General features: G+C 37.2%; 1 long non-coding RNA gene across 1 annotated transcript; it reads right to left on the reverse strand.

Moving 5' to 3' along the window:
- Nucleotides 1-20,541: 20,541 nt before the first annotated feature.
- On the reverse strand, nt 20,542-65,558 carry LOC114883708. Its single transcript, XR_003790652.1, has 3 exons — nt 65,438-65,558; nt 41,795-41,854; nt 20,542-20,664 (listed from the first exon to the last, which is right to left on the reverse strand). It is a non-coding gene; the product is annotated as an uncharacterized LOC114883708 (long non-coding RNA).
- Nucleotides 65,559-144,179: the final 78,621 nt, after the last annotated feature.

A 144,179-nucleotide genomic window follows, 5' to 3' on the forward strand; every position in this document is an offset into this window, starting at 1 on the left:
CAGCTTGTTCACCAAATATTAAATTCTGACAAAGTGCTGTCCTTGTGTGAACTCTGTCCTCAAAACTTTGGCTACTCCGTGCAGCCCTGCAAATGCTCTCGTGCGTACTCCCTCCCAATGTCAAAGCAGCTATATCTGGTACACGAGCAACAGGACTGAATGTTCCGCTGATAATCACTGTCCAGAGTAAATTCTTATTATTTGCTCAGATCTGTGTATGTGCTATTCATATGTCAAGTTAACTCTGGACCCCCCCCGATACATAAGTTCTACTTCTTGCCTATACAAAACATTATTGTTCATTACATGTTTAAATAACCATAACTGCCATCTCTTGGGAGTCATATGGAAAATCAGTATTTGAAGTTGAAGTGAGTTATGTCGCTGAATATTTTAAAGCATCATTTCAGAAAAAGGAGTCGGGCTTCCCTGGTGGCGCAGTGGTTGAGAGTCCGTCTGCCGATGCAGGGGACACGGGTTCGTGCCCCGGTCCAGGAAGATCCCACGTGCCACGGAGCGGCTGGGCCTGTGAGCCATGGCCGCTCAGCCTGCACGTCCGGAGCCTGTGCTCCGCAATGGGAGAGGCCACAACAATGAGAGGCCCACGTACCGCAAAAAAAAAAAAAAAGATAAAGGAGTCATAACCTTAACTGTTTAAATCACGTGAATATCACAGGAAGCATATTTCCACAAGCATAGCCCAGATTATTGAATACTGATGACGATAATCAGAAATAGTTATGATAAATTCATCATTTTACTTTTTTAAGTAAATTGAAGAATTTAAAAGGAGGTAGGGATGGAAGAATTGGACGGGCAATGAAGATGCTGGAGAATTCTGTGCGGTAGAACTACCTCTCTTTGAGACAGGAAAAGCGATAGAGATTTTAACGACATTGTTTCATATCTTCCCAGAAAGTGAAAGAGAAGGGCATATAACTCAAGTAGTCAAAAAGGTGAAATCAAGTACCAAAGAAAACAGAAACAAGAGTTATGCCAAGACAAATTTTTTCAAAGGAATTCCAATCCAATTCCAAGGTTTAATAGCTGCCTAGAAGCCCAGGAAAGTTATAGGACTAAATAGCAAAGCAAGTGGGTACTGATTCTCATAGCCAGTGTAGAAATTAAATAACATTCCACTTCTACATGGTGGGGGAAATGGAGTTGCTATTTGAGATTGCCAAGGAAATCTTATTGCTTATTTGCAGTTAGTTTATGTGCACTTAGTGCTTGATATATATGCAATAAGGTGTTCTTAATTAAATAAATTTCTTGAAAGAAAATGTATGATAAAGAGCCTTATTCTTAGGTTAGATTCATGAGTAACTGTGTGGATTGAGGTAATATACATATATTATTAACATCTATTTCATTTTAAATTTGTATTTGATTATCTTTACTCTTGATCAAACAGGCTGAGTAGCAAGGAAGCAAAGTTGTTGATCATATGAGATCTTAAATCTCTTGAGGTCAGCTCCCTCTGTAATTCAAAAGAAGATTCTCATTTTTGTGATATGCCGGTGAATGCAGTGAGCTGTGTGAAACACTCTTTTTGTTTAAACTTTATTAAGAATAGCGTGTGGTTAAAAATAACATTATAAGAATAGCTGCATAAACAAACTAGTCACATGAGCTATCAAAAATTATATTATGGCATGTTTAGCCATAGGAGGGAAAGGCTAGTAGTCACTATATTGGATTATAAAGAGGGAGCACTATTTGCGTTCGATGATGAAGTAGACTTTACCGCTGTGAAGACTGCAACTGCATCTCATTTCCTTAATTAAAGTGGCTTTCTGAACCCTTTGACTATGAACCAGAGTAACATATTTCACATTATAACCTACTACACACACACACACACACACACACACACACACACACACACAGTGACTCAAAAGTTCTATTGAACAGTGGTTACCCTTTACCCTTATGCAGGAAATGCTCTCTTGCGTGTTCGGCCCCATTCCCACGCAGTCTATTCCATGTTTTAAGAAATTCTCTAATGCTTCTTTAAATTGCTTTCATAACCTATTAACGGTTCAAGCTACAAGGTACAGTTTTCAATGTGCTGTTCTACACATGCCCAAGAGACATGGAACATGACATGTGCCCTCTGTGAATATCCCTCCAGCTCAACAGGGCCTCAGCACAGCAGGCACACAGGAGATAGCCAATTACACATTAGAAAAGGGTGAATGAAAATGTAACTAAGAGGAAGAAGAAAGAGGAACAAAGTATCTGTGGAGATAAGTTTGTTAAAATCGGTGGGAGACAAAGGAGGCATATGTACTTGTGAGGAGTGAAAGCTCTCTGAATTCCTTCCTTCTGCTGAGGACGTAGCTCTTTCAGTGTGAGTCCGCACAGAGGTAATTTCAGAATGCGGGAATGTACACTAACTTCTTGACTAGAGTTCTAAAACTCTCATCTTTTCTAATTTCTAAGTAATTTTGTTTTCAGGAGGGATAGACTGTGTAAACTAATTAAATTCGTTTGCCGAGAATAATTGGCGTGCTCACGTTTCATAAAGCTAGTTTAAAAATGCATATTACGGGCTTCCTGGTGGCACAGCGGTTGAGAGTCCGCCTGCCGATGCAGGGGAGACGGGTTCGTGCCCCGGTCCGGAAAGATCCCACATGCCGCGGAGTGGCTGGGCCCGTGAGCCATGGCCGCTGAGCCTGCGCGTCAGGAGCCTGTGCTCCGCAACAGGAGAGGCCACAACAGTGAGAGAGGCCCGCGTACCGCAAAAAAAAAAAAAAAAAAAAGAAAAAAAAATGCATATTACACATAGTGTAGTAGTCTCCAGAAAATTCATTCCTGAAAGAGGTTAAATTGGAGCTATATACATATACTTTGGGTATTTTTAATGCAGTGTGTAGTGAATTTATAATTAATATTAAGCTAGTGTCTTTTAAAAAACATTTTCACAAAATTAATAGAAAACATAAGCACATGGGTCATTTGAAAACTAGGACCAGATTTAGTCATAGCAAGAGGAGTACATCATGTTCATAGGGCCACCTCCAGGAATACTTGTCACGATGCCTAAAACTGTGTGATTAGACATATACATGGGTGAGTAAGCAACTATCCTGAAAAAGAACAAATGCTCCTTGGAAAATCACCTTATTAATTATGCTCATATTAATGGATATTAGCAAAATCATATTGTTTTAACACCTAGTTAAAATAAGCTGCACATAAGGAAGAGGAATTTGGGGAAGAAGTTTGAGAGAGGGGTGAGGTACACAGTATATGGAGCTCTCTGATGCCTGAATGGAAGCCAGAGCGAAACATGCATACACGTATTTAGGAATGTATCAGAGGATTAGAACTTATCAGAGAAGTAAGAGGAAAGCTTCAAATTTGCAAACTTTGGTGAAAATATTTTCTATCGAGAACACTTCTCTTTTTGAAATCCTTTTTTTTCTAAGATTGCATGAAATTGTGTATAATGCACATCAAGATGCATTTATCAGCAAAATTACCCCCATTTTTTCCAAAGCATGCATACTCTTACTTCACTTATATTTGTAATTTATTCTATCAAGTACTTAGATAGTACCTAACAGGAGTATAGCCTCTTTACCAGATTACCAATCCCAGAAATGACAGAAGAAGTAGGAAACTCCTTTCATATACAGTATAGTTATTACAAGAATTCTTAAATAGTTATGTAATGAATAGTTATTACTCAAAAATAATTATTGGACGCCTTCTATATCAAGGCCCTTCACTAGATAAATAGATATACAGAGATAAATCAGATATTACTTTTATTTTCTGAGAGAATCTCAACCAGATGAGAAGTTTCCAAGATGTGCCACTGTTTCTCTGTTGGCTCCTTTGACAGTGTGCGAGCAACCACGTCACCTCTGGAAAGTGGCACTTACATGTCTGACAGAGCTAGACAAATAGAATCAGTCATCTGTTTGGCTCTGATCAGATAGAGTTATCACTGTGCTGACAGCAGACTCCTGGCTTTGTATTTATTTCCTGAGTAATGTGATTAAAAGCTTGTGTACACTGACAACACAGTAAGTGTATCATAATTAAGACTTTTGTTCAAATGCGTAATCCCATCCATGTTACCCTCAGGAATAAACGATCACTGAAATTCATTTAGCCACTGGAAACACAACTCAGTCAAGAATCATGTGAGCCTATGTATTTCATAACAACTCACTCTGTTTTGGACTCCTGGTAGGATTTGATTAGTATCTGTTTCATTTTATTTAAAACTGTTTTATAATAAAATTTAGAGATTTCATAGATATCCTAAAATCATAGAAGTGAAAGAAATAATCTTCATTGGGTTTAGAGCTTTTCATATATTGTCCCTAGACCTGTGCAGTATAGGAATAAAATCTTAACCTGAGTGTGAATTAGTGGAGTTTAGTAATTCCTATTAAAAAAAAAAAGGTGATCTGATATATGAGTTTATGACTTAGAGCCTTCTAACCACACTGAAGCACTACCTACCCTCATGATGCAGACCCATGTTGTGTTGGATAACATTCATATCCCATATGTACTTATTCTATATGCGGTAAGCTAGGGAACTGACAGCTTAAACTAAATTGTAAATTTAAATATTTCTATGGAGTTTTTTTTTGTTTTCTTTGGGTAAAGGAGTTGTTTCATTTCAAGAAGGATATTCTCATTTCCCTTCTTTGTGTTCTATGAGAGAAAAAAAAGTTTGCATTTAGATTAGACCAACAGATTAGATTTGTATTTAGTGGCAGTCTGGCTGTGATATCAACCATCTCAGTGAAGTTTGTGGTTAGCCCTGTGACTAACAAACTAACCAAGAATAAACTCTTGGTGTCCACAAAGAAAGAAAAAATTAAAGCGAGCGTGGCATTTGAGCCGGATCTCTACTTCACTTTAGTAATCCCACCTAATTTAAGCATAACATATATTTCACCTTTGTCCCTCCTCATCTTCACATTTTGTTGGCAAGGTACAGCCATGAGAGGTAGCATGTCTCAAATACAATGTCAGTTACGGTATTTGTGCTGTTATGTGTCACTCTTCTACTCTACACCCATAACAGACATTACTAATAAATCACACCACTCTTTCCTGTTGAGCCTTTCAGCATCCTCAAAATAAAACCTGAGGTGCCTCTACTGACTTGCCATTCCTGCTTCTTAAGTATCCGTTTTGGGATTAGGAGGCCTGTGTTCAAATCTCAGCTCTGCTACTCATTAGCTTCATGCTCTTGGGAAAGCTATATAGCCTTTTCTGATCTTTATTTTATTTTCCTATGAAGTATGGTAATAAAAGTTGCTTCATAGGGTTGTTAGCAAAGGCAGAATGAGCTAAGATTTGTGAAGAATAAGTGCATAATGCATGATAAGTGATGAATAACTTACAACATTTATTATTTAGGAGACCCTCATATATTACCAGGGTATTCAGTACAGAACACTTCATAGTGTTTAGCAAATGGTTTTGTCATTGTCAACGTACCATTACAGTTAATATCCATGAGAGTAGGGACCATATAATCCCATCCTAGTGTATTGCACAGTGCCTGGTTAATGTTTGATACAAAGTAGTATTTGTGGAACAAGAGTCATGACCATGCATACCACTCACCATTCTTTCCCTATTTTGATTCCCATTTAATTCCTTGCTTCCAAACAAATTTAACAGTCATTTCAATGCATTGGTTGCAACAGTAATCTAAAGTACTTTCAGATGATAGATCAGGCATGTTGAAGATCACTGTTTGTAGTCCTTGCCTGACTAAATTGAGGAAACATATGTTAGCAGAATGAAACTTTTGAAAGAGCACACATACATTCTCATAAATTCTTCCTTATTTTTTAAAATACATCTTTATTGGAGAATAATTGCTTCACAACACTGTGTTAGTTTCTGTTGTACAACAAAGTGAATCAGCCATAGGCATACATATATCCCCATATCCCCTCCCTCGTAAGCCTCCCTCCCACCCTCCCTATCACACCTGGCTAGGTCATCGCAAAGCACCGAGCTGATCTCCCTGTGCTATGCGGCTGCTTCCCACCAGCTATTTTATATTCGGCAGTGTATATACGTCGATGCTACTCTCACTTTGCCCCAGCTTCCCCCTCCCACCCCATGTCCTCAAGTCCATTCTCTATGTCTACATCTTTATTCCTACCCTACTACTAGGTTCATCAGAACCATTTTTTTAGATTCCATATATATGTTAGCATATGGTATTTTTCTCTTGACTTACTTCACTCTGTATGAAAGATTCTAGGTCCATCCACCTCGCTACAAATAGCTCAATTTTGTTTCTTTATATGGCTGAGTAACATATCATTGTATATATATGCCACATCTTCTTTATCCATTCATCTGTTGATGGACATTTAGGGTGGTTCCATGTCCTGGCTATGGTAAATAGTGCTGCAATGGATATTGTGGTACATGTCTCTTTTTGAATTATGGTTTTCTCAAGGTATATGTCCAGTAGTGGGACTTGCTGGGTCATATGGTAGTTCTATTTTTAGTTTTTTAAGGAACCTCCGTACTGTTCTCCATAGTGGTTGTATCAATTTACATTCCCACCAACAGTGCAGTGTTCCCTTTCCATCAGACATTTTCCAGCATTTATCGTTTCTAGATTTTTTGACAATGGCCATTCTGACTGGTGTGAGGTGATATCTCATTGTGGTTTTGATTTGCATTTCTCTAATAATTAGTAATGTTAAACATCTTTTCATGTGCCTCTTGGCCATCAGTACGCCTTCTTTGGCAAAATATGTATTTAGGTCTTGTGCCCATTTTTTAATTGAATTGTTTGTTTTTTTGATATTCAGCTCCATGAGCTGTTTGTAGATTTTGAAGATTAGTCATTTGTCTGTTGTTTTATTTGAAAATATTTTCTCCCATTCTGATGGTTGTCTTTTCATTTTGTTTATGGCTTCCTTTGCTGTGCAAAACCTTTGAAGTTTAATTAGGTCCCATCTGTTTATTTTTGTTTTTATTTCCATTACTCTAAGAGGTGGGTCAAAAAAGATCTTGCTGTGGTTTATGTCAGAGAGTGTTTTTCCTATTTTTCCTGTAAGAGCTTTATAGTGTTTGGTCTTACATTTAGGTGTTTAATCCATTTGGAGTTTATTTTTGTGTATGGTGTTAGGTAGTGTTCTAATTTCATTCTTTTAAATGTAGTTGTCCAGTTTTCCCAGCACCACTTATTGAAGAGACTGTCTTTTCTCCATTACATTCTCTTGCCTCCTTTGTTGTAAATTAGGTGACCATATGGACATGGGTTTATCTCTGGGCTTTCTATCCTGTGCCACTGATCTATATTTCTGTTTTTGTGCCATTACCATACTGCCTTGATTACTGTAGCTTTGTAGTATAGTTTGAAGTGGGGAGCCTGATTCCTCCAGCTCCGTTTTTCTTTCTCAAGATTGCTTTGGCTGTTCGGGGTCTTTTTTGTTTCCATACAAATTGTAAAATTTTTTGTTCTAATTCTGTGAAGAATGCCATTGGTAGTTTGATAGGGATTGCCTTGAATCTGTAGATTGCTTTGGGCAGTTTAGTCATTTTCACAATATTCATTCTGCCACTCCAAGAACATGGTGTAATTCTCCATCTGTTTATGTCATCTGTTATTTCTTTCATCAGTGTTCTATAGTTTTCTGAGTAAAAGTCTTTTGCCTCCTTAGGTAAGTTTATTCCTAGGTATTTTATTCTTTTGGTTGCAATGGTAAATGGGATCATTCCCTTAATTCCTCTTTCTGATCTTTCGTTGTTAGTATATAGGAATGCCAGAGATTTCTGTGCATTTATTTTGTATCCTGCAACTTTACCAAATTCATTGATTAGTTCTAGTAGTTTTCTGGTGGCATCTTTAGGATTCTCTATGTATAGTATCATGTCCTCTGCAAACAGTGACAATTTTACTTCTTCTTTTCCAATTTGTATTCCTTTTATTTCTTTTTCTTCTCTGATTGCCATGGCTAGGACTTCCAAAACTGTTGAATAAGAGTGGCGAGAGTGGACATCCTTGTCTTATTCCTGATCTTAATGGAAATGCTTTCAGTTTTTCACCACTGAGTATCATGTTTACTGTGGGTTTGTCACATATGGCCTTTATTATGTTGAGGTAAGTTCCTTCTATGCCTACTTTTTGATGGGTTTTTTTCATAGATGCGTGTTGAATTTTGTCAAAAGCTTTTTATGGATCTATTGAGATGATCATATGGTCTTTATTCCTTAATTTGTTATTATAGTGTATCAAATTGATTGATTTGCATATATTGAAGAATCCTAGCATCCCTGGAATAAATCCCACTTGATTGTGGTGTATGATCCTTTTAATATGTTGTTGGATTCTGTTTGCTAGTATTTTGTTGAGGATTTTTGCATCTATATTCATCAGTGATATTGGTCTATAATTTTCTTTTTTTGTGGTATCTTTTTCTGGTTTTGGTATCAGTGTGATGGTGACTTCGTAGAATGAATTTGGGAGTGTTTCTACCTCTGCAATTTTTTGGAAGAGTTTGGGAAGGATAGGTGTTAGCTCTTCTCTAAATGTTTGATGGAATTGGCCTGTGAAGCCATCTGATCCTGAACTTTAATTTGTTGGAAGATTTTTAATTACAGTTTCAATTTCATTACTTGTGACATGTCTGTTTATATTTTCTAATTCTTCCTGGTTCAGTCTTGGAAAATTGTACTTTTCCAAGAATTTGTCCATTTCTTCATGGTTGTCCATTTTATTGGCATATAGTTGTTTGTAGTAGTCTCTTATAATCCTTTGTATTTCTGCAGTGTCACTTGTGATTTCTCCTTTTTCATTTCTAATTTTATTGATATGTGTCCTCTCCCATTTTTTCTTGATGAGTATGGCTAAGGGTTTATCAATTTTGTTTATCTTCTCAAAGAACCAACTTTTAGTTTTATTGATCTTTGCTATTGTTTTCTTCATTTCTATTATTTCTGCTCTGATCTTTATGATTTCTTTCCTTCTACTGATTTTGGGTTTTATTTGTTCTTCTTTTTCTTGTTGCTTTAGGTGTAAGGTTAGATTGTTTATTTGAGATTTTTCTTGTTTCTTGAGGTGAGATTGATTTGCTATAAACTTCTGACTTAGAACTGCTTTTGCTGCATCCAATAGGTTTTGGGTTGTTGTGTTTTTGTTGTCATTTGTTTCTATGTATTTTTAATTTTCTTCTTTGATTTCTTCAGTGATCTCTTGGTTATTTAGTAGCACACTGTTTAGCCTCCATGTATTTGTGGTTTTTTTACAGTTTTTTTTTCCCTGTAACTCATTTCCAATCTTATAGCATTGTGGTCAGAAATGATGCTTGATACAATTTCAATTTTCTTAAATTTTCCAAGGCTTGATTTGTGACCCAGGATGTGATCTATCCTGGAGAATGTTCTGTGTGCACTTGAGAAGAAAGTGTATTCTGCCACTTTCGGGTGGAATGTTCTGTAAATATCAATTAAAACTATATGGTCTGTTGTGTCATTTAAAGCTTGTGTTTCCTTATTTATTTTCTGTTTGGATGATCTTTCCATTGGTGTAGGTGGGGTGTTGAAGTCCCCTACTATTATTGTGTTACTGTTGATTTCCCCTTTCATGGTTGTTAGCAATTGCTTTATGTATTGAGTTGCTCCTATGTTGGGTGCATAAACATTTATAATTGTTATATCTGCTTCTTGGGTTGATCCCTTGATCATTACATAGTGTCCTTCCTTATCTCTTGTAGCAGTCTTTATTTTAGAGTTGATTTTATCTGATATAAGTATTGCTACTCTGGCTTTCTTTTGATTTACATTTGCATGGAATATCTTTTTCCATCCCTTCACTTTCAGTCTGTGTGTATCCCTAGGTCTGAAGTGGGTATCTTGTAGACAGCATATATATGGATCTTGTTTTTGTATCTGTTCAGCCAGTCTGTGTCTTTTGGTTGGAGCATTTAATCCATTTGCATTCAAGGTTATTATCAATATGTATGTTCCTATTACCATTTTCTTCATTGTTTTGGGTTGGTTTTTGTGGATCTTTTTCTTCTCTTGTGTTCCCCGCCTAGGGAAATTCCTTTAGCATTTGTTGTAAAGCTGGTTTGGTGGTGCTGAATTCTCTTACCTTTTGCTTCTCTGAAAAGCTTTTGATTTCTCCATTGAATCTGAATGAGATCCTTGCTGGGTAGAGTAATCTTGGTTGTAGGTTTTTCTCTTTCATCACTTTAAGTATATCCTGCCACTCCCTTCTGGCCTGCAGAGTTTCTGCTGAAAAATCAGCTGATAATCTTATGGTGTTTCCTATGTATGTTATTTTTTGTTTTTCCCTTGTTGCTTTTAGTATTTTTTCTTTGAATTTAATTTTTGTTAGTTTGATTAATACATGTCTTGATGTTTTTCTCCTAGGTTTTATCCTGTATGGGACCCTCTGTGCTTCCTGGACTTGGGTGACTATTTCCTTTCCCATGTTAGGGAAGTTTTCCACTATAATCTCTTCAAATATTTTCTCAGACCCTTTCTTTTCCCTTTTTTCCTCTAGGACCCCTATAATTCAAATATTGGTGCGTTTAGTGTTGTCCCAGAAGTCTCTGAGATTGTCTTCAAGTCTTTTCATTCTTTTTTCTTTATTCTACTCCTCGGCAGGTATTTCCATCATTCTGTCTTCCAGCTCACTTATTTGTTCTTCTGCCTCAGTTATTCTGTTATCGATTCCTTTTAGTGTACTTTTGATTTCAGTTATTGTGTTGTTTATCTCTGTTTGTTTGTTCTTTAGCTCTTCTAGATCTTTGTTAAACATTTCTTGTATTTTCTCAATCTGTGCCTCCATTCTCTTTCTGAGATTCTAGATCATCTTTACTATCATTACTCTGAATTCTTTTTCAGGTAGATTGCCTATTTCCTCTTCATTTGTTTGCTCTTGTAGGTTTTTACCTTGCTCCGTCATCTGTGACATATTTTTTTGCCATCTCATTTTTTTTTTATTCCTTTTTTTAATGAGTGGGATTGTGTTCCAGTCTTACTGGTTATTTCACCTGAGGCTTCCAGCACTGGAGTTTGTAGGCTCTTGTGTAGAGCTGGGTCTTGGTGCTGAGATGAGGAACTCCAGGAGACCTCACTCGATGAATATTCCCTGGGGTCTGAGGTTCTCTGTTATTCCATTGGTTCAGACTCAGAGCTCCCACTGAGTGGGGTGGCAAAAAAAAAAAAAAAGGTGAACAATAACAAAGTAAAAAATAAAATTAGACTAGGAAGCTAACAGCTATGTTAGAAAAAAATAAAAATATAGATGAAACAACAACCAGAAGGTAAAATAGAACCACAATAGTAAAAAAGAGGAGGAGGAAAAAAAAAAAGGTGGAAAAGGCTTGGCTGTGGTGGGTGGGGCCTAAGGAGGGGTGAGGTTTGGGCAGTGAGCTGGGCCTATGCTTAGGACTCACAATGCTGGAAAAGCCCTCGGGTGTGAGGGGTGGAGGTGGGGCTTAGGCTCACAGAACCAAAAGGGCCCAGGCGTGCTTCCCTACTCTTGTCTCAGAGGGTGGGGTACCCCACCTGGGAGTCCAACAGGCTTCTGAAGCCTGAGTGGGTGGGGCAACCATCCTCCCCTCCTCTTCTGCTCCTCCTGTCCTGGAGGTCCCCTCCCACCTGCCTCTCCTGATCTCTCCGTTCTCCCTCCTGTGTCCACAGGACCCACATGGCCTGCAGTGGCTTTGGAGGGCAGGGGACCTGCCTGGGAGCTCATCAGGCTCCCTGAGCCCAAGTGGGTGGGGCAAACACCCTCTGTACCTCTCCTGCTTCTCCTGTTCTGGAGGGCCCCTCCTACCTGCCTCTCCTGATCTCTCCGGCCTCCCTCCTATGTCCCCAGGACCCATGCAGCCTGGAGTGGCCTTTGGAGGGCGGGGCACCGTCGTGGGAGCTCAGCAGGTTCCCCATTCCCGAGTGGGTGGGGCAAACGCCCTCTCCTCCTTTCCCACTCACCTGGTCCTGGAGGGCCCCTCCCACCTGCCTCTCCTGTTCTCTCCTGTCCTCCCTCCTACGTCCCCAGGACCAACTTGGCCGGGAAGGACCTCTGAGGGTGTAGGACCCGGCCCAAGCATTGGGCAGACTTCCCCGGCTGATTGAGCAGGTGAAATGCTGGGCCCGCTCCCCCCAATCTGAGCCCCTGAGGGTCCCTCCCAGCATGGGAACCCCTCTCCAATCTCAGCTACCCCTCAGGGCCACTGGTCCTGTCTGGCCTCCACTTCTCCTCCCCCCTCAGTCCCCCAATGGCTTACCGGTTCACTTGGGGGTTCTTCCCATCTCCTTGGGCATTAGGGTCCCCCAGCAGCATCTGGCAGGTGCCCTAGTTGTTTGGAGATGTGAACTCTGCATCTTCCCACACCACCATCTTGACTCTGCCCTCTGTCCTTAAATTTTGATGGCTCAGTAAGCTTAGATTTTAAAATTGTCCTCTCTCTATTCATAAAGTTCTTCATATTGACCAATTTCCTTGCTTTGTTGTACCATAAATTTCCTTCCATGCCTAGAATTTTATATTTTATTATATTGAATTATTGAATTGTAGAATATACATGAAAGTAAAACCTAGTGGTCACAAATCCCTTTGTGATACACCTTAGATACCTGAATCAAGATGAAATTCGGAATTAATGGACTAATAAATGTCAAGAGACAACAAAAAGTAAATGAATACAATAAGTATTATATATAGTTTAAGTTAGAGAGTGTAGGTGTTCTACTATGGCTGCCTTACTCTGACCCTGACCCAGGATATATATTCCCTAAGCTCTAGCCTACAAAAGGCAGTGCAATGTCATAGGTGGTTTATCTAGCTTGTGGCTCTTTACCATATGGCAAGTTCAGTCTTACCAGCCAGAAAATGGTATGATTCCTGGTCTGTAGTGAACCAGGTGTTCTTTCTCGCATTTCTGAAATCTAATTACAGAGTTTAACATTCTCTACTATTGGCACAGTGAATGGCAACCTTAGCCCTCAGTGACACAGAATGCCCTGCTAAATATAATTGTACTAGTTGGAGTAGTCTAAAAATTTGTGTCCCTGCCACACACACCCCCTCCAATTCTCATGTTGCAACCCTAACCCCTAAAGGTGATGGTATCGGTATCAGTAGGTGGACCTTTGGGAAGTGATTAGGTTAGGAGGGTGGAGCCCTCAGGACTAGGATTAGTGCTTTTATAAAAGAAACTTCAGAAACGTCCCTAACCTTTTTCTACCATATGAGGACACCCTTAGAAAGCACCAGCTCTGATCCAGGAAGAGGGCCGTCACCAAAATGCACCCATGCTGGGACCTTGGTCTTGGACTTCCAGCCTCTGGTAGCGTGAGAGATGAATTTCTGTTGTTTATGAGTTACCTGGTCTGTGACGTTTTGTTGTGGCAGCCTGAGCAGAATAGGACACCGGTTAAGGTAGTGCTACCTATTTTAACAAAAATACTGAAAATTTCAGTGACTTAACACAATAGAAACTATATCTTGTTCAGGTCGTGATCTTAGATGGGTGAATGGTTTCGCAAGGGAACCCTCCTTTACACGGTCTTCAACTCATGGCTTTCCATGTTGCCATGGTCATCTCCATGCCAACTATGGAGAAAGTGGAGAATTTTATGGGCATACATCATATCCACTCATATTCCATTGTCTAAAGCTCAATCTTATGGTCATACATAATTGCTACAGAAACAGGAAATAGAGTCTACTGTGTACCTAAGAAGAGGCTGTGTATTTTGATGAACATTTTGTAGTCCTTGCCCCAATAACTATACCTTGATACAAAGGCCAAAATCTAAACATATGGTCTGTATAATAGTAATTACACACACAGGTTAACAGTGGGTGAATCTGTACCACAGGATCTAAAGTTTAAGTGGCTGCCTAAAATCATATTGCTAATTAGTAGAAGATCCTAGGAGATAAAGGCTCTAGTTACCAGTCTAGCATTTTTTTTTTTACTATGCCATCTGGTAATCGAGATTTGTCATGATCAATTACTCCCAGAAGCATTTGTGTAGTTAATGCAAATAATGAATACATATAATTTTATTTAGAATATTTTACACACCCTGTTTTCTCTTGACTCACTGCTAATGTGGACACAGCTGAAACCTATTAGTTTAATTAGAAGTCATTGAAACATCATTCATTTCATTTTTCCTTTATTTGTTGCTAGTAATTAAGATTGTAAATACATTGGATGGGTAGTGAAGGCCATTTAACACGTTTTCTAGCCTCCTTCGAAAGTACTGATGGTAGGTAAAGATAATCTAGTTATAATACCCACTGTAGTGTTATTTAAGTGCCATTTATCTTTTATTGCACTACATAAATATGGTAAACTCTTTAAAAAATTTGTATAAGACAACGTTGTATTAGGAAACTTTTTCGTCTCTATTTCTTAACTGCTTTTGAAATTTAAGGTGATTTTTTCCCCTGTTTTAATAATTAAAAAATAGTGTTGTTTCTTTTATTTCCCATATGTTGGAAAACATCCAAATGGTACAATAGTAATTTATGGCCTTTCAAGTTCTGTGCAATCCAATTAAATCCCTGTGCGTTCTGATTCTAATAATTGTTATTTTGTGTTGTGGTTGAAAGGTTTTCAAGTGTCACAGAAGAGAGTGGTAAGAAAAAAGGTGATAGGATTAAACAGTGAAATTCTTTTTAAATGTGGCAGGAACCAGTTTTAGTTTTAATTCATTTTATAACTTGTATCATTTTGAGCAGAAGTTTCTGCCACCATGGGAAGTCTCCCATGTTCATGTTTCTTTTTCCTAAGCATCCAAGACCCTTGTGAAAACTTCAGAAACCCTTATTACCCAGCTAGCACAGATTCTTCTTTGTGGCTGAGCCAGGGGCTAGAGAAGGGATTTTGTATCATCTGTTAAAACATTTTGACATTAGGCAGCATAAGGTTACTATAGACATAACAGAAATTTTTTGGTGGGACATAATGAGAAGAGACAGAAGAAGGGATAATATTGTGTTTGTGTACTTTGTTTGCTTTTTACTTTCTTCTCAAAGTTGTACAAAGACAGAAGTGAATGTCCCTATTAGAGAACACTGGAAGGCTTTGGGTGACTGACATTATAAACCCTCCCAATACAGACAAAGGATGCTGGACTAAGGAGCAAGGCGTGAGTATTCATGTACAGTGCTGTCTTATATATCAGCATTACCAAGGAGTTGATGCCACAGTAATGGAAGGCACCCTTAGAACACTAATTTCTTTATTGGAGCGAAAAGGTGAAGCTCTTCAGCAAACATTGAACTCTACAAACCAAGTATTAGACTAGGTACTATACAGATGTAATTCCTACCCTCACAGAGTTCATTATAGACTTAAACACATTCTTTAATAAGCCAATTCATAATTCTGTAGTCACAGGTTTATTATTATTTATTATTATCATAAGTATCAATTATTATAGTTTTAGGAATATACTGGTACTTTCAACTTGTTGAAAATTGTAGATATTTGTCCAAGTTTGTCACTAATTGGCCTCACAACTTTCCACTCTACTTATTTAGAATCTTCCCTTCTTATTGCTATATTGTATATTCCTTCTGATCTGCTGCCTCACTGTGTGTTAGTTTCAGTCTATTACTTCACTCTTCCAAATTCCACAGTGAACTTCTCAGCCTTGTTAATGGAAGGCAGAGAAATGAACTTAATCACTAGATTTTTGTAGGATTCTTCATATAATATAATAAAGAGGTCATTAAACATTTTATGCAAAGGGCCAGATAGTAGATATTTTAGGGTTTTGGAGACATCTAAGATCTCTGTTGCATATTCCTTGTTTTCCTTTGCAACCCTTTACAAACATAAAAACCATTTTTAGATTGATAGCAATAAGAAAAAAAACAGGCTGTGGCCCAAACTTGGCATACAGGTTGTACTTTGTCAACCCCTAGTTATAACCTATGAAATCAGCAGTATTTAAAGTTCAATTGACTTCTAAGTTCAAGTGATTGCTCTTTTGTGTACCTCTAGTTATAAAATAGGGAAAATTAGGAGAGTGATAAACATGGAAAAACAACCGAATGGATTATCAGTCTCTAGCAAACAGAAGACTCATATATGAACAAACCAAATGGAGACACATTTTACCTAAACTGTAATTTACTTCATAGATTTTTCAATAGTAAATGTGCAGATAAGCTGTATATTATTAATGGTATCTATACAGTAAAGTTCTTCACTTTCAGAATTATTTTGTTCCTAGACATTACTATGCTTAGAATTCTATTGGATAAAACAGCCCCCCTTCCTTTGTGATATTTTGTTAAGTGGCTGCTACATGCAATCCTTTAAAATTACCCTATATTTTGGTGTAAGAAATCATATGATGTTTATTGTGAAGGCTTTACAAATAATCTCTAAGGGGTAGTAACTGAAATTCTGTTTTGTTCCAGCATTACATACTGTCACAGAAATGAATGTGATGCCTTATTGTGAAAATATAGCTCTTGCAAAATCGGCTGAGCCTTTTACCTTGGGAAATGGATTAAACCACTTAGGTTCTTAGCTCATTTTCATAACCAAGGCAGTTCTCCACAGCACTTAGAATGTTAAATTTAACTGTCAACTTGTGGTCTTGACCTGCATTGTAAAAGTTGTCAAAGTGCATGTAATACAAAGCTTTTACCAAGAGCAGAAATATCCAAGCTCTCTTCCTGAGAATCTCCCTTCATTTCCTCCCCGCAAAGGAATTTTTCAGTTATTACTGAATGACTTAAAGGATACTTTGTTTTAGTTTAAGTGTCACACTTTCCCTTAGCTCTGCAGTTGTTAAACTGTACAATGGATATGAATCACCTGGAGGGCTTTATTAATATGTACATTCTTAAGTCCTTTCCCTATCCCACAGAGACTGATTCAGTCGTTATGCGGTGCTGCCCAGGAATTTGCACTTTTTAAAGTGTTTATGACATTTCTCATTTAGATAATGATGCATAGCACCACATTTTGAGAAATACTGTTGTCACCTAGGTAATTCCTATATTCCTAATTACTGAAATAAGATTAACTGTATTTTTTCTGTACTTCCATACTAACTTCTGTTTCTCTTCTGTTACACTGTGCTTGCCATTGAATGAAAGTGTGATATTGAGCAAGGGAAAATCACGTCTGGGTTTTCAAATTTCATTCCAATGCTCTTTGCAATATATATACCATGCTGCGTTTCCCAGCACGTTCCATCCTCAGACACTTGTAAACTCCTTGTAGCCGTGGAGCTTGCCGTATTCATCTGTGTATTTATTCCTGAAGCTCTGTGTTTAGCACTTATTAGGAACTCAATAAATAAGGTGAGGTTCTTGAAAACACCATTCAATAAAATACTGTTTGGAGTGGCAGGCAGGCAGCAGTGATGGCAGGAATCAGCGCCGTCCAAATATGTCTGGATTCAGCGTCATTTAAATTTTGCCATTACTACTATGTCTGCCACTCCAAGTAGTGGGTACTTTTTTGAGTGGAATCAGGATGGCTTTGTTAAGATAGGAACAGAATGAGGCTTGCTTAAGTGCTTTCATTTGAAGGTGGTGTATAAGGAAATACACCGTCCCTCATAGCAGCAGAGAATTAAAGAGGATGACATGTGGTTTTTTTTTTTTTTTGGCCATGCTGTTTGCAGGATCTTAGTTCCCTGACTAGGGATCGAACCCAGGCCCTGGCAGTGAAAGCACCGAGTAGTCCTAACCACTGGACCTCCAGGGAATTCCCTAAGATGACATGGATTTAAATGAAAGTTAGTGAAATTTCATGAGTACATTAAAAAAATCTGTTTTCAAGCTAATAAACACTATATTCTTTTGAAAGTGGTTTTATAATCTCTCTAAGGATCTTAAAGAGAAGAAAAATAAACTTGATTTTGTTTTAAATGATGTAGGCATTCCCGACTTAAAGCAAAAGTCCAATCTCAGGCTCTATCACCAGATATGTGATCCTTGGTAAGTTGTTTAACCTTAGTAAACCACAGTTCCTCTTATTGCCAGAGGTGGCCCTATATTGCTCTTAGGGTTCTTTGGAAGGTAAACTGAGCAATACATATAAGAACACCACACATTTGTGTATTGTTGATTGCAAAGCTAACCATTTTATCCCAGAATAATACCTATTCTAGTATGGTCATTCACTTGATGAGAAGCCATGTATTGATTATGGCAGTAAAAGAAATATGGTTTATAATGCCAGAGCCTGTGTGTTGTTAATAGTGTTCATGCCAACACACCCTGTCTTGTCAACTTACAGATTCTCCAGCTTTACCCCTCCTTTCTGAATAATCACTTTATTCACGCACACATATTTATTGAGCATCCATTATGTGTCAAGAGAATCCTAGGCACTAATGATACAGCAGTGACTAAAAGTGTCAAAAATATTCATTCTTATGGAGTTTGCATTCTATTAGGGGAGGGGGATGCTGATAATAAACAAATAAATGCATAAAATATATAGTGTATCAGGTGGAAATAAATAGGGTATAGGAAAATAAATCAGAGAATAGGAATAAGGAGCCGAAGGTCTAGAATTTTAAATAGGACAGACTTGGAGGAGTTTGCTGAGGGGGTAACCTTTGAGCAAAGAATGAAAGGAGGGACTGTACCATATAGAGAGAGGGGAAGAGCATGCCAGGTAGAGGATAGCAAGTACTAAGGCCCTCACGTGCACACGTGCCTAGTGTTTTTGAAAACAGCAAAGTAACTAGTGTGGTTGGAATGGAGCTCTTGGAGGGGAGAATAGTAGGGGATTAACATAATCATCTCCAGAGAGGTCAAGGAAGGTGGAATTGGGAGAGGGCATGGATTCTATAAGGCTTTGTAGGCCATCATAGAGACTTTGGGTATGAATGGCAGGCGAAGCATTGGGAGGTTTGGAGCAAAAGATAGAAATTGTTTGATTTAAAATAAAATTTAAAAAATGTCTCTGGCTGCTGTTGAGAACAGGTTATAGAGCTGTACAGATGGAAGCAAGGAGATCAGTTAGAAGGTTCCTGCAATATTCCAGGTGGAGATGATGGTACTTGGATGTAGGTGTTTGTGATGGAGGTTGAGAGAAGTATTGAGATTCTGGGTATGCTTTGAAGGTACATGTAATTTGGTGATGGATTGGATGTAGAATGTATAAGAAAACTGGTCATTGTTTTTTTTCCTAAGGACTCAAAAAAAGGGGTTTCCTTTTTAAATTAAAAACACTGTTGGAAGAGCAGGTTGGGTTGGAAGGAGCAAAGATCAAGAGGTTGCTTGTGGTTCTTGTAAGGTTATGATAAATATTATACTTCCATGTGAAGATGTCAGAATAGTATTCATTGTACAGCATAAAGCATTTAAACATGAATATGCCTGATACTCAGTGTACTACTGTTTTTCCTCACCTTATTTGGACTCCCAAACCATGCTCCAAAACCATGTCAGGTCTTTTCACTGACCTGACATTAAGTGGCTGGCTTTATAGATAAACAATGTCTTCATATACCATCAAATTTGACACTCAGTATCATGAAGGACTGTATTCTCTAAGTTAGAATGGGGATATTACATTTATTTTGTCCAATATATATTTGTAGCCATGGACAAATCCATAATGTGACCAAAATTACTATCATGTTCATTGTTGTAATTGGTGGATTTTCTCAGTTTTTAAACATTATTTTATAGAATCAATGTATACTTTTTTTGTACTAGTAGGACAGTTCCATCTGTGTACTAGAATCAATATATATTGTTCAACCAGCCTGCTATATATTAGAATGCAAATCTATTGAAATATTCGAAGGCTCACCCTATCTATTTATCTATCAATCATATATCTGTCTATCTAATCATGATATAATATATATACCAATGCATATATATATATATCCCTGTATATATGTGCTATATTTTTGGATATGGATGGATCTTGAAGTGGACACTTCTGTTTTGTTAACCCAGTATCAGATTTCTTTTGGGAAATTCTCCCTTTTCACCTTTTCCACCATCCAGGTGGCTGCTTTGGAAGTTACAGTGTGGTACACTATAAAGGTCCAGTGCGGGGGGCATCTGCATCTCACTATTCAATCATAGTCCTTACCTGACAATTTTGGTACTGAAATTAATAAATAAAGGACAGTGTTTCCTTGGGGACGTTGCTTCTAAGTTAAAAATCAGACAGCTATAGACAGCATTGTTTTTACAATATGGCTCAAAGAAGCAGCCAAAAACAGAGATAGACACTAAGACAACCAGAACAGAAGGAAGAGTGAGATGCGGTTAAGAACAAAGAAATAGACACAGAGCAGAAAATAAAAAATAACAGAGATTCCTAATAGTGTTGGAGTTTCTAATTTTTAGTGCCCAGCCTCACTCCTGCCCTTGGATTCCAGTCATTCCCATAGCTTTGTAGAAAGTAAATCATTTTGATTAAACCAATTTGTATGATCCATGGAATCCAAAAATCATAATCAATGCATGACTGCATATGTGTGTAGACTAAAATGAGAATATCACTTGTTTTTAAAGACAATATTCAATTTATTCAACATTTTCTCTTCAAGACGTCTATGCTGGGAAGTATTTTTTCTAGGGTAAAATGGAGGAATAATTTTGTTTCACTTGTTATCTTGTTTATGTTCTTTGTGTTCTAAGATTCAGTTGAAATTCTTGGCGTTGATCAAAGAAGAGAAGCTCTGGGGAAAGAAAAATTGATGGTAGTAAATTCTACTGTGGTACCCAACATTACCGTTTTATTTCCTCCAAGTTGAAAAGGAAACAAAATGCTCTCAACATTTGTTGAGCACTTAATGTGTGTCAGACATTGTGCAAAGTACTTACTCTACTTTAATCCCGTTTTCCTGTCAACGCTCTTCAAGGTATTATTCCTATTTTATAGAAAGAGGAAACTGACAACTAATAGGGTTTCTTCCCTGAAGGTCTCACAACTATTGGCTGGAAAGAAGAGGCAGGACTTCAATAATCTCAACAGTATCATGGGCGCAGAAATTTCTAGGAAAATTCATTGCATGAATACTGTTGGTTGACTGTTAATACAGCTCCAAAATACTAATTTCAGTTACAGTTTGACCCATTCCACCCTTGGAAGATGAAAGTTAATGTAGGCCCTCAAAGCAGTTGATTTCACATTCATTGTAATAATCCATTCCAGTATTGACAATGCAATATCCTCATTATTTAATGACTTTGGGCTTCAGGGAGTTTTGATATTATTCTTAATTCCCTAAAGAGTATTTTTGCCTGTTACGTATATGGTGGAAATGGAAAAGATTTGGTTACCGTAGTCTAAATAACACCTTTTCACAGCAGTATGACATAAAACAAAATTATACTTTCTGCCATCCCTAACTGAATAAAATTAGTTTCTTCATTCTCCCAGCAGTTCTAGTGATCATAGAAATGGCTCCCCCTGAAAATCCTCTCCAGGTCTCCATAGATCCTGTCAGTCTTGGAATCCAGAAGGCTTCGGTTTTAAGACAGCCGCATCATTATACGACTCAGTCAGAAACTCAGCTGCCAATGAACCTGGTTTCAGATTTCTGCTCAGCTCCACGTGTCACAAGCAAATTTTTGACGCTAGAATATAAAACCTTCAGAGTCAAGGTGTAGTTGGACCAATTGCATTCTGGCTGGGACTAAACTCACAAATGTCCATCCATTGAGTGTAAAAAAAAAAAATAGTGTCTTATGAAGCCATTTCACATATATAGAGATAGATACTTACATACAAATTTATTTTAGTTTAAACTCTGATTTAGCCATATCTTAATGTTTAGAAATCACACATCAGGACAATATGGTAAAACTGTTCCATAACACTATAAACTATGTCCATGACATTCAGTAACATAAATTGTAGGGCACTAGTATTGTAAAATTAAAGGAAATCAAGGTTTTTCAATCAGTCTGTGCTATCAAAAAGCATAAATTAAATATAATGGACTTGTATACACATATCAGTATAGAATATATACTGAACTAAGAAAGTCCCCAATGGTCATGAAGTAACCACTTCTGAAGTCCACTTTTTCCCCCTGAAAGATTAGAGCTTTAGCCTGTGTTGACTAAGAAGGGAGCTGATGCAGTGCAGGAGCCTATCTCTAATTGCATTATAGTATAACCAAACCCCCCTTACCAGGTTGTGCATTACATGGGTTGCCTTATTGCTGGCCACAGTCTTGCTGAGTGAGTTATCCTAGGAATTTATGCATGCTTGTAAAATCCTTTTCTGTTCATTGTCTCTGAGTTTTAGGAAGATTGGTATTTTATCTAAGAAATTGTTGAGATAAATTTTAAAAACTCCTAACCAGCAAAAGAGGGCAAAATGCCCTATGTCAAGTTGTCAGTGTTAGCATCTTTTTTTATATTTATAAACACTGAGTGAAATGACACCATATCACTATGGTTATATTCTCCTAACAAAGTATAAATTGCTACCAAGCCCTAACTCATATTTGCTGACTAATTCAAGCCATCTGCCAGTAAGTCCAACAGATATTTTTACATTGTTTGTTAATGAGAATTGATGGACCATTTCATATCTTTCTTCCTCAGAATTTGAGTCAATACCAGCTTGACAAGGGACCTTTTCAATTTTTTTTTTAAATGATTCAGCCTTCCTTCAACTGCAACTTAGAAAATACCAATAGCTTTCTTCTTTGCTTTTTTAGAGCTCAGCGCTTCTGTGACTAAATGGGATGTCTTATAAAACTGATCTCCTATGAGTGTTTTGAAATAGTTCCACTATAGATAACATAGTAGAGAAATTCAACACGGTGCTACCGTTTTGTCACAAAATATACTTTAAATTTCAGTCTGGTAAGAAGTGTCTAGAAACAGCTGCAATTCCCATTGTTTAGTACATGAGAATCATTTCTTGTGCAATGTTGGCATGTTTACATTCTTAAATGGTGGGCTTATCTGCTTATCTGTATCAATTGGCATGAACTTCCCAAAGTACAGATTTTAGATCCAGTTTTCTCCAGATCCCAGTATGAAATTGAATGATAATCTTTATTGCCTCTGATATGGTTTGGGAATAACATTTACATTAGGCATAAGAAGTATAGCTGAGGTCGGCTGTCTAGGGTTCTAAATTGTAACTTTAAAGAAAAAATATAGCTCAAGTATTCTCAAAGGTATTAGATAGGGCCGCTTGCTTAAGGGATACTGAGAAAGCACCCTCTTGACCTTTAATAATGTGTCATTTCTACTGTTAATCCTCTGATAAATGCATGTGGACTTGTCAAAGGAGAATCATAGCCTACGAGTAGATGCTGGGAGAACAAGGGAATTTATTTCCTTGCTTGACAATTCTAATAAGAACCTGGAAGAAAGACACTTGAAAAATTAACTCAGGCCGAACACAGTAAAAAGCAATCACCTAAAAAGTCCCATAATTGATGCGGTGAGTGCTAAAGACTTAGTTACTTAAATAATTTATAGATGATCAGGAAAATGGCATTCAGTCATCTGTAATTTCATATTCCTGTTGCTGACAATAGATTATGCTTGCTGGCTTAGATTACAAACTATGTAATTCTATAGGATGATGGAGTTCCTTGGGTGACAGTTTGAGCCAATCTAAGCAAAGGCCCAACCTTGAGTTCCTTAAACCGATAAAAAAATATTGAAGCAAAGGAATGATAGAATATAAAGACCCATCATAATCCTGTATAACAAAAACATTGGTTGTATATGAGCCCTATTGGTTTGGATGTTGCAGATAATCTTGAATATCAGACCTATTGTTGTAGGTAGGGGGAGTGCCATTTCATAACCATATGCCACGGAGCAAGTGGCACTGGGCACTGGCAAGTGCCAGGTCTCAAGGCAGGATTGTTAAGGTCAGTAGTCTTTTTTTCTAGAATTAAAAGTTTAGGTTATGCCACAGTCATCCTGGTAATTCCCTATTACTACTGCATTTATTTTGCATTAATTATCTGAGGTTTAGAAGTCAGTATAAATTTCAGCCTTAGGGCTTCCCTGGTGGCGCAGTGGTTGAGAGTCCGCCTGCCGATGCAGGGGACACAGGTTTGTGCCCCGGTCCGGGAAGATCCCACATGCCGCGGAGCGGCTGGGCCCGTGAGCCATGGCCGCTGAGCCTGCGCGTCTGGAGCCTGTGCTCCGCAATGTGAGAGACCACAACAGTGAGAGGCCCGCGTACCGCAAAAAAAAAAAAAAAAATTTCAGCCTTAAAATATAAATTAAATTAGATTTAAATATGTTAATTGAGGGCATTATCTTTCCGTCAACCTTGAGGTTATAGACTGGGTTTTTTCCCTCGACTGCTCCTAAGGATTCTCTTTTTCGTCTTTTGTTGTAAACCACATCAGTGGTGGAGGAGCCAGCATCTTAGAGCCATCCTTACTCATCCTCATCCTTTTATTTTCCACTTTGATATGACTCTTTTCTTCAATCCTTCCCCAGAAGTGAAGCCTCACTCTGGGCATCTTATTGCCCACATTCACCCTCACAGTCATTCTTCAAGTTGATAGTATCCATATGTTTACAGCTGAATAACCTAAAGCCCAGATATTCCAGGTGACTTAATGAGGTTACCAGGTCATTTGTAGCAAAGCAAGGAATACATCCCAAGAAATTCTGACTCCTAGTCCATTGGAAAAGAATTCCGATCCTGACTCTATTACTCACTATCTACATGGCACTGGAAATGTCATACAACATGAGTCAAGGTTTTCTCATCATTAAAATAGGGATAATAATATCTCAGAACTTTGTAGGTGAATGGCTGAATGTGAGATAATACAAAAACACACAACACGCCCTCAATAAAAAGCAATTCTGTTTGTTCCAGTTGTTAGTGTTATTATGACCATATTGTGTCTTCTTTGTAGACCAAAAATTATATGTTCTTTTTTCCCCCGACTTCCTCCAAGATTTTTAGTGCATTTATTTTAACCACTTGAAAAAATCTTAGGGGCAAGAAGCTATTGCCTTCTCAAGCTGGGACAACAAGTAATTATTTTTTCTAAAATAGCAGATTTAGAACTTCTCTGGTGGTCCAGTTGTTAAGACTCCACGCTTCCAATGCAGAGGACGCAGGTTCGATCCCTGGTCAGGGAACACTTAAGATCCCACATGCCGCATGGCGTGGCCCAAAAAAAAAAAAAAGAAAGAACATAGCAGACTTACATATGGCAGATAAGTTACATAAATATGATTACTATTGCATTTCTAGAACATTATGAGAAAACTATGTTTTAGATGATGGAACTTATGCACTTTGGTTATGATTGGAAAAATTCTGTTCAATCTACATGTCCAAATAAACTGACATGTTTTCACTTTGCTTCATGAGCAAAGTGCTTCATGAGCTAGATATTGCCATTGGCAATACCCCAATGTTCTCCTGTGAAATCCTGTGGTCTGTGTGGGCTTCAAATGCCTAGAATACTTTAAAGTTCTCAAATGAATGTTAAGTTTCAAAATGGCCAATGAAGTGTCTTCCTTATCCTAGAAGAACTTTCTTCACTTGGCTTCCAGGACCCCAGACTCTCCAGTGACCAGTCCGATCAGCCTGGTCTTTTTAGTCTCTTTTTCTCACTCTTTCTTTCCTCTGGACCTCCTAACATTGATGTGTCCTCAGGCTTAGTACTAGGACCTCTTCTCTTCTGTTCCCTTTTCTTTTCTTCTTTTCCCTTCCCTCTCCTCCCCTTCCCTTCCCTTTCCTTCTCCTTTCTTCTTACCTACACTGATTTCCTCAGTGAGCACATCACATGTCATTTTAAGAAATCCCAAGTATAGGCTGATGACTCATAAATATATATCTCTAGCTCAAAATATCCCCTAATTTCCATATTTCTGTATTCAGCTGCCTACTTAAAATGTCCAGTAGACATCGCAATCTCATTGTATACAAACATGAGCTTTCAAGTTTCTAAACACAAAAATAAGAAAGAAAAAAGAAAAGGAAAAATAAAATCCTGCTTTACATACTGTTCACTTCATCTCATTTAATGGCATCTCTACTCATGGTTGCTCCAGTTCAAAATCCTCAGAATTGTTCTTGAATCTTCTTTCTCCTTTATACCTCCATCAATTCATTAGCAAATTCTTCTAGCTCTTCTTTGAAACATATCTGAAAGCCAACCATTTCTCATTATCACTGCTGCTACTACCCTGTGTCCTCCCCTGGATTATTACAGCAGCCTCTGACTGGTCTCCCTGCTTCTAATTTGCCTCTTTATATGCTTTTCTCAACATAAAAGCCAGAGTAATTTTGTTAAATCTCAAACCAATCAGCTCAAAACCATCTAATGGCTCTTCATTTCTCTCAGGTCAAAAGCTAAAGACCTTTTAGACTTTATCTTCAACTTGCACAGGCTCTGGACGCGCAGGCTCAGCGGCCATGGCTCACGGGCCCAGCCGCTCCGCGGCATGTGGGATCTTCCCGGACCGGGGCACGAACCCGTGTCCCCTGCATCGGCACGCGGACTCTCAACCACTGCTCCACCAGGGAAGCCCTATCTTCAACTTTTACTCCTCTTGCTGACTCTACTTCATCCTCAGTTGCCAGCACTGGGCACACTGCCTGTCTCTGCATTTGCTGTGACTTTTGCTTGGAATCGTACCTCAGGCATCTTTCCTTCCTTTGAGACTTTGTTCAAATGTTACCTTTTCAGTGAGGCATACCCTGGCCACTCTATATAAAACTGACTCTTAGCACTTCCAATATGCCTCAACCTGCTTTTACCATAGTGTTGATTTTCTTCTACTGTGCAAATACTTTCCTAATATGTTATGTTTACTATAATTTATTTATATTCCCCCACTAATATGTGATCTCCACAAGAGCAGGTATTTTTGCCTTTTTTCACAGAAGAATAAAATCCACGTATAACTCTTGATGAAATGAAAGGATGCATATGTTATATCCTTGTGCTGCCATATCCTCTTCCATTTCTGACCTCTGACAAGAATCACTTGTGTTCCCTTGGGACAACATGTCTACAGAAAAATGTTGTTACTCACAGGCATACCCCATAATTACACTGTGTTCTGGTTTGATAATAATCAATAGTTGATTGCCATGTATATTTTTTCAAGGTATCAGCTTTACTAAAATTGTGCTTTAAAAGTCAAAATTAATGCAAGTACCAAGAAACGAGGATAATGCATATATTCTCTATTTTGAAAATGAAACTAATTACAGAATCACAAGGACATGAAGTTTTATACCTAAAAAGGATTTCTGAGATCTAATCCATTCCCTGAATTTATACTTAGAGAAGTCTAACTCATCCAGAAGTTATATTTTACCTGCCTATTATATGCTAGGCCCTGTCATGGGCTTTGGAAGTACAAAAGTGAGTGTGACATTATTTTTTACCTTCAATAAACTTCTCGTCTTGTAGGCAGGATACGTAAATAAACATTAATTTCATTACAATGTGATTTCTACTTTAATAGGAAACACTTGAAGAGCCCTGCTTGAGATTTAGCCTTGGAAAAGTCACTTGGGACCAATTGTGCTTCTTCATCTCCTATTTCACTGTACCAGGATGAAAGAGGAGCCAGGCTTTATAACAAAGGAAAAGGAGAGGCAGCCCAACCCCTCTAGTATTTGCAAGGGAGTATCTTCATAGAGCAAAAAGTCAGCATGTCTGTTTTCTTTAAGTCTAAAAGAGTTTTTTCCTTCAGCTAACCATTTATCAATTGCACAGCTGCTCTGTGATATATGGTGTATCTGTTAAATGTTGCAGATCAGTCTGATCTTATAATATTCTTACCGATTTTATTAGTCCATTGCATTGTTTACATGTATGACTGAAAATGCTATTTTGGGTTGTCAAAGCAGTACAAACTTGAGAGTGTAATCCAGCGTTCAATTTGGTGAATGTGACTTCACTAACACATTTATATTACTTGCATAAAGCGAAGCAGGGTATACTTAAAATAATTTAAGGGTTTTGATAAAGCTTTCTTACTAAAACTTATTGGAAAATGTTGCACAAGTTGCATAAGTCTTCTTTAATTTTCTCTTTCTCTCTCTCTCTCCTTGTCCTTCTCTCTCTTTTAGATAGTTAAAAAAGAAGAAACATTGTATGCCACACATCTTACATTTTGAGTGATATGAAAACAGCTGTTCCCTTCATGTCTATCAGAAATAAATCCTAACCCTGTCTGAAAGGACTGTGTACATGCATTATAAGCTTTTTCTCTTAGGTCTCCACAGTCAACTCAGACTAACAGTCGATCTTATTGCCAAGGGGAATAGAAGGTGATAAAGCATAACTGGATGTTGTAGGGGGCGAGGAGTCAGGAATTAAATAGTAATCCCATGACCGGCCATGTGACTGGCTTCTCTCTCTGAAGAAAAAGGTGACTGAAATGTAGAGGAATGCCCCAGGTCACCTCTGGTTTAATCATCCTCACACTGACTTCCAGAAATGAAACAAGAATTCTCTCCTTCTGCTTCACTTTTCCCATTTTCCTCAGTCCCCTAGGAACTGGTTCTTGGGTTAGTGGTGGAATAGTTTCTATCCTCCATCACTGATTTTCCCTTCAATATTCCTTCAGTTAATTTCTTTAGGCTCAAATTCATGCCGTTTTCCTAATTCAGTAAAAAATATTTATTTGGGAACCATGATAGGTATAAGAACTAGGCTAAGCCTCAACTTGGAGTGTGAAATTAGGACACTGAGTTTTCCGTGCAGATTTGCACAAGGCAAGTGGGAACAGGACCTGACTCTGGGGGCTCATGTAATAGAAGATTTTCATTGTGAGGTGGTGGGCATTGGAGACAAAGCCCAGCCCCACAGCAAGAAGGCTCTATGGCCATGGGCAAAGTTCTCCCTGAGCCTCATTTTTTCTTTTGTAAAATGGGTAAAATCTTGAAGGATAATGCTCGTAACAAGCACTGAGCATATAGTCAACTCCCAATATGTGTTAGTTCCTGTGTTCCTTAAGGTCAAGGGGGGACTCAGTTTAATGCATCAGTAAGTGAGTATAGTTAAAAGTATGCCCCTCTCTAGATAAAGGGAAGGACAGTGTAGTTTATTTGGACTACATTGTCCTTCCCTTTATCTAGAGAGGGGCATACTTTAAACTATACTCAAGGTAGTTTATTTAGTTTTCTTCTCATATAGTTATGCTTTTTTGACTCTTATTTAATAATTCTTAACTTTGAAAGCAGTTCATCCTAAGGATTCCTCATCACCTTTACAAAATACATTAAATTCTCTCATGGGAAGCAGTGTGGTATACTGGAAAACACACACACACACACACACACACACACACACACACACCCTCAGTGCTACAAGCCATGATACTTAGATTTTTTTTTTTTTTCTTGCGGCACGCGGGCCTCTCACTGCTGTGGCCTCTCCCCTTGCGGAGCACAGGCTCCGGACACGCAGGCCCAGCGGCCATGGCCCACGGGCCCAGCCACTCCGCGGCATGTGGGATCTTCCCAGACCGGGGCACGAACCCGTGTCCCCTGCGTTGGCAGGCGGACTCTCAACCACTGCACCACCAGGGAAGCCCGATACTTAGATTTTTTAACCCTAATTCTGTTATATACAAAGTGACTTAAGTTACCAAGTCACGTGATATCTCCATGCATCAGTTTATTTATTAAATAAGAATGATACTATGCACTTCACCCAGTGATTGTGAGGATTAATATATCATCAACACGTAGTGGCTACTCACTTAAATGCTGGTTTTGACTCTAACCTTGCTTTACGTAGAAAAAAATCTCCTCTGCCTACCTGGCAAGGTTGCTATGCAGATCACATTAGTTACATGTATGGAAGCATTTGGAAAAGAGCCTGCATCTAAGGAATAGGAACAGCATGATTATTATGAATCGTGCGTGTGACTCTCTAACCATTTGTTCATAGTCTTTCAAAGGCAAAGGGGCCTTGATTCTTATGCTGCTTCTCAACCTCCCTTGTACTTTTTTCTTAAACTACTTTCCACGCTCTGGTCATTTTATTCGACCTCTTGATTTCACAGGATAAGCACATTCAGCAGAAGTTTGAGAGAAAATAACCTTTTGTTCTCAGCTTTTATGTCAAGAAGGCTTTAAGGCTTTACTGATCAACTTCCTCTGGCCAGACTCTGGAGAAGATGCTGTAAGAGGGGTTTCCATCTATACAGAGATTACCTAAATCAATAAATTTAGGTAATTTATTTACCTAAATCTGTGGAGTTGAGATCCTATAGGCACACAGTGGGATAAAGCTGGGAGTCAATCAAACAGGCTTTGGAAGCTTTCAAGTTTTGTTTCACACAAACATGCTGTCTAGAGAAATTTATACTTAAATTTCCTGCATATAACCCTTATGAAGATAAATTCATGCCTGAGAATTACTTTGTCACATGGATATATTCATTTATACTTATATTTATTTACAGGTTTTTTTTTTTCTTTTATGTGTTACTTCTTGTTTGATCAGGGGAGGGTGATCATTACTTCTGTTTGGTAAGGACATTGCATAAAGGTAAAAGTTATTTTAAGGTGATACAAACCAAACAAGGAAGCTCAAGTGATTAAAAAGAAATAGTGGCTGAGTAGTTCTCATTAATTGGAGTAACTCTAGCTTAAGCAGGAAAATCTGCTGTTTTGACCTTCATTGAGTAAGTATTTTTTAACGTACATTTACAAATTTTCTGTCTGTACAAAGAAGGGTATAGTAGTAGTAATTAAATCATCTCATTACAAAACTTGCAATGATACAGAATCATGATTCTGAACATTAATGTTCATTATCCAGTGATTTAAATATGTAAGGGGTTGGAATGAGTATTTCCCATGCTTGAGTATACTTTGGAATTTGCTTTCCTTTTGATATTTTCTTGAAATCAAATCTTGATATTGGTTTGTTTCCTTGAAGAGGAAGAGGGCGAGAGATATTCATGTTCTCATTAATTGATTTGGATGTTCTGATTTCAACACTCTGGTTTGAATACAAATATTCAGGTCATACTTTTATGTAAATATTTTACTATTGACTTTTCACTTACAGGCAAAGAAATACTAAGTTAACTCTTGAATTCTTATCTTAAATAATGATTTAATTAAATAGAATCTGAAATCTACTTTCTCATTGGGTTGAAACTCTTGACATTTTTGCTCTTTAACTGTTTTTGATGCACAAAATGGCAATTTATCTCCAAAAGAGACATGTGGTTTAGCTGTCTTATACTCTGTTTTTAAAATGTGTATTCCTTATAATCTTGGTCTGTTCAGGCTTACTATAACAAAATGCTATAAACTGAGTGGCTTACAAACAAGAGAAATGTATTTCTCATAGTTCTGAAGGTTGTGATGTCCAAGATAATGGTGCCAACAGATTTGGTGTCAGGTGAGAGCTCATTCCCTCATTGATGGCCATCTTCTCACTGTAACCTTACCTGGAGGAAGGGACTAGGGACCTCTGTGGGGTCTGTTTTATAAGGGCACTAATCCCATTCATGAAGGCCTACTCTCAAAAGCTAATCACCTCCCAAAGGCCCCACCTCCTAATACCATCACTTGCAGTGTTTGGATTTCAACACATGAATTTTGAAGGAACACAAACTTTCAGACCATGGTATTGATCATTAGTGGGAAGCTCAGTTAAGACATCAGTGTTATCGAGAAATAAAAGTCCTGAAACTGCACTAGAAATACTTTCTTCTTTCCATTGCTTCCTGCCGTTACCCCAGACCACTCCATGTGTATAGTTCATAACACCTCTACTCAATTTACCTGAAATTCAACTTCTTACCTTTTTCACTAAAACTACTTAACTTTCCTCAAATCCAACCCTATTGTTACTATCTTGGTTCAGGCCCCCAAGATGTCTCTTTCGGTCGTTGCAAGTTTTCCTAACTAGTTTCCTTGCCTCTACAATGATCTATTTAAAGCAAGAATCTCACCATGTCACGGCTTGCTTAAACTTCCTCAATGGTTTGTCATTCCTAGAGAATAAAGTCCCAGTTCCTTAATAGAGTATATCAGGTTCTCAGGGATCTTGCCCTGCCTATCTGTCTTTCACATCTTTCTTATCTGAAACTAGCTGAGAAAAACAGAACTGCTTAGAAGTTTCCATGTGAATCATGATGCATCTTGCCTCAAGGTTTCTGCGAAAATTCTCGCTCTGGGAAAGTCTCCCTATACCTTTATCCTTAGCCAGCTCCTGTTTAGATTTCAAGGCTGGGCTCACACTCCACTGTAGGAAGTTTTCCTTGGCGTATTTCCTCGGCTATTCCCAGATGCTGACAGCTGGGTTAGGTGCCCCTTTCTATTCTCCAGTAATGACACAGTGCACTTCCATATAATTTCTAAACTGAGTGTTATATCTCATGAATTGTCCTTCACTGTGTGAGCTCTTTGAAATGATTTATTTATCTTTGCATCTCTAGAACCTGGCAGAGTATCTGTACAGAGTAGATGCTGAATAAATTTGTTGACTGAATGAAGATAATAATGTGAATGTCCCTAGGAAACCTTCAAATGTGTTTGGATCACATTTATTCATCCGTTACATACATGTGCTCCAGAAAGGATTTCTGTGTGGGATAGAACATGAGATTAGTAGCACCCACTTTCCTTTGGAATTTCAGATTCCTTGATTTTCCCCAAATTAGAGGTGTGGAAGCAGATAAGGGGTGAAAATACTGGCTTTTACCCATACAGCCTTAAGAGTTTTAATTATCTGTAACATTACTTAAGGGTTTTTATAATAAATGTAGATTTTTTTTACATTTATAGTAAATGGGATAATTAGGATTTACTGATACTAAGGTAGAATTTGGTATAATCCTGATTCATTATTGAAAAGGTTATGATAACATCATAACAATAATAATCCATTATAGTCTCCCTCTATCCCTGTCATCTAGGTCAGTGCCATGATCAACCCATAGGCATTTATGAGTCATTTTTATATGCCTAGGACAGTGCCAGGAGTTCAAGTGAGTAAAATTCCAGGATTAGGCTTGAGCATGATCTCATGAAGGAGTAGGTAAATCATTTTAAGGGAAGTAAATAGAGTGTGTTTAGGATTAATGTAAGATAAGATGTAAAGTAAGATAAGGAGGATTGGCTACACTAAGGAATGTTTAAAAAACTTGGCAGATAATTAAAAGGATGTGACACAACAACGAAAATTCTTATAATGAAATATAAAAAAAACAGAAGGATACAAAATTATATATAATGGACTGATAGATATGTGATAAACAAAAATATAGTAAAATGTTAATGGTAAAATGTAGTTATTGGCATGTGGGTGTTTACTGTAAAATTCTTTAACTTTTCTCTGTGTTTGAAACCTTTCACAGGAAAATATTTGAAAATTTGCATGCACATGATAATTTCAGCTATATACTAAGTATAGGTGAAAGCAAAACTGGAAGGAAATGGCACGAATGGGTATTTGTGCCAATTAAAATATTAGACATTTATTTTTCTTGGTTTTTATAATTTAAGAACATTTAAAAGTAAAGGCAAAAAGGTTTTAACTGAGTTTGATTCAGAAATAAGTAATTCTTGATCAAAATACAAGAGAGTGAAAACTTGGACATTTACTACCTGCATGATCCTGGATAAATATTTATAGTCTTAAATTTTCTAAACCTCAGTTTGCTCTTTAGTAAATTGTGAATAAAAATACTACCAACTTCCTGAGGCTGTCATGAGGATTGAATATTTTTATAGGTACAGTGTGTAAGATAGGGCTTCGTACCTGGTAAATATTGGCTAATATTGTTAAGAAATGGACATTCTAGGAAATAATTACTATACAGATCGCTCCCGCCACCCTAGTATTGTGCATGTTTAGTAGGTGATGCACTCTTTAATCCTTGGAACCAGGTGTTCTTTTTTTTTTTTAATGAACTGTATTTTTTTCTTAAAGCTTGTTAAGTATTTTGAAGAGCTTGGGAAAGAGACTCCAAAGCAGCATCAAAAGTAATGGTAGAGGGATAGCAGCCCTTGGAGAAAGTCAGAAGTAGCATTAAGTTTTCCATGGAGCACCCTTTGATCCTTTTGGTTTGGAGAACAAAACAGACGTTCCTTGCTCTTTGCCTATTACCACTCCCTAGGGAAAGAACCTGATCAGGAATGAGACATTATAGAAAAGCAAAGCACAGAAAACAAGGCATCTCTTGAGGTTCAGTGGCAGGGTTTTGTGCCGTGATTTCTTCACCTTGAGCAGCGGCTTGAGTCCGATTCAGCACAGAGCTCTCCATGCAGTTGTTTATAGCTCCAACGTACAGACTTTTCATTACAGAAGGCTCATTTTCCCTTTCTGGGCCATGTTTACACTGTGATGATAAATAGTTCCACCGGGGTTGATGGAGGTTCTAAGGTTATAAACTGTGGTTTAAGTACATATCCTATCTTTTCCTGACCCCGGAGGAAAGGATATGGATGATTCCTTTGATTCATTTACTCCTTTTTAATAAACATGCAAGATACAATCATAGGCTATCTTTTATGGATTACTTTACAAGGATTCCCTGGCTATGAAATCCTGAACCAGATATATCCCAAACGCAGAAATCTGCCAGGGGCAGGAATTTGGCTCAGAGTCCTCGTTTGGCTGTTGGGAGCTAGAAAGCCAAAGTGCTGTCTTCCAGGATGAGAAAATGAGGAAGGGGAAGATAGACCTACATGCATTGTAGTGCTCAGTTCCATTCTTGCCACAGACCGGACTCCTGCTGGGGATCGTACGGTTGTCAGATTGGACTGCCACCTAAAGAATTATACCTACTCCAGTTATACCTACCTTGACAGTATATAGTTGGGTTTGTGATATTAGCAATATCAGAACACTTCCTAGCCAATAGATCTGAGTATAATCTTTCTCAGTCATTTTGTGATTTCATGGCTTTCCTTAAAGGCAAATATGCTGCTTCCTCCATCTCTGTATACCTGAAGATTAGTGATTGACGTGTGATGAATATTACATAAAGGTGTGCTATGTGAATGAATAAATGAATGAATGAAGGGCTTAATAAATGTTTCAGTTATTACATCAACATCTTCTAGAAATACAGGCTGTTCTGATAATTCAGCTATCATTATTTTACGTAAAAATGCTTTGGATTACTGAATTTAAAAGTCATCTTCTTGTGATCCATTTATAAGTTAGATTTACCTATATATTTTTGGAAATAACAGTTTTCCAATTATGAATGCAACATATGCCTATTACCAAAAGAAGGTCATATTAAATATCTTTAAAATGACAATTACATGTTTTTCCTATATCTACAAATGACTACAGTTAACATTTTGGGATACTTCTATACTTTCTTCTATACTTTATACACACACACAGAGACATTTTAAGTAACATAATTTTCTAAGTAATGAATGTGCCATGATTCATTTTAACCAGTCCCTTATTGATGAACACTTAAATTGTTTCTACTTTTTTGCTGTCTTTTATAATTAAAAATAAATATGATTTTAGTCAAATTTCTGCATAATCAAGGATATATTCATTAAAGCAGAATTTCTATGTACTTTTTTCTTCTAGAAAGAATGTTTCTCTTACTTTTGAGTCTGATTTTTTTTTTAATTTTTGAATTTTATTTATTTTTTTATACAGCAGGTTCTTATTAGTCATCCATTTTACACACATCAGTGTAAACATGTCAATCCCAATCACCCAGTTCATCACACCCCCACCCCCACCTCCCCATCTCTTTCCCCACTTGGTGTCCATATGTTTGTTCTCTACATCTGTGTCTCAATTTCTGCCCTGAAAACCGGTTCTTCTGTACCATTTTTCTAGGTTCCACATATATGCGTTAATATACGATATTTGTTTTTCTCTTTCTGACTTACTTCACTCTGTATGACAGTCTCTAGATCCATCCACGTGTCTATAAATGACCCAATTTCGTTCCTTTTTATGGCTGAGTAATATTCTATTGTATATATGTACCACACCTTGAGTCTGATTATTTTGAAAAATCTAATTCACTTATGCTGAATATCTTAATACCAGCATTAAAGATTTAAAATGCAATTGTTGCAAACATAAAATTTAACACTGAAAATATCCCTGGAGGAGCATTTCTGTTATTATCTTTGAGATGTACACTATATTTACCCACATGGTTATTGCCATCACATAATTTCAGCTTTTTGAGTTTGGTATATATTAAAAGTCTGAGGTCTAACATTCAAAATGTCTTTTATGTTTCACTACTCTAGATGACATTTATACTCTTTCCGGTTTTGAAAATTGCCATAAAGCAGTAGCCATTTGTAAATAAATAGTCACAGAACTCTGCTGCTGTTCAAAATTCGACAGAAGTGGATTAGGAGATTAATTGTGCATACCTATATGTGTGTGTGTATATATATATGTGTGAAAGCATAGACAATATCAAGATAAGTATAATAGACTGAATTTTGGGATTCATTGTTCAGTGTGTGTGTGTGAGAGAGAGGGACAGAGAAGAAAGGAGGGAAGGGGAGAGAAGGGAACAAATACGAATATGAATAATGTGGAAATTGAATTCCTTGAATTCCTTGTCCCTTGAGGCATTTTTGCCCCCTTGGTTCTCCTACTAGATGTCTCTTCTTCCCTTTTATTTTGTTCACATCTTTTACTCTTAAATTTACTCCAATCCTTCTATTCCCATCTATCCACAGGTTTTCAATTATTCTAATGGCATCTAGAACTAATAGCATGGTAAGGGAAATGGCGATTCCTGGAAGTCTGCCTATCCGGTCAGATCTACCTGGTATTTTTAAAAACATTCTCCTCACACAGGAGAGTCTGTAGGCACTCTGTAAGGCATCTGTACCTCTCTCTCCAGTGCCTCAGGAGATCTTTCTTGGTTCCCCCTGCTGCCCTTTCAAACCTATTTTGCTGTTATTGTACTTCCTTTGCTCCCATTGTCTGAACTCATTTGTTGTCTTCTTGCCTAGATCTTTTGGGTAGATGCTTTGCTCATAATTACAGTCTGGTTCTTTATTGCAGGGTCACCATTAAACATAATCTTGAGATTTTCCTCAGCTCTACATCTTACCACTGAGGTTAATTACATCACAATGTTTAGGCACAACTGTAGTTCCCAGGACTCAACCCATATGAAATGCAGAGTTTGGACAGATTATGTGAGATGAGCCTTAATGTTCGGTCTTTTTGTTTTGCTACTATGATTGCATTGTATCAAAAATAATTAGCAATGGAGCGGCATCCTTAAGAACTTAGACTTTGGAATCAGGCAAACCTAGATTTGATTACAAGATCTGCCGCTTAAAAGAGGCATATTTCTTGGAGGTGGTGATATGCAACCAGTGATGGTATCTGAGGAGCTCAGTGGACAGGCCTTAGGGCACGCAAACTCAAGATCTCTCAGGAGGGGATGCCAGCAGCCCACTGCTGGCACCTCTGAGAGGACAGAATGAGCCGGTTCCGGAAGGCCTTGAAAAGTCTGTGGACAGAAGCTACTTTCTGCTAACAGAGTAGAGAATGATTGCTAAAGCAATGCTGGAAGCAAATGAACATGAAGTAGTAAGTCCCTTTTGCCCTTTCTCTTGCCCCCACAAGCTCTTTCCAGTGCCTAACAGGAAATCTGCTGGCAAAAGAGGGATGTGGTGTGCAGAGACCCAGCCCTGAAATCTCAATGCAAACTACAGGAGCTGGTTTGGGGGCTATGAGACAATAGCTTAAAAACTGACGACATTCTTACCAGGCCTCTATTGAGAGGGAAATTAGAGCAGCCTTCTTTGTTCAAAATCTGTGAAGTGAACCTGTCAAGAGGACTTGAGGCATCAGTATTATTTGATGGACCCAGTAGACTCATTTTCATATCTAGTTTTTGGGAAAAGAGACTCACTTGTTCCATCCAGTGCAATTGTAATTACTATTTTTGCAGAAATAGAAGTCTGGGAAGCCACCAAGAGAGTGAAGCAACACAATTTGTTCTAAAGTGACTAATTTAAAGTTGATCACTGTGACATGCCTCCTTAAGCTTGAGATGTTCCACACAATCAGGTTTTCAGTATTTTCATTAGTGTGATTTGCATAACCAAGATTTTATTGATTTTTTTGTAGAGGGTTCTATTGTAATGAAACCAACATAGCTATTAAAAGGATAGACCTGGGCTGATGAATAAATGCGATTTCATTGCATTTTATGTGATTGCACTGTAATTTCTTGCAGTAAATTTGACTTCTAAGGTATGTGTGTGTGTCTGCGTATGTGTTTGTGTGTGTGTGTGTGTGTGTGTGAGAGAGAGAGAGAGAGAGAAAGAGAGAGAAAGGTATATAAGAATAGGGACTATTAAAGTTGCCAAAATTTTTTTGACACAGCATAATACTGTGTGAATTTATACATTAGGTTTCAGTTTGCAAAATGTCAAGGCTAGAATATATATATATATACACACATACACATAAATATATATATGTGTATACATATATAAAGTTATATGTTTTTCATAATATTTAAAGTAATTAAGGAAAATGAATAAATATGTTTCAATATTATATGATGATTTTATTTTGTGCAGTCATCTTTTATCTTTTTTTTTTTTGGCTGCACCACGCAGCTTGTGGGATCTTTTTTCCCCCACCAGGGGTTGAACCCGTGCCCTCGGCAGTGAAAGCGTGGAGTCTTGACCACTGGACAACCAGGGAATTCCCTGTATTCATCTTTTAGAAGGACATGCAGAAGCATCTTAAAAAGAGAAAAGCTCTAACATTCAGATTATTTTTTTTCTTGCTGTAACTTGATTGCTCTCATAGTTTCTCTTATCATTTATATGCTATTACTGGTATTTAGATCATTTATTTTGAAACATTGAGTAAAAATACTCAGTTTGATGTGAAAATTATATCCCGATTATTATTTTCTAATATCTGTTTAAGAATACCCATTGGCTTATAAAAGCAAATAGAATGAAATTCATTATCCCCAAATACAAGCAATATTGTCATCAGGGATGGATACATCAGATGCGATTGTGAATCTGCAGTCTACAAATATGTATATGAATTTTTTTCAGAATTAGAGCAGAAGCAGCCAGATGGAAATGAGATGAGGAATTTGAGATGAACACTATTAGAAGGAGCTAAGTTTTATTGTTTTTTTTACCATGTTCCCAAGAGTTTTTGTTTCATTTCATTTAGAGAATCCGTTGGAGAATGTGTCAAGATGTAGAACCCTTATATGTGAAGTGTCCCAAATGAAGTTGGAGCATCCACATTGAAATTTCTTCGTGTTGTGGTAAGACGAAATGACTCTTAATATATTGGATTGGCCTTTGAAGAATGTGATGAGAAGTGTGTGGGTGTGTGTGTGTGTGTGTGTGCAGGTAAATAAAAGTTATGAAGGTTTGTAACCCAGTACATAAGTTTGGGTTTCAGAAACGACTCTTTTTTATTATTTTGCCATGATTATTTTTTGGTGCCTTAAGAGGAGTGGAGCACAATAGGGAACTCAAATTTGTTATTGTTAATTTCCTACTGTGTGTATGTATATTATTTATATTAGTTATTAAGTCAACAGAGCCGCCATAGGAAGTAAGTATTATTCTCACAGTGCAGATGTGGAAAATGGAAGTTCAGAGAAATTAAAACCTTGTCCAAGATGATGCAGCTAGTAAATGACGCAAGAGTGATTTGATTCCCTGTTCTACTCTTTCTGCTGCCATGCTGCCTATAGCACTTGTGATAGGTGCGGAGCCAAAGGATTAACATAGGTCTTGAAGGCAAGACCCTCAAGTTTTAAACTGTTATTTAGAAAAGAGTCATAATTGCCTTCCCTCAGATAGAAAACCAGAGTGAAGGAATTTCTTTTATATTTTCACTACTCTTGAAAAGAGAAAGATTTCTGTAAGTCATTGACTAGTTACATAGATTATGGTGTTTCAAAGAAATTGAAAGTTATAGAAAAAATGACATGGAAAATGTGTGCTATAATTTTCCCATTCACCTTTGCTATAAAATGAAAATCTGTTGTAGGCTTCCTCTGAACCAATACCCTGTCATGGCCGACAACATACTTTAATGGAAATGGTACCAGTTCTTCCTTTACAGATAACTGGTATATGACTCAAGCAACTTGAGTCTCTTCCCTTTTCTGTTACTTGTACTATGAGGTTGTTGCAAGATTCCATTGAAATAAGAGGTAACATATGGAAAGCACCTGTAATTCTGCCTGGTGCACTAAGATAGAATCCTTATCAAAGAATTGATGATGTAAAAGCTATCAAAAATAAGCTATTATTTTGTTGTAGTTCCATCCATAATAAAGACTTGTAATTAAATAAATGTTTGGGACTTCCCTGGTGGCGCAGTGGTTAAGAATTCGCCTCCCAATGCAGGGGTCGCGGTTTGATCCCTGGTCAGGGAACTAGATCCCACATGCACGCAACAACTAAGAGTTTGCACAACTAAGGAGCCTGCCAGCTGCAACTAAGGAGCCCACCAGCCTCAACTAAGACCTGGCACAACCAAAAATAAATAAATAAAATAAAATTTAAAAAAAAGAAATGTTTAATGTGTGAAAGATTCTCAGGCTCAAATGTATTTTATTTAAATAGAATTGTTTGAGGTAATTGCAGATGGCTGATGAAACCTTTAGAATTCCAGGACACTTTAGGTGCATTAATTTATAAATGACAATACGCAGGCTCTTTTGTTCTAGAGATTAAGCAGTACCATTGGATTTAGTTGATCTCGCTTTCTTACCTAAAAATTTTCAAACAAATTTTCCCTAGTAATTTCAAACTAGATGCCTGCTCTGTCCCTGTGAGTCATATTTGCTTGGGCTATTCAACAGTAACACCTTGACAATCTATAAAGCATTCTTTCATGACCTTCATGCTTTCAGAGTCTTGCTTGTGTGTTGGTTTGATCAGCAACGTTTCTGTGGGAACAGATACCATGCCTGCAGTTGAAGATTACATTTTCACTTTGTATGTCATGAAATGGAAAAATAAAACCAAACAACTTTCAATGTGAGATTCTGAGAAGAAGGCTTCAATCATCCTTGAGTTCCAATGTGTGTTTTCCCTCCTTTATAGTAGAGTAAGAGCCTATAAAATTAATGAATGCAATGAAGGTCTTCGACTAGAATCTCCAACATAAGTAGACAAAGACTCCCTTGGAGCACCATGGGAGGGGAATCTAGGCCATTCTTTACTTAAGCTATTTTCAATTAGTTTACATTCTGAAAACACCTGCAAAATTGTTCACATCCCTCCTATGCCGTATTACTTCTCAATTTAAGAGTTTTGCGTTGGAACAGAGGCTGTTAAATAAATAATCCCAAATTCCCACTTTACATCCAGCTTTGGATTGAGTCAAGATGCTGTTGTTTCTAAGGGATAGTGTTCTTTGCTTAGACCCTCATTTCTTTTTGCTTTTTTCTCTGTAATAGCATGCATTTGCTTCATGTCTTGCTAACTTTAAGGTAGTGATCAAGCTACTTAACCTCTTTTCATCTCAGTATTATTCATCCTGATATGAGGATCACAAGAATTATATTGCAGATGTTTTCAGATTCACAAAGAATATGTGTAAATCATTACTGCTTAGAACATTGCTGATGATTTTAAATGGCAGCTTTAAATCTAGATCTGCTTGTAGGTTGGACAACATGACTCTCCCAAATATTCATCAAGAATTCCTTGGAATCTTCCAAAAGAGACCAAAATTGGTTTAAAAGATTGGGTTGACTCATGAAAGGGGACAGGGGTGTAAGAGGAAGCCTCAACCTGCACATGCACGCCTAACCATGAAATTATACATTTTATTCACAAATTATCAAGCCACAGAAAACAAATAGTTACCTTAGGTTTGTTCATATTACCTGAATGAGAATGTCCCTTTTCATGAGCTTTTTCGTATTTGTATCTCTAGTCCAACAGTTCTAGAACATATAAGAAGTTGACAGAACAAATAAATAAAAAAATACTGTCCCAGTTAATAAGAACAGGAGTTCTGAGTTGGTTAATGTTTACTGAAAACCTTCTAATAACCAGTTGCTTTCAGATGTATTAGTCTATCAAATCTTAATTCTCGTCCTTCTCAGTAGTTAATATCCCCGTTCTACATATTAATAAAAACAGACTCATAGAAGTTATTGGCTCATCAGGCTATGAAGTTAGAAAATGATCGGGCCAGAGCTCAATCTCGGCACCACGTCGGTGTGCAACTGCTACACCTGCTTCCTAATCCTAGGGTAATTCAATTTTCCAGTCATGGAAGGCTTTGTTTTATGGCAGCCAGCAGCATAAGCACATACGGGGACAATCAACCTGGATGTGTTTTGCTTAAGCTCCTGAACACTTAATTCACCGTCACCCTCTGAGTTGGACTTTGAAAGGCATCAGTAGAGCAGGCCTATTTCATCTGCTTTGTAAACCACTCGGAAAGAAATCTTCTGGAAAAAAAAAAAATTTCAAGTATTTTCTGTAGATTCTTGTTGTTTTTCACCAGTGTACTTATTGATTTTTATCAATTCTGCCAGTTGCCTTTTTATCTAGGTTTGGCTAGATGTCTAAGTTCTCCAATGGGATATGAGCTACGATAACGTGTGCCATGTCCAGGTCATGTCCTTAAAGGGCGCATGTGCATGCTTCTCCTCCTTCTTCCTCTAGTAGCTTGGAAAATGAACGTGAGATGGGATGTCATGGTGAGCCATTTTGTATCATGTAGACAAGGGCAATTGTCTGAAGGTAGAACAACATAGGAGCCTGGCTTCCTGGCTTAATTTATAGAGCAAAACAGTCCAGGATGGCTTTTCTACTAAATGGTGTATGGAAGATAAATAAGCTTGTTTGGCCATCGCCACTAAGCTATTCTACATGACGGAAGATATACCCTAATGAATGAATGCATTCTTCGATAAATGTGTTAGCCATGACTGCCTGGCGTACTATGACTCCTTTGGGAAGTCAATCTTAGCCTGAAAAGAAGCACAGTTCCCTTAAATAAAGAACACTGTGGTGGCTTCCTAGATATAGTTTATCTAGACTTTGAAGCATCTCACCTTGCCCTCTCTTACTCTTTATACTATTCTCCTGATCCAGCTCTATTTTCCTCCAGCTCTGTTTTCCTTTCAGCCCATCCCCTTCCACAAAAATATATAAATTTTCATTCTTTTCAACTCTCTTTGCTACTGCATTTATCTTTTATGCATTTACAGTATGAAGGAGGCAAATATGAGACAATAGGAATAATGAACCCTGAGATGAACTTCAGAGTCCTAACCCTGCTGAAAGACACTCAAAGTAAACTTAAAATACACACACACACACACACACACACACACACACACACACACACACACACCAGGCTATCCAAATAAAACTGTCTATAGTTACATTAAGTAGACTTCTTAGACTTCTGATACCTAGATAACAATGTCCAAATCAACACCATCTGTAAGATTTTCTTCATTGTTCCTTGCCTCACCTGGCCTGTCCTCATTTTGCATTTAGGACAAAACTAAATTTTATTTTTGCAAATTTTAATATGTCTCCTTGGATCTTTATTTTAGAAAAGATTTAAAATCTATATTTATTTTCGTCATAGCCAAAGAATGCCTTGGCATCTTATGGACACAGTGTTCTTCCAGCTTCACAGTCTAATCTGGAGTCACTCTTTTTTAACTGCAATTCTGGTGCACAGAATGCTCCCTACCAAATGACTGGTTGGATGATGATATCGGCACTCAGTCCTAGACTGAGATCCCTTGGCTGTTTATCTTGCCTCTTAATACTACAGTTTGTGCACCTTCTGACTAACAGAGTGCATGCTTGGTGTGTGCCTTAAAATATCTTATGGTTGCTTGGCTTCTGCAAGGTAATATTTTATCATTCTCTCTGTCACTCCCTTGATGGCTTCTTCTACCTCTGAGCATACTTGCTGGCAATTTCAACTCAATGGTCTACACATAGTATCATCTCATTTAATTCCCCTAAACCACTGAAATAAGTATAATGACCACACCTGAGTCACTGACTTAAGATTTATTTGTACCAGACATTGTTTTAAGCAATCAGAAGCAAGGTATCAATTAAGCCTTCCAGTTGCTCACTTTCTAATAGGGAAGATAAATAAGTTTTAAAAACCCCAACTTTTAAGTATAATAGTATAAAACTTAAGTCTTACAGTCAGGGAGAAAACTGCTCAGTGTTACTAGAGGGGGAAGAAGGACTAAGATCAGGAAATGTTTGAGAATCTACTTCGGTTGAATGCAGAAACACGAGGAGACAGATTTGGACAGATTAAATGACTTTTCCATAATGTCACAGCTAGCTAATGGCAGAGGATGGACAGGGATTCATACTCAGGGGATTCTGATGTCAGAGCCCATGCCTTGCTGCAGAGTTCTTTGGTTCTTAGCCATTGCTGTAATTGAATGCTGTTCACAAGTTGGTACCTCTTGCTGCTGACCCCCATCACTTATTCCACCTGCTTCTCAGTTATAGTTTTAACTTAGTAGTGAAGATGATATACAAATTCAGATATTTTTCAAGAAAATAACTTCTAAATCTTCAGTTTCGATATGTACCCTTTTCTGAAAGTGGTCCAGTTAAGGTTCTACTTATGATCCACCGGTTCTACTTTCCCACCTCCCCTTTCACAGTTATTCCTCTTTCACTTTACAGCACAAAGGCATGCTTCTCACTAGTGTCTTTACTTCTAATGGTATGCTCAAGGAAGAAAAGAGGGGGCAGCACCTTATTTCTCTCAGATGACACTGTCTTCATCTACTTGTTGTGTGCCACTTATCCAGTCTTCTATTCATCTACCCAGACCCTCTTTCAGATTCCTTTCTAAAGATGGAAGCTTCAAGTATCAATATACCCAAAGTTTTAAGGAACATATATTTAAAGTATGTATCAATTATATAATAAGCCAGAATTATATGCTTTGTAAGTGTACAAACACATGCCAAATTTGTGTTTGATGTCAACTTTAATAAGGTGTGGGAGCATGTAGTATGTGTATGTGTGTGTGCGTATGTGTGTTTCAAAATATTTCAAAGAAAAATACATTTAAAGACCTCCTCCCAAGTGTTCTTTCTCTGGGAAGCTGCTGAGAGTGGATAGGAGGACACATATTCCCAGGTCTCCATCATTCCCCAGGCTCCCTACCTCCAAGCATTTTCAGGCTTATTCTCGAGGTTGTTGGATATTTGCCTTTTGGATAATACAAGCATTAGCAGTCGACCCTTTGAAGATAAATCTCACCCAAGTATTTTGCAATGCTGTTATTCTCTAGTTGATTTTACCACCGTTTTTTTCATTGAAGAAATTAATAGATCATATATAGGCCATTAATTTTATCTGAGTTAAAAATGTTGATGCTTATAATAGGTTTCAGGACTTATGTGTTAAATGAATGAATAAATGAGTGAAAGGTTTATCTAATGTAGAAAGCAGAGTGATAAGAGTTGTGGCTGTTTCTTGAAAATATGAGAGATTTATACTGTTATATTTATACATGTTTGTCTAGTTTTGAAGATTTATTTTCTGAGTTAGGGAACTTACTTTATCCTGCCTGGGCTTATCACACAGTATTAGATAATTTAATTGCACAGTATCATTACCATGTAAGTACCAAGGAGGCATTTGTGGTGTTGTCATTATCCGTTGCTCCAAGCTATATCACACAATCATTGAGAATGAGAGAAAAGCGTGTTTCTTCTCAATTTTGAAAAATGACAGTAAAATTGTGATTGCAGCGTGATTAAATCTGTGTATCTAGATACTAATAAATGCCCTGCTGTCCTGGAATTCAGAAGTGTCAGGCCTTGTCTGGCACTGGTCACAGTCTCTAAACTTTTTTGTATAGCTTTTGTAGCTAATGACTAGCTTGGCAGCTTTCAAGAGACTTTTGCCACTTTATATCCATACTAAACTCCATTACTGAATCAGGTTATTTTCCTTTAACTTTGCTTTTTCCTTTCTTTCTTTTTTCACTTTCTTTTCTCTCTCTCTTTCCTTTTTCTGGTTTGTTTTGTGTGTGTACATGTGAAGGGGGAGTGGTGGTAATTTGGGGTGAAGAGGTAAATATGAGTGTTCCTTTTGAAGATGCATTAGTCAATTTTCTTCTTTTCAGGGGCATTTAAAGCAGAAAGTGCATGAATAAAATTAATTGCATAACTCTGTAGACACCTGTCAAAATCTTGACACGTTCAGGCCCTATAATTGGCATTGTATATTCAAAGTAAGTTTTACAGACAGCAGGAGCACAGGCTGCCTGAGAGCTGCCTGTTAGAAAGGGGCAATCTGTAGTAATGGAAGGTCTGTCAGCAATCCTCATAGTTATAGAAGCCACTAGCCAGAGTCTCACAAAACCTCCTTCCCCATTCTGATTTCTTGCACATATACACATACAAAGTTTTAGGGCCTATTTTATTTCATTTTATTTATTTATTTTTTAAAATTTATTTATTTTAAAATTTATTTTATTTTTGGCTGCGTTGGGTCTTCGTTGCTGTGCACTGGCTTTCTCTAGTTGCGGAGAGCAGAGGCTACTCTTCATTGCGGTGCACGGGCTTCTCGTCGTGGTGGCTTCTCTTGTTGTGGAGCACAGGCTCTAGGCGCACAGGCTTCAGTAGCTGTGGCTCACGGGCTCTAGAGCGCAGGCTCAGTAGTTGTGGCTCATGGGCTTAGTCGCTCCATGGCATGTGGGATCTTCCCGGACCAGGGCTCAAACCCCTGTCCCCTGCATTGGCAGGCGGATTCTTAACCACTGTGCCACCAGGGAAGCCCAGGGCCTATTTTATGATTTCATTAGCCATTGCAGTCTTGTTGAATGTCTTGACATATCGCCGAAGTAAAACCGCTGTGTTAGTTAAGATGATACTAGCTTCACTAACAAACAAACCCCGAGATGTCTAATAGCTTGAGCAGAATAGAATTTAATTTAGTCATTTCAAGTCAAAAAAGGTGGCTGCTCAACTCTTATTCGAGCAGAGGTTCAAAAGTCTGGGCTCCTTCCATCTCATGGCTGGCTCTTTTCAAACTGTGACTTCCAAGGCCACCGTACTTACTTTCATTTAGCTGGTAGAAGGGAAAAAGGTGTAAGGAAAACTAGTGGGGGTTTTATGGGCCAGGCTCAGCAGTGGTGTTTCACACTTTCACTCAAGTTCCATTGGCTAGAACTCGCCAGTGAATGGAGGCTGGGATATAGAGCTTACCTGTGTGTCCAGGAAGGAAAAAACACAGTTTTGGCAAATAGCTAACCAGCAACATGTAAGATTTTGAAACTGCAGTCATCAGTCCTTGTATAAGGGGGAAGAAGATGACCAAAAGCAGAGGCAGGCACAAGGCAGTGGAGAAATTATAAAATGTAACGCAGTACTTCATAAGTGATTTTTATAATTATATTGATCTTCTCAAGCAGAGTGAAAAATGCTGATTAGTTTTGCAACTACTGACAAGTTAAACATAGCTGCAAGCAATGCTGGGTCCCACTAATAAAGAGAGCTTAATTCTTATAAAGGCTGAAAGACAAGTTGGTCCGTTTATTCTACACTGGGTTGTAAAGAACTACAGGTCAATAAAGGTAAGCACCAGCTTTTGTCTCAGAAAAAAATCAGAAGGGTGGGGATAGAAATGCACTGCAGTCATTCATTTATCCCACACACATTTCTTAAGTACCTTCTGTATACCAGATACTATACTTCGCCTTGAAGATAGAGAAATTAGTAAGATAATACTTTGCTCTCAAGACCTCACATGTGAGGGGGAGAAGGAAACCTATAAATTAATAGCCAATTATGTTATCATAGTTAAAATTCTGTGAAGGCATAGTTGAGGGAGTGATTGCCTCTGCTTAGAGGTATCCGGGAAGACCGCGTAGAGGAGATGCTATTTAATCTGGTGCTGGAAGTATGAGTCTTTTCAGACAGAAGAGACACTTTTAGGGAGCATTAAACCCATGATTAAATATATGAAAAAGCATGGTAGCTCAGGGTTCTGAAAGAACATGGGATGAGCAGAAATAGGACATTTTTTTGCATTTCTGGAAAATAGAGGCTTTGTAACAGGATGTAGCAGTCTGAGGAAGCCAGTTTGTGAACAGTGGCTTCAGCCTCAAGGGTGAATGAAATAGTAGGTCTTTGAAGGAGGTCCTAGCAGAGGAAAGAGTGAATGATCTCCGTGTATGTCACTTCTTCTCTGTCAGCCCTCTTAGAGTCTTCTAACTGCCTTCTAACTACAGTCCATAAGGCACTGCTCCTCACTCACCCCCATGGTCACTCTTTCTGCACCATATGTGTTCCCGGGGAATTATAAAAGGAATACAGCTACACAGATAGAATTTGCTGAAATAAGTGCAGGAAGATAATGAAAAAAACCACAGCTTCTTGTCTTTAAATATAAGTTGTCTTTACATAAATGTGATGGAACACAGTGTCCTGCTGTTTAGCAGTCCCTACTTGGTGTTTCAATTTCTGCCTGAGATGTCTTCTTGATTAATGTTATATATTCTAGGAAAACAGGTTGGGCAAAGTCATGGAGATGTGACTCGTATAATGTATGTTATAGTGTATAGTTTATGCTACTTATAGTAAATTGTGAGAGGAGAGAGCTGATGAATTGAAGAAGGAATAATTAAGCAAAAGGAACCAGAATTTAGAGATTTGGAATATTGTCTGCCTATCCACATTGCAAAAAATGAGAAAGTGGGCTTCCCTGGTGGCACAGTGGATGAGAGTCCGCCTGCCGATGCAGGGGACACAGGTTCGTGCCCCGGTCCGGGAAGATCCCACGTGCCGCGGAGCGGCTGGGTCCGTGAGCCATGGCCGCTGAGCCTGCGCGTCGGGAGCCTGTGCTCCGCAACGGGAGAGGCCACAACAGTGAGAGGCCCGCGTACCGCAAAAAAAAAAAAAAAAAAAAGAGAGAAAGTATGTTTTGGTGAGAACACCAAGAGTATGACTGGACAATCACATCATGAAGAGATTATCCATGGAGTTCATCAGCTATCTCAGCAGAAATCAGGAACAGAGATGGGATTATATCAGTATAGACACTGACTGCCGATTTGGACTGAAGGGAATAGAAACCCTATGAAATAAAGGATTTTGGACTTTGGGGAATCTACAGGACAAGACAGTAGAGCTATCTACTACCCAGCTGTGAACGTGTCTTATCCTTCAGGAAAAGAGAAGAATGACCCTGAGGGTGATTCAGAGATCAGCGCAAACCGCAAGGAAAAGGCTGCTACCCCTGACCAAAGGGGTAGGGCCTCCACCCAGGGCCCAAGGGCAGAAGGGGTAAGGCCTCTGCCCCAGTGGGACTGTCTACCCAGCTGGACCTGGAGGGCAGAGCATAAATCTAAAGAGGATTATTCTCTAGCCTTAAGAACGAATGAAATTTGCCTTGCTAGATTTTGGACTTGCTTGGAACCCCTCACCCTTTTCTTCTTTCTGATGTGTCCCTTTGGGGATGGTAATATCTATCCTATGTATGTTCCCCCACTGTGTTTTAGAAGCACATAACTTTCCTGGTTTCATAGGTTCACATCTGGAGAGGAGTTTTTCCTCAGGATGAATTATACCTAGAGTCTCACCCATACCTGTTTTAGATGATATTTAGATAAGACCTTGGACTTGGAGGTGATGCTGGCAGATGGGTTAAACCTTTTGGGGCTATTGGGATGGGATGAATGTATTTTACATGCCAGAAAAACATGTACTGGGGGGAGCAGAGGGCTGAATATTACAGACTGACAGCATTCCCTCAAAATCCATAAATTGTAGCCCTAACCCTCAACATGACTGTATTTACAAATAGACCCTTTATGGAGTTAATTAAGGTTGAGGTCGTAAGGGTAGGGTCCTAATCCAATAGGACTGGTATTCTTAAAAGAAGAGGAAAAGACACCAGATGGGTCAGGAAAGGCTGAATGAGGACGAAGTGAGAAGGCGCTGGTCTGCAAGGCAGGGAGGAGGCCCTCATGAGAAACAGAATCTGCCAGAACCTTGAGCTTGGACTTCTAGCCTCCAGAGCTGTGAGAAACTACATTTTGTTGTTTAAGCCACCCAATTTGTGGTATTTTGTTATGATAGCCCTAGTTGACTAATACAGTGTGTTCATATGTGACTGACCAGTTATATCATGATGATAATAATAGTTTATCATATGTCAGATAATATATCAAACCCCATATATACATTATCTCATTAATACCTTCTTTAAAAACCTTTGGTGATAGTTTTTTTTTTTTTTTTTTTGCGGTACGCGGGCCTCTCACCGTTGTGGCCTCTCCCGTTGCGGAGCACAGGCTCCGGACGTGAAGGCTCAGCGGCCATGGCTCACGGGCGCAGCCGCTCCGCGGCATGTGGGATCTTCCTGGACGGGGGCATGAACCCATGTCCCCTGCATCGGCAGGCGGACTCTCAACCACTGCGCCACCAGGGAAGCCCTGGTGATAGTTTTTATTATCACATTTTTACAGATTACGAAATGCAGGTCAATCAGGAAAATCACTGTCTTGAAACAGTGAACTCATTGTTATTCCACTGTAGTTTGGTTCCATGTGACCATCTGCAAAGAGCTTAACTTCTCTGAGCTTTAGTTTCATTGTTCACTAAGTGATGATTTTATGTTTGCTGCCCTCTTCAGAGGGTTATTTGCAAGGCTTAAATAAAATGACTTTAAGCAAATCCATTCTTTGTACTCTGGTCATGAATATCTTTATCAGCATCACCATCAAATTTTGGTGACTTTCTATTGCCACTCAGATCCCTGGCTTTTCACAAGACTTTTCTCAAGACATCCCGACACCATTGTCAGTTTCTTCCTTTAGAATTCCTATGTAGGTTTTTGTTCTGACTACTGACTTGTCATTAGAAAAAGAATTTGAAGATAAAGCTGTTTTTAATGACATTCTTCTTTTCAGATGGTGAAAGAAGATTGGTTTCCTAATGATTTCATTGAATTTATACCTGAAGGGTATTAATAGAAATATTGTGAAAGTTTATTTTTATTGAATAGTTAAAGGGATTGAACCATGAAAGAAATTTATAGATCTTAGTATTAATCATATTCGTGTTGACCACTGTGCCTTTTTTTCTCCCTTGCTATCTGCTGTTTTTCTAATAAAATCTAGCTGTCCCTCTTTTCCCATGTAACAATAGCTTTTTTTTTTTTTTTTAAGTACTTCAGGTTGACCTTTATTTCAGCAGGCTTTCTAACTAGAGTCAAAGATTTCAATTTTGGCAAACATCTGAATTATAAGGTAATCAGAAAGCTTAACAATAAGAAGTAACTTTCAAAGATGTTAAAACAATAATGCAGATTAAAAAGAACTCACACATTATAATTAACTCCTTTTTGCCTCCAGAACATATAGTCCTTAGCCAACTTGATTTAGATACAGCTGCTGATTGCTTTTTACCAAATAAAAGTGAATAGACCTCTCACTATGCATATTTTGACCCCCATCATCATGCATATGAATATATTAAGAATTTAAGTATTTTCAGTTATTATACAAATATAAAAAAGGAGTTCAAGTGTTTGTATCCATCAAGGTTTATCATATTGTATTATTTAACTTTTATGTTGCTTCTTTCCTACTGTCCCAATCAAAATCTTTTTCTATTATCTTAACTGTACGAAAGCCACAAAATAAAATAAGAAAAAAAAAAATAGGTCATATAACAGAGTACTTCACCAAGAGCCCTTTTTAGCACAGAATGTTTTGACAGTTCCGTTTTTGAGATTACCAGTAAGGATAAAAGGGGTGGGCATACTGTTATCATATTTGAATGTCCTCATAATTGTAAAACTATTGGGACATTTGAAAAATTATCATGTTTAACGTGTCAATCCCTTTCTTCATGTCAGTTGCTGAAAACGTCTAGGAATTTGTAGGTCGTAATACATCGTCTTTTGTATTTTTTTTTTTTTTTGTATTTAATCTTAGAAAAAAAGATTTTTAAAACAAAAACTGAAAACCAGTGTTAGGGAGGGGGACATTTACCCCTCTACACTTACTGAATTCTTATGGCTGGACTAATGATAATACTTAACACAAGACACATTAACAGGAGAAAACAAACAAATTTTAATTCATGCACAGAGATAGGTCTCATAAAAATGGGACCTAAGAAGTGGCCAAATCAGGCAGCTTTTATACTTTTTAGACAAACAATAAATTTGTGAGGAATTGACAGGACAAAGAAATTTAGGATTCAGATGCTTAATCAGTGAAGAATCTAAACAGAGTTTGGGCTTGGGGTAGTAAATGAAAGAAGTAACAAGGTTTGTTCATATAAGATTCTAGGCTTGAATTCCTTGTCTCCAGTTTTAAGAGTATCCTTCTACCTCCAGATGCAGGGAATGTACCTTTCATATTAGAGATTTATTTCCTGCTTTCAGGGAGACAGAGAGGAGGGTCAGAGTGTCTCTCTTGCACTGGCCATTCCTTAAGTAACTTTAATTCAAAATAATCAATAATGCCTTTGAGACACATTTTGGGGTGGCCAGCCCTGCGCCCCAACACCAGTATTGATGAGTATCATTCTCTTGGATTTTTGACCAGTTTCTCTTAAAGAAAGATCATTATAAAGCAATGGTATAATTCTTTAGCAAAATCAAAACCAGTATCAAACCTCAGATCTCAGAAAACAGAGAACATTCCAGTTCAAATGGACCTCATTGTTATCATGATGAATTTATTCAGCAGACAATAGCTCCATTACCGAAGCAATCTGAACTAATCTGAAATGGAATCACCTCTTGCACAAACATTGGGGAAATTGAAGCAATTTTAGATTAAAACATATAAATATCATGCTGTAAACTTTAAATTGAATTCAAAATAAATTGAACTCTTTATTGTCTTGCTTTTCTTGTTTTACCTTGTTTATCCCTTTGTTGCAAAGAGCAAGTTACAGGAAGGTTTTTTTTGTTTGTTTGTTTTTTAATGTGTGAAAGTGTATACTGGAATACCAAATACAAATATCTAGAATAAAAGCTATATGACTTTTTAAACAATTGAAATTATTTCCTTCTCCTTTAATACAGAAAGTTTCATTTTTATCATACTCAGCATGAAATTGTTTACAGCTTGTGACAGAATGGAAGAGACATAAGCCCTTGACGTCAAAGTTATTAGTCAATATGTCAAAGTCAATTAAAGAAGATGCACAAAAGTAGGCATTTATCTGATGGACCCTCCTAGCTCACATTAGTCATTTAGAGGCTCTTTCTGAGAGACTCATTAGTTTGTCTATTGGGCATATCTGGGCATACTGCCTTTAGGTTCTATTTTGCTGAAGGATAGCGTTCTCTTGAAAGACAGCCATGTTGATCAGCATAAAGCAATGTAATAGGAGTTGAGAGTCATGTGTGGGACAAAAATGATTCAAAGAGAAACAAAACATGTTTCAGTAACCGAATTCAGCTATTTATTAAAAGAGTTGGCATCTTCAGAGAGCTAAATGTATTTTTCTCCCCAAACCTTCATGAAACGGAGCAGGGCCCTATGGTCCTTGCCCCCCATACCTCAGCCTGCCTTTGTGGAAAAACTTTAGCCAAAAAATAAGTTTAATCTTTCTCTCTAAGTGAGAAAATACAGAAGCAAAGAAAAGCAAACAGGACAAAACAACAAGAGTTTAGTCAGTAAGCAAAGTCAGGGACCTTTAGTTCCTTCTCAAGGGCTCTAGACAATATTCGGAGCCATACCCTGTGAGCTGTCTTGTAGATACTGAAACCCCCGCCAGGTGCAAGAAGGTAACTACACGATGACCAGACTGTAGCCATGACATAAACCGCCACCATTCCGAGAATTGGGCTCAAGGAAATGGGAACAAACCTACCCAGGAACTGAAGATTAACTGTACTTAAAACAATCAAGATGATGCTATCAGACCACCTGCAGGACCAACTTGACAAGAGGACTGTCAGAGCTGACTGTGCTGTTTCTGCATGTAGCCCCTCCCTCTGTCTGTAAGTCTATAAAAGCTCTTGCCCCCTTTGTCAGTGTAGGAGAGTCGGCCTTTGGACAGGAGTCCAGCCCGCCCCACCCCCTCTCAGTGGCAGGCATCCAAAATAAAGCAAACTTTCCTTTCCACCAACCTTGCCTCTTTATTGGCTTTCGTTTTTTTAACACCTCTATTGGAGTCTAATTGCTTTACAATGGTGTGTTAGTTTCTGCTTTATAACAAAGTGAACCAGCTATACATATACATATATCCCCATATTTCCTCCCTCTTGCATCTCCCTCCCACCCTCCCTATCCCACCCCTCTAGGTGGTCACAAAGCACCGAGCTGATCTCCCTGTGCTATATGGCTGCTTCCCACTAGCTATCTATTTTACATTTGGTAGTGTATATATGTCCATGCCACTCTCTCACTTCATCCCAGCTTACCCTTCCCCCTCCCCGTGTCCTCAAGTCCATCCTCTACATCTGCGTCTTTATTCCTGTCCTGCCCTTAGGTTCTTCAGAACCATTTTTTTTTTAGATTCCATATATATGTGTTAGCATGCGGCATTTGTTTTTCTCTTTCCGACTTACTTCACCGGCGAGCAGCAGGGATATCAACTTTTGGTTACATTCACATTGGCCTGGAAGAACTGTCACACTCCTGTCAGTCTTCCCCTTCTCTTCCCCCACAAAATATTTCTACATCCTCATAACATCAGTGGTGCCTGCCTGTAGACCTACTCTATATCCCCATCAGACTTCTGTCCATGTAGCATACATACACTGTACTGTCTTCTGCTGTCATCTTGCTGATGTCTGCAAGCAGAGGAATAAATTCCTTGACACCAAGAAATATGTTTAGAGATGGCTAGTGATGGGTTCCTAAAGAGTTCTTGTGCAATTGGTGGATGAAGCTAGAGACTCAGGTTTAAAGAGAGCTTTTGAAACCTTGCAAAGGCATTTGGGCTTAAACTGAGGGCTTTGGGGGAACTCTGTGAAGCAGAGGAGTGGCATTTGGGCATTATTTTTTTAGAAAGACCCCTCTGGCAGTAATATGGGGAATAGTTTGGAAAGAGGTAACTAAAGGCAAATAAACTGTGTAGGAGAAAGTTGTAATTATGTATGTGAGAAGTAGTTAGGGTCTAAAGTAAAGCAATAGCAATGGAGAGTAATGGAGAGTAAATAATATTGTTGAGAAGTATCTGGGTGGTATATTTATAAAGTTTTGTAACAAGATGTTGGGCAGGCCGGTGAGGTAGGGAAAGAGAAATGGATCCCTGGTTCTTGATTTAGTTTAGAACACTCTAGGAGGAAACACTATAGGCTTAGTTAGAGAAAGGTTAAGTTGGGGGAGGAGTTTGTTAAACAACTAGAGGAAATATTCTGGAACTCTGGAAGTTCTGAATAGAGGTAAAGATTTGAAAGTACCTATGTCATTGGATTTCTCTGAGTATGAAGTGTGATAATGTCTCCAACATGCTTAGCACGGTGTCTTAAATACAGTTAAGTGCTCACTCAGTGGGATCTGTTGTTCCTGGTGATGAAATGAAAAATGTGAATATTTCGATTGGTCTAGGATGGACGTTTGTCTCCAGTACTGAATCAGATGGATGAGGGCTACAGAGAGAAAGAGTGGAGGCTATAGGAAGGGATGATTAAAATGATGGGTTCTGGGAACTATGCTACATCATAAATTAAAGGAAAAATGGCTTCTAGACTGCCAGATAAAGGAATGGGTGTTCATAAATACATCTTGAATATGATACATTCTTGCTTCATGAAAATCTATCACATTGCCAGGTCCTCCTCCAGCCTTTTCTTTTCTTAAGCACCTGTTTGGTTTATATTGGCCTCATTTGTCAGCGTTGCCTCAACATAAAAACCTTTTGTATTTGACATCACTGACCAATGGTATACTTGGTAATCAGTTATATTCCAGCCCTATGTTTCCTCACCCTAACCTTGGGGCCAAACAATGAGCAAGTGATTTTATACTGTGCCATGCCTCTGACAGGAGTCTTCATTTTTCGTCACTTTAGCCCGTGAACTGTGTGGCCACTGACAAAACACTAGGCTGTTAAGCGCAGCCGTGTGAAGCGCAGCCCCAGACCACAGCAGCACACCTTTATTGGAAAGAAGTCAGGCCAGCTGGTGTCTTCTTGCGTTGCAAATTTGTGTGATGGCGATGAGAAACTCAGTAGCAGACGAAATGGATTGTACCTGCCCAGACGGAGTCAGAAATGCTCATGGAGGTGTTGTAAAACAAGCTTCTAAACAGCAGAGACACTGAGCTGTGTGCAGGGAAATGAAAGAGAGCTGCAAATTAAGCACGGCACAGTTATTCACTGTTTCATATTAGTGTCTCTGACTCCTATAAATGCTGTTTAAGGTTTTCCCATGCTCAAAACTGTCACTTAATCCGGAATGGTGTCCTTACATATTTGAGTCATTTTGAAGACTTACTGAAAAGGATCTGACATCCGTACCATAGTGTATACGTCTGGGGACATGGTGGCAGTTTATTTGCCACTGCAAGTTTAATCTAAATCACCACATATCTAATTTATCACGCAAAATGAAATTCCAGGAGTTTTCTTCCTCCTCAGTGTTACTAAACAATCTTGAGTTCTGCCAGAAGAGGGAATGGCTCATGTGGAAAATATTTAATTGCCTGCATTCATAGGACTGGAGTGTTCTGAATGTAAAACAACATATAATGAAAAGCAGTGGAGTAATATTGCCAAGAAACCTCTTCTCACAGGTGATTTTCTAATCCCCAGAGACTCTCTGAAAGCACACGGGGCTAGTGGTCAGAGGCAGTGAGGCCTGGTCTTAAGTCTGTCATTAGTTAACCACATGAACTTAAACTCTCTCCCTTCTTCCAATCTTCTCTCTCCTGTCCTCTTCCCTTCTTTCCTTCCCCCTTCCTCCCATCTTCACTCCCTCCCTCCTTCCCTCCCTTCCTTCCTCAGTCATTTCCAAAGTATCTGCTATATACTAACCTCATGTTAGCCACTGAGATACAAAGATAAAAGACACCTCTGCCTTGAAAGAGTATTGGGGAAGTTTGGGTGGGCGTCTGATCCTATGACTCATGTCCCTTGCACTTCTGATATTCCATGATTTTCTCCTGTTCAAAATCTTACCATACAGTCAATGTCATTCTTTTATTTGATTACTTGGAGAAAATGAATCTTGAATCAGGGTCGCATAGCTGGCTTGCAAGAGGCATTAGAATATTCCATAAATATTTACTGAGCACTACTGTGTGCCAAGCATTGTACGGGGTGGGGATCATCACAGAAATAAGCACTAAGTGAAATAAGAGCACAGAGGAGGACCAGCCATTCTCTTAGGAATTCGAGTGAGGGTTTCAGGAGAGTTGAGGGCTAAGTCCACTTCTGAAAGATGAGTAGGAGTCAGGCAGACTCAAGAGCTGGCAGGCTGGAGAAGGAGTAGCTCTGGTGCATCAGAGGTAAGTGCGGGACCTTCAAAGCAGAGAAGAGCTATTGGGAGTGCAGACTGTGTTTGTCTTATGCCTGCACCACAGAGTGAACAGAGGCAGCGCAGGGATGGATGACCTTGATGTTGATGTAGAGAAGAAGTCATGAGGAGCCATTCAAAGGAGTTTGGGCTTTATCTTGAGGACACGGAAGGATTTTAAGCAGATCTTGCATGATCTGATTTGCATTTAGAATAATAATTAATTTAAAAAAACCTATCTTATGAGAATGGCATTAAGGGAATGGGGTGGAGATCAGACATTTATAAATTAGTTCCTTCTCAGCAAGATAACCTTATGATTTAGGTATGGATCTTAGTCTCAATCTCAAGAATGCTAAAATTTACTTTTCGTAATTTGTATTCTGGACTTGTATCTCCACAGGCTGGAAAAAGATTAACTTAAGTCATTGGTAGAATGTGAATCCTTCCTCGGCTCTGCAGGTTATACCACGACGCCCAGATTTCCACTGCACCATGCTGTCACAGGGGAAAGAAACGTGGCAGATGGCCGTTCGTTTATGCAGATACTGAAATATCCATAGTTTCTTCTGCCTAGTTCCTGCAGTTTTCAGCAGTCTGACTTGGGGAATGAGGCTGTTTGCTGAGGCCTTGTGTTGAGGGCCCCTGGTGGGTCCTTGGCCATTTTGGGTAGCTGCCCACCTGATGACTCTGTGGGTACCTGTGCTCAGGATCTGGAGTCCTCTTACCATGCCTCTCCTCTCTTCAGCCAGCCCAGTTGAAACACTTAAGCCTGAGGTTAACAACTTTTTCTTCCTTGGTGTTTCTTCCACTCTGCTTTTTATGATACTCTTTTATCCTTTCTCCATTCAGCAAACACTTTTAAGTCTCTTAAGTGTTCAAGATTTTGAAAAACAAAAGCCAGAAAGAACCGAACTCTACTTGGGCTTTCCCATGTGGCAGGTGCATCCCCGAGTCAGTGAGGCGCAGAGAAGACAACCCACCTGAATTGGTCTAAAAGTAAGGGAAACACAGGCCGAAGAACACAAAACAAACCAAATCTCTCAAAAATCATGTAGCTTCACCTGCTTTGTACCCTGTTTTCTCTCTTGCTTTCTAAACTGCTTCCACTGAATGTCTCAGTTTACAAACAGTCTTTGCTTTCAATGATCTTACTTAATGAGTGTTTCCTTCCTGGAGTCCTCAGTGCTGGCCTATTCATATTTGCTGATTCAGTTTTTTGATCTTCTCCCCACACCACAGGCTACCTCCTAGAACCAGTCCCCAGTATTACAGAAGCTCACTTGAGGACAGCATGCATACAGGGCTGGTTGCACTGCCTAGAATTCACTGCACACCAAGGCGATTCTTAGTTTCTTCATCATGAAGTGAGGGGATTTCAGTATGTCATAGCAAAAGTGCTCCCTGGTTTGAAAAACATTAGGATTCTAGGACTCTCTTCTTAATGATTTCCCCACTGCCATGGAAACCCTATTCCCCTACCTACTCTGTTTTTCACGTCCGGGCCAGCGCAAAAATCTAGGGAATGTAAGTTTGCACTCTCACACCTTTGTTTAACAGTGAGATAGATGTACTCAGTGTCTGAGTGAGGGCTTGCCTGGGAGTCTCTAAATCTGTGTGGTGGGAAGTTCTATGGCATTTTTTGCTGCTATAGTTCAACTACTTTATGAACCAAACAGGCCTTTGCAACCGACCTAAAACTTAGGTACGACATGGTTTTTCTATGGAGAAATGTGTCTGTGTTCTGAATAATCACACTACACATTCCTTACTCAAGTCCAGAACTACTTATACTTAAGATTCCCTGAACAGCTCTGCAGATTTAATGATGAGCCTACCTGTGTTTCCTGCCAGAAGTAAGAAGCAGATTATTCTTGCCATTACTGAATGTTTTCTTCCTTTTCCATTTTCAGTAGAATGTCCAATAAGTCAATCTGCTTTACAATTTAAAGTGGAGTGTTACTTTTTGAGAGCAAGATAAAAAGACCCACAAAAAACTTGCTCACCCTTTGATTTGGTGATCTCATTTCTAAAAAAAATCTATCCTGGGCTTCCCTGGTGATGCAGTGGTTAAGAATCTGCCTGCCAATGCAGGGGACACGGGTTCAAGCCCTGGTCTGGCAAGAGCCCACATGCTGCGGAACAACTAAGCCCGTGCACCACAACTACTGAGCCTGCGCTCTAGAGCCTGTGAGCCACAACTACTGAGCCCACATGCCACAACTACTGAAGCCCACGCGCCTAGAGCCCGTGCTCCGCAACAAGAGAAGCCACCGCAATGAGAAGCCCGTGCACCACAGCGAAGAGTAGCCCCTGCTCGCCGCCACCAGAGAAAAGCCAGCGCACAGCAACAAAGACCCAATGCAGCCAAAAATTAATAAAATAAATTTATATATTAAAGAAATCTATCCTAAGAAAATAATCCCAATGTAGAGAAAGCTATATTTATCAAGATGTTTACCAAAACACCAAAGAAAGGACTATAATTTAGTTAATTATTTCCTAAAATAGGACAATAGGGTGATGGTAAAGTATAGCCCTTTACTTAATGAAATTGTATGAAATTATAAAAATGATACTTTAGAAGACAGTGATGTTATGCAAGGTCTGAAGTTATATTCATATGATACAGTTAAATTTTAATTTTAAAAAGACTGAACGGGGCTTCCCTGGTGGCGCAGTGGTTGAGAGTCCGCCTGTCGATGCAGGGGGCGTGGGTTTGTGCCCCGGTCCGGGAGGATCCCACGTGCCGCAGGGCGGCTGGGCCCGTGGGCCATGGCCGCTGAGCCTGTGCGTCTGGAACCTGTGCTCCGCAGCGGGAGAGGCCGCAGCAGTGAGAGGCCCGCGTACCGCAAAAAAAAAAAATAATAAAAAAATATAAATAAAAAAATATAAAGACTGGACGGACATACTTCAAAAAAACGAAGTTACTTTACGATAATGGGATTATTAGTGTTTTCCCTCTACTTTCTAAATATTTCAGTATTGCATTTATAATTAAATATAAATAAATAAATGTTAAACATATTATAACCAACTAATATTCACAAGATATAGAAATAACTGAGGCGAATTCACTACCTAGGGAGCAGTAGAAGCAGTTTGTGGATTACCACATATAGAGAAGTATCACAAAAATGTTCAATCCTCTTGTGATGTGTTTCTGTCATTAATGTAAACGAGTGAATCAATAAACATAAGTTAATAAGTCACTAATGCTGTGGTTTTATAAGTTTTGTTATTGGTCTAAAAAAGTAGATGATTATAACAAATACATTAGTTGTAATAAGATTTAGTACTAATCATTACTAATAGTAATACTATTATTATTACTATTATTTACAACTGAATAGGGATAGGTATATTTTTCGTTTAGACAAATAATATTAATAACAATTTAAAATCAGAAACAGTTATAACAGAATTTATTCAGTGAGTATATTACCTTTTCTTGTATATATGAGGGTGTTTATGGGTATGTGTTCCCTTAGAGATGTCTTGTAAGAATTAGTCATATGTAAGGGCTTTGATATAATAAGGCTTCAATGAAGTCTTGTAAGATAGCCAATACTTTTTTTGAAGTCTTGTAAGATAGCCAGTACTTTTTTTTAAGTCAGAAATTTAACATACATTTACTCAAATTACAGTTCTGTGGCTTATGAGCTGAGAAATCTTGTATAAGTCACTGAATCTGTATGAGCCTCAAGTTCCTGCAAAATTGGAGTGAGAAGCCCTTACTTCATGTTGCAAGGACTGGGTGAGATAATTACTAACCCTTGGCACAAAGTAGATATTTATTAATTATTAACTTATTTCTTGAAAAGACAACAGAGCATGATGGTGAAGAGCACAGGTGCGAGAGCTGGACTTCTTGGCTCTGAAACCCAGCTCTGTCACTTATGAGCTACGTGGCTTCAGGCAAATGACTTAACATCAGTGTACCTCAGTTTCCTCATCTGTAAAATGGGGATGATAATAATAAGAGCACTGGCCTGACAGAGTTGTTAAAATGAAATGAATAAACACGTATAAATCCCCCATGGCAGCTTCTAGTGCTAAGCAAGTACTCAACAGGTATTAATTCTTTTTAATATTTCATAGATGAGATGGGGTAAAGGGAACTAATATTCATCAAGTATATCACACATGAACTATTGTCTTAAACCTGCTATTTATGTTATTTCTTATAATCCTCACAGCAATCTTGAGGGGTAAGGATTCTTCATTTTTCAGACCAGGAAACAGATTCAGAGAACCAAAATCTCTCCAGTACACTAATGCACAGGTCTCAATTGTTTAAATCCTTCTCTCTCGTTTTCTCTTGTTAGATTGGTTCTCCTCCTAGAGAGTAGATATTGTATGGGTTAATTGATTTACTGTGTTTTCTCAGCCTGTTTCGTGAGAATTTCTAGATGTAGTTGGGAAACTCTTTGGTCTTGTGCCCTTCTCTAATTTGGGTTTGCGATGCCCAAATGCCTGAAAGCCCACAGAGAAGGCATGGAAAGAAAGGGTAATAATGTGTTCGTGACAAAGCAAATCTCTCTAGAGCATCTCCACCTGCTCAAAATAATTTGTGCAGGTACAGTGCTGTGATGAAGATATAATGCAAGCCAAAAAGACATAATCTTTAAGATATTAAAAAAACTAAACAGAATATAAATATAGATATACATGTTGTGATATTTGCTGTAAGAAGGAAAAACAGGGACGAGAGAAAAAAAATCTGTGCAGTTGGAGAGCAGTGCAATCTGGACAGGCAGTGAAGGAAGGCTTCTCAGTGGAAGTGACGCTTAAACTGAAACCCGACTGATGAAGAGAGAGCAGCCCTGAGAAAATGGGCAGGGAGTGTTAAGTGAAAGAGGTATCTCTGTTGCCTGGAAAATTAGAATAACAGAGAAATACAGTTAACTGTAGTTACATTTTGGCTGAGCTTAGAGCAGGTGGAAATTGCACGTGTTCTAAATTACTCTTAGAAATCGGTCAAATAGCCCATGAAGTAAAATACCAAGTATATAGTTATGCACAGTAATTCTTATGCATATTAAGAATAGATATAAATGAAGCTGTCTTATTATTTAAACCATTATGCCTTTAAGACAGATAACAAATCCCTATTTCCCTGTGGCACAGGTGAGAAATCCTAAACTTTTCCATTCTGCTCATAGGACTTGCTCCATTCTGTTTTAAGATTGTCTTAGCAGCGTGGCTGTTAAATGCTAATGTGGTGAGAACTTCACTATAGTCATTCTGAACTATGAATCCGATGGTTTCTTTTAGGGATTTCCAGATAGAAGTTTGGGCACTTCAAGGCCTTCCTCACTTCACTGTCCTCTTAGGCTCCCCATTTCTCCTCGGGGATGTGTTTTCTCTGGACTCAAAGCTCTCTGTCTGGCATAAGTGTACTGCTTGGAAGTGCAGGAGTTTTGGGTACTTTAGCTGTACTTGAAGACTCAAGCCACCAAAGCTTCTGAGGATGACCCTCATCTCCTTGATTTCTAAAACTGACATTAGAAAAAAAATTATTCTTACAAAGTTCAGGGGTCCCAAGACCACCTTCAGGTTTAATAATTCCCTGGAAGGACTAGCAGAAATCATGAAAATCTATAATACTTATGGTTTCTTACAGCAAGGGTGCAGATTAAATCAGCCAAGGGCAGAGACACATGAGATGGGGCACGGATAAGGAGGGTTCCAGATGTGAAGCTTCCATTTATCCTTTCCCAGCTGAGTCAGGGGCAGCACTAGTTTCTTTTTTTGGCAATGATGTGCGACAGTATTGCAGGGAGTATTGCCAACCAGGGAAGCTCACTGGAGCCTCGGTATCCAGAGATTTTATTCGTCCTTAGTCACGTAGACACGGTTGACTGCCTTCTGGGTGGACCGTTAGTCTCCAGGCCCCCCAGATGTCAAGCTGGTACTATGTGGCCCAAAGCTTCCCCATAAATCACACCTTTAAACTCTCAGTCAGGCCCAAGCCCCCAGGTAAGCCAAGAACACTCTTCTCAGGAAGGACATTCCAGGGATTCCAAGAGATCACCTCACAGGAGCCAACAGCAAGACCTCTTTTTGGACGAGGTTAATGCTTTATTGTACAGTCCTGCTCCAATATTTCAGAAACTTAAAAAGGTTTATATACAGCAAAGTTATAACAAACTTTCTTACTGTAACCTTGATTTAAAAAGGGGGAGGCATAACACATGTTGACATGATGTATTAGCATTTCCCTTCCCAGCATCTACAGTTAGGACGTTCCTAACTGATAGACTTGCCTGTCATACTGTACTGTAAGCCACTTTTTGTTTGTTTGTTTGTTTTCTGAGAGGAAAAATAATTATCTGGGCAGAGCAGTTAGCTTGTGCAAAGGGCAGAGGCGAGAAAGAGTTTGAGGAATTAAAGCCAGGATAGCAAGAGCATAGCGCACAAGATGAGAATGGCCTTAGGTTGGCAGGGGTCAGATCATAAAGGAAGTGCTAAGGTGCTTAAATTATATTCAAAGTGCAAGGTGACTCCTTTGGAGGGTTTTGAAAAGTGCTGTGGTAATCTGATTTACATTTGACAACAACAGTCTGACTGCTTTGTGCCTCTTTAATTTTTCTAGGCCAAGTGTGGTCATTTGAGTCTGTGACAGTACCTACCTCTTTTTCCCAAGTACTTTCACTTGTTATGTCCTGTTCAGAAATGACCTTGCCAGGTTTAACAGCTATTTGTTCCTCTTTACTTTCAAATACTATTTGGGCACTTACTGGTTAATAATTGGCTTATTTTAGAGAATTAGCTCTGAGGCCTTTTTTGGTTCGGGCCAGAAGTTGTCTGGTTGCTCTTATAACTGAATCAAGTTTTCTCCTCTGATACTTCCTTCATTAGTAATTGTTAGTCGATAGCTCCTGAGTGGGAGGCTTCTTTCTAATGCCGTCTGTAGTTATTTGTCCCCTGAGTGGCCTATTCCTGTCCTGTTATATGCCAAGCAATTCATTTGTTTTTTCCTTCCAGGATTCACTCTTGTAATGTGCCAAACCAAGTCCCAAACATATGTCTCTCTTTTTCAGATGCTAGGCAAAATATTTTTGGCTGATCAGTTTTTAGTGGTCCACAGGGGCTAAAAGATTTTTCCTCTTATTTATTTTTAAAGCTTCTAAACATAAATTTGTTCTGTGAGAGAATTCAGATTAGTAATCAAGAAACTAATGCTACTCCAACAGCAACCCAGCCATCAAAAACTTGGGTTTAAAATCTACTGGTGAGATTTGGAGAAGTCAGAAAGAGCTGACCTGAGCACTCATTAAGAGCTAGTGTCCCCAGGGAGCTCTGCTGGTAACTTTGCAAAACTAGTTAAGAGAATGTGATTGCCACCATCTAAGAATTTACAAGATAAAGGACACAGTGATAGATACACTTGCAAAGTGCCCAATCTCTATATATGCCATTATTTCCATAGGTAAAGATGTGGAATGAATCACTTTGGTGACTTTTTATTTTCTTAGAGACTGTGATTGTAGATAGAGACATTTAATCCCTTGGGATTTAAATAGCCTATCAGATACGTACCTGTGTATTAGCTTCCTATGGTTGCTTTAGCAAATTGCCACAAACTTTTTGGCTTAAAGCAACACATGTTTATACTCTTAAAGTTCTGGAAGTCAGAAATCCAGAATCAGTTTTACTGGGCCAAATTCAAGGTGCCAGCAGGACCGAGCTTCCTTAAGAGGCACGGGGAAATTTTCCTTTCTCAATCACTAGAGCCTCATCCCATGCATTACTTGGCTCTCCACCCCTGCTCTCTCTACAAAGCGACCCAGCAGCTAAGGTACTTTGGTCTTTACATTGCCTTCTTCCATAGTCAAATCTCCCTCTGCCTTCTTCTTACAAAGACTTTTGTAATTACATCTAGGGTCCACCTGGATAGTCCCAAATAATCTCCCCATCTCAAAAACCTTAACTTAATCACATCAGCAAAGTCTCTTTTGCCATATGAGGTAACATATTCACAGATTCCAAGGATTAAGACCTGCGTATCTTTGAGAGCCATTATTTAGCCAACCACAGCAGTAAACAGCCCAGAGTCCTTGCCTTACCTGTGTCACAGGGTAGTGACAATTAAGAGAAAATGTGTGGGGCTCCCCTGGTGGCGCAGTGGTTGAGAGTCCGCCTGCCGATGCAGGGGACGCGGGTTCGTGCCCCGGTCCGGGAAGATCCCACATGCCGCGGAGCGGCTGGGCCCGTGAGCCATGGCCGCTGAGCCTGTGCGTCCGGAGCCTGTGCTACGCAACGGGAGAGGCCACAACAGTGAGAGGCCTGCGTACCGCAAAAAAAAAAAAAAAAAAAAAAAAAGAGAAAGTGTGTGAAGGGATTTTATAGACTTTACATATACCATTTATGTATACTTTACAAATACATATACCAATAAATACTCATTTATTTATTCATTTTGATCCCATTTGGTATTTTAACCTCTGGAGTTACCTTGGAAATAAATAGCAGAGAGATGATTTTAACTTAGCCATGATTTACAATAAGATTAATTATTTCCTGTGGCTAACTGCTCCTTTTACTTGCAGCGGACATCCATTGAACCAGAAAATGTTTTCACTTTTTTAAAGAACTTCACTAAATCTTGCCATCTAAAAGTCTGAATGTCCTGTTGCCTCATTCATAAAATAAATTCAACCCTTTGTGGAGAAGTCAGGCTTCTGAATTCATCAATGAGTGCAGAACAGTGATGCTTTCATCTATTAAGATTCTTTCTGTTGTTTCAAGTGACAGAAAACAGTTTGCACTATGAACAAAACAAAATAAGGATGTCCCTCCTCAGGTAATTGAAATGTCCAGTGTAGGGCTGGTTTGTCATTGCAAGTCAAAACTGGAAACAGATGGAACACTGGAATTGGGTAATTTGAGAAATGGTTATTAAAGGGAGTATGTAGAATGGTGTGGACAGGATAGAAGGAAACCACAGAGGTAGATAAGACAGTAGTCCGGGGAATATAAACAGAGAGCTGTTACTAAGCCTAGGGCCTGGGGGAGAGAGGGTAGAGAACAGTTAAAGGGACTTAGATACAAATCCATGTGGAGAGAATCACCTGACAGGAGCTGAGACTTTAGTCAAGATACACAGCAAACCTGTTTCAACACCTCAGGGTCATTAAATAGCCTTCTATTCCTCCTTCTCTCCCATCTCCTGCCCCTGTTTGTAGTTGCTGAAACTGCCTTGTAGCCAAAGGCAAAGAAGACCCTTGATACAGTCCTTAGAGATGCAAGATGGAAGACTCTGGAGAGTGGATACAGAGGGGTGAATAGGTTTTGGTGCACTCGTGTAAGGCATAGCTGATTTTACCATTTCAGAGTTAAGTTAGCTTCTCTCTGTTCCTACTCCCCTCCTCCTGTTTCTTGGCTCTGCTTCCTTCTTTTGCCTGTCTGCCCAGCATCAGACAGAATCTCCCCTTCGTCCTACCAAGATATTGCAGCGGGTCCCGTCTCAAAACTTCAAGTGCCCGGAAAAGTATACCTCTCTCTCTCTAATCAAGTAGCCTCAGCTAAATCCACCATCATGTTTTTGGTGTGATGGGATGACCTGCCTGTCTTTCAGAGTGTCACTGTGGCTAAGGGGATGGGAGGCTTTAGCCCTGCCAGACTCCTTATAGCCTCTGTACAGCAGTAGTAGAATTGGCTACATGGGACTGTGTGCCACAGGAGAGGGATAGAAGGACTCACAAATGACAGTTCCACATTTATAGGGGAAATGTAAATGGATGCTGGATGTGTTTATTTTTCAGTGGTAGATATTTTTACGTCTGAAACTGTTTATTAAAGATTAGCATTTTAATCTCAGTATGATCAAGATAAGGCACCATTTTTAGTATACCCTCAAAATAAAGTTGCCTGTCATTTTTTTTCTTTTTTCCTCACATGTACCCTTGTTGGGGAGGAACATTTTTCCTTTATTCTTCTAGGTTCTTCTGGCTGGTCTCATAATTAAATTGAAATGAGACATCAACAGGAGGAAAAACAATTTAATTTCACACGTGCGGGCACCCCAAAGATATGAGACCCCTCCAGTTAAGTAACCAAAGAAGGCAGCTTTTATTCTGTTTAGAGAAAGAAACAATAAAGTTGTGAAGAACTGATAAGACAAAGTTTGGGCTAGAAGTGGTAAATTAGTAAAGAAGTAACAAGGTTGGTTCATACAGCATCCTTGGCCCTGAATTCCCTACCTCTGTTGATAAGGATGTCTCTCTACCTCCTGGTACAGGGTGGGTATCTTTCACATGAAAGATGTATCTCCTGCTTTCAGGGGGACAAAGAGGATGGTCAGAGTGTTCTTTTTATACCAGTTGTTTCTTGAGTAACTTTAACTCAAAATAATACATATGCCATTTCCGCATATTTTTTCACAGCCTGACTTGGGCCCCATCACGATAAAAGTGATTTTGCTATCACATTATAATTCCATTTTCTATTATTGCTTATTATTGTACAAAAAAATGTGTGTACAGTTTTACATTTTCTCTAACAGTGTTCACAAATAATCTCATGACTATCTTATAATTTGAGTGGTTTACTTACACTTTACAGATTTGGAAATGTTACCTAAAAAGAGATTAAGTGACTTAATAAGAGCTTTTAAGAACTTGACCAGGAATTTAAACTAAGTCTTTTCTGATCCTAGACATATGTGGAAACATTCAAGATTTGATTATGTAGATTTTAGTATGTGTGTGCATATGGTTGTGTGTAGATGACATAGCAAAGGCTAGAGGCTTGAACATTTTATGATTTCATAAGGACTAGCATTCTTGTTCACAAAATATCTTCCCTAGTGACCCATTACTACATATAAAATTTCCAAGGCATTCTTTATTAGGAATTTCTTTAAGGATGTTCTGTAGATATGTACATTTGAGTAAAGTGAAAAAGCATTAACTAGGAAAGGGTAATGGTATTTTCCACCATCAGAGCTTCATTGACCAATTTATTGAACTAACTGAAAATTTTCTAATAAAAAATGAAATCCTGAGGGAATGTGACATAGACACAGACTTTTTATGAAAGAAAGATGTAAAAGGAAGTGAGAACAAAGACATTTCCCTGTTCAGAAGAGTAAATTCAGTTGAATTAATAGCAAATCTGAACTTCTGAACTTAAAAACCATAATAGATTATACTAGCCCTCTGTAAATATGCAACTGTATTATGAAATCAAATTCTTTATTGATACTAGGCTTTATCAGGTGCTTTAAGAAAAGATATTCTGACCTGTAAGGGCAGTTGCCTGCAATTCAGCCTGTGTAGATCTGCTTTAAAATGCCCATGCCTTTGCATAATTCAACTTCTGAGACTCTGTTTTAAAAGAATCATCTTAAATGTGAAAATATATATATATACACACACACTTGCAGTGAAATTGTTAGCCATAATGCTTTTTATAATAGGAAAACTTGGAAATAAATATTCAAAATAGAGGAGGATGGGTTAATACATTACATTGCAACAATTTGTTGTCATAGTATTTTTTCTGATCTCATGTAAAACATGAGAATATACTTCAATTTAAATTAAATGAGGAAAGCATAGTAAAGTTACATTACAGTCCCATTATAACTATATAAAATATATGTTTAGCAAAAGAAGTCTAAAAGGACAAAACGTGAAATGTTAGCTAGCTGTGGCTCTGTTGGGGTCCTGAGCTATGAATTTTTTTCCCTTCTTTTTATTTTTAGAATTATCTGTAATGTACCACTTTTATAAAGAAAATAGATAATTGTAATATACTGCAAAAAAAAATCTTCTTTGTCCTTCTGTATTCGTACACTTTTTGCAGAGTACTCCTGAATAAAAGAATTCCCGTGTTCCCTCCAACTTTGTGTCCATCGTCTAGAAATGATTTCTGATTGTGCTAGGTTTGTATAAATGATACATAGGCCTGGCTATTTTAAGATTCATTGTAGATCCTTGTGTGCTACTGTCCCAGGACTTTGTCATGAATTGATGTTACTCATTCACAGTAATTCACAGTAGATTGCATGCCATGTTATATATCGTGCTTCTTGGGAAAAAGTGTCAGTGGAAAGGGATTCTGTAACGATGGTTCCTGGGATTGGCATGTAGGCTTACGGACTACTGAGGCAGAAAATGTAGTGAATGATAAGAAATGTGCCCCATGATTGTCATCATCATTGTCACACAGATTCATGGCTGAACCCTCAAGCATGACTGTAGGCTAGGTTAAATGGGAGTAAACTCATTAGGCACGACAGCTTCACTTCATTAGTAATGGGAAGTAGTTCAACCAGTGCAATTGCATGTCTGACCGTTTTCTGCGGCTCATGTATTTTGAGCTGTAGGAAGATAAATATCCTCCAGATGCCTGAGGGGAATGTAAGGTAAGCAATAGAGGAATGTCTTTCTTGAACTATTAGTTAGGTAATTCTTAACTATTTTTCATAGACTGAGGCTGGAGCTTTTATAGTTGAGCATATTAGAATGCAGTATATCCATAGCGTTACTCTACTCAAATCTTTCCTTAGCTTAGTCTCTTAGTGGATTCCCTTGAATTCATATAGCCGGCTCATTGGAGTTTCCTTTGTGATAAAAATATATTTTGGGGCTTCCCTGGTGGCGCAGTGGTTGAGAGTCTGCTTGCTGATGCAGGGGACACGGGTTCGTGTCCCAGTCCGGGAGGATCCCACATGCCACGGAGCGGCTGGGCCCGTGAGCCATGGCCGCTGGGCCTGCGCATCCGGAGCCTGTGCTCCGCGACGAGAGGCCACAACAGTAAGAGGCCTGCTTACCAAAAAAAGAAAAAATAAAATTTTGTTGTTGTTGCTTATGTTCTCATTTTGTTTTTGTTTTTTTTCCTTACTGATAACATAATATACATGGAGGTAGGGGAAGAGAGAAAGTGTGCAGGGGCAAGGGTAAAAGAGGATTGGAGGGTTACTCTGTGAGCTGAAATACAGTTTTTCAGGTGTATTGACTCTGATGTCTCTATTTTATATGCATTTTAGTCAAATTTTCAAATCAGTATCTGAAAAATAGATGTATTCTTTTTTTTTCGTAAGTTGACATACATATATGTGTTTATATTCGTACACATATTATGTATACCTTTTCCCATATGATTTGTTTTTTATCATATTTACATCCTCAGAAAGTTATTAAATCATTTAAGTTTTCACAAAGACTGCCCACTTGTTATTTCCTTTTTATATATTTTCTTTTAATTATTGAAGAATTTTTAAAGACTCTAAATATTAGGGTGACTCCTAGAGATCATAAGTCTTTATATGAATTGTAGGAATATCTCCTGTGATATTCTTGGGAGGTGCTGATTAAGCATTTGCTTCCATATTCCAGGTAGCAAAAACTCACTACATGAGGGAGTAGGCTAGTCTGTTGTGGAATACTCTACTGAAGGGATAGTATCATCTCTTACGTACATGGGTTATAGTTTTATTCTATGAAGTACCTTTAAATAGTAAGTAATTTTTTATGACACTTTCAAAAACCATGACAGATATTATGCTGGTCCAAACATTATTTCTTGAGTTAAAAATTCTGCTTCTACCCCCTCACCCCAACATGTGACATGGGTTTCTGGTCCTTCAGGACTATTTTATGAATAGATGCACTGTGATTGGCCAGTGTGTTCCTTAAAATATTGCATGTAGACATGAGCACAGTTTTCCAGAAATAATCTCTCAGGCACATAGTATAAAGGAATTGTTATCTGATTATTTTTTGCGAGTACAATGCCTCTTTACTACAGCCATATTTTATACATTTTTTTGCAGCTAGATCATGCCATTAACTCAGAGAGATTGTAATCGTATGCTTTAAAAGAACAGAGCTTCTTGACAGGGCAAGTGTTTCAATTTGAAATTGCATTCAGCCTCTATGTATGAGGTCTAAAAAATAACAGCGACTAAAATACAATAGAAATTTATTTTTCTCCCAAGTCATAGAAGACTGAAATTAGGCAGCCGGGGATCAGTATGTCACAGAGACTCTGTGATGTCATCAAGGATGTAGGCTCATTTTAACTTTGTGTTCTGCAGTCTCTAAGACCATTCTTCCATTCTGTCATTACAAAATAGTTTCTTATCTCTAGATATTATCATCATCTGGTCTATGCTTTCTAAATTATCTAATCTACCTCCCTTTGGATAGAATTGTTTTATCTTGTACATATATGCTGTTTATTTGTACACACAAATCTATTTAAACCATAAAGTTGGTTTTCAAGAATTAAAAACGTTGGATTAATTTTAATGGTTTTCTGCTTTTTTATCCATTCATGTTTTAATGAGCTATGTTCTTGCTACAAGCAATATCACAGGAAAGTCAGCTTTCTTTCTGGGAAGTGAGAGTAGAATAAATTGTGACTTCTAATTTTTTTCTTTCAGAAAAACTTGAACCTATGAAACTGATGTGACAGTATTTAAACTACAGTTCAAAGACAGTGACTATCCTATGTCTATATACCATTGTAAATTAAAAAAAATCATGTCCTAAGCATTTATTTTTTTGGGGGGGGGAATCTTCTTTACAAAAAAATGTACTCACTATATGACTTTATTTGATTATCAAAATGAAATGTTCTTATCTTTATTTTGTGAAAGTAATGATACCTGTCCTGCTTATTTTCTCGTTTGCCAACTATCAAAACTGACTATAACTTAGTTCTCTATTTTACTTCATCCTTTTAAGTCTTGCTTCTGACCTTGCCTACTTTCACTAGCTTGAAAATATTTGAGAGTAGATATATGTTCTTGGCATGTTTAACTGAATAGCTATTTCTGGCCTCTGATAATACTGAATTATATTGTTGATTGATAAATTTTCAAGCAATACCAATAGCAAGCTAGAGTAGACTTCTATTCCTATCTAGTTAAATTGCTCATCTATATGCTTTTCCAAAGACTCAGCCAGCCTGAGGTCAACAACATGATGACCATCTTTGAGGTCTCAGAAGAAAGAAAGTAATTTCATGTGGTTATGAGAGAAGGCAGAAGAGATGGAGGTAGCACTATATTTTGCCTCTACTGCCTTATGCCATATATCCAGGGATGAAATTACCAGAGAGAGAGAGTGAGAGAGTGAGAGAATCAGTGTTAGTACATTTTGGAGCCTCTCATAGTTAGTTGCTAAAGGCATCAAAGAAAGCCCTGCTGTTAATAATTGTTTAGTCAGAGGGCAACTCAGAATAAGACTTCTCAAACTATATTTCCTGAGACACCTGTATCCCTCAAGATAACAATAGATATTCCATGAAATTAAGAAAAAAATCCACGTTCAAATTCAAGGAAACACTGCATATTATATTTGCCCTTAGTTCAGCACATATGTCTAGTACTATGATCCTTTGAACAGCAAAAACAGATCTAGATGGAATATTCTAGATTATATTGCCATCATGTTGCCAAGTTGTACAATATGAGATGTAAAGTACAAATATCACCAACCTAGCTCTATAAAGTACATACTGAATAATGCACACACTGGAAAGAGAAAGTAATGTTTTCCTATTGTGATATTTAAATGATTTGCTCCCAGTTTTTATCATTTCCAGCCACATAACATTTTATATTTCATGAAGAATATGGGGGTAGCATTTGTTGAAATTCTTGTTCTTAGATATCCCCTTCTAGATTTTCCTCGTAAACTCCTGAAATGTGATTTACTAGGTGCTTATCGGTGCTGCGTGTCTTGTTTACCTAGACATTGCTGCATGAAGGTTGTTATGGTTTGGCTCTTCCCTTGAGTCCAGGAACAATAAATCAGGCAAGTAGCAAAATTATATGCATCCTATTTTTTAAATAGTTAATATGTAAGAAGCATTTTAAAACAGTAAGTAACTTCATATTACACGAGAAATGGATGAATTTAATATTGGAGGAAATATAGTGTGGAAGCGCGTGACACATCTACAACTCATATTGCACCTACTATATGGGGTACCCAGTATATTTTCCCAGTTCTGATTAAAGTTGTCTTTATACTGTCTATCCACTGGAGATTTAAATTGCACATTAGCACATTTAAGGGTCTGACTTCTTCAATAAAGATGCCTATGTGATATTGTACAATGTAATATAATCTAAATGTATTTGACCCAAAGTATTTTATCCTAGAAAACATAATTAACATCTTGTGGGACAGTATTCCTGTCATTGAATGTGGCTTGAGTAACATGGACATAGAATATGTAAATTACCCTGTTGATGCTATGATTAGGCTTGCCCACTTAAATATACTCTATTGGGTTCAAATCCACCTATATATATAAAAAAAAGGAGAAATCATTTGTGTTATGCTATAAGAATTTAGCTCATCAGATGACAGAGGAAGAGTAACCTACTAACTGAAAATATTTGGGCAGGCAAGAGGAGGGAGGGAAGAGAGTTTGATAAAGGAAGAGTGGAAATTCACTGAATCTTCGTTAGACAACCACTCAGGCTGTGTTACATACCTTAGCAGTCACTCAGAGCTTTCCTTTGGTTTTCTTGTTGGGATCTTTAAGTACAAGCTGTATGTGAGAAATCTATCTCAAGGGAGAAGAAAAAGAGGTCATTATGCTCTGGAAAACACAGGAGACAAAGTCTTCAGTGAATGAAATCTGCAGATATGCATTGGTTTCAAAATACAATTTAATCGTTTTTTTAGATTCATGATTTGATTCCCAGTCCAAACTGCACAGGCACACATATGCACACACAGAGAGAAGCATTATTCTACTTGAAAGAATTTTAAGTGCTCACCTTGAGATGACCTTCCTGCTTCAGTGCTGCCTAAGACCGTGATCTCCTAGTATAAATGGGGTAAAGACCGCTTACTTCCTGAGGTGGCAACTGAGGACTTTAGTATGCAATGAACAATTTAATATTAATTTTTTGGTCTTTTCTCTGGACAGTTTATAAAACTTATAAAAGTATTTCTTGCTGCCTCTTTCTTCCTAAAATATTGTCTAATAAACCACCCTAAATATCCCTGTTTCTCTGTGGAGCACCATGTTGTTTCTTTAATTTCAATGTAAACAAGGAAACACTTATGTATTTTGTAGTTGTGTGTGTGTATGTGTGCGTGTGTCAGGGAGGGAGAAGTTTCTCCCAACTCCTCTTGAGTTCTTATGACTTGGACTAGTAATACAATTGAAACAAGACCCATTAACGGGAGAAAATTTTAATTCATGAGCATGGAGGTCTCATAGAAATAAGATCTAAGAAGTGGCCAAAGCAGGCAGCTTTTATACTTCTTAGACAAAGAAACAATAAATTTGTGAGGAATTGACAGGACAAAGAAACTTAGGATTCAGTCACTTAATTAGTGAAGAATCTAAACAGACTTTGGGCTTGGGTAGTAAATTACAGAAGTAACAAGGTTTGTTTATACAGGATTCTAGGCTTCAATTCTCTGTCTCTGGTGATAAGGGTGTCCTTCTACTTCCAGATGCAGGCAGTGTAGCTTTCATGTAAGAGATTTATTTCCTGCTTTCAGGGAGACAGAAAGGAGGGTCAAAGTGTCCCTCTTGTCCCTCTTTCTTAAGTAACTTTAATTCAAAAAAATCAATATGCCATTTAGGTACATTTGGGGGCAGCCTGCCCTGGGCCGCAACAGGGTGTGTGTGTCTCTGTCTATGACAGAAGTAGTATTGAATCAAGCAGAATTTCTACACAAACTCTAAGTGGTTTGGCTTGATTTGTGTTAAAAATGAATTTCTGGCCTAATGAGATGTTTGCAAGGGAGTTTTCTTGGTTTGTATTTATACCAACCCTGAGTTTTAAGATCTTGGCTTTTTACCTAACTTGTTTACAGGAAAAAAAAAAAAAAGAAGATGGGTTGGAAATGGGATATGCACCTGCCAGCTGTCATAAACTTAAACCTAATTGTAATCATCAAGCTTCTTAAAATTAAAATTTTAAGAAATGGAACTTATTGGGAAATACATTCTCAGCCTTTTGAACAGTTGAGGCCTAGGTTCACAGTCTAAATCAACTGTTCACACTGAGCATAAATGTGTTACATGTTCTATTTCATGTCAGTATGATTAGTGGCCCTGTTTTGTATTCACTCAAAGTTTTGTTACAAGGGTGTACACTATGCCTGGTGTTTTAACAAATATTCACCTTCTTAAGCTTAACAGAGAGATAAATTATTTACAAGCTAAAGGTCTATGATGACTACCTGATCTTCCAGTTGACTAAATAATCATCCCATTTTATTCTAATTAAGCTTTTTAGGTTTTTGGATATTGTCATCGATACGTTTATATCCACTAGATGTTAAAGGCCATGGTTTTCATGTTAACTGCTATATTCCCAGGATCTCATATTTCATTCCCAGCATCTTTGTGCATTGCATATTATTAGTGCTAATTGTTGAATAGATTTATTTATTTACATATGTATTTATAAATCTATCATCTATCTATCTGTTGTATGTACTCTGCCATCCCTTCTTACTGTAAATCTACAGTTATGTTATATATTTTAAAATGCACAGGGAATATTTCAAACTTCTATGCTACTCTCCAGTACAATGAAAGTTGCCAAATTTTGAGAACTAAATTAAAATAGGAGTTATGAAGGTTAGTATTTTAGTAAACCTACTGGAAACCTTTCTTTTGCCTTAGTCTCCCTTCACAGACCAGATAATCCATGGTTTGGCTAGAATAAGAAGTTCTGTTTCCTTGCATTTTCCTTTATACAAATAGACATCTGGATAAATAAAATAATTTATAATGATTATTATGGCATATATGTTTCAAAAATAATTACATTATTATAATGATAATGAAGTGATTTCCACCAAATTGGGAAAATATGTTTGAAATTTTATGCCTTAAAATATGGGTTATATTATGAACACATAATCCTGGGGAGGCACCTCAAAGAGAAAGATACTTGTTTAAGTCACCTGAAATTGAGTGTGAATTTTTACCAAATATAAAAGATATGTGTATTGGTCAGGATAGACTAGATTATTTTGCAAAATAGGCTTCCTCAAAATTAAAGAGACTGAAACAACAAAAGTTCATCTCTTGTCCGTATACATGCTCGCTGTGGATTGCCTGCGGGGCTCTGCTCGGTGCAGTTACTCAGCAACCCAGGCTGAAGAAGCAGCCACCATGCACAATGTTGCTGGGCACAGTGCCAGAAGGAAACTAGAGATGTGGAGGGTGTAGCATCAACAATTAAGTGGCAAACAACACTTCCCGCAATTTACTAGATTCTACCTGACCTCAGAAAATCAGAAGGTGATGTCTCATCATGAACCCAGAGGGTGAGGAGTGGGGAATAGTTATATGATTACCACAGTATATTTGTTCCGATCTGACATAAAACAAATACAACATGGTCTACACATGGTATATATTTAAGAAGCACCTGACTTTTTTTTCTTTTTTTCTTCCAGTTTTATTGAGATATAATTGATGTAGAGCACTGTATAAGTTTAAGGTGTATAGCATAATGATTTGAATTACATACGTCATGAAATGATTATCACAAAAGGTTTAGTGACTATCCATCATCTCATATAGATGCAAAATGAAAGAAATAGAAAAACATTTTTTTCCTTGTTGTGAGAACTCAGGATTTAGTCTCTTAGCTTTCACATATAACATGCAACAGTGTCAATTGTATTTATCATGTTGTACATTACATCCTCGGTACTTATTTATCTTATAACTGGAAATTTGTACCTTTTGACTGCCCTCCTCCAATTCCCCCTCGCCCCAAACCCCACCTCTGATCACCACAAATCTGATCTCTTTTTCTATGAGTTTTTTGTCTGTTTGTTTGTTTTTGAAGTATGTTTGATCTATAACACTATGTTAATCCCTGTTACACAACATAGTGATTCTATATTTCTATACGTTTCAGAATGATCACCATGAAAAGTCTAGTTACTGTCTGTCACCATACAAAGATATTATGTAGTTATTGACTGTATTCTCCACACTGTACATTTCATATCTGTGACTCATTTATTTTGCAACTGGAAGTTTGTATCTTTTAATGTCCCTCACCTATTTCTTCCTCCCCCAGTCACCTCTCATCTGGCAACCACCTGTCTGTTCTGTGTATCTGTGACTCTTTTTCTGCTTTGTTAAGTTTGTTCATTTGTTTTGTTTTTCAGATTCCACATATAGGTGAAATCATACAGTATTAGTCTTTTGCTGTCTGACTGTTTCACTTAGCATAATACCCTCTAGGTCCATCCACATTGGAGCAAGTGGCAAGATTTCATTCTTTTTATAGTTGAATAATATTACATTGTATGTGTATGTATATGTATACAATAATCAAGATATAGAAACAATCTAAGTGGCCATAAATAGATACATGAATAAAGAATATGTGATACATGCATATATATGTATTATTGTGAATAATACTGCAATGAACATAGGGTTGGATATATCTTTTCTAGTTAGTAATTTTGTTTTCTTCGGATAAATATCCAGGAGTACAGTTGCTAGATCATGTGGTAGTTGTATTTTTAATTTTTTTGAGGAGCCTTCATACAGTTTTCCATAGTGGCTGCACCCATTTACACTCCCACCAACAAAAGGTAACATTTTCTCCACATCCTTACCAATAGTTATTTTTTTTTTTATAATAGGCATTCTGATGGGTGTGAGGTGATATCTTTGATTTGCACTTCCCTGATAATTAGTGACATTGAGCATCTTTTCATATATCTTTGACCATGTCTGTCTTTCTTAGAAAAATGTCTATTCAGATCTTCTGCCATATTTTACTGGGGTGTTTGTTTTTGGATATTCAGTTGTATGAATTCTTTGTATATTTTGGGTATTATCACATTATCAGATATATCGTTTGCAAATATCTTCTTCCATTAAGTAGGTGGCTTTTTCATTTTGTTGATAGTTTCCTTTGCTGTGGAAAAAAACTTTTTGGTTTGATGTAGTCCTATTTTTTTAATTTTCACTTTTGTTTCCCTTGCCTGAGGAGAAATACCCAGAAAAATATGAGAAATACCGATGTAAAAGAGTGTACTGCCTATGTTTTCTTCTAGAAGATTTATGGTTTCAGGTTTTACATTTAAGTCTTTAATACATTTTGAATTTATTTTTGTTCATGGTATAAGGGAGTGGTCTAGTTTGATTCTTTTGCCTGTACTGTCCAGTTTTCCAACATTATATGTTGAAGAGGCTATCTTTTCCCCATTATATATTCTTGCTTCCCTTGTCACAGATTAATTGCTCATATAAGTGTGAGATCACTTGGAGTCTCTGTTTAGTTCCATTGATCTCTGGGTATGTTTTTGTGCCAGTGCCATACTGTTTTGATTGCTTTGTAATATAGTTTGAAATCAAGGGGCATAATACCTCAAGCTTTGTTCTTTCTCAAGATTGTTTTGGCTATTTGGGGTCTTTTGTGTTTCCATACAAATTTTAAAATTATTTGTTTTAGTTCTGTGAAAACTGACATTGGTACTTTAATAAAGATGGCACTGAATCTGTAGATCGCCTTGGAGAGTATGGTCATTTAAACAATACTAATTCTTCCATTCCATAAACACAGTATATCTTTCCATCTGTTTGTGTGATCATCAATTTCTTTCATTAGTGTTCTATAGTTTTTTAAATACAGGTCTTTTACCTGCTTAGTTATATTTATTCCTAGGTATCTCATTCTTTTTAATGTGATGTTAAATTAGTTTGTTTTCACAATTTGTCTTTCGAGTAGTTTGACATTAGTGTATAGGAATGACACAGATTTCTGTATATTAATTTTGCATCCTGAAACTTTACAGAATTCATCGATGAGCTCCAGTAGTTTTTGATGGTGTCTTTAGGATTTGCTATGTATGGTATTATGCCATTTGCAAACAGTGACAATACTACTTTTTCTTTTCCAATTTGGATTCCTTTTATTTCTTTTTCTTGTCTAATTGCTGTGGCTAGGGCTACCAGTACTATGTTGAATAACAGTGGGAATATTGGGTATCCTTGTCTTGTTCCTGATCTTAGAGGAAATGTTTTCAGCTTTTCACCATTGAGTATGATGTTAGCTGTGGGCTTATTATGTATGGCCTTTATTATGGTGAGGTATGGCCCCTCTGTACCCGCTTTCTTGAGAGTTTTTATCAAAAATGGATGTTGAATTATGTCAGAAGATTTTTCTGTATCTATTAAGATGATCATATGGTTTTTATTCTTCGATTTGTTAATGTGGTTTATCACATCGATTGATTTGTGGATATTGTACCATCCTTGCATCCCTGGGAGATATCCCACTTGGTCATGGTTTATGATCCTTGTAATATATTGTTGAATTCTGTTTGCTATTATTTTGTTGAAGATCTTTGCACCTGTGTTCATCAGTGATATTGACCTATAATTTTCTTTTTTTGTGACATCTTTGTCTGGTTTTGGTATAAGGGTGATGCTGGCCATGTAGAATGAGTTTGGAAGCATTCCTTCCTCTGCAGTTTTTTGGAATAGGATGAGAAGATTAGGTGTTAACTCTTCCTAAATGTTTAGTAGAATTCACCTATGAAGCCACCTGGTCCTGGACTTTTGTTTGTTGGGAGTTTTTTCTTTTTTTAAATTAATGATTCAATTTCATTACTGGTACTTGGTGTGTTCATACTTTCAATTTTTCCAGGTTCAGTCTTGGGAGATTGTACAGTTCTAGGAATTGTCCATTTCTTCTAAGTTGTCCATTTTATTGACATATAATTGTTTGTAGTAAACTCTCATGATTCTTTGTGTTTTTGTGGTATCAGTTGTAATTGTTCCTTTTTCATTGCTGATTTTATTGATTTGGGCCCTCTCTCTATTTTCCTTGATGAATCTGGCTAAAGGTTTATCAATTTTGTTTATATATTCAATGAACCTGCTCTTAGTTTCACTGATCTTTTAAATTATATTTTAGTCTTTATTTCATTTATTTCTGCTCTGATTTTTATGATTTTTTTCCTTCTGCTAACATTGGATTTTATTTGTTCTTCTTTTTCTAGTTCCTTTATGTGTAAGCTTAGGTTGTTTATTTAAGATTTTTCTTGTTTCCTGAGGTAGGCTTGTATTGCTGTAAATTTCCCTCTTAGAACTGCTTTTGTGGTGTCCAGTATATTTTAGATTGTTGTGATTTCATTTCAATTTGTCTCCAGGTATTTTTTAATCTCTTTTTTGATTTTTTTTGTGATCCATTGGTTGTTACTAGCATATTGTTTAGCCTCCATGTGTTTGCGTTTTCTGCAGTTTTTTTCCCCTATAATTGACTTGTAGTCTCATAGTGTTGTGGTCAGAAAAGATACTTGATATGATTTCACTTTTTGTAAATTTACTGAGACTTGTTGTGTGGCCTAGCATGTGATCAGTTTTGGAGAACATTCCATGTGCACTTGAAAAGAATGTGTATTCTGCTGCTTTTGGATGGATGTTCTATATACATCTATTAATCCACCTGGTATAATGTGTCATTTAAAGTCAGTGTTTTCTTATTGATATTCTGTCCCATATTTATTGTTTTTGACATCATATTTTACATCTCTTTGTTTCAAGTATCCCTTAACTGCTTTTTTTGGACATAGATAATTTTAATTCTTCTGTCTTATAACCTACTCTTCTAAAGCCAAACTTACTAGCTTTATACATAGTTGATTTACTACCTTTACTGTTTGCCTTTACCAATGAGGTTTTTCTTTTTGCAATTTTTATGTTTCTAGTTGTGGCCTTTTCTTTTCCTCTTAAAGGAGTCCCTCTACATTTCTTATAAACCTGGTTTGTGATACTGAACTCTTAACTTTTGCTTCTTTCTAAAAATTTTTATCTCACATCAAATCTGAGTGAAAGCCTTGTCGAATAGTGTATTCTTTGTTGTAGGTTTTTTTCCTTTCCTCACTTTAAATATATCAGGGCACTCATTTCCAGCCTGCTGTGTTCCTGCTCAAAAGTCTCCTGGTGGGCTTCCCTGGTGGCACAGTGGTTGAGAGTCCACCTGCCAATGCAGGGGACACGGGTTCACGCCCCGGTCCAGGAAGATCCCACATGCCACGGAGCGGCTAGGCCCGTGAGCCATGGCCACTGAGCCTGTGCGTCCAGAGCCTGTGCTCCACAATGGGAGATGCCACAGCAGTGAGAGACCCGCGTACTGCAAAAAAAAAAAAAGTCCCCTGGTAACCTTATGGGAGTTCCCTTGTATATAACTTGTTGCTTTTCTCATGCTGCCTTTAATTTTCTCTGTTTGTCTTTAATTTTTGCTATTTTAATTACAGTGTATCTTGGTGTGGTCCTTTTGGGGTTGATCCTGTTTGGGTCTCTCTGTGCTTCCTGGACCTGGATGTCTGTTTCCTTTCCCAGGTTAGGGAAGTTTTCAGCTATTATGTCTTCAAATATGTTCTCTGCCCCTTTCTCTCTCTCTTCTCCTTCTGGGACCCCTATAATGTGAATGTTAGTACACTTGATGTTGTCCTAGAGATATCAAAACTGTCCTCATTTCTTTTTATTCTTTTATTCATTTTTATATTCAGATTCAGTGATTTCCACTACTCTGTCCTCCAGCTGTCTGATGTATTCTTCTGTATCATCTAATCTGTGTATTCTTTCTAGTGTATTTTAAATTTTAGTTAGTGTCTTCTTTAGCTCTGTTTGGTTCTTCTTTATATTTTCTAACTCTTTGTTATAAACTTCTTACTTTTCTGTTCATCCAATTTTCTCTCGAGTTCTTCCAACTTCTTTATAATCATTACATTGAACTCTTTATTGGGTAGATTGCTTAACTCTACTTCACTTACTTCTTCTGGGGTTTTATCTTGTTCCTTCATTTGGAACATATTCCTTATCACCTCATTTTGCCTAATTTGCTGTTTTTCTTTCTATGTATTTGTTAGGTTGGTTACATTTCCTTACCTTAGAGGTGTGGCCTCCTTTAGGAGACATCCCATGCATCCCAGCAGCACAATCCCTTCTGGTCACAGGAGCTATGTGCTCTAGGGGTGCCCCCTGTGTGGGTCCTTCTGTTTTGGCAGGGTGACTATTATGGGTGGTGTGGTAGGCGTGGTTGGCCCTTGGTCCATTTCGTTGCCCCTTGGTCCAGTTGGTTGCCAGGTCCTGCCCTGTGTGGAGGCTGGTGGTCTCTGGTAGGTGGGGCTGAGTCATGAGGTAGCTGGCTTCAGAGCTTCAGGAGGTCCCAGGTCTAGTGCTGGCCCACTGATGGGTGGGGCTGGTTCCTGACATGGCTGGCTATGAGGTCTGGGATGACCTAAATTGGGTGTTGGCAGGCTGGTTAGTGGGGCTGCATTCAGGGGTAGCTGGCTGAGGGTTCCAAGGTATCTTGGAGCTGGTGTTAGCCTGCTTGTGGATGGGGCCAGGCCCAAAGGTCCTGGATCTGGTCCCTGCATGCATGCCTGTGGGTAGGAAGTAGGGTGGGTCCTGACTCAGCAGGCTGCAGGGCCGTGGTGACCCTGGGGCTGGTGTCTGTCTGCTGATGAGTGGTGCTGAGGCCCAGGATATACTGGGGCTTGTGCCCACCCACTGGTGGGTAAGGTTGAGTCCTGGGTCTAGTGCTGACCCACTGGTGGGTGTAGCTGTGTCCTGGCATGTCTGGCTGCAGGGCTGTGGTTTCCCAGAGCTCGTGTTGGCCTGCTGGTTGGGAGAGGTGTCAGAGCTCAGGTGGTCCTGGGGCTGGTGCCTCTCCACTGGTCAGTGAGTCTGGTCCTAGGGCTAATGTCAGCTCACTGGAGTGCAGGGCTGAGTCAGGAATTCTTGACACTTAAGTCTGGAGCTGAATTGAAACCATACGTGTCTGGTATATATAATATGGTATTTGAAGTCATTAGCATGAGGGAATCGCTTGGTTATTGTCAGGAAAATACTGTTGGACCATATGGTTGAATATACCATATGTCTCTCCCTATGTGGTATTAATTATTTTTGTTTAGTGAGTCTGTGTTTTTATACTGTACCTCTCAATGTTATGAATGGCTCTAACTTATTAATAAATTTGAGAAGAATAGTATACTGTGAAGTTGAATATTCTTTAGGACTTTGGAATACTGTCTGAAATCACTGGTCACATACTTGCTGTATATTAAATTTGAAAAGGTTGAGGCACTTTTATATTATTGCTGTTTGATATAAGAAATGATGAATAATGGATCAAGGAGACTTTCATAGTTATATTTCTGTGTTATTTTCAGACCTGGGCAACCATACTTGTTGTATTCATAACCCCTTTCTTTCTGCTTGTTAGTATAACAAATGAATATTGATCAAAAATATGAATATGATTCAGATCATGGAAAAATTTCCATATGTACCTGTAGTGAAAATATCTAAACATATATCAATGAATGTTGAATGTATTTCTTTAAAGAAAGAAAAGGAAGTATCCTCAGCAAACTGGGCCAGATAAGGTTGAGGCACTTGGGTTTCATTTATTATATTCATTTATGGAAAATGCAATTACATAATAGATTTATATACATATATGAAGAATATACAGAGTTTAAAATTTGTATAAGTAATTAGATATAATGTGAAATGTGTGGTCATTTGAATTGTTACCACATATGCTTTAACCCTTTATATTCTACCCCTTAACTGTTTTTACATCCTTTATTTACATGATCTACACGAACTCTGTTTTCCCTCTCGTGCTGTGTTAAATCTCTTCTCCCACTACAATTTTCAGTTCCCTCTGGCCAAGTGGCTAAGAGCAGGAAAAATTAAAGCAGATATTTTATTTCATGTGATTGGATGCTAGAGACACCAGTTCTTCTTTTTGCTTTATATCTTACTCCTGTTCTTCTCCATTTCTGTCATTTTTTTTTCTACATTTACTTTCCCATGTACCTGACTGATATCTTTAGTGTCTGAAAGGTATTCCTTTTCTACAGTGTTGTGTTTCTTGTTACTGATTTCCTTCAGCTTATCTAAATAAATATATCCATAAGTCACATGATCTGTATGCATTTATTCATTAATGTAGTTGTTTAAATATAGTTATGTTAAATATAGTTTAACATAGTTAAATACTGTTTTAAAATATAGATATGTTTATTGGTAAATTCTGAAAATATTTGCTGAGCATTTATACATGAGAACTACTGATACTGTGCTAAGCATGGTGGGTAACATGAAGATAATCAAAATCTATTTTGGTCCCCAAAAGATCACCATTTGATAAAGAGATAAAAATATATTATTTACTTTGTTTTACATATATCATAATTTACAGTGTTTATATAATACCATATAAACATTGGTTGCAGCTACTCACAATAAAGGTACAGAATACCATTGTAGTTTGAGGGAGAAAAGGAATATAATTTTTAATTAATTTAGCATACAGTGGAGATAGTTCAATTAATGGCATGGCTTTGTTTAAATTAACATTTAACTTTGGTCAAGAGTATTGTACCATATAGAACTGACTTGCTTTTTTTGGTTTTTGTTATTTTTGTTTCCATATTATTTCATTGGCTTTCTCTTCCTTACTGCTTTCAGTGAGTAATTTGGCACACATGATGCTTTCTGAGTTTTAAAACAAAATAAAGCATCTACATACATTTTTCACTCTTGAATAATATATGTTTTATCTTTCTGACTCAGAGTTTCAAATTCACTGTTGTGGCCTCTCACGTTGCGGAGCACAGGCTCCAGACGCGCAGGCTCAGCGGCCATGGCTCACGGGCCTAGCCGCTCCACGGCATGTGGGATCTTCCCGGACCGGGGCACGAGCCCATGTCCCCTGCACCGGCAGGCAGACTCTCAACCACTGCGCCACCAGGGAAGCCCGAAGTTGTAATTCTTCAGCAACTTCCAGTTCCTTGCCACTGTATCATCTCTTCAGGTGATACAGCTACTCATAATAGGAAGAAAAAGTTGACAGGAAATGAGAGTAAATTAACTTTATGGGACTGAATTCAGCAGATGTCAGTACATTCATGAACCTTGTTACTAAGACCAATGCATTGACATACATTTATAGTTATCCTTAATTTTGTTCTGAAATCAAGAGTCAGTGGAGCACGAGAGTTGAAGTACTCCATTTGTTCTTTGCAAATGTAGGCAATAGGCAATCACACACGTAACACTCAGTAATCACTGTATCTTACATTAAAAAAAAAACAACATATTACCAGTATGCTAAGTAGAAATCAGAGAAAACTGATTATCTGCATTATAGAATTACTTTACATTCATTTCATCATTATAATGATAGAATAGTAACTTCAGAGACAACTATGTTGATTTACTTAAACTAGAATAAGCATTACTACATAAAATGCTAGACAAACTCTGGGTGTGCTATGATCTAAATGATACGTGCAAGCAACATATGTCTTCGTTAAAATAAGTGACATATTTGTATATCTTGCTGTGAAAGATTACTACATACCACACATCTATTAGAACAGAGTAGTATAATCAGGTATATTGTTTTTGCAAAGACAAAATAAAATCATACATAGATACATGATTTGAGAAGCAGAATTACCTGGGAAGATGCATGTAAATCTAGTAGCTACTCATTTGCTTATTTGTTATTCTTGCCCCAATTGCTTTTCCAAAGGACGTAAGTTAGATTATCACCTAAAATACCTATGTACCAAAAGACAGTTAAAGAAGAAAATATAAAAAATGAGAAAAGAAGAATAAATATTCAAAAACATAGACCTATAATGTCTGTGATTCAGCAAGAAATTTAGTTTTGAATTCTTTGTTGACAAGGCTAAAAAGGAAACTTGACAAATGAAATTATTCTTTCTATGACTATAAATTAAAAAAAATAAACACACACATATATAATTGACATACCAGTTTTTACAGAACAAAGTTCATTTCAAAATAAGTTCGCTTGTGGATCCTGATTGTATAGAATCTGAATATTAACTGGCCATTTTAAATCATTGTTCTCCTTTTAGTTTTCTCCATGTTTCAAACATACATATATCCTTATATGAATTTGTATTCATAGTATTTTTTTCTAACTTTTCTAAGCAGTTTTCTTTAGATGAATTCTTGAATTTTGACTATTTTGACCATAAGTGTCTTCCTGAATTTTTATTATGGGAATGGAAAGAGGGTAGACAGGCAACCAACATGGCATCTGTGTTTGTTTTCTCCCATACCACTTTTTACTTGAGAGAGCAAAATTGAGGAAATAATCAGTCTTATAAAATTTGATGTTCTTTTCACAACAGCTCATTTCCACTGCAATAAAATGAAACTGACTTTCAGGAGAATGTGAAAGTGGTCGCCAGATATCTGCTCCACATTATCTACAGACCTTCCTTAGCACACTAAGTTGTAGGCCATTCTATACCACACAGGATACTATACCTTTGATAATATAGCAGTCCCACCAGTTGAGAAGTGTTCTGTTTGTGTGCATGTGCGTGCATGTATGAGCGTGTGTGTACGTGTGTAGTCTCCCATGATTGGAAATTTAATGGTTTCTGTAAAATGCTGATACTGAATAGATTAATAAATTGGAAAGCAACGTTTAAGCCAGAACTATACCTAAACGTATTTTGGTGTGAGGTAATGCTAAAGGACACCTATTTCCTTCAGCCCCCTTGCAGCTTATTCCTCTTGTCCCTTGAATAAAACCATCCTATTTTCAAGTGTTCATTTATCTCCTCCATGTAGGTGCCTCCCAAATTACTAAAATTTATTCCCAGTTATCTAAGTCCACTTTAATTTAGAGGTTCTACAGTCATCTCAAATGCAATTTGTTCCAGAAGTAGTCCCTTTCCATTGGTCCCTATCAACCATATCTTCATTTTCCTGGTCACCCTCATAGGAAAATTCTCATGCATCTTTGCTTTTTCGTTCTCTGTGCATTCATATACAGTTTGTCCCTAAATCTGGCCACTTCTGATTTCACAATGCCTTTCAGGTTATCATTGCTACCATACTCAGTTGGGCTAATGTTGCCTTATGCCAGCACAATGACCATAATTTCCGATCTGACCTCTTCTCCTGTGTCCCTGCTCTCATATATCCTGTTGTTTTGTTTTGGCGGTACAGCAGATTATGCTTGGAGACTTCAGTTGTCTTTGCCAATAATTTATTTAACATAGGTTCACTGCGGGACTATCACAAGCCAACAGCATGCAGAGTAATGACTCTTTAATAAGCCAGTAAAGAAATAACATACTCCAAACAAATGATAGATTAATTACATGATTGTTCCAGGAAAGGGGAGATGACAGAAATAAAGTCCAAATTCCGTTGAAGTGTACCTTTTCTAAGAGGTTGGCTCTCCCGAGAGATAGTTTTGCCAACCAAAAGCTGATGTCCAGGTGCCAGCGACAAAATAAAAGCTCCTTGTTGCTAGAGCATGTTGCTAGGGAACAAGTTGTGGTGTTGACCATCAAGATGATCTCCTTTGTGGCCACTTCACTCTTTGTCACCCCACCGCAGACAAAGGAATCCCTTTACCAGGGCAGGAGCTACTGCCGCAAGGTCTTCTGAGAGCTAGATCAGCAAAGAGCTTTCTCTCAGACCAAGCTCTCAGATATTCCTCACAAACCCTCAGTATTTATAGTCTAAATGTCCCCTTGACATAGTTGCTTCTCCACCTGTTCTTATCCATAAGCCCCCAGTGGGGGCCCCTCAGCAGCTGAGCTTATCAATGACAACAGATGACATGATGACACCCAGATTCCACTTACTTCATTCTCATATCAAAACAACTTTACTTCTAAAAACGCCTCTTTTGTGTCTTTGTCATAAACACGTGGATTAAAACAACTTCATTTGTCATACATAAATCAGTAGATTTGAAATATCAAACTGATACACAACACCCGTATCTGTCTTCCAGAGTCATCTTATTAAATGCTATTTTTATCATCTCACACCAATATTCAGGTTTTCAACTTCTCCCCATTGCCTACCAGGCCATTCATGATAACAGCAGTTTACCAGACTTACCTTACCTTCCTCTACAGCTCAGTAGCAACCTACTACTCTTTTTGATAAGTTTCCTTACCACCTGTGCAAGAAAAGAAAAAAAAGACTTTTCTCCTCCCCTTTCTACTCTACCCTACTTTCTACTATCTGAATAGCTTTGGCTACTCACACATAATATCTTTATACATCTGGTTACCATAATCCAGAGATAACAGAAAATCAAGAGCCCCACAAGACTAGAAATTCCACCAGAAATGGAAATCATGAAAAACGCCATCTGCCGGTGATTGCAATAAAATAGTCACTCATCAAGCTTTCTTAGCCTGTGCACATGCTGTGTCCTCGCTCACAAGATTTGCTTTAGATGAGCGTTGGTCAGGCATGTATTAGTTCCCAATGGCTGGTGAAGTAAAAATAAACAAAAATAAACTAACAAAACATCAGTTTTTCTACTGATGAGGCCCAGACACCTGGCATGAATATGAAAATCAAAGAATTTTTATTCAAAGAGTGTCTTAATATTGTTTTGTCTTTCATGTATATCTTATTTCCCAGTGGGAAAACTCCTCTAGGACTGAGACTCTATTTTATACCTCTTTTGCGTCCTTCACATTTATGATGTTCATAAATGTGAAGGAATAAAATTAATAGAATCACCGTAACTAGAAGTTATAGGATTTCATTTTGAATGGTTTCGAAATTCTCAGCTAGATAACCATATGATGTTGGTGACTTTTGTACGTGGATTGTACTGATTAAGCACTCTCTCTGTGTTTGCCATTATTTGACCATTTAGAATGCAACACATATTTGTTGCAAACTTACTTTGTGCCTAAGCCTGTTTCACTTAATATTCCTTGCCAGCTTAACTAGTTCTGAGAAGAGTTTGGAAATGAGAATTTCTGCTCTATCTACATTAAGAAAAGATTTCAATGATGGAATTTAAAAGTCAGAATTTGCATATTAATTTTGGAATATGTTAATGTTTCAGGAAATCGAAAAATAAAAACAAATATTTGGAAGAAATAACCCATATGCCTATAAATGTTCTCCATATCAAATTTAGCCTTCTTTTCTGACATATTTATTAATTAATTATGTCTTAATTATGATTTAGTAAATATTCACATTTTCAACCAGTAGATAGAGAAAATAAAGTCTGGCTGAAGGATAGACTCAATATTAACCATGAACCTCTACCATGGGTAGATAGTGCTGTGATATTTTATAGGTTTCCTCATTCTTTAACATTTTCATGAACTGTCAAATTTAAATTCCGAGTGTCAGTGCGTTAGTCAGTAAAACACCTTGTGCTATTCTTCATTGTTTTGATTTTTTCAGTGCTCTTGTTTCATGTTATTGCATATCTTATCTGGAAACCACATTTTGTTCCCAATTTATTTTAGATGATAACTGCTACAGAAAGTTTTACAGACTATCCTTTTCATACATAGTGATTTGGTCTATTGTTTCATCAATGAAGTTCGATGAATTATTTAAGAATTATTCAAAGCAATTTCTCAATCATTACAAGATAATTCTGTTCCTGTGAAAGGTAATTTTAAAAGTCATGCAACTTTAGGGCAGTGCAAAGATACATAAACTCTTAGAAATGTGGATTTCAAAGGGTTCTTAGAGGCCATTTTTTTTTTTACACTTCCACATATGGAAACATCATTTCTTTACTATTACTGAGAGTCATCTTCCCTCTTCCAAATATTTCTAATGATGAGAAACTAATTTCTTAGAAAGAGAGTACCTTCTAACATTGGACTTAATCATTAGAAAATTTTGTTTTTTAGTGAAACAAAACCTAAATCTAATTCCAAAAAAGTTCCATCCTTTATGCAAACAACAACAAATATATATGTAAGAATCATAGGAGAAAGTATAGAAAAATGCATGAGTGGGAAATACTAATGAAAATATTATAGTTAGCATTTTGAGTGTTTATTGTTTTCTGGCATTATTCTGAAAACTTTATATATATCATCTAAATTAGTCCTCATAACCCCTGTGGTGTAGAGAGAATTATTATTGCTATTTTACAGAAGATGAAGTTAGGTGTAGAAGGTTATTATAGCCAGTAGGAAGTGCCAGAGCCAGAATTCAAAGCCAGGTACCCTGACTCCAAGCACACACTCTTATCCAGCTCTTTAAAGGGTAAAAAATATACAGCTGAGCAGGTAAAGAGTGAGTGCTGAGAATTAGGAAGGAGCTTTTCATTGCCTCAATCTAGAAGTGGGGCATATCACTTCCACCCAAATTTCATTGGCCAGAATACATCACATAGTCCCAGCAAAGGGACTAGAAAGTATAGATTTCTTTGTGAATTGGAAGGAAAAATATCAAACACAAAATATGGTGTATGTCTAGCATTTTCTCTGTCATGTCTTTGTGGAACATTCCTCAAATACTCAAACTCATCTTTATATCTGCTCTCTCCAATCTCCTTTAGCCTCTATGTTCTAATCTAGATTATGTCCCATTATTAATGGAAACGAGTTTCATTGCATGTTGATAGATCAATGTGCATAAGTATATATGATGGTTTAGTACTATTTATAGACCAAACTATGCACTAATACATTAAAAAAGATGGAACACCCTTCTCTCCCTATGTCTTCCTCTTGTCCATGGAAACTTTTTATTTGGGGATCTCCTCACTACCCACTAATACTTTCAAAAGTTAATGGGATTGTAAGCTGCTAATGAATTCAAAAGACTTGGCAGGGACATTTACATGAGTGATTTGATGTTTTCAGGCACTTCTCATTTATAAAGCCATCTTTGCTTTCTGAAGTCCTTTTATATGCTGTCTTAGGTAAGTCACAGAAAAGAGAAGATTATTTGTTTCTGTACGTTTTATGTACTTATATTTGTAAAGAATACGAGATAGGGCAAAGTAATGGCATTACTTAAATCCCTAAATTATTTTATATAATAATCATATGAATAATATATGGGTATCATGTTAAAAATGAGCGAACTTAAGTTTCAGAAAAATTTAGCTGGGATTCAGATCTAAGTCTTTCTGACTACCAAGCCAGTGTATTTTTTTACTAAACCATATGCCTTTTTAGCGAAAGGCATTTTAGTGCATTTTCCTTTTTCTGCCTCATTTTAATTTTTTATAACACTTGAGTACAAGGAGCTAAATTTTCACTATTACACAAAAATAACAGTGCAGGTTTATAAGCAACTTGTTACTTGATTTTATACCAACATTCTCATTATGATATTTCTTGCTCATATTCTAGCTGTCACCTTATGCATAAATAGTCACATCTGTCTTGGCTCTGAAATAGTGATACATATTATAAAATTCATAACAGATCTTGGAAAATATTCTCATTTAATACAGTGACAACAAAACATGAACTAAAATAAAGCCACGTGTAGCATAAGCGTACAAATTACCAAGTAATTCAAATTTAATTTCTTTGGAACTGAGTGTAAGAAAAATACTCTAAATTGTGCTGATTTTATAAACAGCTAGCCTGAACATCAACAGTTACCTGAAATGCTCGCTTCCTTTGGCTTTCAGATCACACTCTTCTGCGTTTCCTCTACCTCTCTGCTCTGTGTCCACTTTCCTTTTGTTTTTTAAATGTTGGTGCCCATTAATATTCATTTCTGGGCTGTCTTCTTTTTGCTATTCTGAATACTTAATGTCATTAACAACTAAGCATTTCACTAATACTTTATTCTGATAATTTCCAAATCTTTATCTCTAGTTTATATCTTTCCTAAAATGGGTATATGTATACTTGGGCACCTCTGTATTTTAAATGTAGATGACCAGCAGTCATCCTCCATGCCAACAACTGAAATCAATATTTTTATTCTTAGATCTGTTCAACGTTCTTTGTCTCTGATATAAGTAAGTAGTATCAAAATTCACCCCATTATAAAGAGATCTGATGTCACCCTTGGTTCTCCCTCCTATGACATTCAAATAATACTCAGATTTTGTCAGTTCTGACTGCCTTATAATATCTATCAAATATCCACCTCTCTTTTAAACCATTTTGAACCATCAGGATTTTTCTCAAATTACTGCAATTACCTCCTGACTGATACTTGCCCTACCAAACTAAATAATTGTATACAGTTATGATAAGGAAAGAATTTGGTAACAGATGCAGCAATATCAAAGTAGATGAATTCAACAATATAGAAGATCAAGGAAGAGATACATATATATACAGACATATAGAAATTACATTGTAAACTCTGCCACATCAGTAAGCAAATTATGTACTTCTAAAAAAATGCTGTGAAAGGCTGACACAACTAGCTGTTGATTGACAAAAAAAAAAATACCGTCACTTCTATTAAAATGTAATTTAAATATCTAAATGTAAAAAATAAAGTAAAAGAATAGAGGAAACTATAGCAGTCTATTTTGATATTAGAGTGAGAAAGTTCCTACTAAGCAAAGAAATGAAACTCAAAGTCACAAAAGAACTGACATATTTAATTATATAAACATTAAAAATGTCTATAGTGAAAGGCACCACAAATAAAGATAAATTTAAGCATGAAGCTAGAAGCAAATAATTGTAACATGTAAGACATATTCTTATTAACCATAATAAGGATATAAATAGCTCATAAAAATCAATATAAGAGCAACCAAATAGAATAATAGCAGAATTGTCAAAAGGTATGAATAGCTTATTTATAGAAAAAACACACTAAAGGAAACATGAAATGTGCTAATATATGTCATTTTATTCTTTATCAGAAAAGTAACTAAAAATAATAAGATACAATTTTCTCCCCCCAAGTTTACAAAAATTAAAAGAATAATAATATCTAGTGTTGTTAAGGTCACGAGGATATGGTCAATGGTATTCCATGTTGATGGTAGTAGAAATTGCTTTTCTGGTGAACAATTTGTTGGTTTCTAGCAATTTAGGAAAAAATTGCATATAGTTTTTCCAAAAACTAATCAGACAATGTACAAAAGTAAACTTACTTAGATGTTAATTGTAGGATTGTAATGGGGGGGAAAAAAAAACAACTAGCCATTGGTAGGGGAATGATTAACATTCACAAGTGTCCATGTCAGGGAATATCACCCAGCTATTAACAACAGACATATGTTCTGACATTAAAAGAAGGCCATCATATGCTAGTAATTTGGAGGACTGAATGGATAGTAGGAACCTGGTTTGTGTGGGAAAAACAAACTAACAAAAACTCATACTAGTAGGAAACACTCTGGAAGATTAAAGTGTTAACAATATTTACTTCCAAGAAGGCTGTTGGATTGGGTAGACAAGGGAAGATGTAAGGAGAGACTTTCACATTTAACTGTATATTCCTCACATTTAACAGTGTATACTTCTAAATGATTTGAATCTTTATATAACAAGCATGTATATGTCTTTTAAATTTAAAAGACAGGTATTAGGTACTTAAAATATTTTGAAAACACTCCTTATAATCATTATCAATGCAGTCACTGCTTGAATATAATCAAAGCCGACAACATTTAAATTCTGTGAAAATATAACCAGGATTTTTTCATGGGATACTTGTATACGAATGAATTTTTTTTTCTGAAAGTGTAATAATAATAATTTAATTTTTAACTATACCTGTCATTGTAGCACTAGCATAACATTCTTTCTGTAAACCAAAACTAGTTAAAACCTGTTGAAGAGACACTACTAGACAATAATATTTAATGTGTTTAAGTATTACTCAGCATAGAAACTTAAGTATCTGACAATATAAAACTTAAAAAAGTTACTTTTCCTTTTTCTTATGCTCTTGAGTTTGTCTAATAATTTAAAATAAGTATATATGAAGAGAAAATGTCTTTTCAATATTTTTTCTTTAAATTTTAAGTTGCTTTTGTTTTTAAGATGTTTATATAGTGTTTGTTCATTTATAGGAAACAAGTTATTAATAAAAATACGAGTGTGGTTGGTCAAAAATATTCTTTTTGTAGGTTTGTTTTCAGGAGTAGGCTAGAAAAATAAGTACAATTGCATTGGGGACCATTTTTACCAGTTCTGAACTTAGAGTCAAACTAGGTATCTTTGAAAGCATGAATGAATGGATAAATAAATGAATATTTCATCATGACCTTCAAAGATTTTATCTAAAGTCTATGAACGCAATCCCAATCACTATGGAAAATAAGGGGGAAAAAAACCAAAGCCCTAGAGCTTGACCTCTTAGAGCTCAGTAAGCTCTCTATAAATGTTTTCCTATTTTCCAATGAAAAGCCTTAATAGTGTGCTATTAGATTTTGGCATGAAAGATGAATTTTGAAATTCAGATGTATCTCAACCTGTCTCAACCACTCAGTACATTTTTCTTGAACATGGTAATTTGCTGAGGTAAAAAAATCTATCAACAAAGAACAAGTTTGTTATTTCTTAAACTTTGTTCAAAGATTGGACACTGGGATAAGGATAAAAAATACTTTTCAACAAAAGGGTGATGAAATGAATAAGGTAGTAGTCATAGTAAAAAAGAAAAATTCCCTTACCATTGAAAAATTTTAAAAATGACAACTTCAGAATGTCGAAGTATCCTACAGCTTTTATTTAGTCTAAATTCCCATTCTAGAATATGTGGCTCTGTGCTTAAGAAATATTTATATTTCTTCCTCTTTATTTGACTATTTTCCTTATTGTGACCTCATTAAAGTGCATAAGTATTCCCTAGATAATTTCTTTCAGTATTGATGATAAGTAGCAGAAAGGTTAATTGTCAAAGAGCTGTAACAATGTCAATGAAAGATTTCTTTTAAATCATATGGAATGTGTATGATTTTGGAATGTGTATAATTTTTCATCATCTTAAATAACTTTTCAAGTTATTTTAGTAATTGGGAAACAATTCTCTGGGAATAGAAACCATATTCAACCCAAAGGTACAAGTGTTCATTGTAATAATAATGGTTTTTAATAGAGTTGCATGGCTATAATGAGTCAGGTGTTAATTTGACTGATACTCTTGAGATTTTTCTTCTCTATCAATTCCTTTCTAGCTTCAAGATTTTAACATTAATGTCTAAAGTCAGTAGCAGAGCTGTAGAATCCAATTTGTTCTCCCTTCCATTTCTTACCTTCAATAATGATAATGAAAATAAGAAGGACAAAAACACTATGAGATAGGTAATATTAGTATCCCCATTGGAGATGAACAAATTGAGGTTCAGAGATATTAAATATCATCCCGACACAAACATATAGTACGTGATGGTCCAAAGACTTGGGTATAGGTCTTTGACTGTAGAACCCTAAACCTTTACATAGTAAGACATATTGCTACACTATTACTCTAACATTTCCTCCTATTTCTTGGCTTATGCTATTTACCCCTATTTAATGTTTCTCCTTGTTCATCTCTGCATATATGAGTCTGGGATGTGCATTTGACACAATTAACCTATATCTTGCTATTAAGTAAACCTTTATTGCCAGCAGTGTAAGGGACGGAATTGGACCATATTTATTTGGCCATCTAGTCTAAATTTTGAAGCAATTCAGTAAATGTTCTCTGACTTAGTGATTTATTATTTACTTAAAATAAAGCTGTCAAATACTGGTCAACATTACAGTTGACTTTGCTGAAGAGTTTGTAGTTGTGGAAACTAAAGGAAAACATGAGATGGTGCTTTTGCCCGGTGGATGCTCATTCCTTAGATAAGGAATGTGATCTGCTCTTATTTGCATAAGCTATTTCAAGTATTCTTGAATTTTAACTTGGAATTTTAATTGGAGACTTTAATTAAACCTCCCTATAAAGCATTTAACAGACTGTCTCCTTTAAGTGGATACAAGTAGTAAAATAAAGGAAACCTGTTTACTGTGCTGTTTTTCTTTCCTTTTTTTTTTTTTTTTTTTAGCATATGATTTTTAATGGCTGTATCACATCACAACACATAGATTTGCCACACTCTCTTTACCTTATAAATTATCTTCTTTTAGACATTTAGGTTGTTTCCATATATGTATATGAATAGTGCTACAGTGAATGCCCTGATACTCTACATGTTAGAGCACACTTCTGGTTCTTTGTGATAAATTCTTAGAGTTGGAATAAAGGTATATGCATAATATTTAGACTTTTTAATTTTAACATCTTTATTGGAGTATAATTGCTTTACCATGGTGTGTTTCTGCTTTATAACAAAGTGAATCAGCTATACATATACATATATCCCCATATTTCCTCCCTCTTGCTTCTCCCTCCCACCCTCCCTATCCCACCCCTCTAGGTGGTCACAAAGCACCAAGCTGATCTCCCTGTACTATGTGGCTGCTTCCCACTAGCTATCTATTTTACATTTGTTAGTATATATAAGTCCATGCCACTCTCACACTTCATCCCAGCTTACCCTTTCCCATGTCCTGAATTCCATTCTCTACATCTGCATCTTTATTCCTGTACTGCCCCTAGGTTCTTCAGAATTTTTCTTTTTTTTTTCTTAGATTCCATATACGTGTGTTAGCATATGGTATTTAGTTTTCTCTTTCTGACTCACTTCACTCTGTATCACAGTCTCTAGGTCCATCCACCTCACTAAAAATAAATCAATTTCGGGTTTTTTTGGCTGCGTAATATTCCATTGTATATATGTGCCACATCTTCTTTATACATTCATCTGTCGATGGACAGTTAGGTTGCTTCCATGTCCTGGCTATTGTAAATAGAGCTGCAATGAACATTATGGTACATGACTCTTTTTGAATTATGGTTTTCTCAGGATATATGCCCAGTAGTAGGATTGCTGGGTCCTATGGTAGTTCTATTTTTAGGTTTTTAAGGAACCTCCATACTGTTCTCCACGGTGGCAGCATCAACTTACATTCCCACCAACAGTGCAAGAGGGTTCCCTTTTCTCCACACCCTTTCCAGCATTTATTGTTTGTAGATATTTTTGATGATGGCCATTCTGACTGGTGTGAGGTGATACCTCATTATAGTTTTTTTGTTTTTGTTTTATTCTACATATGCCTTTTTGTTTTATTTTTTATTTTATTTACTTTTTAAAAAATCTTTTTTGGAGTATGATTGCTTTACAATAGTGTGTTAGTTTCTGCTTTATAACAAAGTGAACCAGCTATGCATATACACATATCCCCACATCACTTCCCTCTTTGGTCTCCCTCCCTCCCACCCCTCTAGGTGGTCACAAAGCACTGAGCTCATCTCCCTGTGCTGTGCAGCTGCTTCCCACTAGCTATCGGTTTTACATTCGGTAGTGTATATATGTCCATGCCACTCTCTCACTTTGTGCCAGCTTACCCTTCCCCGTCCCCATGTCCTCAAGTCCATTCTCCACTAGGTCTACGTCCTTATTCCTGTACTGCCCCTGGGTTCTCCATGACCATTTTTTTTCTTTTTTTTTTTAGATTCCATATATATGCGTTAGCATACGGTATTTGTTTTTCTCTTTCTGACTTACTTCACTCTGTATGACAGACACTAGGTCCATCCACCTCACCACAAACAACTCAATTTCGTTTCTTTTAATGGCTGAGTAATATTCCATTGTATATATGTGCCACATCTTCTTTATCCATTCATCTCTCAACGGACAGTTAGGTTGCTTCCATGTCCTGGCTATTGTAAATAGAGCTGCAGTGAACATTGTGGTACATGATTCTTATTGAATTATGGTTTTCTCAGGGTATATGCCCAGTAGTGGGATTGCTGGGTCATATGGTAGTTCTATTTTTCGTTTTTTCCATAGTGGCTATATCAATTTACATTCCCACCAACAGTGCACAAGGGTTCCCTTTTCTACACACTCTCTCCAGCATTTATTGTTTGTAAATTTTCTGGTGATGGCCATTCTCACTGGTGTCAGATGATATCTCATTGTAGTTTTGATTTGCCTTTCTCTAAAGATTAATGATGTTGATCATTCTTTCATGTGTTTGTTGGCAGTCTGTATATCTTCTTTGGAGAAATGTCTATATCGGTCTTGTGCCTATCTTTGGATTGGGTTGTTTGCTTTTTTGATATTGAGCTGCATGAGCTGCTTGTAAATTTTGGAGATTAATCCTTTGCCAGTTGCTTCATTTGCAAATATTTTCTCCCATTCTGAGGGTTGTCGTTTCATCTTGTTTATGGTTTCCTTTGCTGTGCGAAAGCTTTGAAGTTACGTTAGGTCCCATTTGTTTATTTTTGTTTTTATTTCCATTTTTCCAGGAGGTGGGTCAAAAAGGATCTTGCTGTGATTTATGTCACAGAGTTTTCTGCCTATGTTTTCCTCTAAGAGTTTTATAGTGTCTGGCCTTACATTTAGGTCTTTAATCCATTTTGAGTTTATTTTTGTGTATGGTGTTAGGGAGTGTTCTCATTTCATCCTTTTTTTTTTTTTTTTTTCCTGTACGCGGGCCTCTCACTGTTGTGGCCTCTCCCGTTGTGGAGCACAGGCTCCGGACACACAGGCTCAGCGGCCATGGCTTATGGGCCCAGCCACTCCGGGCCACGAACCCATGTCCCTTGCATCGGCAAGCGGACACTCAACCACTGCACCACCAGGGAAGCCCTCATTTCATTCTTTTACATGTAGCTGTCCAGTTTTCCCAGCACCACTTATTGAAGAGGCTGTCTTTTCTCCATTGTATATTCTTGCCTCATTTATCAAAAATAAGGTGACCATATGTGCCTGGGTTTATCTCTGGGCTTCCTATTCTGTATCATTGTTCTGTATTTCTGTTTTTGTGCCAGTACCGTACTGTCTTGATTACTGTAGCTTTGTAGTATAGGCTGAAGTCAGGGAGCCTGATTCCTCCAGCTCCGTTTTTCTTTCTCAGGATTGCTTTTGCTATTTGGGGTATTTTGTATTTCCATACAAATTGTGAAAATTTTTGTTTTAGTTCTGTGAAAAATGCCAGTGGTAGTTTGATAGAGATTGCATTGAATCTGTTGATTGCTTTGGGTAGTAAAGTCATTTTCACAATGTTGATTCTTCCAATCCAAGAACATGGTATATTTCTCCATCTATTTGTATCATCTTTAATTTCTTTCATCAGTGTCTTATAGTTTTCTGCATACAGATCTTTTGTCTCTTTAGGTAGGTTTATGCCAAGCTATTTTATTCTTTTTATTGCAGTGGTAAGGGAGTGTTTCCTTAATTTCACTTTCAGATTTTTCATCATTAGTGTGTAGGAATGCCAGAGATATCTGTGCATTAATTTTCTATCCTGCTACTTTACCAAATTCATTGATTAGCTCTAGTAGTTTTCTGGTAGCATCTTTAGGATTCTCTATGTATAGTATCATGTCACCTGCAAACAGTGACAGCTTTACTTCTTTCTTTTCTATTTGGATTCCTTTTATTTCTTTTTCTTCTCAGATCGCTGTGGCTAAAACTTCCAAAACTATGTTGAATAATAGTGGTGACAGTGGGCAACCTTGTCTTGTTCCTGATCTTAGTGGAAATGCTTTCAGTTTTTCACCATTGAGGATGATATTGGCTGTGGGTTTGTCATATATGGCCTTTATTATGTTGAGGTAAGTTCCCTCTATGCCTGCTTTCTGGAGGGTTTTTATTATATATAGGTGTTGAATTATGACGAAAGCTTTTTTCTGTATCTATTGAGATGATCATATGGTTTTAATTCTTCAGTCTGTTATTATGGTGCATCACATTGATTGATTTGCATATATTGAAGAAGCTTTGCATTCCTGGGATAAACCCCACCTGATCATGGTGTACGATCCTTTTAATGTGCTGTTGGATTCTGTTTGCTAGTATTTTGTTGAGGATTTTTGCATCTATGTTCATTAGTGATACTGGCATGTAGTTCTCTTTCTTTGTGATATATTTATCTGGTTTTGGTATCAGGGTGATGGTGGCCACGTAGAATGAGTTTGGGAGTGTTCCTTCCTCTGCTATATTTTGTAAGAGTTTGAGAAGGATAGGTATTAGTTGTTCTCTAAATGTTTGATAGAATTTGCCTGTGAAACCATCTGCTCCTGGGCTTTTGTTCTTTGGAAGATTTTTAATCACAGTTTCAATTTCAGTGCTTTGATTGGTCTGTTTATATTTTCTATTTCTTTCTGGTTCTGTCTTGGAAGGTTGTGCTTTTCTAAGAATTTGTCCATTTCTTCCAGGTTGTTCATTTTATTGGCATATAGTTGCTTCTAGTAATCTCTCATGATCCTTTGTATTTCTGCAGTGTCAGTTGTTACTTCTCCTTTTTCATTTCTAATTCTATTGATTTGAGTCTTTTCCCTTTCTTTCTTGATGAGTCTAGCTAATGGTTTATCCATTTTTTTTCTCTTCTCAAAGAACAAGCTTTTAGTTTATTGATTTTGCTATTGTTTCCTTCATTTCTTTTTCATTTATTTCTGATCTGATCTTTATGATTTCTTTCCTTTTGCTAACTTTTGGGGTTTTTTGTTCCTCTTTCTCTAATTGCTTTAGGTGTAAGATTAGGTTGTTTATTTGACATGTTTCTTGTTTCTTAAGGTAGGATTGTATTGCTATAAACTTCCCTCTTGGAACTGCTTTTGCTGCATCCCATAGGTTTTGGGTCATCGTGTTTTCATTGTCATTTGTTTCTATGTATTTTTTATTTCCTCTTTGATTTCTTCAGTGATCTCTTGGTTATTAATTAGTGTATTGTTTAGCTTCCATGTGTTTGTATTTTTTACAGATTTTTTCGTGTAATTGATATCTAATCTCATAGTGTTGTGGTCAAAAAAGATACTTGATACGATTTCAATTTTCTTGAATTTACCAAGGTTTGATTTATGACCCAAGATATGATCTATCCTGGAGAATGTTCCATGAGAACTTGAGAAGAAAGTGCATTTTGTTGTTTTTTGGATGGAATGTCCTATAAATATCACTTAACTCTATCTTGTTTAATTTATCATTTAAAGCTTGTGTTTCCTTATTTATTTTCATTTTGGATGATCTGTGCATTGGTGAAAGTGGGGTGTTAAAGTCCCCAACTATGATTGTGTTACTGTCGATTTCCTGTTTTATGGTTGTTAGCATTTGCCTTATGTATTGAGGTGCTCCTATGTTGGGTGTATTAATATTTACAATTGTTATATCATCTTCTTGGATTGATCCCTTGATCATTATGTAGTGTACTTCTTTGTCTCTTTTAATAGTCTTTGTTTTAATGTCTATTTTGTCTGATATGAGATTGCTACTCCAGCTTTCTTTTGATTTCTATTGGCATGGAATATCTTTTTCCATCCTCTCACTTGCAGTCTGTAGGTATCCCTCGGTCTGCAGTGGGTTTCTGGTAGGCAGCATGTATATGGGTCTTTTTTTTGTGTCCATTCAGCCAGTCTATGTCTTTTGGTTAGAGCATTTAATCCATTTACATTTAAGGTAGTTATTGATATTTATGTTCCTATTACGGTTTTTTAAATTGTTTTGGGTTTGTTATTGTAGGTCTTTTCCTTCTGTTGTGTTTCCTGCCTAGAGAAGTTCCTTTAGCATTTGTTGTAGAGCTGGTTTGATGGTGCTGAATTCTCTTAGCTTTTGCTTGTCTGTAAAGATTTTAATTTCTCCATCAAATCTGAATGAGATCCTTGCTGAGTAGAGTAATGTTGGTTGTAGGTTTTTCTTCTTCATCACTTTAAATATGTCCTGCCACTCCCTTCTGGCTTTCAGAGTTTCTGCTGAAAGCTCAGCTCTTAAGCTTATGGGAATTCCCTTGTGTGTTATATGTTGTTTTTCCCTTGCTGCTTTTAATATTTTTTCTTTGTATTTAATTTTTGATAGTTTGATTAATATGTCTTGGCGTGTTTGTCCTTGATTTTATCATGTATGGGACTCTCTGTGTCTCCTGGACTTGATTAACTATTTCCTTTCCCATATTAGGGAAGTTTTCAACTATAATCTCTTCAAATATTTTCTCTGACCCTTTCCTTTTCTCTTTTTCTTCTGGGACCCCTATAATTCGAATGTTGGTGCATTTAATATTGTCCCAGAGGTCTCTGAGACTGTCCTCAATTCTCTTCATTCTTTTTTCTTCTCTGTGTCAGTTATTTCCACTGTTTTATCTTCCAGGTCACTTATCCATTCTTCTGCCTCAGTTATTCTGCTATTGATTCCTTCTAGAGAATTTTTAGTTTCATTTATTGTGTTATTAATCATGGTTTGTTTGCTCTTTAATTCTTCTAGGTCCCTGTTAAAAGTTTCTTGTATTTTCTCCATTCTATTTCCAAGATTTTGGATCATCTTTACTATCATTACTCTGAATTCTTTTTCAGGTAGACTGCCTAGTCCCTCTTTATTTGTTTGTCCTGGTAGGTTTTTATCTGCTCTGTCATCTGCTGTGTGTTTTTCTGTCTTCTCATTTTGTTTAACTTACTGTGTTTGGGGTCTCCTTTTTGCAGGCTGCAGGTTCATAGTTCCTCTTCTTTTTGATGTCTTCCCTCAATGGCTAAGGTTGGTTCCATATGTTGTGTAGGCTTCCTGGTGGAGGGGCCTAGTGCCTGTGTTCTGGTGGATGAGGCTTGATCTTGTCTTTGTGGTGGGCAGGACCGCACTGGTGGTGTGTTTTGGAGTGTCTGTGACCTTATTATGATTTTAGACAGCCTCTCTACTAATGGGTGCGGTTGTGTTCCTGTCTTGCTAGTTTTTTTGGCATAGGTTGTCCAGCACTGTAGCTTGCTGGTTGTTGAATGGAGATGGGTCTTAGCGTTGAGATGGAGATCTCTGGGAGAGCTTTTGCCATTTGATATTACATGGAACTGGGAGGTCTCTGGTGGACTAATGTCCTGAACTCGGGTCTCCCACCTCATAACCACAGACCTGACACCCTGCTGGCGCACCAAGACTCTGTCAGACACATGGCTCAGAAGAAAATGGAAAAAGAAAGAAAGAGTATAAAAAGAAAGTTATTAAAATAAAAAAAGTTATTAATAATAAAATAAAGTAAAAGTATTAAAAAAAAGAAAAAAGAAAGAAAGAAAGAAGAGAGCAACCAAACCAAAAAACAAATCCAGCAAAACAAGCACTAAAACAATTCTAAAAAAGAAAAAAAACAAAAACGGACAGACAGAACCCTAGGCCAAATGGTAAAAGCAAAGCTATACATACAAAATGACACAAAGAAGCATACACATACACACAGAAAGAGAAAAAGGAAAAAATATATATTTTTATATAAAAAATGTATTTATATATATATATTAAAAAAGGCAAAGAACAACCAAATCAATAAACAAATCTACCAGTGATAATAAACTCTAAATACTAAACTAAGATAAACATAAAACCAGAAACCAGTCAGTCGCATACAGGAAACCCCAAGTCTACAGTTGCTCCCAAAGTCGACCGCCTCAATTTTGCGATGACTCGTTGTCTATTCAGGTATTCCACAAATGCAGGGTGCATCAAGTTGATTGTGGAGATTCATTCCGCTTCTCCTGAGGCTGTTGGGGGAAATTTCCCTTTCTCTTCTTTGTTCACACAGCTCCCGGGGTTCCGCTTTGCATTTGGCCCCGCCTCTGTGTGTAGGTCGCATGAGGGCTTCTGTTCCCTGCTCAGACAGGATGGAGTTAAAGGATCAGCTGATTAGGGGGCTCTGGCTCAAGCCTGGGGGAGGGAGGGCTTTGGAGTGCGGGGCGAGCCTGTGGTGGCAGAGGCTTCTGTTACATTGCAACATGCAATGTGTTCCAATGTGAGGCGTGCCGTGTGTTCTCTCGGGGAAGTTGTCCCTGGATCACGGGACTCTGGCAGTGGTGGACTGCAGAAGCTCCCAGTAGGGGAGGTGTGGACAGTGACCTGTGCTTGCACACAGGCTCCTTGGTGGCTGCAGCAGCAGGCTTAGCATCTCATGCCCGTCTCTGTGGTCCGTGCTGATAGCCACGGCTGGTGCCTGTCTCTGGAGCTCGTTTAGGTGGTGCTCTGAATCCCCTCTCTTCGCGCACCCCGAAACAATGGTCTCTTGCCTCTTAGGCATGTCCAGACTTTTTTTCCCAGACTCCCTCTCGGCTAGCTGTGGTGCACTAGAACCCTTCAGGCTGTGTTCATGCAGCCAACCCCAGTCGTTTCCCTGGGATCTGGCCTCCAAACCCCGAGCCTCAGCTCCCAGCCCCCACCTGCCCCGGCGAGTTAGCAGACAAGACTCTCAGGCTGGTGAGTGCTGGTCAGCACTGATCCCCTGTGCAGGAATCTTTGTGCTTTGCCCTCTGCACCCCTGTTGCTGTGCTCTCCTCCGTGTCTCCGAAGCTTCCCCTCCACCCCACGTGTCTCCGCCAGTGAAGGGTCTTCCTAGTGTGCGGAAACTTCCTCCTTCAAAACTCCCTCCCCAAGTTGCAGGTCCTGTCCGTATTCTTTTGTCTTTGTTGTTTTGTTTTTCTTTTGCCCTACCGAGGTATGTGGGGTGTTTCTTGCCTTTTGGGAAGTCTGAGGCTCTGCCAGTGTTCAGTAGGTGTTCTGTAAGCGTTGTTCCACATGTACATGTATTTCTGATATATTTGTGGGGAGGAAGGTGATCTCCACATCTTATTCCTCCACCATCTTGAAGGTCTCTCCCTACTGTGCTGTTTTTACCAGCAACACACTTAGTTTGAAAGGTTAGTGGAGACTGTGTGTGTGTGTGTGTGTGTGTGTGTGTGTGTGTGTGTGTATGTGGGTACATTTGCTTATACAGATGGTTTTTTATGGGGAGAAGGGTGCTAGAATATTTATTTATCCATTCTAAACCAGCCAGCTGGGCTGAATTTTCTTCAACTTGAACTTCAGAAGAACTACAAAGATTACAACCTAGTTTTGAGCAAATGTTCACCTTGATGATCTGCCTCAACTTTCTGGTCAAGAACTGAGCCTACCTTGTAATATATGAGCTAGAATCTAAGATCTAGTGGGGGGACTTCCCTGGTGGCGAAGTTGTTGGGAGTCCGCCTGCCAGTGCAGGGAACATGGATTTGAGCCCTGGTACAGGAGGATCCCACATGCCGTGGAGCAACTGGGCCCATGCACCACAACTACTGAAGCCCGCGTGCCTAGAGCCCGTGCTCTGCAACAGGAGAGGCCACCACAATGAGAAGCATGCACACTGCAATGAGGAGTAGCCCCCACTTGCCACAACTAGAGAGAGCCCACGAGCAGCAACGAAGACTGGACAAAAAGCCAAAAATAAATAAATAATTAGATCTAATGGGGAAATTAAAGCCTAGGGAAAAAAAGTTTCAATGTTAGAAGCCAGTGAAAATGCAAATCAATGATTTATTTCCATATGAGAAAAATAATTTGTGTGGTAGGTGGTAGAAAAACATACCAGTAATCAATTATATATTTAAACTTTATAGTGATTGCTGAAGCCCAGGTTTTTTGTTTTTTTTTCTTTTTCCTGAAAAAACAAAACTTCAGTAGCATCACATTTTATGTATAAAAGCTTTCATTCTGTTGCCTGTTATCTTATAATTAGATATTTATCTGTATATCCAGATTGGAAGTAACAATGAAATAGTCCAAATAGTCATTTGACAAATAAGAAAACTGAAGCCAAAAAGGGTTAAGAGGTTTGACCATGGAAATATTGCTAGGTTTTAGCTGCATTTGGACTAGAATTTAGATCTCTTAGTCCCCATTCATATTTTCTTCCCATTGCACCATGAACTCTAAATTCCACATTTATTACAAAGGAAATTTTAAACACCACTGCTTGTCATATGGCATTGGAGACCTAAACTTTGACTCAAGCATGATTGAAAATGAACTAGATTTTGTTCAGTAGAATTGCCATAGGGGCACGAAATTGTTCACTACTATGTGCCCAGAGACAAAAGCAGTGCTTAGCATAGGAGATGCTCAATATTTGTTGAACAGTTGAATAAAAGTGACCAGTGGACGGTGATGCCCACCACACTGCTTGGACAGAATCCCAAGCACCAGCCAAGCTGCTGAGGACACTCCAGGGAGGAAAAATACTGTATTCACTTGAAGTGGAGGAAATATCAGCATCTGCTTATCTGCCAAGGGCACCCGCTTAAAATACGTTTGTGTGCATTTGCAGGAACTTGTGAGTCTCCTATTGAAATTGAACAGGAGACTGATGAGTTCCCGGGAACACCCACAAATCTTCCTACTCATTTCTGCTTTAAATGGTCAGTATGCTCTCACTGGTGCTTACTGCTGTTCTCAGCACCTCCACCTTTTGAGTATAAGTTCTAAACAAAAACTGTAATGTAAAATAGTTCACTTATGCAAGGCTCAATTCATCACTTCATCGTGGACACAGGTAGGTCTCCCTGATCAGCTCCTCAACTGAGGTATCCGGTCGAGGGAATGTCTCTTCTAGAGGAAGTCTAGACAATATCTTTGTAAATTGAGCAGATACTTTATAAGAGCCATTTTAAACGTTGTCCTTTTGGTTTTATAAGACTTAAATTATTCAGCGAAATGAATGCCAGTGTTTATATGAATGAGAATTTTAGACCTTTTAGGAAAAGAAAAAATTGAAAAATTATGTGCTTGTATATTATATTAGTATTTCCCTAAACTTTTTTCCTGTTTATATCTGATCAGGACTTTGTTTAATGTTTAATCTATAAATGTCTAGACTGTTTCCAAGTTTTTTCTGAGAAACTATTTCCACTGTTCATATTCATTTGCAGTATCAAATTATGTAATTACCTGTTTATACTTCAGTATTGTTTAATGGACTATATTTGGCATCAACATTTACAGCATGAATCTGTTCTTAAACTTGTTGAAGCAGTCTTTCATGAAACTACACAAAGGTGATCCTTTCTTTATAGTTACTTATGGTACTTTTTAAAGAAGGTTGACAAACTCAAACATTTTGGAAGGCAGTGTGAAGTAAACAAATAAAGTTGACCATATGTATGCAACATTAGGGTGTAGTAGAGACTATAACTAATATGGCTATATCTAAAGACTTTCAAATTCACTTAGAAAATATATATACCTAAGGTTGTATTTCAATTAAATACTCTATAATAATGAGTGTTAAGTTCATCCCTGTGACTTTCTTTATTCCTCAAAATTTTATTTTCAAAAGATTCAACACAGTTCCTTACATTTAAGCTTAGACTGCAAACTCTTTCATTCCCCGTTTTCTTTCGAAAACAGCATGCTTCTTTTATTTAGTTAGTTAGTTAAAGTCCAGATTTCGGAGCTTCTTTCTGTAGGAGTTTTTCAGTTGATTTTAGTTATCCTGGCATAAATATGGACAAATATTTAATAAATTGAGAACATATTTTTCAGACAGAAGTACTGTCAATCACTGGTCAGTAGGCCTTCTTTTTCCACCATCATGATCTGGTATTACAGTTCTCATCATTTTTTCCCCATATATCTACACCCATAAGGTGATCGTTCCTGTGAGATAATATTGCTGACTGTGGCTTAGATAAAATAATTTGTGGGCCGTGCTCTCTTGCTCGTAGCTTGGCTGTGAGATGCACTCTGAAAAGCTTATCGTATCAGAAAGTAGCAAGGTGGCATAAGTATTACCTTGAACATGCACTTTGTTTTTAAAAACAAATCGTCCACTAACACTGTTCTTTAATATTAGTAATAAATTACTGGTCTCTCCAACGTAATATCAGGTACAGTCAGGACATAGTGGTTGAGAACCACTTTTCTGGGACATAGAGTTCATCCTAATGCCAACAGCTTTCTTAGACCAGTGACAAATTATGACAGATTATTGCCTTAATCCAGGGAGTGCATCTGACCCTTGCCCTTAATAACTAGAGAGGACAAATTTTCACCCTCTTTTCCCAGGCACAGATCAATACCATGAAATTTATATGTCAGTTGACTTCAAGTCAGCAAACATCTATTGAGCAGCTACTTTCAGGTGCTCTGCCAGATTTTGGAATAGAAATTGACAAGGAGAGTGTCTGTAAAACTGTGTACATTATTATGATAATATTACATGGTGTATAGATCTCACTCATGGTAGATCATACATTAGGCTTTCTTCGTGTCCATACCCTGCCCTGTATTACCTTAATGCAATGTGGCTAACCCATTGGTGAACAAATCTTGTGTCTGAAATACTGTAGATCCTCTTCAGTTTAAAAGTCTGCATATTCTCTCATCTCTATCCGTAATATGAAGGAGCTCTGACTTCTATTTCTATATTATTTTTCCCCTCCCTTCTTTCTCTGTCTTTTAACGTTCCATTTAAAAGTATTATATTCAGTTTATTTCATGTTACCCAAGTGGTAACTCCTGAATGTTCCTTACATGTTATCTCATAAAAGCAAAGCAAGTTGTTCTTTTATCTTTTTTTTCTTGATACTGTTTAAATGTGTGCTCATCGCCTGCCCTTCACTATCCCCTCCTTGAACCTCACCCCCCGCCCCCGGAACCTTTAGCTTCAGGAGGGCTCTTCCTAAACTCTGATATTGTTTTTATTGACACTTCTTTTTAAGTAAGACTTTTAAAATAATCTGTTTTAAAGGCCCCAGTGATTATAGGCATTACAACCACCCCAGCAAGTAGGTCATGATGTGCTAGTTATATGGCATGCCCTGATTTTTCTTCACTTTTCCACAAGACCGACTTTACCTACCTTTAAGCAAAACTGTCATATCAAAAATAATTCTAATGATGAAAAGCTTTAGAAGGGCAATAATAATAATGAAAATGATTTTCATTTAGGTAAGAAAATTATCTGAGTGTGAGGATATTGGGAGTGTCAGCAACAGAGGACTCTGTTCTTACAAGATTTCAGTTGCTGAAGTAGGTATTAGAGTTGAGAGAAGAAACATCTCCCTGGAAGTACAAACTATTTGTGAAAAGTTTTACTATGGCCAAACATATCAGAGAAAACCAGGGCATTTATAATAAAAGAGGGGACAAAATAAAACTTTAGGAACCCAGATTTTCTAATATCAACCACTTCTGATCTTTAAAGGTGATCTTAGCCTCATCAGAATAAATTTGGGACATTATGTAGAGAGAAAATCAAACAAAGACCTACTCCTGTAAAAACAGCAAATCAAAAACGAAATCGAGCCGTACATCTTAAAATTGGAAGAAAGGAAATAGCAATAAAAGGAATTGCGTGAGTAAATATGATGATATATCCTGTGCAAAAACCCAGTGGCACATACTTGTTCCTGGAAGCTTAGACTGTAATTAAGGCTTCATTTGTCATTGTCTTCAAATCTGAAGAAGCCCTGTCTTTTTAATTAAACTCCATTAACTCAGGCACTCCTGCCTACTATGAATTAATTCTCTCTTTCAATTGTTATTTCTAGGAGGATCATACCATTTTAGAACTGCCACAAAAATGTATGTTTTTCTCATAGTGCAGTTCTAACTTGGATTCAATTCTTTCAGTCTCTAATTTTCATCCTAATCCTAAATATTAGCCAATAAAGTCTTTCAAATAATTCTAGAAATGCCATTGTTTATATTAATACTTGATCTTCTCTGCAATAAATGGCTTCTCTTTTCCCACTGTATATTTTACTTCTGAGTTTAGCTAAAGGCTGTGTTGGTAAATTGAAAGCATGATAATCTAGCAGAATAATCCACTTTTAGGTTTATTTGTAATTGAAACATAACTCATTGATTTGGTAAATCTACGAGAATTTTAGCAAATTTAAAGGAACTCTAGGATATTCTCTTGATTTGGATACATACAAAAAATAAACTTTTAATGTCTTATTTACCCACCATAGACCCCCCCCCCAAAAAAAAAGAGTCCAAATCTAATCACTATCGGTATGGTCACTCTCACTTGTTGCTCCAACATGAATCACCAAGATGCTAAGCAGGTTGAATGGTGCTTCTAGGAACCTCAGTGGAATAGGATCCAGTGTATGCAGAACTGGAACTTCTTTGGGGAATTCCGTTGTTTGTACTGACCAAAAATAGTGATTCCAGTGCTGGCATGGTACCCCAGATGCCTAACCTGCATGCATCCTATTCAGAAATTCCACTTCCTAGGTAGGTAGGGTGCCAGTCTATTCCTCAGAAGGAGCACAATCTTATACAACCAGAAAGTCCCATTTTAATATTTGTTGTGTTCAGTTTCATAACACTCCAGTCCTTATAACAGTCTCCCCTAATGCAGCTACAACTTGAAATATATTTTCTCATAGATGGATTTTTATATTTGATTGCTAGCAATCAAATTCAGCTATATAATTAAATAGTGCCACATGGGCCTAAGTAGTAATATATATATATTTTTTTGTATATTTTCCCTAGGAAACCATATTCTGAGTTCTGAACCATTGACTTATGTATGTCTGAACTTCTAAACACAGTTAACTTATAATTTGGGAATTGTCCACAGATGGAGAAATGTAGATAATTGAACATCTCTTCTGGTCCTTTGAAGTACTCTAAATATTTGTTCTATTTAGATTGCTATTTTTAACATTTAAAAAAACCTAGCAGAAATCATGTACTTTTCTATAATAAAGCTCTATATATTAACAAAACCCAAAATTATATCCACTCACTCTGATAGTGATTTTTTATGCTGATCAGAAAGACTGTTGCTCAAACTGCAGAAACAGCTGTGATGTAGTTGGTTAATCAGACACAATTATCAAGGATCCATAATAAGTGGGCACAGTGCTTGAATTGTATATATAGGACATAATCCATCTTTGGAAGAAAAAAAGAGCATACTGAGAGTTTGTAGAAAGAAAAAAGGTGTTCAAAACAAAAGCCATAGGGAAAAATAACAATGACAACATAATCCTTGATTTCTTTTTGTATTTTGTTCGACTAATTTTTCATTGTGTCAACTTTGGGTAGATACTGACTGTGCTATTCACTAAGAATATACAGTTGAGAAAAACTGGCATGATGCTTGTCTTCATGGGATTTACATTTTATGACTAATAAATTTGTTAATGTAATTAACAACACACTGAAACATATATGAATTACCCTGATATATTACCAATATTTATGCTGAAGAAAAAAAGCAGGTGCCGTGAGAGCACAAAGAGAAAGGCCTAACCTGTTCTGAGTTGGGGGTGTCATGAGGGCTTTCTTTAGGAAGGTATGTTTTATCTGGATCTGATAACTAAGTAAGGATTAACAGAGTGAGTGAGGTTAGAAGGATGAGATGAATATTCTAGACAGAAGGAATGGTATATGCAAATGCCCTGAGATTAAAGACAATAAGGACATTTACAGCAATTAAAGAAGACTAACATGAATTAAAGCATAGGGAGTAAAGGAGAAAGTAGCTAAGGTTGAGTTTAACAGGTAGATAATGGTTCCAGATGATGTAGTGTCTTGTGGGCTGTGTTATTATTCTAAGAGTTGGGATGCTTTTGATGTATTTGAAGACAAGTGGAAGACATTAAACATAATAGTATTTTAAAAAAAGATTACTACTGTATATATAACAAGTCAGAGGGACATCTGTGGACATAGGGGACCAATTTTAGGAATACTACAGGAGTTTAGAAGAGGGCCATGGTAGCAAAGATATTTTAAAAAATGGATTCATTGGAGAGATATTTTGCAAAGAAAAATGAATTTTCTTGGTGATGATGACTATCAGAGGTAAAGGACAGGGTGGGATGTCAATGAAACTACTAGTTTTCTAGCATGAGCTACTGAATATGTCTTGGGTGTGTTTTGTGAGAGGAAGGACAATGAAAGAAGATGGAAAGGTTGAAAACTGCTCTTTTAGAGGAGCAGAACTATTTTCTAAAGCTCTCTAGAGTATTGACATTGATAATCTGCTAACCTGGTTCTGTAGAAGGTTTATTACCCGCTAAGCTGATAGAATTTTAATGCTGAAGTATTACTGAGGTTTAAAAATAATTACCATTTGTTCAGTGCCTACAGTGCTCTAACTGCACCAGACACTTCACATTATTATCTCCAAACTTCTCATAATCCTTATATAAGTATTATCCCTGCTTCGCAGATAAGTAAATGGCAGAGCTGGGTTCAAGCCCAGCACTGTGTGACCCCGGTTGTATACTTAGGACATGTTATTCTACGTTTCTTCATCCACTGTGAATACGCTGATAGACAAACATGCCTTTCTAGTGGCTAAGTGAATTTAAGTTATTTCTACTGCCCTTTGGAAGCTTTTTCCAAGACTATAAAAAATTTAATTTCACCTGTGATGGAGGAAAATTAGAAGTAACAGGCAGTTTGGGGAATTGAATAAAGTGGTTACAGGTTTTTAATATTGTTATTATCATGATCACCCATGTGAAAGTTATTAATATAGTGGTGCACTGCTTCAGATGTTAAGTGCTATACAGATAGATTAATCCAAAATACAATTGGTAATATTAAAGTCTCAAAACCCACTGAAAATGGATGATAGTTAACATGAAAAAAAGGTTTTCAGTACTTTTAGCACTTTTTACTTAAAATGCTGTCCAATTAGTAAATATAAAAATATCATTAAAATGACCATCAAATGTGTATTGTTATGTATTTCTGAAAAGTAAAATGCTTTCTTAGGAAAGTATCGGTGCCCTTTTGTGGACCACTGATGATTTTAAAATAGAATATTCCTCCAAGAGGAGAGTCTAATTTCTATGAAGTTATTTACATTATCCCTGGTGTTTACCAATGAAATTATTGGAGTTTGTAGCTGGTAGAAATCGTAGAGCTAATTAACTTCAATGGGCTTATTTTATTTGGATAAATAAGTGTTAGGAAGATTAAGAAACTGGAGCACAAAGAAGTTAAAGAACATATCAGTTTCACACATAGTTATGTTTTCTGATTCTCAGTCCAGTTCTTTCTGCTACCCTTCTCTTTTTGAGTCCCTAGTCAATTGTCACAGCAGCAATTCCAGAATTGGTTTTTCTTCAGGAATTTCTGAGTTTTGCCCAGATCTGCCACAGTGGTGATACTGAAGTCAACCATCCCTATACATGCTTAGCATGTTAGCACCGGGGGATCTCCACGGAGAGGGCTATGGGTCAGGGTGGTCATTTTCAAAAGTGCCCATGTGAGCCAATTAAAAACTAATGAGGTAGAAATGCCTTCAATCAATTGGAACTCAAAGCTGAGGTGAAAATGATGGGACAAAAAGGCACAAATTGCTGTGATAATTGGAAGAAACATTGTGTGGAAGCTAGTTGTGTTTGAAATTCCCCAGAAAAGACTTTTTAATACACCTGACTTTCTAATGACGTGTTTTGTGGTGTTGTTTGGGAAAAGTTCTAACTGATGTTATTCAAGGATAATGTAGTGTGGTAGAAGAATAACAACAAAGCTAGCATTAGCATGATCAGTCCTAATACTTCTGGTTAAGTTCGGTGTTGCTACTTATTATCCATATGAGTTTGGGCAGGTCATTTTATTCTATTTATTTATTTCTGTATAATCTTTATTTGGAGTGGACTTGCAGGATAGTAAGGATGAGGGAAGAAGGACAGTAAAGCAGAAAAAGAGGGTAAGCAAATATAAAGTGGTGTATTATCAAGCGGCCACAGCTTCGCAAAGAGACACGGCTACGTGCTCATCTCATGGGATGTCTGACAGGTAGTATAGATCCGCTATGCCTCAGGACAGACTGTTAAGTTTGGGAAGGAAAAAGAGAAAAGGATGCATTCATCAGTGTTTTTTTTTAATTAATTTATTCATTTTTATGTATTTATTTTTGGCTGTGTTGGGTCTTCGTTGCTGCATGTGGGCTTTCTCTAGTTGCAGCAGTGGGGGCTGTTCTTCATTGCCATGCCCGGGCTTCTCATTGCAGTGGCTTCTCTTGTTGTGGAGCACCAGCTATAGGCAGGAGGGCTCAGGAGTTGTAGCACACAGGCTTAGTTGCTCTGCAGCATGTGGGGTCTTCCCGGGCCAGGGATCGAACCCATATGCCCTGCATTGACAGGAGGATTCTTAACCATTGCGCCACCAGGGAAGTCCCCATCAGTGGTTTCTTATGTCTCACTTCTTACTGGCCAAAATTCATCCCATTATTTTAAATTTCCCTGACTTCCAGGTTGTGTTACCTGGCCCCTTAGCGCAGCATTGGGAAAGCTTGAGCCATGGTGAGTCTGGTCAGGTAGAACTTGGGTGATGAGCTGCTGTGGTTCCTGCTAGGGAAGACTTGATGGAGACTATGTGGAAACCCAGCCCTCTGTCCCTCTGGAAGGCTGAGACAGCTGGTAGTGTGAGGAGAGGTATCAATGGCAGTGGCTGGCTGGGTCTCACTTGAGTAAGCAACCTAGGAGCGGTGGATGGGACCAGGTTGGGTCAAGCAGGTAAATTTCATCTGTGCTGTTAACAAGACCCCATTATCCTCATCTTACTGATGAGGAAACTGAAATTAGAGAAACAAAGTAAATTGGACAAGTAATTTGAGAACACAGACGTGGTTCAATGTCTTTATAAGAAGAATACTATATTTCAGTCTTAACTATCATGGCTGTCTTAAAGAACAATTGACATAATTTATATGAAAGCATTTTGAAAATCTTGAATCACTTTGCAGATATTTTTGAGTGAGAAAAGTGGCAATGTTATGGACCAGTGCTGTATTAGTCCATAGACTCATCAGAGATATGTTAATGACACATAAAATAGTAAGGGTAAAAGGGTTGGATATACTTGAGAGAATTTCTTTTTAGTTGATTTTTTTTGGAGTGGGGGTGATATGAATCATGAAAGTTAGTTAGGGAGTTACTAAGTGATTAAGTTACTGGGTTGATTGATTAATACCCCTTATGTTACATAAAATTTGGACACTTCTTCCAAGAACACATGAAATAAAATGAAGAACATAAATACACAGAGCATCAAGTCCAGAGAACATGAAGACTGATTAGATAAGGGTGGCATTGAATCTGTAGATTGCTTTGGGTAGTATAGTCATTTTCACAATATTGATTCTTCCGATCCAGGGACATGGCATAATTCTCCATGTGTTTATGTCATCTTTGATTTCTTTCATCAGTGTTTTATAGTTTCTTTTGCCTCCATAGGCAGGTTTATTCCTAGGTATTTTATTCTTTTTGTTGCAGTGGTAAATGTGAGTGTTTCCTTAATTTCTCTTTCTGATTTTTCAATGTTGGTGTATAGGAATGCCAGAGATTTCTGTGCATTAATTTTGTATCCTGCAACCTTACCAAATTAATTGATTAATTCTAGTAGTTTTCTGGTGGCATCTTTAGGATTCTCTATGTATAGTATCATGTCATCTGCAAACAGTGACAGTTTTACTTCTTCTTTTCCAATTTGTATTCCTTTTATTTCTTTTTCTTCTCTGATTGCCATGGCTAGGACTTCCAAAACTATGTTGAATAAGAGTGGTGAGAGTGGACATCCTTGTTTTGTTCCTGATCTGGTGGAAATGCTTTCAGTTTTTCACCATTGAGAATGATGTTTGCTGTGGGTTTGTCATATATGACCTTTATTATGTTGAGGTAGGTCAGAAATAAAAACAAAAATAAACAAATGGGACTTAATTAAACTTAAAAGCTTTTGCACAGCAAAGGAAACCATAAAAAAGACAAAAGACAACCCTCAGAATGGGAGAAAATATTTGCAAATGAAACAGACAAAGGATTAAACTCCAAAATATACAAACAGCTCATGGAGCTCAATATCAAAAAAAACAAGCAATCCAATTAAAAAATGGGCGGAAGATCTAAATAGACATTTCACCAAGGAGGACATACAGATGGCCAAGAGGCACATGAAAAGATGCTCAACGTCACTAATTATTAGAGAAATGCAAATCAAAACTATAATGAGGTATCACCTCACACTGGTCAGAATGGCCATTATCCAAAAATCTACAAACAATAAATGCAGGAAAGAGTGCGGTGAAAAGGGAACCCTACTGCTCTGTTGGTGGGAATGTAAATTGATACAGCCACTATGGAAAACAGTGTGGAGGTTCCTAAAAATACTAAAAATAGAACTACCATAGGACCCAGCAATCCCACTACTGGGCATATATCCTGAGAAAACCATAATTCAAAAGGAGACATGTACCACAATGTTCATTGCAGCACTATTTACAATAGCCAGGACATGGAAGCAACCTAAATGTCCGTGGACAGATGAATGGATAAAGAAGATATGGCACATATATACAATGGAATGTTACTCAGCCATGACAAGAAATGAAATTGAGTTATTTGTAGTGAGATGCATGGACCTAGAGTCTGTCCTACAGGGTGAAGTAAATCAGAAAGAGAAAAACAAATACTGTATGCTAACACATATATATGAAATCTAAAAAAAAAAAAATTGTATGGATCAACCAAGTTGCAGGGCAGGAATAAAGATGTAGACATAGAGAATGGACTTGAGGACACGAGGTGGGAGGGGGAAGCTGGGGCAAAGTGAGAGTAGCATCGACATGTACACACTACCGAATGTAAAATAGTTAGCTAGTGGGAAGCAGCTGCATAGCACAGGGAGATCATCTCAGTGCTTTGCGATGACCTAGAGGGGTGGGATAGGGAGGATGGGAGGGAGGCTCAAGAGGGAGGGGATATGGGGACATGTGTATGCATATGGCTGATTCACTTTGGTGTACAACAGAAACTAACACAGTGTTGTGAAACAATTATACTCCAATAAGATCTATTAAAAAAAAAAGATTGGGTTTACCTCTAAAAAAAAAAAAGATTGACTAAAAAGGCCAAGGGTAATTTAAAACATACATATCCAGGCAAGAGAATCTTAGTAGATAAGTCAGTAACACCTTCCTAGGATTTTTTTTTTCTATGTCAAAATATTTAATCTGAATCTAATAATGAGGAATCAATCAGACAAATCCTAATCGTTGGACATTTTCAGAAACAACTGGCCTCAACTCTTTAAAAGTCTCAATGTCATTTAAGTCAAAAGTAGCAAAAGGGGGGGGGAACCATTCTAGAATATCGGTACTAAAGGGTATGCTGAGTGAATGCAATGCATGACTCTTCTTTAAATCTTGGATAAAGAAACAAAGACAGGGAAGAGAAAAGTAGCTATAATGAACACCAGTGAGACAACTGGTAACTTTGGATATGTACTATATATTAGGTAGTATTATTATAGCAGTGTTTTTTCTTGAGATACTGGTATTGTTATTTTTCTTGAGATAGTGGTATTTTAAACACCTAAATGAATGTCCTCTTCTCTTAAGAGATCCATGCCAAAATATTTGGGAAGATATTCCATGCTCTCTGCATCTTGCTTTCAAATGGTTCTAGCACAAGTATATGCATAATGTTTTATGCACACAGACTTGCATCAAATATTTAGAAAGAGAAAAAGAGATCAAGTAGATGTGTTAAAACGTTAATGTTGAAAATAGGTAAACATAGAGGGATGTCTGTTGTATAATTGTTTCACCTTCTCTGCAGGTTTGAAGTTTCTCAAAATACAAATATAGGAGAAAATTTAATTGAGATAAACCAGAATCTATTTTTGAGATTCTGGCTGTCAAAGGAAAATAAAATCATGATCTCTATTTACATTTTGGGGCTTAAACTGTGTCAAATCAGTCGTTCAGCCCAGAATTCTCTGAGAGGTGAGAACATAGTGGGTATTTCTTTGGTAATATCAGCTAGGCTTACCATCATGGTTTAAGTTAAGCCTTAGAGTGACATATTCAACCAGAGCAAACTTTTTGAGCATCAGAGGTCTATAACAGGGCATACCATAAATATTTGTTACATAACGGTTACATAATTAAATAAATAAATAAATGATGAATGAACAAATATCACATAAAGCTGTATGTCATTTAACTTCCAAAATCTAGATTTGGGAGTTGGTAATAAAGTCTTCATGGAAATAAAGCACTGAAAGTCAGGGAAGGATGATGAGATTATCTAAAATGGCAAGTCCACAGAGTAGGAGGCAGTTTTATATATTTAATAGCATGGACTCTAGAGCCAAATTCTAGATCCAAAGCCTGATTTCCACCATTGAAGATTTTAATAACTTTTGGCTAATGTATTTAATCTCACTGTGTCTCAGTTTTGTATTATATGAAATAAAATATGTAAGATTTTGTTATGCAAATATAAATCACCCCCAATAACATGTACCTTTTGCTATCACTGTGCAAATTAATAAAAACGGTCCATGTAAAACACTTAGAACAATACCTTATAATTAACAAATGTTCAGTACATTTTAGTTTTTATTTTACATATGAAAAAATATTTTTCTCTTATTTATATATTTTTAATTTTAATTATTTTTTTTACCTGATAATAAGTTACCTAGTAAGAAGTAAGACAGATCAATTAAGTAGAATTTATGACTACAGAGGCCAGAGTTTCTCAACCTGTCTTGCCTGCCAACATTAGTTTTCCATGAGCTAGTCCAAATGTTGGCTTTTAAAATTAAATAGTGACAGTTCCTTGATTTGCAGATAAAAGTAAAAATCCAATAATAGCTAGAATATTCTTAATTTTAAGCACTTTTCCCAAAAATCTCTCCTACATCTTCATGATACAGGCTCATCAGATGACAAAATTAATGTTTTTAATTGTCTAAATCAAGCATTTTTTGCTTCGATTGTCATCCTCAGCCATCACATTAGATTTAGTTAGTTGGTTCATGTTATGTATTTATAGATTTCTAAAATGTTATTATTTTCAATTAGTATTGGGTATTATTTGTTGTGCAAAGATACTCGTTTTTACTCTACTTTTTTTTAATTTTAGATTTTATGGTGGAATTTTAATAAAGCATATCATTGTGTTCCAGAAAGAGTACCTGTCTTCTAGGTATTCAGGTGCATAAACAAATTTGATAATTAGTGAATGAAAGCAGTTACTCTTTGTAGAACATTAGATGAGAAGGAAGACAATTCTTTCCTCAGTAAATTCAAATCAAAGTAACCCCAAGGTAGAATTTACTGTAAAGTTTGACCAACTGCAATTCCTATCTCATTTTTGGATTGTAGCACTTAGTCACCTATAGCATAGGTAGGCTTGGTGTTTAGTCAGAACTTTCTTAGACACTAGCTTTGTAACTGAAATGAATTCGGAGAAAGTTTGCTTACTAGTAGAAAATACTTACCTACTATTGTTACAATTCAAAAAAAAAGATTATCTAATTTGACCATGGAATTTGGGGAGATGTTAAATATGGATTATGCTTAATTAATTTCTTTTGTTGTTGCTAATGGAATCCTAAGCCTCAGGTAGAAGGATATCACTTGATTTTCAATTAAAATGTTGTTATTACTTGGCAATTTTTTCCAGTTAATCTAATTGCCCTATTTCTACCTCTTGGTAAATATCTGCCTGGTTTTGCAAAGGTTTTATCAAGTAGAAAACTAAGTGTACAATGCCCTGGCAGTAAGATTGTAGACGCCTATCTTTATGCTACATAGTGTCAATCGTTAAACTCTCTTCATTTATCTAAGAATTTTTATGGTATCTAGAACAAAGTATCTATGTACTCAAAACAATGTGGTCATGGCCACCTGCCAGAATATATTTGTTGTATATTCACTATGGGACAGTTTTTATACACAGCCCCTTGTAGCTATATATCAAACAGTGCTGGAATCTTTTTGCCATGAACACTTAGTCAAGTAGCTGATTCAGGAATTGTAACAGGGTGAACGCTGTCATGAATTTGCCATCATGTCTAGAATCATAGCCTATTTCCACTTGTTTCTCGAAAGATAGCATCATTTAATTTTACCCTCCTGTCACAGTTTCATTGTTTCCTGCTTGTATATCTTATCTTTCCTGTTAAGTGCTATCTCTTCCACTATTTTTTGATATAATAAGCAAGGGCAAATAGTTTAATTCCAAAGAAAAGGAATTTGTTTTTCCTCTTTATGTCTATTTCTCTTAACATGTTACTTAAAGAAAAGACATTAAGCACTTGATGGGTCAGTCATTCAAGCAAATGCTAGAATCTCTTTTTTGGGAGAAATGATTAAAACACAGTAGATATTTTATATACGCATCTTGCCTGCAGGTATGAAACCTGAGCTAAATGACTTTTTAACATTTCTTTTACAGCTCTGTTTCTATGAGTTAATGAGTAAAAGCATAAAATTATGATGATTTTGCAGTTAGAGGCTAAAGGCAATATTGTATTATAAATTGAGAGGAAATCACCACATTGTTGACTACAGTGTGGCACTCCCTTCCAGTAAAAGACATCTTGGTGCAAACCTAATCATTCATCTCCAGATAGGACAAGGTTTCTTATAGTAGAAGACAAAGAAACTAGAAATTATTAAGCACCTACTACAAACCAAGCATTTTCAAAATCTTAGGAAATTTATCTGCAAGAAAGTAGCGCTTATAGAAATAACATCCACCCAGTTTAATGGTCAGAACTGAAATCTGAACCTAGATTCTCTAGTCTCTCATGTTCATTTCACTCCCCACATAGGGTTTTTAAGAATTTGTCCTACTTTATCATCTTATGTGCCCCAAAGATAAAAGCCTCAGGAGTTTGAAGATGTAAATATGGGCATCGTTTGGTTACAATCTAGTATATAGTTGACAATGTTCTTGAGCTTAATATTTTTGTATTATTATTATAATATAATATAACAAAATTATTATTATTACAAAAGATTTGCTTTCCTTTTTTTGGGGGGGAGTTAATGCTGAATCAAGTACTATATGCCTAAAGTAATAACAGAAGTATATGAAGTAAACTGTTAAAGTCTCCTCCTACCTTGCTTTCCCTTCCCACTTCCCATTTTTATTTCCCAGTTACAAATATTGATATTTTAAACAAGTTGGTATATGTCTTCTAGAGTGGTTTCTATACGTATATATATTTTCAATGAGTTTATATTATACATTTTTTTCTGTAACTTAACTTTGTTTTAAATCTGTAAACCATTATGGTCATATTTTTATATGCTTTATTTTAAAGTATGTACATATTAATTGAGTAGCATAGAGATTTTCCTCATTATTATCTAGCTTATTTTAATATCTATATAATATTAAAATTGTCACTAATTTAATCATTTTCTTACCGATAAATATTTAAGTTTCCAGTTTATCCAAAATCACCAATCACCAGTCTGTGGCTCCTTGAGGACAAGGACTGGCCAAGTCTTGAGTCACCTTCATTAAGTTCTGCCTAGCACACAGTTCAAACCATTGGACTTTTACCTAATTTTAAGCGTTCTTTCTTGCTGCTTGCTATTTCTCTGTCTTACAGAATTAATGTGTATTTTCTTAAATACCCCATAGACACTTTGCTTCCTGAATTTTGCGAATGTGATGTCCTTCACCTGGAATACTCTTCTTCTTACCACCCCCCTCTCTTCATTAAGTCACCCTGGGTCAATGACTTTTTCACCCATTATGACAGAACTTGGGCTTCATCTCTTCTGCAAAAGTCCTTCCTGATTGATTAGCTCTGATTAGGTGCTTCTTCTCCTGTAGGATCCTGTGCTTGCCCATCGTGACAATTATCACTATCATAGAAATGTTTGCAGATTTGTCAGCCTGCCCATTGGCTCTGAGCTGTTTGAAAGCTGGGACTTCAAGTAATTCCTTTTTGATTCTGCAGTGTCTAGCATACTTTCTCCCACACAGTAGAGGCTCAAAATATCTTTAATGAACAGATAATTAGATGTTTGTCAAATCTAAACTAAATTTGAATCCACTCTTTTAACTTTGCCTAATCCTTGATAGTTATAAACAGGTATTTAAGAAGGATATCATTTGTACTTATCTCATATTCAACAAATAGCCCTGATTTAAATACAGGTGTGGTTTGTTATATCATCAAATCAGCTTTACTTTACTTTAGGGCCAAATTCCATAAACAATAGTATAAAAATATTATTGTATAATATAGTCACTCAAACATTGCAAAAATTGTGAGTTGGGGGCTTAAATAATACATTCCACTTCTTTCTAACCTCATCTGCAAAATCAGAGTGCCAAACTTAATTTTCAACTGCAAAAACATAATCTTCGAGGTTTGGAAAAAAGTCAACCCACAGGAACCAAATTATTTTTGTAGTTATTCACTTGAACTGCTCTTCCAAATATGAGATTTTTATTAATGAGGGAGTAATAAGCACTGAAAATTTACATGCTTTTTATTTAATTTTATTTTACTTTTTCTTTTTTTTTTTTTTTTTTGGCGGTACGTGGGCCTTTCACCGCTGCGGCCCTTCCCGTTGCGGAGCACAGGCTCTGCGGCCACGGCTCACCGGCCCAGCCGCTCCGCGGCACGCGGGATCCTCCCGGACCGGGGCACGAACCTGCGCCCCCCGCATCGGCAGGCGGACTCTCAACCACTGCGCCACCAGGGAAGCCCTATTTTACTTTTTTAACATCTTTGTTGGAGTCTAATTGCTTTACAATGGTGTGTTAGTTTCTGCTTTATAACAAAGTGAATCAGCTATACATATGTTCCCATATCTCTTCCCTCTTGCGTCTCCCTCCCTCCCACGCTCTCTATCCCAACCCTCTAGGTGGTCACAAATCACCGAGCTGATCTCCCTGTGCTATCCGGCTGCTTCCCACTAGCTATCTATTTTACATTTGGTAGTGTATATATGTCCATGCCACTCTCTTACTTCTTCCCAGCTTACCCTTCCCCCTCCCCGTGTCCTCAAGTCCGTCCTCTATGTCTGCATCTTTATTCCTGTCCTGCCCTTAGGTTCTTCAGAACCTTTTTTTTCTTAGATTCCATATATATGTGTTAGCATACGGTATTTGTTTTTCTCTTTCTGCCTTATTTCACTCTGTATGACAGACTCTAGGTCATTACAAATAACTCAATTTCGTTTCTTTTTATGGCTGAGTAATATTCCATCGTATATATGTGCCACATCTTCTTTATCCATTCATCTGTCGATGGATACTTAGGTTGTTTCCATCTCCGGGCTATTGTAAATAGAGCTGCAGTGAACATTGTGGTATATGACTCTTTTTGAATTATGGTTTTCTCAGGGTATATGCCCAGTAGTGGGATTGCTGGGTCCTATGGTAGTTCTATTTTTAGGTTTTTAAGGAACCTCCATACTGTTCTCCATAGTGGCTGTATCAAATTACATTCCCACCAACAGTGCAAGAGGGTTCCCTTTTCTCCACACCCTCTCTAGCATTTACTGTTTGTAGATTTCTTGATGATGGCCATTCTGACTGGTGTGAGGTGATACCTCATTGCAGTTTTGATTTGCATTTCTCTAATGATTAGTGATGTTGAGCATCCTTCTTTTCATATGTTTACTGGCAATCTGTATATCTTCTTTGGAGAAATGTCTGTTTAGGTCTTCTGCCCATTTTTGGATTGGGTTGTTTGTTTTTTTGATATTGAGCTGCATGAGCTGCTTGGAGATTAATCCTTTGTCAGTTGCTTCATTTGCAAATATTTTCTCCGATTCTGAGGGTTGTCTTTTGGTCTTGTTTATGTTTTCCTTTGCTGTACAAAAGCTTTTAAGTTTCATTAGGTCCCACATGTTTTTTAAATGCTTATTTGTTTTCAATCCTCCCATACCCTTTCCAAAGAGGCACTTATTATTGCTCTTCAAGTAAATGGACAATTGAATTGATATTCAATAAAGTTGTGTAAGGGGGGGAATTTTAATAGAGTGAGTTATCTCCAAGCTGACAGGTTGACTGAACCTACAATGCCACTTTCTAAGGGCATAAGTCTGGAAGTAGAGGGAAAGAAAAGGAAGCACACATATACACACATACACATATGCATACACACACAGATTTGATTCTAAGAAGTTCATGAGTAAATGTTGATGCCCACTTCATAAACGGGATCTCTAGATATCGTTTCTTAAGCTAATGATCTTTGACAGTGAGCTAAACCCATTGAATGCTGAAAAATAGTTCCTACAGTGTAACGTAAGATGTCATTAATATGGGCTCATTCACACACAAAATATTCCTCAACTCAAGGCATATAAGTCATAGTATGTTTTAAAGAAAAATGACTTTATTAAGTATAAGCAAATTTAATAACACAAACTAGTTTTTAAAAAATATTCTGTTAATCTTCTAGGGACCATCTCTAATGATTCAAAGAAGACACTTGATATCTGGGATATTACCTATTCATATGTAAAGGAAGGGATATTTTATATAAAGTACTGAAAGCTTTGTCTTAAACTAGATATTCTCCCTGCAAACATTTTAATTTGGATGTTAAAAATGAACTTTTATTATTTTTGGTCAAAGGAATCATTTCATTGTAGGTTTTATGCATATATTTCTTTATTTGATTCTGTATAGTATTTAGTATGATTTTTAACTCATACTTTATATTTTCACCTAATTTTATTTTCTTAATAGATTTTTCAAATGCTGCAGGTAGAATTGCATACTGCAGAACTATGGGGCAAGGGCAAAACATAAGCTTTTAGACAGATCTACCATTTAAATACCTTTTAACCTTGGACAAATTAGTCTTTTTGAGCTTCAGTTTCCACATCTTTAAGATGGGGATTCTGTCTTCTCTGTTATTATCAGAAATGAATGAATTAATGTTAAGTGCTTTGTGAGAGCTTGTTAAGTAAAAGTTCTTATTATTGTTCTTTTTAATAATGAAAATCCCAGTCACTTTATAAGTCCCTGCAATTTATTTTAAACTTTACATTGATATGTAAGGATAAGTTTTTGGTAAGGTTTGCTTTTTTTTTTAATTGAGAGACATAGATTATGCGAAATATTTAACTTAGGTACTGTTAACAATTACATTAATTGATCATACAAATTAATAAATTATAACTTTAATGTTTTGAGATGTCACTTTTATTGCCATCACCCATGTGCAATATTATTCCTTAGTGACTTTTCTGTGAATACGTTATTATTCTTTAGTCAGCAGTCACTTTTTTTTAAATCCCTGATTTGTACTGTTATTTTAAATATTTAGGGGCAAAAGAAAGAGTTTTTGAGAGAACAGGGGAAAACCCAACCAGCAGGAGGATTATATCTACAGTGCATGCATTTTTCATTTCCTGTTCTATTTTTGTTTTGTATTATTTCACTTGCTATATTATTTCCATTCTTTTTAACTTTCATCACCAGGAGAGGATGCAGGCTTCCTTTGGAGCTATGCTTCCCACTCAGTTTACCAGCGGGGAGTGTCATATTAGCGGTGTGATATAGTCCTTAACTGCAGATTCCTCTGTCAGTTCTGCAGCTGTTTTACTTCCTTTCAGCAGCAGTAGTTATTTTAAATAGAGTTGATATTATGGCTTGCGTTGTGATATTAGCCCTACCTTTCCTTTGTTTTCTTTTATTTCAGTTTTCTTGTTTGCATGGTTGAAAAATGTGAAATATAAGACTAAAAATCAGGATGAATCTAGCAGGTAACCTATAGTACAGACTGTCTGTTTAGACTTCTGAATTGGAACTAAGAGACTCGCTTTAAGACACCTAGTTGGCATTTGTCCTCTGATAAATCTGTCACCTAGTTGGAGCCCAATTAAAAAGAATGCTCAGTTACCTGGAATTTTCCTTCAGGTGTTAGAGTGGAGGGAATGAAGTTAGTCATATGAATTCATGCTAACATTAGTGACTTGTCTCACAAACAACTGTCAGGATTTGTTTATTGTCAGAACACAGAAATATCAGTCTGCTTCATTGCATATACAGTGTGCCATATTGTGTGACGCATTAGCCAAATGAACACCACTCTTCCCCCTCTGCCCTGGAGGACTTGAATGTTTGTTTCACTCTTCTCTGCAAACTTAGGACCTTAGATATGTTCCTTTCATAACATTTTTCAAATGTTTTATGATATAGTTCCTAACTGCAGATGCAGCGTCCCTTTGTATACTCCATGGTACTCTGAATTCCTTGGATTAGGGACTTTATTTCTCCTCAACATTTAAGCACTGGATGAATAACTGAGGCAATGTGAGTACTGACGAAAATGTTGAGTGGGAACAGAAAGTGTCACAGGGGTTCTGAAGAACATTAGAAAAAGACAGTAAAGCAAGTGCAATAAAGCACTTGATTATTCATCAAGAAACAATAAACTTTACCTATTTTTGAAGTCAAATAGTGCAAGAGTTGGAAAAAATGGTGTTTTCTAATTAATCAGTGTGCCAGAAAATTAGTTCAACCAGAACATTTCATTCTCAGAGCATATCAGTTATCCTCTTATATAAAATCAGGAGCATATTTGACAGAAAAACGTGGGAGGATTTTTTTAAAGTAGCTGAATGCAGTCTAAAGAGGGGCATGCTTAAAGTTTTCTTGCATTCAAATTCAGAAGCAAAGCAGTGTCCAACTAGTATATACTACCAGGTAAGGTGAACATACTTGTCTTATTTAGAGAAAGAAGGGCAACAAGAGACATGGCATGTTGTAAAATCCACCCTGAATTATTTCTCTAACGTTACTTGATCGGCTTGATTCCACATTGGGAGTGGGATGGTTATTCACAGTCATTTAGATCTCTTCTTCAATCAGGTGATCTGTTTTTAAACCCATATCGATCTCTGAGTATATCTCCTCAACCCCACCGGTAAGCTTGAACATCAAAAAAAAAACTGGCCTAATTTTTCAAGAGGCTTTGCTGGGTCGGTTTGGGACTGAGTGTGACATTCTTCATTAAAATCTGGAGAGGCCTTCTGCAACTGCTCCTTTACCCTGTCCATATTTTATTGAGGCTGTCTCATTCCACTGTGGTTCTCTTGCTTCCAATTTGTCTGTCCATGCTGCTCCCCATCTAGTGATGCTCACTTGTTTTCACGCAACTTTTACGTATAGCATAGACTTTCCATTTCATCTAGTGCATAAAAATGAAGATCACATTCCATCTCTCAGCAGGCAATGGGTAAGTTTTCTCTTCTACCTGGGAATTGATTGCCCCACCCTTCTCGTTGCTAACCCTGCTACTCCTCCAGTTCCCTTTTACATGGTATTGATGCTTCCTTAGTGAAGCTGTCTGTAACCCTCTTCCAGCTGGATTAAGTGGCCAATCCATGTGGTCTCTGTGGGCCCTATGTGGAACTTTCTCATGGCACAAGTCACCCCTTCTTTCAGTTGTTTGTCTTCTCCTCTGTCTTCCTGGAAGGCTGGGTCTATATTCAGTTTGCTTTTTTTTTTTTTTACATCTTTATTGGAGTATAATTGCTCCACAATGGTGTGCTAGTTTCTGCTTTACAACAAAGTGAATCAGCTATACATATACATACGCCCCCACATCTCTTCCCTCTTGTGTTTCCCTCCCTCCCACCCTCCCCATCCCACCCCCGCAGGCGGTCACAAAGCACCGAGCTGATCTCCCTGTGCTATGCGGCTGCTTCCCACTATCTATCTATTTTACGTTTGGTAGTGTATATATGTCCATGCCTCTCTCTTGCTTTGTCACAGATTACCCCTCCCCCTCCCCATATCCCCAAGTCCACTCTCTAGTAGGTATGTGTCTTTATTCTTGTCTTACCCGTAGGTTCTTCATGACATTTTTTTTTCTTCTTAAATTCCATATATATGTGTTAGCATACGGTATTTGTCTTTCTCTTTCTGACTTACTTCACTCTGTATGACAGACTCTAGGTCCATCCACGTCATTACAAATAGCTCAATTTCGTTTCTTTTTATGGCTGAGTAATATTCCATTGTATATATGTGCCACATCTTCTTTATCCATTCATCTGATGATGGACACTTAGGTTGTTTCCATCTCTGAGCTATTGTAAATAGAGCTGCAATGAACATTTTGGTACATGACTCTTTTTGAATTCTGGTTTTCTCAGGGTATATTATAGCCTCAGCCTCTCACCAGAAGTGTGTCTGGCACGTGATAGGCATATAATAAATATCTTTGAATATATAATTTTACAATTTTTCTTTGCATTTAATTATTTTTCATTGTTTATTACTTGGCAAGTTTGGCCTAGTTGTTGGATGTGTGGTCTGGAGGAAATGAGTAGGGGAGTGCTAAGCGATGACCAGTGGTGCCAGTGGTAAACTGCTTGGGACCGTGTATTCATAAGTTTCTGCATAACATAAACTTTTAATTAATATTACCATTTGATGGTGTTCTTTGAAAAACGTTGAAATTTTCATAGCCATATATTACCTGAGTGATACTGTGTTTCCTGGGCCAGTGAGATTTATAGATCCTTTTATTTTCATTAATTATGAGTGAAATCTTTAGGTTTCTTCCAGTTCTTTAGATACACGTTATCATTGGGACAAACACAGATAAAGGGTGGTTGATTTTAGTGATTTTACTAAAGATAATCCCTTTATTGAATATTTTCTCCATTTTTTTATTGGTGTAATTTTATTTCAGTTTTGGATCTAATGTGTATAACATAGCATTTGGTTTTATAAACATTCTTGATTTTCAGCAAGTCACTTGAAAAGATCTTCATTTGAATAAATATAATAGAAGAACACTTAGCTTAAATTCACTTAATGACTTTTATAAAATATAAGATTATGTGATTATAAAATGTGAAGCCTAGTAACTAAGGATATTTATAGAGCAAGTTATCTCAGCAACAACACTTATATACTGTGATATATAAGTGAGAATCACATATACTTTTATTATTTATTTTACTCTCTACTTCTGCAAATATATTAGGAACCATGCCTTTTAATTCTATGAATAGGACTTTGTCTTATCATCCTGCATAGTGTAATGCTAGTTGTTGCATTAGAAATTATTTTAAATGAAAATTAGTTGTTATATGATACAGAAGGCATACATTTTGTTTTTAAGTTGTTTACTTTAAATGATCAGTGTTTCTTGTATTTTTCAATTAAAAAGGATGGTGCAAAGTTGGACATAGTCTTCAACCAATTGTGAATATTACTCTATATAGTTCATCTGCTATAATTCTATTTTAATGTCTTATAAAAGGGTGTAACAGTAGTTGAAAACACTCCGTCAATTATTGGTGGTATAAGGGTACCGTTTTTATTGGTTCATAGGTTCCAAGCTTTACCCAAACTGTGAAGTGCTGTGGATTTCTTTGTGAATCACCATATCTAAGCTAATGTGGTGGTGGTTTACAAAGTAATTCATAGTGCTTCACAGGTGCTTCTGCAGTTGATCTACACCTCGAAGCCTAGGATCCCTTTACTGAGCCATTGAGAACAAGCTATTTTGTATTACAAGACTTACAAGGTCAAGAGATCCCTGGTAAATATACTCTAGAATCCTTCCATTTGGTACTTATGGAAGCTGTGTCAAATGCACCAAAATTATGGTTTCTTTACCTAAATATACATGTTTTTCATAGTTGGTATCTCTTGTCTCTCCTGGTATTTTTCTGAAAAGTAATTTGTCATACTTCTTGGTTAAGAAACATGATACATCAGAAACAGATCAATTCAATGAGTATTCTCACCCAAAATCATAAATATGCCATTTTGAAATTTAAAGATTTTAATTTAATTGATTATCTACAAATTCATATAAAATTACATAAAGTCTATACCAAATGAATGAATTCATTAAATATTTTTAACTGCTAAGTGATCAAGGGCTTATAAACATCCTTGTTATGCAGTACTTCTGTAAGTAACCAAGATTTCATTTTATTCAAACCAGAAAAACATTGTTGGTGTAGGCAAAGAAATAACCTCAGGGTGAAATTGTACATTATGATGGAGTATGTTAAATTAGGTATCCTTTGGACACTCATTTCCATCTACTTTCTTGTGGGACCAGTTTTCTTTGCTCCCATTTTATGATTCAGAAGATTGACTTACCTTCCCAAGGTCACAAAAACCTAATTACCTGCTGACATGTTGTTATTAAAACCAAGAACTTTGTGGTCATTTCAGCCATTAGAATTACTTAGTCTGATTGATTCATGAACCATTAATCAAACATTTGATGATTAACTATTTTACTAATTGACTTAGACGCCAAATAGTTATGTTGACCTTACCACGTCCTTTTTATTTACAGGGCTAGAACTTAGGTCTTACCTAAGTTCAGTGGTATGACCATAAGACTTTCGTAACTATGAATACTTTTGGGCTTCTATTTCTTAAGTGGCACTTCTGCCTGCCAAAATGGCAATGGTACAGGTTTCTGAAATTACTTCTGAATCATCATTAAATATATCTATTTATTCATTATGACAATTTTTGTCTTATGTTTGATTCTTTAGAAATCGGTTGTGAATATGCTCTGTAAAGTTGGGTGACTTGAAATAAATTATTGCAGTAAACCATTAAGCCCTTTTTTCTAATAGATAACAAAAATAAATATATTATTTTAAACGTATATATAACAAAAATAATGAATGTCATATATGTGTATGATGATTTTAACATTGAAATATATCATACAAATATAATGAGATGCTTTATACAAGAAACACCTTGCTACTCTAATTTTAACGTATGATACAAATATATTCTAATTGCCTAGCCTTTAATTTATCAATATGTTTAATTATCGTACCTTCTCTGAAAAATATGTATTCTTGTTTCTCTTAGGCCTCTGTGTTCCTAAGCAAGTTCCTCAGAGCTCTAAGGTTCCATTTGCTTTCATTGGGAGCTCCATTGCTAGTGGGTGTGGATGGGTTTGGAAGGAGACTGAGAAGACAGGTTTCTGAGATTCTGTTGACCGAGAACCTACTGATTTTTCTATTTTATATGTCTATTCTTTGAGATAAGGATGCTATTTTTTTTGTTTGTTTTTTTTTTTTGCGGTATGCGGGCCTCTCCCGTTGCGGAGCACAGGCTCCAGACGCGCAGGCTCAGCGGCCATGGCTTACAGGCCTAGCCGCTCCGCGGCATGTGGGATCTTCCCAGACCGGGGCACGAACCCGTGTCCCCTGCATCGGCAGGCGGACTCTCAACCACAGCGCCACCAGGGAAGCCCAAAGATGCCATTTTTAATGAGAATACTTAACAACTGTTGGTTCATAAATTTAGAAGAAATTAACAAACTTTGTTTCCTTGAGAGAACTTTAGTTTACCAGAGATAAAATGGGGTTCATTCTCACATCTTACAATTATGCACCTATACCTTGCATCATCATTCTAGTCCCAAGTTGTCTATATTTATTTAAGCCTAGCAATGCTAATTTTTTTCATTTTTAAGATAAATGCACACAGTTTTACAAACAATATATTAATTTTGGGTGCAATTTTGGGTAGAACACATGTTCCAAATAGATTTACACTTTCTTGCTAGGGACAAAGGCAGCATTAAGCCCTTTTAACTTCTGTGAAACCTATATGAGAATAAATACTAGAAAGTGAGTATGTTTGTCAGGGTTCTTCAGAGAAACAGAGCTAACAGGATATGTGCATGCATGTATATATATGGATAGAGAGAGGGAGAGAGAGAGAGAGATTTATCTAAAGGAATTGGCTCACATGATTGTGGAGGTGTGACAAATCCAAAATATGATGGGGTAGACCAGCAGGCTGGAGACTCAGGAAAGAGTTGCAGTTTGAATCCAAGGCAGTCTGCTGCCAGAATTCCTTCTTGCTCTGGGGAAATCAGTCTTTGTTCTATTAAGACCTTCAACTGATTGGATGAGACCCGCCTACCTTATGGATGGAATCTGCTCTACTCTTGGTCCACTGATTTAAGTGTTATTCTGGTCCAAAATCACCTTCACAGAAATATCCAGAATAATGTTTGGCCAAATAGCAAGTCACCAATGTACAGCCAACTCCACACATAAAATGAATCATCACAGTGAGAACATAAGTTTTTTCTTCAATGAATTACAGTTTTAGTTTTAAAATAATGAATTGATTTCTAATTTCTTAATTATTTAGTACATATAGCTCTGCATATGTGAACTTTAATATATTTATATTTCCTTTAATTAATATGAAGTTTAGTTGTGGACATTCCTTTGGGTCAAATTTCCAGTAAAAACATTCTTCATCTCCAAGAGTAGCAGAGATAATTGCAACCAAGGCATGTCTCATTAAATGTTTAGTTTCATTTTATAGAAGTTAATTTTTTAAATAAATTCATACATTTTAAAAACTTAAGTTTAAACATAAGTTTAAACAACTTTTTCTTTTTTATCTTTCTCTTTCATTTTTATAGAATTCTTACTTTGTGTATTCTTTTGTGAACTTACAGTACCTGATGTACTATGGATACCAAATAAATATATGTAGAATGAATGAATGAAGTTTGAACATTATAATCTTTAAAAATGAATTTGAGCAGTGGTTAATATTTTTTATGATGACCAGCTTCGTCTCTGACCCAAGCTTTTATCTCTTAATACATCTTCCAAACTCATGGCAAAATTCCAACAGAAGTAAACAATCATTTCATCTAAAAATTAATGAAGTGGAGAAAACAATAGGAAATCACAATAGAATAAATGGATGTAATATTAAATGTGAGTGAAAATTTTAGAATAAAAGAAGGATTTAGCCTATTAGGAATATATGAGTTTTTAAAAGTTCCAGTTCATTTGAGTGCTTACTTTGGAAAGTACTTCAGCTGAATTACTCAAATTCTGAAGATATTAGCTGTGTACTGATTAACAGCAGAATATCAAGCTTTTATTTTTATGTGGGTGTACTTAAGTGATGTAAGATGAGCACTCCTGTAATCAGTGTCCTAATTTTGTCTCCTTGGGAGACTTTACTTTTACAGCCTGTTTCCCAAATAATAATTAGAGAAGTAAATTAAATCCCTGCAATTCTGCTTCAGAAAATAATGTGGTGAACTATAGAGAGAAGAATTGGAAAAAGTAAACAACCTTAAACTCTTAAAAATAGCTCTGCTTAGAGAAGCAACTAAGATTTGTAGAGATCTCATTTAATCACTAAATTGACTATTGTTGCTCCATTTTATGGATGAAGGAATGAAAGTACCCTAACTTGTAAAACTCTGCTCTTTCTACCATATGACACACTACCTATGTACAAAATCCTCACAAGTTACATCCGTGAGGCCTTACAACATATGAGAAGAAATTTCAGATAATAAGAAAAAAATTATAAAAGCTACATTTGGAAAATATTTGCCTCTATTATTTTCCCTGGTACCTAAATCATAATAATTCCATCAGATTCCTTTCTTATGCAGTTTTTGCCTGTGAGGAAACTCGCTTCTTTGTTTTACCTTGAATGGTGTGTTACAAAATATTTATATGCTGATTTTAGAAAAGTTTTCTCTAAGTAGATACCTGTGTCTACCAGAGGTCTCTTAGATAGGCAGGTGGATATTTTCATGTGAACTGGATGTGTGAACCTGAGGTAACCATTATCCTGATCAGATCCAGTGTCAGCTTTCCATAGCCAGATGACCCAAAATCAGCACTTCAGAGTTTGTGATGTAGGACCTAAAGGGAACCCTTTAGTTACTAGCAGGTGAACAAAGCAGCTATGATATTGGAGAGCTGAAGAGCTGACTGAGTAGAAAGAAGAGGACAGGGAACAATTGAGAATATAATAGTTATAGTGTAGCATGTTCATTTATCAGACACCGGAGAGATTAGAACACTAGCCCTTCACTGGAAGTAGGGAGCACAATAAAATTTTCCAGGGTGATAGCCTTGTATAATTTGAGAAAACTTCTCAAGTGATTCTTAAATGTTCGTCTGCCTGAGAACAACTGAACTAAAATTCCATGAGGTCAGAAATCATACAGACTCTTGGAGAAGAACAGAGAAGATAACCATAAAATCAGGATGAAGTGACATAAAGCCGGAGTAGGGAAATCTTTACAGCTCAGATTCAAAAGCATCCTAGAGGGTTAGGATAAGGAGGGTGGGAGGGAGACACAAGAGGGAGGAGATATGGGGATATAGGTATATGTATAGCAGATTCACTTTGTTATATAGCAGAAACTAACACACCATTGTAAAACAATTATACTCCAATAAAGATGTTAAAAAAAAAAAAAAGCATCTTCTCTTCCTAAGGCAAGGTTACCATGGAAACACCACAAAGGGCAGGGCCTGAGAGCCTGGGGCATAAGCGTGGAGCTCCGGTCTGAATGGAAACAGTGCCTTAAAGAGTGCATATTTGATAGTGCCTATCTAGAGCTAAGAATTCAGAGGGCAAATAGGAGAAATATCTAGAACAGTGCTGTCCAATAGAAATATAATGTAAGCTGCATAGGGAAGTTAAGGTTTTGTAGTTTTAAATTAAATTAATTTGAAACATGAACAAATAGAATCACATGAAATTAAATTCCATAATATGTTTCATTTAACCCACTATTTCCAAAATACTATAATTGGAACAAGTAATCATGTAAGAATTATTAATGGGATATTTTACATTCTTTATTTTTGGTAATAAGTCTTCAGAATTTGATATATATTTTACACTTTCAGTACATCTCAGTTTGGACTAGCCATATTTCAAGCGCTCAGAACGTCACCGTGTAGCAACTAACTATGGCACTGGATAGTGCAGATCTAGAGGACAAATACAAATACGAGGTGAAATTCTTACATGCCTAGCTAAGGCTCTTTTGTCAGTTTCCCTAAAGAAGCTGGCAAATTGTAGTGGTTAGAAGGATGGGTTCTCAAATGAAACTGCCTAGATTTGAGGCTTATTTCTACCACTTAATAGCTGTGTGTGTGAGACCTTTGCCTGGTCATATATCCTCCATGTACCCCAATTTTCTCACCTGTAAAATAGAAAAGTATCATTTTACTCCTAAGGTTATTATGATCAATACATAGGTTAATATAAGCAAGGACTTAAGTAGCACATAATAAGAGCTCAAAAATGACTGGTTCTGATTCTTTTGGTTGTTGTAACCTGGCTTTTGAATGTTGGAATTCCTCAAGACTCATTTGTGGGCTCCTTTGATTTTTTTCTTATTTTCTCTGGGAAATTCCATCTATGCCAAGGACTTCAGTTCCTATCTCCGTGACAATAATTCACAGATTTTACTCTTGGGCTCAGACTTTGCTTTTCCAAATCTGGATAGCAAATAGAATCCTGGGCAGATCGACTTAGATTACTCAGAAATATCTCAAAACCAACATATTGGTACCAGAGTTCAGAATCACCTCCCTTGAATTCTGTCTTCATCCAAATAAACAAACCAAAAGAGAGATCATCCTTTTCTTTCTAACAACTAATAACTGTATAGAGGTACAAGCCTGAAATTTAGAAATAACTCTTGATCCATTCTCCCTCTTTTCCCATCACCAAACCTATTATCACATAATCTCCTCTAAGTTTCTTAAATCCATCTTCATCTTCTTTGTATTTCTACCATCACCAGTTTACCTAGGGAACACCATCACCTCCTGGATTATTGCAGTAGCCTCCCATGTACTCTGACTTCACCTGTTTTACTTAAGGTGCCAATCTGATTGTTTTATTCCCCTCCTTAAAAAGCTTCAGTAATTCCCTATGTGTCCCAGAGTTAATGAACACAATCTTTTTTGTGACCTAAAATTTAGCACCACCTGCCTCCAGCTTTTCCCTGGGCTCTAGTCACAGTGACTTGCTCTCAGTTTATGCTTCCTCTTGTCTTAGTCTCAGGGCATTTGCAGAAGTTAATCCATCTTTTCGGAATTCTCTACTCTCACCTGGTCCTCTAGTTAATTCCTGCTCATCCTTCAGTCATCGGGTCAAATATCACCTCTTGGGGAGCAGTCTAGGTAAGCCCTCTCTGATAATCTAGTCTCACTGCACACACAGCCCCATTGTAGTTGGTAATGTATTTGTGGATGAAGTTACTCATTAATATTAGCCTCCCCTACTAGACTGTAAGTTTCATGATGGAAGGGACCATTATTTAATTATATATCATCATTATTTTCAGTGAGAAATATAGTTCCTGCCACACAGAGGGTGCTCAATATATATTTTGGAAAAGAGATCAGGAACAAGAAAATATTAGATTAGAGGTAAAGCGCAAAATCTTCATAGAAATGAAACCATTTTTCTTATTATGACAAAATTCTGTTCTCATCAAGAGCACAGGAATATTACTATTACTATTACTGTTACTATTACTATTACCTCCTATTCATTGAAATTGTTACAATTGGTTCCATCCCCAAAACTTAGCAGGAATATTGCTAGGCTGCTTCACAAATCTTGGTCTATCTCCAAATAACCATCTTATAGATTTGCTACCTCCCAGTTCCCTTGTTTCCATCCTGATCAAAATCCAAAAGAGAATGCTTTATTTGTTTATTTTTTTATGTTTAATTGAAATATAGTTGATTTACAATATTATATTAGTTTTGGGTGTACAGCATAGCAATTTTATATTTTTATACTTCACACACCATACTAAGTTATTACAATATTATTGACTATATTCCCTACGCTGTACATTACATCCTTGTGACTTTTTAATTTTATAACTGGTAGTTTGTACCTCTTAATCCCCTCCACCTATTTCACCCATACCCCCAAGTCCCTCTCCCCTGGAAACCACTGGTTTGTTCTCTGTTTTGTGGGTCTGTTTCTGTTTTATTTGTTGTTTGTTTTGGTTTTTAGATTCCACATATAAGTGAAAACATACTGTGTTTGTCTTTCTTTCTCTTAGGTCACTAAGCATAATACCCTCGAGGTCCATTATTATTGTCTCAAATGGTGAGGTTTCCTTTTTTTATGGCTAATATTCTTTTGTGTATATGTACTACATCTTTATCTGTCTGTGGACATCTGTCTGTGGACACAGGTCGCTTTCATATCTTGGCTATCGTAAGTTGTTTCAATAGGGGTACATATAGCTTTTTGAATTAGTGTTTTCATTTTCTTTAGATATATACCCAGAAGTGGAATTTCTGGATCATATATGGTAGTTCTATTTATTTTTTTAATTTTTAAAATTGGTTTATTTATTTTTGACTGCGTTGGGTCTTTGTTGCTGTGCACAGGCTTTCTCTAGCTGAGGCGAGAGAGGGCTACTCTTCTTTGCAGGGCACGTCTTCTCATTGCTGTGGCTTCTTTTGTTGCAGAGCACGGGCTCTAGGTGCACAGGCTTCAGTAGTTGTGACACAAGGGCTCAGTAGTTGTGGCTCATGGGCTCTGGAGCACAGGTTCAGTAGTTGTGGTGCATGGGCTTAGTTGCTCCGCAGCATGTGGGATCTTCCCAGACCAGGGATCGAACCTGTGTCCCTGCCTTGGCAGGCGGAGTCCTGGTAGTTCTATTTTTAATTTTTTGAGGAATCTTCACAGTGTTTTCCACAGTGGCTGTACCAATTTACATTTCTATCAACAGTGCAGGATGGTTCCCTTTTCTCCACATCCTCTCTAGCACTTGGTATTTCTTGTTATTTTTTGATGATCGCCATTCTGACAGGTGTGAGGTGATATCTCATTGTGGTTTTAATTTGCATTCCCCTGGCAATTAGTGATGTTTAGCATCTTTTCATGTGCCTATTAGCCATCTGTATGTCTTCTTTGAAAAAAATGCCTCTTCAGGTCCTCTGCCCATTTTTTAATTGGATTATTTGTTTTTTCTGATACTGAGTTGCATGAGTTATTTATATACTTTGAATATTAAAAGAGAGTGCTTTAACTCTGCTTCTGCCTAGAACTGTCCTATGCAGTCCAGCTAGAAAGCCAGAGTATTGCCCTAGGCAAAAATAGTCAGAGATTGGAGGGAGGAACCAAAGAGGTTGATCCCCAAAGTCTGAGAGCAAACTAACATTGCTTTAACCAGTCTGGGACTTAGAGATCCAGTAAATGGCATCTGGGACAGAGTGTGACTGACACAGCTGCAGGCATCTAGGGTAAAATAAACCTTTGAATATTTTCCTCTCATGAAAGAATAAAAAGTTAAAGGAATCGCTTGTGTGTGCTTGTGTGTGTCTGGGGCACCAATCTTGTTTACATTTTCTGTGGCATATACATGAATCATAAACTTTGCAACAGTGAGAGGAAATATTTTAAATAGCTAAAATACATGAAAGTGAATAGCATGCAGGCAATTTATATATATTGTATAACCTACTTGATTATTAAATGTTCATGTAAGGATAAGTGTGAGATATTTGCATTTTATAAAGACCAAGATCCAGATATATTGGTGATAAAAGCAAAATGTACGTAAAGAGATGGCTTCTAGTTAAGGATGCATTTCTCTGCTGCCACTTCTCATTACAGCAGGTTTCCAACGCGGTATTAAGGATAGTTGTTTCTAAAAACCCTTTCGCCTGTATTCTAAATCCTATACTGAGGAGTGCTTTCCACTGTCCCTTTGCATTGCCGCAGTTTGCAATTTCCTGCTTCCTATTCACTTCCTTGGAGGACTTCAAATAGGCTGCATCAAGTCAATCAGGTGATTTTTAAAAACCACCTTGGAAAAAATGCAGTGAAAAGGAATTGCATCCACTAAAGAGCCACTGTTTATCAATATTTGAAGGAAATTCAAGACTATACCGTCAGTCCCAAGACCTAGTCAGGAGCATGGGTGGATTTATATTTTAATATCATTCACAATTCCATTAGTAGTTATACTTTGAAACAGAGAATTTACTTAATATACACAGAGAATTACTTAATATACACTAGTGTTGGTCCTGTATTCACTTGGAAATAACTTAAAAATTTTTTGCAGTTTAATAATTGAGGATTTAAATTTTTTAATAAGTTCCAGAAACAATTTTATATTACTGGCTCCAATATGTGGCTCTGTTAATTCTTTGTGCCAAAAAACGTAAGGTTGAATTTGCAAACGTTGGCAACAAACAGTTCTTTTTGGTATTCGATAGTGTTGAAGTTCTGGGATTGAATATATCAACATTTATTCTTAGAAAAGTCATGAACTAGATTTTGCCCAAAACCTGAAGCATCCTTTGATATACAAAAAAATAAACAACCTAAATTCTTAGTCAAGGGCTTATAGTTAAATAACTTTATTCTTCTTTAGATGTATAAAAACCATGCCTACTGAATACTACCTACGTAATTCCATCAGAGGTCAGGAAATTATATTGTAACTCTTACGAAATTCCTTTTATCAATCAATGATTTTCTGTTTTTAATGTATAATCTCAGCTACAAATAACCTCAGTACAAAGACATTGACACATGCATAATTTCTCTCAAAATATCAGTTTTGCTGTTTTATATTCTTTCATACTATCTTGTATTTGTCTAATGATGTCTACTTGGCTGTCCAGAACAGGGGTACTGTGGCCCAGTATTTAAAGCAGCTGTGGTCTTTCTCAACTTTCAAATGGTAGCCAGGTTCTGCTGATTCTACCTCTGAACTTTATCTCTTAATCTTCTCTTATTCCTTTATCTGCTGTTCCCACCCCCAACTCCCTATGTTGGTCTAGGCTTATATCTGGATTCTCATCTGTTCTCTCTGTTTCCAGCCTCTCTTCGCAGCCCATAATCGACTATAGAATCATACCTACATCCTAGTATATTCTTTACTCACCCTACTGTAGTCATCATATCTTGAATATGACAAACTCTGAAGTCTTTTTTTTTGGCTTTTGCAAATATTATACCTTTTATTTCTATAACATTTTTAATACCCCAACATCTTTCCCCTACACAGAGACATAATCTTCACACCAACAACACTTCTATCCATTTTCTAACTGTCAGATTCCTATCATATTTAAAACCCCAAGGGAAATATTTTATTCTCTGTGGTGCCTTCACCAATTCCCCCAAACAGAACTAATATATACACCCTCTCTATTGCTTTGCAAATGGTGACACTATGAGTGCAAGGTATTGCATAGTAATTATGTACACTTAAAAATTACAGCTAATGGGCCTCTCAAGGGCAGAGCCATATCTTAGCCAACTGTGGATCACTGATTCATAGCATGATAACTGGTACTAGGCTGTTTAGTAATTGTAATAACAGATAACAATTTTGAGCACTTGTGAAGCATGAGCTTAGATTGAAGCGTCTCAACCTCAGCCCTATTAACATTTTGGACCTGTCAATTCTTTATTGTGGTGTGGTGTCCTCTAAGGTATTGTAGGATTTTTATCAGGATTATTGTCCTTTCCCCGTTAGATGCCAGTAGTACCTTCTCCGAAGTTGTGATGCTCAAAATTGTCTTCCATCATTGCCACATGTACCTTGGATGGGAAGAATTGTCCCCAGTTGAGAACAGTTGACTTACATAGCTTATGTCATTTAATCCTCATAATTACCTCAGGAGGCAGCCATAGATTTTTTTTTTTCTCTTTTCCAAGAGAGGAAATTATGGCTTAGATGATACTGGTAGGAGATGGTAAGACCTTGATTTAAACCCCAGATGTCTCTGGAACATGTGTTCCTGATCACTAAGCTGCATTGTATTCTAATCCATAGCTGCTGAATACTTTAATATTTGACAACTAGTCTCATTTCTTCATGATGTACTTACTATTAAGAGAAATTTTAATTCACTTCAAGATTTGGTGAGTAATGAGTCTGTGAAATGTTTTCAAGTGTGTTTGCGTGAAGATAAAATACAATTGTGGGGACTTCCCTGGTGACACAGTGGTTAAGAATCTGCCTGCCAATGCAGGGCACATGAGTTCGAGCCCTGGTCTAGGAAGATCCCACATGCCGCGGAGCAACTAAGCCCGTGCGCCACAACTACTGAGCCTGCGCTCTAGAGCCCGCGAACCACAACTACCGAAGCCCGCGTGCCTAGAGCCTGTACTCCACAACAAGAGAAACCACCACAATGAGAAGCCCGCGCACCGCAAGGAAGAGAAGCCCCTGCTCACCACAAATAAAGCCCACATGCAGCAACAAAGACCAAACGCAGCCAAAAAAACAAAAAAAAACAAAAAAACACAATTGTGCATATGTGCTTGACTAATAGACATGCAGAATTTGCAGGAATCTTTATAGGCCTCCAGCCCAAACTCTCGGTCCCCAAAGGAACCTCTTCTGTTACATCCATACACAAAGATGTGGAAACCACAATAATGATAATTTAATTTGAACGTCATTTGTAAACAAGTTGCCCTCTTGGAGATGCTCATCAGCCCATATCCTATGTTAGACCCAGCTTCATCCTCTGAGAAATGGAGACAGTAATTACAGCCCTGGTCATCACATGTGAAATTATTCACGTGTTTCCTCAAAAAGAGTACTAGATAAACGAGGAACATTGCTATTGTTTTGTAGGTGTACAAATATTTTACTTGTTAAGCTGAGAAGGCATGTATCCTCTTAAGATTATTCTTACAGGAAATGTTGGGCAACCAACTGATAGAAGAGTGATATGTGGAAACAATCTCTTTTACTCCATCTGGAAGCCAACCTCACATTAAGAATATCAGTACATTTCCTTTGGGTCTTAATATCTAACTTGTCTTTTTTTCAAAAGATAGTATGGTGGTACCAATGATTTGTTTATTTGTGTAGTGCCTTCCCCAGGACAGAAGCTCAGTAGCCATGGGACTGTATTTTTAGGTGTGTGTGTGTGTGTGTGTGTGTATGGGATTAATATCTCCTAATCCCTGAACTATGATATTTCTTGCCTTTTGAAAAATATGTCCTGGTGCTACTTCAAAACTTCTACTTTGGTACTCGTTAGTATTTGTTGAATCCATACTTTGAGAGGGAAAATGCACGCTCATGTCTTTCTCTTCTGAATTATCAAGGCTTTATGAATATTGACTGGCAAGGAGGCTATAGGTGGACCCATCCTTATATTAATACACACATCCATACCACCTTGATCCTACATCTTGTGATCTATAATGAACAGATAATCTTAGCATTTAGGCATGGTTATTCATTTCTAACACCTTCCTCCCCTGTCCATTACAGATAAGATAGAATAATGTACCTTCAGCATATGTTCTTCACCTCTTTTTGTGCTCTCAGGGAATGGTGACGTACAGGTACTTTTACCAATCTTTTGCCAGTTTCCTGATAGCAATTGGAAGTCAGCCTTGTGGGGGGGGACCTTCATGATTTGGGTTAAGCCTTTCTGCTGTACCTACTATACTTAGTAGGACTATTATTGTCTCTTCTCAATTTTGTAAACCTTTGATATTATCTTCAAATGTGATTAGATATACCTTCACACATTATTTTCCTTAAAAGTATTAATTAATTCAATGTAAATAATTAAATCCCTATAAGTTTTCATGGTTTGCTTTTATAGGGGCCTCAAAAACTAGAAGTGGTTTGGGCTTCTTTCAGTATGTTTCTCATCCTGTATATGAGAATTAGAATAACCTATCTCATAGAAGGTATTTACAAACTATATTAAATAAGGTAAATAATGGCCACTGTGTTACTTTGGATATGAAGCTGAGAAGCTGCAAATGGCCTCCAGTGAGTTGCAGGTTAAATTCAAGATGGTAAGCAGAATAGTGATCCCCTCCCCAAAGACGTTCACGTCCTAATCACTGGAATCTATGAATTTCTTAGGTTAAATGACGTAGCGGAATTAATGTTGCAGATGGGTTTAAGGTTGTTAATCACCTGCCTTTAAAATAGGGAGATTATCCTGGGTTATCTGGGTAGGCTCAGAGTAATCACGAGGACACTTACAAGTAGAAGAAAGGGGCAGAAGAGATAGAACCAGAGAGATGGCAGTGTGAGAAAGCCTCCGCCCAACTTTGCTGGCTTTGAAGATGGAGAAAGGGATCGTGATCCACAGATTGTGGAGGCCTCTAGAAGCTGGAAGGGAAACACAGAACTAGATTGTTTCCTAGAACTTCCACAAGGAATACCACCCTTTAACAGCTTGATTTTAACCCAGTAAGATCCATTTCAAATTTCTGATATTCAAGACTGTAAGATAATAAATGTTGTTATTCAAGTCAATAAATTCATGGTAATTTGTTACAAAAACAAGGAAAACCTAATATACCAAGTGAGCATTGGGTTAACATTTTGTTAATTGTTTCAGATCTCTGTTAATATGACTCCCTCAAGAGATAAATCATTACTTCTGGGACTTCTGAGTTTATGGGTTTGGGTTTTTTTTTTGGACACCCTTAATGGAGCTCCCCTGAGAGTCATTCTAAGAGACTTCTGTCCTGCCTCGGGGAATTCATGCTTTAGCTGGGGCGACAGACAAGGAAGTAAACACAAATGTCATTTATTACAAGAGGTGTACCAAGTGACTGTCTTTAAAGACATAATCAAACCTGTCTCTGACATGTGTGCAAGATGGGCATATTGTTGAGAATTTCCTATCTGATCTAATTTCCTCTCTTTCCAGAACCAGTCACATTGGGTGCTCTTATTCAAACAAGAGCACGAAGAGGAATTCAAATAGTCAGTGTAGGCTAGGTTATGACACAGTAACAATAAGCCCTATAACAACAGTTTATTTCTAAGTGATACTATGTTTCCCAGTTGTGGACACTGGCAGGAAGTTTGTTGCATATTGACCTTGTTTCAAGACTCTGGTTAATATGCACTTCATCCTCTGGAAAGTCACTGGTGGAGGTGGCAGGACAAAGAGAAAGCTGGAGGTTCTCAGACTAGCAATGAACCGCTCTAGTTCTGAAGTCAATGCATGCCACTTTTATCTACAGTTCATTGGCCAGAAATAGTTACATGGTCCAGTCCAGATGCAGACAGCAGGTGACTGGGGGAGGGGGCGTCAGGCAGGGTTTACCATGGAAGGAATACAGGTACCCAGAACAAGAGCAGCACTGTCACAGGGATCAACCCCTGTACTGAACCAGGATGTACATTTTTCACTCTTCACTCAGCTGTGTGTCTCCATCTGAATATTATTAGTAGATTTATTATTACCCAAACAGAATTTCTACATTATTCCTATTAGACTACAGTTTTTTAATTGCCAGTATTATATTTTTCTATACCTGGCTTACTACTGTTTTGAAACTGCTGAAATCATGGCTCATGTAATGTGTATCACAATTATAAGAAGAAACCAGATGTAAAAAATCAAATTTCTGTTGCATCAAGTATCAATATGCCTTTAAGGAAGGAGCAGTTTGAAAAGGAAACCATAGAACCAGGATAGGTCTTAGAAGCACTCATTCATTCATTCAGTAAGCATTTACTAAACGCTTACTGTGTACCCAGTGATGTGCTAGGTGGTGGGTATTAGCACAGAAAAAATAGACAAAGTCCTCACTATTATAACCTAGTAGAAGATTTAAAAAAAAAAAAGTTACAAGTTACAGAACACTGTGATGAATACTAAAGCAAGAAAGAGTACAGGGTGCTCTGGACATGTATAAGAAACTTGC

This window comes from Monodon monoceros, unplaced genomic scaffold (genome assembly GCF_005190385.1).
Source record: "Monodon monoceros isolate NGI ecotype Baffin Bay Population unplaced genomic scaffold, NGI_Narwhal_1 Super_Scaffold_5, whole genome shotgun sequence".
Classification (NCBI taxonomy): Eukaryota; Metazoa; Chordata; class Mammalia; order Artiodactyla; family Monodontidae; genus Monodon; species Monodon monoceros.